This window comes from Stomoxys calcitrans, chromosome 5 (assembly GCF_963082655.1).
Source record: "Stomoxys calcitrans chromosome 5, idStoCalc2.1, whole genome shotgun sequence".
NCBI lineage: Eukaryota > Metazoa > Arthropoda > Insecta > Diptera > Muscidae > Stomoxys > Stomoxys calcitrans.
In genome coordinates this window covers 21,563,294-21,682,113 of record NC_081556.1, presented here as the reverse complement: position 1 = coordinate 21,682,113, position 118,820 = coordinate 21,563,294, and the positions used below count along the sequence as shown (strand labels likewise).

Below are 118,820 nucleotides of genomic sequence, written 5' to 3'. Positions count from 1 at the left end.
TATTTTTAGCATTAAATATCTGGCAACATTTGCCAGGCCTTTAGCCATGTGTATATATATGTCATATATACACATGGCATATCAGATTTGGATATAGCTGCCATATAAACTGATATCCCCATTTTACTTCTTGAGCCCCTGGAAGCAGCAGTTTTTGTCCGATTTGGCTGAAAATGGACGTGTAGTGATCTGTTATGACTTCTAACAGCTGTGCCAAGTACAGTCCAAATCGGTCTATAGCCTGATATAGCTGCCATATAAACCGATTTCCCGATTTGACTTCTTAAGTCCTTACCAGCAGCAATTTTTGTCCGATTTGGCTGAAATTTAGCGTGTATGTAGTATTCTGTTATGACTTCTAACAGCTGTGCCAAGTACGGTCAAAATCGGTCTATAACCTGATATAGCTCCCATATCAACCGATCTCTTGATTTGACTTCTTGAGCGCTTATACGCCGCAATTTTTGTTCGACTTGGCTAAAATTTTGCTGGCAGTGTTCTGTTATCATTTCCAACAGCTGTGCAAATACGGTCCAAATCGGTCTTTAACCTGATATAGCTTCCATATAAACCGATCCCTTGATTTTTTTGCCCTTATACGCCGCAATTTTTTTCGATTTGGCTAAAATTTTGCTTGTAGTATTCTGTTATAAATTTCAACACCTGTGCCAAATACGGTCCAATTCGGTCTATAACCTGATATGGCTTCCATATAAAGCTATGTCCCGATTTGACATCTTTAGCCCCTGGAAGCCGCAATATTCGTACGATTTAGTTAAAATTTTGCACATAGTGTTCTGTAATGACTTCCCATAACTATGCCAAAAAATCATAAAATTATGCCCTTCAACTAAATTTAATTTGTCTGTTTTGCGCTTTCTTTTTTTGGTCTTAAAATCTTATTGAGAGTGCATGGCAGTATATTGTCCGGCTTTAGACCATTGTTTAATGCTTTCTATTCCGAGAATAGTATAGCAAAAACCATTTAAAAGTTAGCAAAGAGCGTGTTGTTGCTAGAATCATTTGATTGGTTTCCTGTATCGTGATTTCATTTTCGACCAACAAAAATCATCAGCAGGAGATGTCAAATGGATCATGGTGCTTTACAAACATTCCAACTAGACTAAGTTGTAAAGCACACATCTGAATTTGAACAGGACTCTTTAAGTCGACTTGTTTCATAAAGAGCCCTGTTCAAATTCAGATGTGTGCTTTACAATATACTCTAGTTGGAATGTTTGTGAAGCACCATGATCTATTTGACAACTCCTGCTGATGATTTTTCTTGATCGAAAATGAAATTGCGATACAGGAAACCAATCAAATGCTTCTAGCAACAACACATTATTTGCTAACTTTTAAATGGTTTTTGCTATAGTATTCTTGGAATGGAAAGCATTAAACAAGGGTCTAAAGCCGGACAATATCCTGCAATGGAATCTCAATAAATTTATTTTGTATAACATATTACCAGAATCTATGGTGGTGGGTTCCCAAGATTCGGCCCGGTCGAAGTTAGCACGCTTTTACTTGTTTACAACTAAAAATATATGTGCATAGTATGCACTCCATACAAAGGGACCGATAAGATTGTTTTTTTCTAGGGGCCAAGCAGGGTTAAAAGGTCTCCCACGAGTTCAAGTTGTAGATGGGCACAATTGCTTTTGCAACATTTCGGAAAATTGTCTGTTTAAGCTTTAAAATATAAAGACCTGCCTAGGGCGCCCTGGTAGCGGAGTTGGTAGCGTGCTTGGATTACCAGTGCAGGGGTCGTGGGTTCGATTCCCGCCAGAAGCCTTGGTCTGTCGCTACTGTGCTATCACAATGGTCTTAAAATTGTCTAAGTGAGTCTGTAAAGGACTGCCACTCTTACTTAACCTAACCTAACTTCATGCCTTAAATCACTTAATACTCTCTACAAACGAAAGGAAATAATTACTCATAATATTTGTTTCCTAATTAACGCATTCTAATAACGTTATATAAATATGTTAATTAAAGGTGTATCATAACATTTTTTGTAATAAACAAATTTTTTTTTTAATAATAAAACATTTTGTTATTGTATAAAATTAATATAACATAATATCACATTACAAAATTGTATACAAAAAGTCATGTGTTAATTATTTTTTTCAAAAAATAAGAAACGTGGTGAATACTTGTTTTTCTTTATTGTGGATGTTATCTTTGTTTATAACAATTTGGGATACACATTATTTCAGCTAAACTACTAACTACAGTTATAAACACATATGTAAAACATGTAAATATTTATATAAGTTTCATTTGTTTCCATATATAATTTAATTATTTTGTGATCATTTGGCATCAGTTTCATTAGTTTCCTCCATGTTGCACAGGTGTCTTTCAGGTTTTGTTATTATTTTTTTTTTTAATTAAAATTTATTTTTGTTTTTCAACTGTTAAAGTGATAATCAAGTTGGATTATAAATTTAACAGTTTGATTATTTTTGTTTTAGTTTTTAAAACATTGTTATTTTCATTTTCATTAAATATCTATATGAGCGTCATCTTTTTTTCAATATTTTTATTTATTTGAATTTAAAATTATCGTTTTGTTTTTTTCTTTCTTTGTGATATTATAAGGTACTTTTGATTTTTCTCCTTTTTTATACTTTTTATACTATTGTAATTTTTTGGGTGTTCTATAAAATTTAAAATTATATTTTATAACTAAACACAATATGAGCAATTTTTAGAAATAGCTCACTTTGTTTTTAGTTTTCTAATACTGTTATGCATAGTTTACATTTATAATATTTCAATGATCTCATATCATTTATAGGATACTTGTACCACGCATACAATTAAAATTATTCTTGATTTTCTAAACTCAAGGAAATTAATTACTGGCCTATAAATTGCTAGCTAAAACCATTGGCCTAAGTAGCCGCTTGGGATGAGGACTTATATATGTATTACACAAACCAGAACATTTACAATTAACAGCAGAATTGAGGAAAAGATTTATAGATTTTGGAGATTAAAATTATATTCAAGTGATTTATTAAAAAAAGAACAACAAAAAGCATACTAAGTTCGGCTCCACCATGGATTCTGCTAAAAATTCATACAAAACTAAATTTAGTTGAACGGCATAGTTTTATTCTACACACCAAACTTCAGTCAAAACAGCAAAATTAAAGCTTTTAGGAGCCGAACAAGTAAAAAGGCGTTAAATTCAGTCGGGCCGAACTTTGGATACCCACCACCTTTCGTCATAATGCGTTAAAAAATGCATAATTTATGCCCCCATAATAGCTTTATCGAAATATGGTCCGATTTGGACAAGTCATTGTTAAATTTTTTGGAACCAAATTTAGGTCTTTTTGGTAGCCTTATCCAAATATAGACCGATCTGAGTGTCGGAAAGCCTAACATAAGTCAGTGTGTCAAATTTCAGCGCAATCGGATTATAAATGTGCCTTTTATGGGGCAAAGACTTTGAATCGAGAGATCGGATTATATGGCAGCTATATAAAAATCAGAACCGATCTAGGCCAAATTGAAGTGGGTCGACAAAGAGCCTAACTCAACTCACTGCCCCAAATGCAAATATATCCAAATCTAGAGCTATCTAAGCCATATTGCAGGAACATGTCGAGGGGCCAAACACAACTCACTGTCCCAGATTTCGGCGACATCGGATAATAAATGCTCCTTTTATGGGCCCAAAACTTTAAATCTAGAGATCGGTCTATATGACAGCTATAAATCTGGACCGATCTGGGCCAAATTGAAGAAGGTTGTCGACTGGTCGTACACAATTCATTGTCCCAAATTTCAGCAAAATCAGATAAAAAATGTGACTTTTGTGGTCCTAAGACCCTAAATCGACGGATCGGTCTATATGGCAGCTATATCCAAATCTGGACCGATCTGGGCCAACTTGAAGAAGGACGTCGAATGGCCTAACGGAACTCACTGTCCCAAATTTTGGCAAAATCGGATAATAAATGCTCCTTTTATGGCCCCAAAACCTTAAATCGAGAGATCGGTCTATATGGTCTATAAATCTGAACCGATTTGAGCCAAATTGAAGAAAGATGTCGAAGGGCCTAACTCAACTCACTGTCACAAATTTCAGCGCAATCGGATTATAAATGTGCCTTTTATGGGCCTAAGACCCTAAATCGGCGGATCGGTCTATATGGGGGTATATCAAGATGTAGTCCGATATAGCCCATCTTCGAACTTAACCTGCTTATGGACAAAAAAAAAGGATCTGTGCAAAGTTTCAGCTCAATATCTCTTTTTTTTAAGACTGTAGCGAGAATTTAACAGACAGACGGATGGACATGGCTAGATCGTCTTAGATTTTTACGCTGATCAAGAATATATATACTTTATAGGGTCGGAAATGGATATTTCGATGTGTTGCAAACGGAATGACAAAATGAATATACCCCCATCCTTCGGTGGTATAACAGAGATAATCGAAAGACTGGTTCATATGGGAGCTATATCAGGTTATAGAACGATTTGGACCGTACTTGACACAGTAGTTAGTAGTCATAACAGAGCACTATGGGCAAAATTTAAGCCAAATCGGACAAAAATTATGGCTTCCAGGGGCTCAAAAAGTCAAATCGGTAGATCAGTTTATATGAGAGCCATATCATATATATATATATATTTGGACCTTGCTTGATACAGTTGTTAGAAGTCATAAGAGAACATTATGAACAAATGAGAACAAATTTCAGCCAAATCGAATGAAAATTGTGACTTCCAGGGGCTCAAGAAGTCACATCAGGAGATCGGTTTATATGGGAGCTATAATAGGTTATAAACCAATTTGGACCGTACTTGGCACAGTTCTTAGTAGTCATAACAGGGGGCCTGCAGGGGCTCAAGAAGTCAAATCGGGAGATAGGTTTAAATGGGAGCTATATCCAAATCTAAACCGATATGGCCTATTTGCAATCCCCAACGACCTACATCAATATTCAGTATCTGTGCAAAATTTCAAGCGGGTAGCTTTAGACGTTCGACCGCTATCTTGGTTTCGACAGACAGACGGACATGGCTAGATCGAATCAAAATGTCGAGAGGATCCAGAATATATATATGCTTAATGGGATCGCAGATCTTTATTTCGAGGTGTTTATAAGCGGAATGACTAGATTAGTATACCCCCATCCTATGGTGGTGGGTATAAAAATAATTTGATGTTTAAATATTTGTCTGACCCTTAAAAATTAACTTCAATTTAAAATTGTGTTAAAATTTTTATACTTTTTTTTATTATTTGTATGAAAAAAAACAAATATATTTCTATAGAAGAAATAGATTTGTATTATTTATCCAACTACCATTCATCGAGCCGCATATTGTCATGCTCGGTACTTATCTTTTAGATAGCCTTAAGAGAGGGGCGTCCCCAAAATATTTCACCTAAAATTTATTTATCAGTTTGGAATTATTTGAAAGTTCAAAACAAAATGACGCTGAAATCGTCAGACACATATCAAAGATAAATTACTGTTTTACACTGAAAAAAATGTTGTCGTAACTTTAATGATTCGAGCCAAAGATTCCATACTTATTTTAAAGATGATCAATTGAAAATTTATAACTTGCTTGCCCACGGCACCAAAATAGCTTCGTAATTTCAAATTTAGAGAGCGGCCATCTGTGGTCAAAGCTTTCCATGTCATCACTTGAAATGGGAAATTACTTTGGGTGCCAGAACATTGACACTTAACAGCAGATCTGAGGAGAAAAATTTTATAGATTTTAGACATTAAAATTGTATTCAAGTGGTTGATTTAGAGAAAAATTTTGCAATTTTCAATATTTGTTTGACCCTTTTTCACACTCATTACGTGATTTCACTAGAAAAACTTCAAAAATGTATTTCAATTTAAAATTATGCAGAAAATGTAAAATTTTTTATTATTTGTATGAAAAAAAAAAAACAATTTATACTTCTTCAAACTACCATTCATCAAGCCTCATATTGTCATGCTCGGCACTTATCTTATAGATAGAGAGGGGCATTCCCCAAATATTTCGCCTGAAATTTATTTATCAGTCTGGAATTAATCAATCACTATAAGGTTTAAAACAGAATGCAGCGGACATGACCTATGCCAAAGATAAGGCGTTTTTGAGAATTACTGTTATACACTGAAAAAAATGTTGTCCCAACTTTAATGATTCGAGCCAAAGATTCCATACTTAATTTATAAATTATCTTCATAAAAATGACCAATTTAGAATTTATGTCAAAACCAGTCATTTGATTATTTGTTTTCGAGAGAGAATTTTTTACGAAAAGTGTAAAGCAAAAAACAAGTGAAATTATAAAATTATACATATTTTAACATTAAAGAACCTTAGGTGTGATAAAAAGGTTATGATAGAAATATGGGACCAAAAAAAAAAAATGTCTATATCAATTTACGGCAATAACATGGCAGCCAATTTACGGATATTTGTCTTAAGTGTACTGCAGCAAATTTGGACACAAATTAAAGCGTCCAGAAGCTTCAAAAGTAAAAATTGTTCATTTGTGCCTCGAGGTGTTGTTGTGGTAGCCACATACCATTGGTTATTTAAAGGCGCCAATAACTCGCCTTCTCATATCGAGTATCATTGGCAGTAATAATGCCGGTACCCTCCGGCTTCTCAATGAGACTCTTTACTCGACACCGCTGATTGTCCGCGACTCCACTATCCGTAACCTGTGGATGCGCCCGATAGCTTGAAGCTAGGCTAGATGAACACTACACAGTTCAAAGTTTCAGCCTGTGTGGTGCTTTTAGTTAGCCCGTGCCGGGGTGCATCGAGGAAGTTGATGAATGTTGGGCTCACCCGCCAAACCCTTATGTATAATTCCACTTGTTTTTTTGAACACATCACAATTTTTTCTGTCAATAATGTTTTGAACTTGTGTATGTGATTGAAATAGAGAAAATAACAACATAGTTGCACAATCGTACATACAAATTGGTAGAAGATTAGGAGAAATCGAAAAAACATCCCTATGGCAATCCCAAAATCGTAAGCATGTGAAAATGAAAACATTGACTTGCGTATGTGAACGGGAAAAAATTAATTCTACATACACAAATCGAAAAAGATTCGATTTCGAGCGATTGTTGTTTGTTCATCCACAAACAGGCCAACTTTTTTTCAGTGTAGGAATGGTAACCGTTTTTTTTATTAAGTACCCCAGTGTTTTTGTGATTATACTGAGCACAAAAAATGCTAAAAACTCAAAACTCAAATTTTCTAAAAAGTTTGTTTCTAATTTCATTCCCTGTGGCGTTCTGAGTTTAGGGTCGCCTTACAGAGGTTGAAACTCGAAGAGTTGAGTGTGTTGCAGCAATTTTGTCTATAGCGGGTTTTTCGAAATTTTCAATGGGCTTCACCCTTTACACAAAAAATGCTAGAAAATCAAAACTCTATTTTCCTGAAAAGTTTGTTTCTAATTTCATTCCCTGTGGCATTCTGAATTTAGAGATGTTTTACGGAGGCCGAAACTCGAAGATTTCAGTGAGTTGCAGCAATTTTGTCTCTAGTGGGTTTTTCGAAATTTTCAATGGGCCCTTTACACAAAAAATGCAATCAGAACTGTAATTTCCTGAAAAGTTTGTGTCTAATTTTATTCCCAGTGGCATTCTGATTTGAGGGATGCCTTACAATGGTCGAAGCTCGGAGATTTGAGTGAGCTACAACAATTTTGTCTCTAGCGGGTTTTTCGAAATTTTCAATGGGCTTTACCCTTTACACAAAAAATGCAAGAAAATCAGAACTGTAATTTCCTGAAAAGTTTGTTTCTAATTTCATTACCAGTGGCATTCTGAATTAAGGGATGCCTTAAAGAGGTTGAATCTCGCAGATTTGAGTGAGTCATAGCAATTTTGTCTCTAGCGGGTTTTTCGAAATTTTCAATGGACTATGCCCTTTACACAAAAAATGCTAGAAAATCAAAACTCTATTTTCCTCAAAAGTTTGTTTCTAATTTCATTGCCTGTGGCATTCTGAATTTAGAGATGTTTTACGGAGGCCGAAACTCGAAGATTTCAGTGAGTTGCAGCAATTTTGTCTCTAGTGGGTTTTTCGAAATTTTCAATGACCTTTACACAAAATATGCTAGAAAATCAGAACTGTAATTTCCTGAAAAGTTTGTGTCTTATTTCATTCGCTGTGGCATTCTGAATTTAGGAATACCTTACAGATGTCGAAACTCGAAGATTTGAAAGAATTACAACAATTTCGTCTCTAGCGGCGTTTTCGAAATTTTCAATAGGCTATGACCTTTACACAAAAATGCTAAAAAATCAAAACTCCAATTCTGAATTGATGGATGCCTTAATGTATCGCAACATTTTAATACATATACAGGAGTAAGACATGGTTGTTTGCAATCGCCATTGCTGTTCGCGCTGTATTTAAATGATAAAGATCACTGGTTGGAAGGAGGGTTAGTGGTAGACGAATTAAATATTCGGGTACTACTTTACGCTTATGACAGCGTCATACTTGCTGATGATATTAAAGTATTTCAAAGAATGATATCGAATTTGGAAGACTATTGTAGTAGATGGAATATGCAAAAAATACAAGATAATGGTGTTACGGATTGGGCGAAGATTATCGTCAATTGATAGATGGAAATACCTCAATGAAGAAATTGAAGTGGTGAATCCTGGCGAGACCATCAGAAAAAATTTTCAGCTGTAGTTTTCCTCTCCTAATGCTGGCAACATTTGTGAGGTACTATGTCATTTAAAACTACTCCCCAAAGAGGTTTCGCAGTGCGGAACGCCGTTCGGACTTGGCTATAAAAAGGAGGCCCCTTATCATTGATGCAATTTATTACATGCTTACACGGGATATTTTCCGATCTTTAGCCATTTGCTTGCAACTAGGGCATGTATTTCGTTGAATTCGAGCCTTCTCTTGCCGTTGAAGTTTTTTTTTGGACCACCACCATGGCGTTCGGCAACGTTACCGGTATCCTTATATCAATTTATGATGGGATACACAAACATTTTGTTCACTTTGAAGTGCGTGAGTTCGCCAACAACAGCCGGTTCATTTTTCCAGCCAAATATGAGGCAATTGCACTATTATAACTTTCTTTTTAAATAAAATCAGAAGCAAATGCTTTTCGTGGCTTATAAACAATACAATGAGCTGTCAAGAAAACAAATAAATAGCATGTAGCTATCAAGGCGTATTAAATAAGGTGGCCGCATCAGCACAGCTGATGTAACTTGAGATGTCAATAAACGAAAAAGATAAGGAGCCAACATGCATGCCCATAAAGTATATATATCCTTGATCATCATGTCATTTTAAATCGATCTAGTCATGTCCTTCTGTCTGTCCGTCCGCGCCCGTCTGTCCGTCCGCCGTTCGTCTGTCCGTCCGTCCGTCTGTCTGTCGAAAGCACGCTAACTTTCGAAGGAGTAAAGCTAGTCGCTTGAAATTTTGCACGAATACTTCTTATTAGTGTAGGTCGGTTGGGATTGTAAATGGGCCATATCGTTCCATGTTTTGATATAGCTGCCCTATAAACCGATCTTGAGCCTTGACTTCTAGAGTCACTAGAGGGCGCAATTCTTATCCAATTTGGCTGAAATTTAGCATGAGGTGTTTTGTTACGATTTCCAACAACGGTGTGAAGTGTGGTTCAAATTGGTCCATAACCTGATATAGCTGTCATATAAACCGATCTGGGGTCCTGACTTATTCAACCACTACAGGACGCAATTCTTATTCGATTTGGCTGAAATTTGGCATGAGGTGTTTTGTTATGACTTCCAACAAGTTAAGTATGGTTCAAATCGGTTCATAACCTGATATAGCGCCATATAAACCGATCTTGAATTCTTGTGGCACTAGAGAGCTCAATTCTTATCTGATTTGGCTAAAATTTTGCAAGTGGTATTTGTTGTGACTTCCAACAACTGTGCCAAAGATGGTTTTAATTGGTCCATAACCTGATATAGCTGTCATATAAGCCGATTTGGGTTCCTGACTTCTTGAACATCTGGAGGTCGCAATTATTATCCGATTTGGCTGAAATTTTGTGCAACGATTTCTTTCATGAACTTCAATATACGTGTCAATTATGGTCTAAATCGGTCTATAGCCTGATACAGCTCCCATATAAACCGATCTCCCTATTTTACTTCTTGAGCCTCTTAAGGGCGTAATTTTTATTCGAATTGACTGAAATTTTACAAAACAACTTCTAGTATGGTCTCCAACATCCAATTCAATTATAGTCCGAATCGGAAGATAAGTTGATATTATAGCTTCAATATTATAGCATTTCTTTTCATTTATCAAATGTTTGCCTAAAAAGAGATACCGGGAAAAGAACTCGACAAATACGATCCATGGTGGAGGGTAAATAAGATGCGGCCCAACCGAACTTAGCACCCTTTTACTTGTTAATACTTTGAAATGTTAGTTGAATAATAAAGTAAAAATATCCATGTTAATATTTTTGTACTTAGTTGTTAATAATGTTCTCCAAAACCTACACAATGTTAGCTCTGGTAAACTTTCAAATTTTGGAAGCTCTCAGTGTTGAAAATATTTACAAGTAAACATTATGGAGCTTTACAAATGTTTTTTTTTTTTTTTAGTATTTGTTAGCAATAATTTTTTTTTTGTTCATTTAAAATAGTTGTTATTCAAAAAGAATTTTCTAAAATCTGGTAAAATATCTGTTATAAATTCTACAATAAAGTTATCCAAAATATTCATTTAAAAACTCATTATAAAATTTGATCCTAAGAATTAGGCATATAATCCTAAGAATTCCATATATATTTTTCACTAAAGTTTTCATATGACATGTAAGTGTCATGCCTCGTATCAATTTACACTGATATCCAATACATATAGATTTGACTATATGTAGTGGATATCAGTGTAGGTGCTGGTATAACTCGATTTAAAAAATTTAAACAATTTTTTTTGCCGTAAATGTGTGAGACTTTTTAAAATATGTTCTTATAATTATGTTTACTTGCGTTAAATAAATTTTTTTCACTTTTAAAATCATACGAAATAAGCATAAATTTGCAATTCCCTTATTTTTTTCTTTAGATTAAATACTTTTGTTTGGAAGAGCTTAGATATACATTTAAGAAGTTTTCAAACAATGCTTCGCATTATTATAAGACCGACCTATTCAATCGTTTTCAAAGTAGATCTCAAAAAATCGTCAGTAAAAATATGGAGAGAATGATTACAATTCGTATGGTGGGATATTTAAGAAATCTCGAGAGAAATAAAACGAAACCATTACCGTATGTTCTCGTTCGGGTTAAGCTTATTAATCGATTTTTTTTTGCAAGGAAAAGGAAAGGAAACGGAAAGCCAGATACCACACACCTCGCGATTGGCTTGATATTGATATGTAGTACCTACGGGGTGTGACCCAGAAAATATAACTAACCTTTAAAGTCAATAAAAAAACAAGTAAAATCGTGCTAAGTTCGGCCGGGCCGAGTCTTATACACCCTCCACTTTGGATCACATTTGTCAAGTTCTTTTCCCGGCATCTCTTTGTAGGCAAAAAAGGATAAAAGAAAAGATTTGCTCTGCTATTATAGCGATATCAAGATATGGTCCGATTAGGACCACAATTAATTTATATATTGGAGATCTGTGTAAAATTTCAGTCAATTCGAATAAGAATTCCGCCCTTTGGGGGCTCAAGAAGTATCGGTTTTTATGGGAGCTGTATGAGGCTATAGACCGTTAAACACGTATGTTGATGGTCATGAGAGGATATGTCGTACAAAATTTTAGACAAATCGGATAATAATTGCGATCTTTAGAGGCTCAAGAAGTTAAGATTTAAGATCGGTTTATGTGGCAGCTATATCAGGTTATGGACCGATTTGAACCATATTCGGCACAGTTGTTGGAAATCATGACAAAACATGCCATGAAAAATTTCAGCCAAATCGGATAAGAATTGCGCGCCTTAGTGGCTCAAGAAGTTAAGATTTAAGATCGGTTTATGTGGCAGCTATATCAGGTTATGGACCGAATTGAACCATACTAAGCGCAGTTGTTAGAAGCCATAACAAAACACTTCATGCTAAATTTAAACCAAATCGGATAAGAAATGCGTTCTTTAGTGGCTCAAGAAATCAAGATCCAAGATCAGTTTATATGATAGCTATATCAAAACATGGGCTAATATGCCCCTTTTACAATCCCAACCGACCTACACTAATAAGAAGTATTTGTACAAAATTTCAAGCGGCTAGCTTTACTCCTTCGAAAGTTAGAGTGCTTTCCACAGAGATGGGGCTGGTTCCCAGACACTTGGCACCAGAATTCCATACCGGATCCGTGCTATACTTTCAAATATTCTTCTTTTGAGCCCAATATTTGCTAAGATTGATAAATATGCCCTGCTTGTGAGGTGTTTTGGGAGTGGAACGGCCAGCTAGACACTTGATCCTGAAAGTAGATATCACTTTTGTGCTATATTTTCAAATATCTTTCATTTGAGTCTCATATTGTTGCATGATCTGTATGCCTGCTTTTAGGGGGTTTTTGGAGAATGACGTCTCCCAGATAATTAGACACAAAATGTTAATATCATATTCGTATTTTACTCACCAATGAATTTCACTCTACTCCCAAATGTCATTCATTTGATTTCGATCTTGTCCCGATTGGCCAACTTCTATTTTTGGGTGTTGTTTTTGGGGTAAGGGGAAGGGTTCAACCCCTTTCAGATATCAAAAAATTATATAATCTCTTACTCTTTCCAGATCAACCTAAATCTGTGAAAATTCAAGAAAATTGGTTTAGCCGTTTTTATACCCTCCACCATAGGATGGGGGTATACTAATTTCATCATTCGGTTTGTAACACCTCGAAATATGCGTCTGATCTCTTACTCCTTCCAGATCAACCTACACAATCTGTGAAAATTCAAGAAAATTGGTTTAGCCATTTTTATACCCTCCACCATAGGATGGGGGTGTACTAATTTTATCATTCGGTTTGTAACACCTCGAAATATGCGTCTGAGACCCCAAAAAGTATATATATTCTTGATCGTCATGTTATTTTAAGTCGATCTAGCCATGTCCGTCTGTCTGTCGAAAGCACGGTAACTTTCGAAGGAGTAAAGCTAGCCGTTTGAAATTTTGCACAAATACTTCTCATTAGTGTAGGGCGGTAGGTCGGGGATTGTAAATGGGCCATATCGGCCTATGTTTTGACATAGCTGCCATATAAACCGATCTTGATATTGACTTCTTGAACCACTAGAGGGCGCAATTCTTATCCGATTTGGCTGAACCGGTCTATAACCTGATATAGCTGTCATATAAACTGATATATGGTCTTGACTTCTTGAGCTACTATAGGGCCCAATTCTTATCCGATTTGGCTTTGCACGACGTTTTTGGTTATGACTTTCTACTGGGGTCTTGATTTCTTGAGCCTCTAGAGGGAGCCTTTAGAGGGCGCAATTTCTATCCGATTTGGCTGAAATTATGCATGACATGTTTTGTTATTACTTCCAACAACTGTATTAAATATGGTTCAAATCGGTCCATAACTTGATATAGCTAACATATAAACCGATCTGGGATCTTGAGTTTTGCATGGCGTGTTTTTTATGACTTCGAACATAACGATATGACTTCGAACATAACGATAAGACTTCGAACATAACGATATCAACTGTGATTATGGTTGATATCGGTTCATAACCCGATATAGCCGATTTTGCTGAAATTTTGCATGAAGTGTTTTGCTATGACTTTCAATAACTGTGCTAAGTATGGCGGTACATAACCTGATATAGCTACCATATATACCGATCTGGGATATTGACTTCTTGAGCCTCTAGTGGGCGCAATTCTCGTCTTCCAATAACTGTGCTAAGTATGTCGCAAATCGGTACATAACCTGATATAGCTATCATATATACCGATCTGGAATATTGACTTCTAGAGCCTCTAGAGGGCGCAATTCTCATCCGATTTGGCAATAGCTTGATACAGCTCCCGTATAAACCGATCTCCCGATTTTGCTTATTGAGCCCCTACAAGGCGCAATTATTATCCGAATGAACTGAAATATCACACAATGACTTCTATAATGTTCAGCATTCATTTATTGCCCGAATCGGACTATAACTAGATATAGCTCCAATAGCATAACTGTTCATATTCAATATTCTTTGTTTGCCTAAAAAGAGATAGCGCGCATAGAACTCGATAAATGCGATCCATGGTGGAGGGTATATAAGATTCGGCCCGGCCGAACTTAGCACGAGTTTAACTTGTTTAGTCTATACTGAACAAACAAATTTTCAAACCCGCTCCCAAATCCCTTTTATTCAAATCTCACATTGGACTTTATGTTCGTTTGGGGTTCTTTTGGGTGCAGGGCGGCTCCCAAGACACTTGGATCCAAAATTCTTTTGGCGTTCTCTTCTCCAATATCTGTCCCCATTCAATAGTGATGGGTACAACAGATATTAACGAAATATTTAAAAAAAGAAATCCCTTTGAAAGCTATAAGGCTTTCGCTGAGAATGTTAGGTGCGATAAACAGAAGACATGCAATGCAATGCACGGCTTTCGTTACATTCTCTTTCTATGAATAGTGTTGAACGCTGCATTCATAGGCAATGAAATGGATTCATATGCAATGAAAATGGCATTCAAACCGTTCCCTGGTGGTTATAGAATTGTGAGCGGCGAACAGTCACCTATGCCGGCTCCCATCAGTTATGAAAATTTCTCTTTTTCTGATTTATAGCTTTATTCTCTGGACACTAACAGATACATCCTACACTTACTCTATCAAATATAAGAGCTACCTAACTCTATTTCTTTTATGTATTGTGGTCCGAAATGTGTCTCTGAAGGAACAGAACTCTCGCAAGCCTAAGCAGGGCCGGGGGCTAGAAGGAAGCCACTTCTCAAAGGGACAGATCCATGAGGAGGGTCGTTACATGTTTCAGCAGTGTGTGGTACATTGAGGCGGCAGCGCTGCCAATGAAGAACTTTACAGGGTCAATCCAGTACATACAACCGGCTGCCATGACATTGAGATCCCTTTGAACTATTGTATGCCTTCTTTGAGAATTTATCAGCTCAGCCCAGTAATATTTCCCCAGCTCGTGGTGTAACTCCATTGAAGTATTCTTTCGCAATGGAGACATTTTTAAAAAAATTATGAAAAAATGACAACCTTTTCACCCATCAACTGAAGTGTCTGACAACTACATGATGGAAAGTTAAGATAGGTCGATTTCTTTAAATGTATATCCGATCTCATAAAAAAAATTTAGTAAGTGTACTGATTTACTCAAATTGCTGATTTTATGACGTTTTCCTGTATGTGTGATAGCTGTGCGTGAATAACTACAAATATAACGACTAAAACTACTTTGTGGCTTTCGCCGATGTAGTTGAAGCTGTCGTCGTTGAACTTGTAGCTGTAGCTTTTGTTGTAGTCGAAGCTTTCGTGCTACTACTTGTTGCCGACTGCTGAGGTGTTGTTGCTGCAGATGGTAAGGACCCAGATGAGGTTACTGCTTTTGTGGTTGCTGTGCATGCAGGTGTTGTAACAGTTTTGCCACTTGCTGGGGAGGTTGTGGCATTTGCATTTGTAGTTTTTGTTAACGTCGTCGAAAATGTCGTAGGTTTTTGTATGGTAGTTGTAGCGATGGGCTTATCATTGGCCGTCACAACCGATGTCTTGGCAATTTTTGTGGGGGCAGGTTTAACGCTTGCGGCTGTTGCGGCAAAGGTGTTGGTCACTGTGGCAGCAATGGTGGATTGAGCTAATGTAGCTTTTGCAGAAGTTTGTGGTAAGCATGTTGTTGCCGTAACTGCAGTTTTAGTTACAATTGAAGCGTTGGTAGCCAACGGTGTTGCAGTTGATGTTCTGGTGGTACTTTGCTGTGTTGTCATCGTTTGTGGCTTAGCAGCTGTGGCCGTAGAGATTGCTTTGCTGTTCGAAGTCGTTAAAGTTGTCTGAGCCATAGAAGTAGTTGTAGGTGTAGAAGATTTTGTTGCAGCACTGGTAGTTGATATTTTCAACGACTGACCTGATGTGATAGATGACTTAGATGCCGCTGCAGTTAAAGTTAAAGATGCAGATGTAGCTGTGCTAATAGAACTCACAGTAGATGTTTGCGGACCTTGTAAAGATGGCACTGCAGCAGTTCTCTTAGATGTTGCAACAGTTGATGGCGGTGTTGTTGTAGTTATTGAAACAGTTGCTGGCTTAGTTGTCACTGTTGCTGATTGCGAAGTAGTTCTTGCTGTTGTTTCTTTTGAAGACTGTGCTAATGTTGTCGCTGTGACTGTAGTTGTAGGCGTCTTAGTTGTGGTTGCGACAGTAGTCAATGCGCCCTTTAACGACTGCCCTGATGTAGTCGTGGATTTAGATGTAGTTAATTGAGGAGTGGTTGTTACTGAACCTGAAGTCCCAACAATTGATTGCGAAGTTTTTGAAGCTACGCCAGTGGAGGATGGCAGTACTGAACCGATAGTTGACTTAGATGCCATTGCAGTTGTCGGAGTAGTCGTTTTAATTTGACCCAATGTTGGGACTACGGAAGTAACGATTTTCGTTGAAGTTGCCGCTATTGTTGATGGTGCTCCAGAAATTGAGGTCTTCGTAGAAGACGGTGTTACGGTTTTTGATGATATTGCACTAGAACTTGATACAGAAGGTAAAGTAAATGAACTACTTGAGTCTACCAAAGTAGTAGGCCTAACAATTGTTGATGCAGATGATAATTGAGCTTCGGCTATTGATGTGGTGGTGGGTAAATTTATAGTTGTGGCTAAACCTTTGTTAGCAGCAGTTGTGGCAATTGTACTTGCTATCGGCACAGACGACATTTTGCTTATTGGCGCCATGTTTGAAGCACTTATTGGTTGTTGATTATTGTTGTTGTTGTTACTCACCGCTGCTACACCACTTGTTGCAGTGGAGCTGGTGGTAGTTTTAATGGCAGCATTTTTGTGGGTTTGATCACTCGATTTTGTGACTACAGTTGAGCCAGTTGTCAGCGTCTGCAGCGATGGTTTCATTATGCAATTCGCAACTGATGTTTGTTTTGTAGTCGTTGTAAGGCTTAGTTCGGCCGTTGATACCACTTGTGTTTGGATTTTATTTCCTCCCCCAGGTTCTGTTTTCACTATGGTGGCTTTGGTTATAGCAGGCGCCGTTGTCAGTGGTTTGCCCATTGCCAGGGATGCTGTTGCTGACTCGGTTATTGGCCTTGTGGCCGCTGAAGTCACCGGAGGTCCCGTTGACTTAACGGCTGTGACGTATGTGGTGGACGGCAAAACCCCACCATTGATAGCATTTGTAGTAATTGTCGAATTGCCCGCGTTTGAGGCTTTCGTGTTAACTATGTCGGTTATTGTGGGCTTGGCAGTTGTTGTGGCAAACGAGGTCAGGGCCCTAAGCTCTCGGCCACTTTCTGCCGTACCGGCTATCACCAATTTTGTTGCACTTGTCGTTGTTGGTATCAGAATTTTCGATTGTGTTGTTATTGATGTGGCCGCAGTGGTAGGCAACACTATAGTGGCAGTTATTTTGGTTACTTTATCGTTAATGGATTCAGTGGCTAAGGGTGTTGTCTTCTCATTAAGAAAGGATACCACACTATCGTTGGCCCTTAGCTCACCTTGTATAAGAGGTTGTTTGCTGGGACTTATTTCGGGCGGTGGTTTGCCAGCATCTAACAGTTTACTAGAACTAGACTTTAATATACTAGGCCCGGGCTGACATGTGGTGGAGGTTGCGGTCTTGATGGCCACCATAGGCGTTGTATCAGGTTTCTGGAATTCAACAGGAAACAATTTAAAAACTCGCAACTATTTCTAAACTCAATATACTTACATTTCCTCTTAGGGGTTTTGTTTCATTTTTACCATTTATATTGGAAGTTGCTGTGGCCATGGTTCTAGCAGTGGCATCAGTACTTTGTTTTGAAGCAAATGTTGATGTGGATGCCATAACTCGCTCTCAGAGTTGCATCGCATCTTTTTGACTACAAACAGCACTGTTGCCACCATCACCATCACCACCATGACCATGATTGTTGCCGGTACCAAAAGTGGTGCCATTATCTTCGAATGGTAGAGCCTCGCCTAAACCGCCTTCCATTAGACTGGCAGTATTTTCATTTTGATAACGATCGGGATACAGGCAGGGTCTTCCCGCAGGGCCCCACTCTTCTGTGGGCTTCAGCAAGAATACAATTCGATCTTTGATACCCAAGTGTTCAGGACCATCACAGATTTGTTTAATTGCCACCAGTATGACAACCGTTATAGGAATGAGACCAATAACCCAGCCAACTACTTCGGCCCATAGGGGATATATATATTCACCAAATTTAAGGGGTTCATGTGTAACCCAATTGAAGATTAAAATGAACTGGAAAAAAGCATACAAAAATTAAATGCCCCAATCCAAGTATCAAACTATGATATAAATACTGGGATTACAGTATAATTTTGAAACCTCAAAGAAATATTCAGCATAATAATAAAAAGCCATAATCGAATTTTCGCTCAAAAATAATTAAATCCAAGGACCCTATGATCAAATGTTTTGTCTGGGCGTAGTAGATAAGTAGGTTACGAACGAAGAGGACTAATTTTCGGACCATAGATACATCATCTTCGATCTGATGTTGTTTGCGGGCAATGATCCAACATACAGGAACCCTAGGAAAACCAACAGCTTCGGACCATAAGCACCTCGCTTTCTGATAGAAAAGAGCTTGAATTGGCAGCGAATCTGCTAACAGGTACCATGTTGAGTAGTTATGAGGAGAACTGTCCTCTGATATATCCGGATAAGAAATCGCAACCTGTTTGGTGGAAAGCGAACTTAAGGAGACTTAGGCAGACAACGAGGAGGCTCTATATTAGGGTTAACAAAACCAAGTTGCGTGAGGACTGTGACCTGTACAGGGAGTCCTAAAAAAAGTAAAAGAGCGAGCAAGAGCGAAATCGTCAAAGAGGGTCTCATGGCTTTGTTTTTGCGATTCGATAGAGGGAGTGAATGAGTCCTCCAGGTTCCGCGGTTTGCTCTCCAGGGATTCGAAAAATCTTCGAAGCATTCTAAGAGATGACGGAATATGGCTCTGAGACGCTGCTACGCACTTCCTTGGGTGCTCGGATATAGCTGTGGGTCGTTTAACCCGGATGGTATAGATGTCCCTCTAACACAACATAGTGCCAAGTCACTGTTCGTGTTTGAGGACATTATAATGGAGGAGATGATAGTCTGGGCGGCGAATTCTTTTGAACGCTACAAGTCAATGGGATGGGGCACTGCCTGCTATGGTGCAAACAGCAGGACCGATTGTCATATGACTCCTTGAGATGATTTTTATGACAGGGATGACGAAATATGGCTCTGAGACGCTGCTACGCACTTCCCTGGGTGCTCGGATGTGGCCGGTGGGTCATTTAACCCGGATGCAATAGATGTCCCTCTAACACAACATAGTGCCAAGTCACTGTTCGTGCTTGAGGACATGATAAGGGAGGAGATGATAGTTTAGGCGGTGAATTCTTTTGAACGCTACAAGTCAATGTGATGGGGCACTGCCTACTATGCTGCAAAGAGCAGGATCGATTGGCATATGACACCTTGAGATGCTTTTTAGGAGCTTCGTTTTGCTGTGCTGTGTACCGACTGGGTGACGTCGGTACACAGACTGAGTTACGGAAGGTTAGGATGGTGTTATGCCGAAAGCGGAAAACCGAGTCATTATTTACCCAAGGATTACAGGCCAATAAGCCTCTCATTCTTTATGTTAAATACTTTGGAGACATTGACATATGTATTAGGGACCATCTCGACCCTTCACTCTTTAGCAGGCGTACTCTAAGGGACGTGTGGATGATAGTGCCCTTCATGATGTGGTGAGCTACATAGAGCGAAATTTGGTTGTGGGCGTCTTCACTCTGGCGGCCTTTTTGGCCTTCTTGGCTTTTAATAACGTGAAGATGGATTTTATACATGGCGTTCTCGTGGATATGAGGCTCCCCCTTTGTGGTGAATTGGGTAGATACGATGTTAAAAGTACAGATTGTCAAAGCATCACTCACATAGGGCTCGATTGTGGAAGGAAGATTGTGACCAAATCAACTCCGCAAGGAGAGGTTTTATCTCCTCTCTTGTAGCTTTTGTTGATCAATGGGTTTCTGCAATCTTTCGAGAGGAAGTGAGTGACGGCGTCATCATGATGGTTAGCCGTTTCCTCTCTTCTTTTACAGACCTCGTTCAGGGAGCTTTGAGGAAGCTATTTGGATGAGTGAGGGCCATCGAGGTTTGCATAAATCCCAGAAAGGCTGAACGGTTCTTTTTCACCAGGACGAGGAAGCTGGGTATTTGTAAGGGGCCTGCCCTGGAAGGGATGGGGCTACCGCTCTCTTTGGAGGCCAAGTACTTGGGCGTGATTCTTGACCAGAAACTAAGTTGGACAAGAAACGTTGGAGAAAGCATCAAGAGAGACTGGATACATTCTACTCCTGTCGCAACTCGTTAGGAAAGAGTTCGAGACTAAAGCCGGGACGGTCCATGGATGTTTACGACAGTTGTTTGCCCAATTCTAATCTATGGTTGTCTGGTTTGGCACAAAGCTCTGTATAGTTGAATCCTTGGAAGGATGATCGGGAAGGTGCAGGGTAACGCGGCAGTGCTAATCTCTTGGGCAAGGGGAAGTGCCCGAGAGAGGTGCTGAATACCATTCTTGATCTTATACCTTTGCACATTATATGTTGGGTGTGTGGCAACAAAGATCGCCATCAGACTGAAGAAGTCAGGTACATGCCACTCCTCTGACTCATGCCATTGCCGCATGGTGCCATGCTATATACGGCGCAATTGATTATATTTTAGGGGAGTCTTTTTTGTTGATGGCCTGCAAGTCAGTTTCCCGAAAGGAAATACCTGGTTTGGGGGCACTCCCGCCCTTCCCGGGACCTTTGTATACAAGCACGGATCTAAATTGGATAGGAGTACTGGCGTCTTCATTGAATTCCTTGGAATCACGGATTCTTATAGACTTCTGGATGGATGCAGCGTCTTTTAGGCGGAGGTCTACGCGATCCTGAAGGCACAAAGCACTTGAGTCGATGTTGCTGCGGTCAGGCGGCGCTGAAGGCTCTGGCGACGGGCCGCCTAAGGTCGAAACTGGTTAGAAGATGCAAAGAGCTTCAGGGAGCTTTGAGGAAGCTATTTGGATGAGTGAGGGCCATCGAGGTTTGCATAAATCCCAGAAAGGCTGAACGGTTCTTTTTCACCAGGACGAGGAAGCTGGGTATTTGTAAGGGGCCTGTCCTGGAAGGGATGGGGCTACCGCTCTCTTTGGAGGCCAAGTACTTGGGCGTGATTCTTGACCAGAAACTAAGTTGGACAAGAAACGTTGGAGAAAGCATCAAGAGAGACTGGATACATTCTACTCCTGTCGCAACTCGTTAGGAAAGAGTTCGAGACTAAAGCCGGGACGGTCCATGGATGTTTACGACAGTTGTTTGCCCAATTCTAATCTATGGTTGTCTGGTTTGGCACAAAGCTCTGTATAGTTGAATCCTTGGAAGGATGATCGGGAAGGTGCAGGGTAACGCGGCAGTGCTAATCTCTTGGGCAAGGGGAAGTGCCCGAGAGAGGTGCTGAATACCATTCTTGATCTTATACCTTTGCACATTATATGTTGGGTGTGTGGCAACAAAGATCGCCATCAGACTGAAGAAGTCAGGTACATGCCACTCCTCTGACTCATGCCATTGCCGCATGGTGCCATGCTATATACGGCGCAATTGATTATATTTTAGGGGAGTCTTTTTTGTTGATGGCCTGCAAGTCAGTTTCCCGAAAGGAAATACCTGGTTTGGGGGCACTCCCGCCCTTCCCGGGACCTTTGTATACAAGCACGGATCTAAATTGGATAGGAGTACTGGCGTCTTCATTGAATTCCTTGGAATCACGGATTCTTATAGACTTCTGGATGGATGCAGCGTCTTTTAGGCGGAGGTCTACGCGATCCTGAAGGCACAAAGCACTTGAGTCGATGTTGCTGCGGTCAGGCGGCGCTGAAGGCTCTGGCGACGGGCCGCCTAAGGTCGAAACTGGTTAGAAGATGCAAAGAGCTTTTTCGAACCATGGAAAGGCCATCATGCTTTGCTGGGTCCCAGGCCATCAAGGTGTGACAGGCAACGAAGCGGGCAGGCCTGTAGGTTATAGGGTGTTAAAGCAAGATAAATCGAACAGGTAAGTGCACAAGAATTGCGCAACAACAACAAACCAAGTCCACTATCTGTCAAAGTCAGTGTTCCCGCAATTTTTCAATATGTGTGTGTTATGATTCTCAGCTATAATGCACACTCACACACAACTGAATATAATGAAAACTCGTTGACAGATAGTGCACTTCGCGAGAAAAAATTGTACTCAGCTGTTTGCTGTATGCTACCTCTTCGTTATATCATTTGTCAAAGGCCCTGAGGCCGAGTATTTCGTGCAAAAGGACGTCGTTTATTCCGGGCTGAGAAAGCATGACTTAGGACTGCTAATAGAAGTCCTGACTGTTCATTGCAACGTCAGCTCTTTCGTTATCGGGCTGGGTGCAGGGAGAGCCAGACTTCTGCAGAATGTGCGACGACGAGGAGGAGTTGGATACGGTCAAGCACTTATTGTGTTACTGCCCAGCAATTACGAGGAGAAGACACAGGATAATGGGTGAACACCTCTTTCCGAGCCTGCATTCCCACAGGCTCTTAGACCTCTTGTAGTTCTTGAGTTCTATAGAGGCCTGACTTGGCTGACTGGATCATATTCTCGTGAGTATGAACCAAAATAATGCGTTTAATTTGTGTTGCGTTAGTCGCGTGCGCTTCAACCTAACCTACGGACGAACTTGGTTGTTAAAACCCTGAAGCGATTACGATTTAGAACCGATTTTTAGAATTCTAAGGAACTTGGCCCAGCAAGTTTCTTAGAATTAGTCGTAGATTTTAATTTTGGTAAAATCTTGGTGCCAATTTTTACTTGCACATGCCAATCTGTTATGACTTCCAACAACTGTACCAAGTACGGTCCAAATCGATCTATAACCTGATATTGCTGCCATATAAACCGTTCTCCCGATTTGACATCTTTAGCCCTTACACGCCACAATTTTTGTTCGATTTGGCTGCAATTTGGCGTCTAGTGACTTCCAACAACTGTGCCAAGTACGGCCCAAATCGGTCTTTAACCAGATATAGCTGCCATATAAATCGATCTCCCGATTTGACATCCTTAGCCCCTGGAAGCCGCAATTTTTGTCCGATTGAGCTAAAATTTTGCACATTGTGTTCTGTTATGACTTACAACAACTGTGCTTAACCTGGTGCAGCTCCCATAGTTATTCTTGCTGGTTGGATAGAAGTTTGGTATGAGCAATTTCGTTTCGGTCCGGTTGCCGTGGGAACGTGATAGCCATTGGCTATTTAAAGGCGCCAATACCTCGCCTTGTCATATCCAGCATTATAGGCACTCAGTATTTAAGCATGAGCCGGTACCGCCCGGCTGCTCACTGAGACTCTCTACTCGATGCCGCTGATTGTCCGCGACTGCAGTGACAGTTACCCCATATGAAACATTTCACTATCCGCAACCTGTGGACGAGTCCGGTAGCTCCCAGCTTACCTTCTCGTGATAACGATGACACCACACAAATCGGAGTTAAAAGTTACAGCCCTTGTGGTGTTTCTTGTCATCCCCTGCCGGGCTCGTTGATTTGTCATAGTTAGTTTCGATAGGCCCCCTAACATCCGTGCCGAGTATAGTCCAGATCGGAACATATTAGGATATAGTCATATAGGCATACATATAAAGCTGTGTATGGACCGTTTCCCCGAATATTCCACACGAAAATTAAATTTTTCCAATCCCAAACTACGAAATTTAACTTTTTTGTTTTAATATACTTGAACTTACCAATAATGCTGCCGGCGTCACAAATCGCCACATACCAGACCAAAAACAATTCCAGAATTTAGAGCGTTGTCCAATCATTCCCTGAATATCATTCAAGAAATTCTGCGAGCCATATACCCATGTAATGAGAATACACTCTGAGATGGCAATCAATAAAACTGACCAGTTGGCGGCATATGTATCCATTAATTGTAGCCAATACATGCCACTCTGAAATATAGAGAAACGAAACAATTCATAAAAATAATTTTTGGAACTTCTTTGGTTGCTTAAACTTACATTTGTTGTAAAACCTAAACCGCCAATATAACCAAATATGGCCACAAAAAGCACAACCCATGTTTTATATTGTCGTGAATTTGGAAATTTGTCCAAAATGGCAGTAGTAACGGTTTCCATAAGGGCAAACTGAAAATGCAAAAATTATGAACATTCAACAAGTAAAAGCGTGCTAAGTTCGGCCGGGCCGAATCTTATATACCCTTCACCGTAGATCGAATTTGTCGAGTTCTTTTCCCGATATCCCTTTTTAGCAAACAAAGGATAAAAGAAAAGAGTTGCCATAATATTGGAGCTTTATCAATACCGTCATGCGAAATTTCATTCAAATCGGATGAGAATTGCGCCTTCTAATGGCTCAAGAAGTCAAGATTAAAGATCGGTTTATATGCCAGCCATCGGTTTCAGCCAAATCGGATAATTATTGTGCCCTCTAGTGGCTCAAGAAGTCAAGACCCCTGATAGGTTTATATGACAACTGTATCAGGTTATGGACCGATTGCAACCATACTCAACACAGTTGTTCCAAGTCATAATAAAACTTCTCATGCAAAATTTCAGTTAAATCGGATAAGAATTGTGCCCTCTAGTGGCTCAAGAAGACCAGATCCCAGATCGATTTTTATGATAGCTATATCAAAACATGGACCGATATAGCCCATTTACAATCCCAACCGACCTACACTAATAAGAAGAATTTGTGCAAAATTTCAAGCGGCTAGCTTTACTTCTTCGAAAGTTAGTGTGCTTTCGACAGACAGACGGACGGAGCATTCCACTATCCGCAACCTGTGGACGCGTCCGGTTGCTCCCAGCTAACGTTCTCGTGATAATTATGACACCACACAGATCGGACAACGTTCCAGATGTCCCCTCTATACTCACAGCTCATAATTCGTATGGGTGGACCCCCCTTTAGAGTTCAGTGCATGTTCAATAACCCGATCGTTTACCAAATGCCTCACCTGGAACCGACAATCTGGTGGATGCAGATGCACTGCCAATATCGATGACTGCCTAAGTCATCTCATCTCTGTTGTGCTTCCTTGCCACTACGGCGTAAGAGAACAGTTTCTTAACATTCTCAGCGACCATCTTCCCCTTCCGTGATGGTTGTGGCATCCTGTGTGGAAGTCGCAGTCCTCCATGAAGACTCAGGGGCCATGCGGGCTTCCTTTGTCCCTGTTCCGACTTTGTCTACCTCCGCAGGACACTGTCTGGGGTCTCCATTGAGGGATGGCTGGCTTGATCTTTCCAGAGTACTTGAAAGCGGGGAGCTCTTTTTCTTCTTCAGCATTTTATCAGAGTCATGCTCTTCGGGAGATCTGATTCTCTTTCAAGCTTCTGTAGTAGTGCCTGGAAAGCGGGGAGCTCTTTTTTTCTTCAGCATTTTAGCAGTGTTATGCTCTTCGGGAGATCTGATTCTAGCTTCCGTAGAAGTGCCTGGAATATCAGTTCTATCCCTTCCAGCATCCCGCACTCTTGCCCAATTGCGCTGCCGGTAGATACTTCTCTGTCTCCTTCGTCGTGCCCCGGATCGCTTTCTCGATCTGCTTGTGAGCTTAGCATAGCCATCGCTCACTTCTGCCGTCATCCCGCTGCCCTCATCTCTCGATTCGGCTGCGATGAATATTTCATTGACACTGTCGCTGTCTAAATCTGAGTCGGAAACACCACCTTTACTTAAAGGCTGGGGACGAATTGTGCATCCCTCTGGTTTATCCGTCTCTTCCTCATTAATTAGCCTGATGATTAGTTGTGCAGGAGGCCACCGTAGCGCAGAGGTTAGCATGTCCGCCTATGACGCTGAACGCCTGGGTTCGAATCCTGGCGAGACCATCAGAAAAATTTTTCAGAGGTGGCTTTCGCCTCCTAATGCTGGCAACATTTGTGAGGTACTATGCCATGTAAATCTTCTCTCCAATGAGGTGTAGCATTGCGGCACGTTGTTCGGACTCGGCTATAAAAAGGAGGCCCTTTATCATTGAGCTTAAACTTGAATCGGACTGTACTCACTGATAGGTGAGATGTTTACCCCTGTTCCTTAGTGGAAAGTTCATGGGCAAAATTTGCAATTTGCATTACAGGTGCCAAGACACCCACACCTATAGGAAGGGGAGGACAATATGTCACGGTCTGATGCCACCACCGCAGTTGTTGGGTCTTTGTAGTCCATTTCTAGCCTACTTCAGTCCATTTCTAGCCTATTCCGATAAACGGATATTTATGCTGTGCCAAGTAATTTACTAATTTTAATATTTTCTAGTTCGATTTTAAAAATCACCTTCGTACCAAGAGTGACCTTTACGCAAAATTTCAAGTTTGTATTTTGAGCCGATTCTTCTGGTCGAATATCAGTGAGTAACACTACTTTTTTGTATGTAAAGATGAACTTTATTACTTACCTGCGAGTCCAAGCCCAATGTTAGGAGCATTACAAAAAATAGCACCGCCCATACCGGGGAGACGGGCAAACGGGTAACAACCTCTGGATATACAACAAAGGCCAGACCTGGACCCTCATTCATGACACCTTGCACTTCCATATTAAGTTCGTGGGCTAAAAAGCCAATGATGGAGAATATAACCATGCCAGCAAAAAAAGAGGTGGCTATATTACTGATGGCCACAATAAGTGAATCCCTGACGAATATTACCAGAATGTTAAAAAACAACTATGCTAAGAATAACCGAATGCTTGTTATGACTTACTTGTAACAATCATTGGAAAATTTATTATAAGAAGAAAGAGTAATTAAGCCACCCCAAGCAGGACTTAAGGCAAAGAAAATTTGTACTGCAGCATCACCCCAAACCTGCCAAAAGAAAGTCAAGTTTCATAAACTACAGTTTTGGTATACATTATGGAAGCTCATACCTTTGGATCGGTTAATTTACTGAAGTTGGGTGTTATATAATACCAAATACCTTCGGCAGCTCCAGGCAAAGTTACTCCTCTGAAAAATAATATCACCAAGACCACATAGGGGAAGAGGGCGGTAAAATATACCACCTTACCGGAAGATTGCACACCCTTGCACAGGCACAAAAACACTATAGCCCAGGCACAAAATAAACAGGCTGCCAAGGATAATTTCACCGTACCAAGTTCCTCAATACCCGACGACAGACCCAAGACATAGTTGCTGCATTTGAAAAAAATTACCCTAGGATTACTACAAAACCAACTTCCATTTTTCCCAATACTCACTCAAAATATTCCGCTGCAGGTGTTTTCTTAAAGAGGCGAGCCAATTCTGATATATTGTGCTCCTCGGCATACGAGGCATTGTAGCAATTCCTTAGATAGAAAGTCCCATTAATGGCACTACATTCGTCAGCCTCCTCGTAGGAATAGCAATCTACAAAAAGAAAAGTTACAAAAAATAAAATTTTATTTGGATATCTTAAAAAAAGGCGTTTTTTTTTTTGCCACAAGATTGGTCTGTTGCTGTGTTTGATATTTTGTACCGCCCTATGCCTGCACGCTCACCAGCTTATGGCTTGCTTTTGGGCAAAGTTTACAATCCCAATGTAATTTGGAGAAAATTGTATTTTAATATTCAGAGGCTACATATTTTATGCACCATCAAGGATAATGTGAAATGGAATTTTCTCAAGTCTTCAAGGAGGACACTTATTACTTTTTCATTACAAAATCAACTGTGGCTAAAGAAATATTTCAACTTTGTAAGGAGTTTTGTTGAATTTCCAGCATAGCTCTTTACGGGGAACGAATAAAGCAGGGTGGAATAAACGGTTATAGACTATGTAGGGGTATTCTGTATGATACATTGATTTGTCAAACTACTGAACCTAATTGTTAGAAAGCATGGGTATTGCTGAGGCGAGGGTACGATCTGACCTCGCATCTCCCGTAAAAGGAAGGAAGAACTGATTGCTTTCAGCAAGATTTTACCGAGCAATATGTGATAGACCCTAGGCATTCCGCCTAAGGATTACGGCAGACTCTGCCTTGTTCATGATACAATAAGGCAAGCCGATGCACCATTTTATGGGAGCTATATTTAAATATGAACCGATTTTGACCACATTGGTAAGAACTGTCTGCGCAAAATTGCAAATGGATAGCATTGTACAAAGCCTGTCCGATCGAATGAATGTACACTGTATCTATGGGCCTGCAGGCAAGGTTATTAATATTCACACACAGGTATTGGATTCCTATGTGGCGTTCTACTGAAGTCTATTTATCTATTATCTAGAGACTCAACTTCCTTCTTACTCAACACCTTCTTTTACAGACCATAACTGGCCAAAGAGTGAACTCGCCTTGATAGTGGGCTACCCATTTAAACCGACTTAACTTTCTTACAAATAATCTGATTTCTATACCCTACACCACTACTGTGGTACCGAGTTGCTGTTGTTGTGTTCCATCTTTCGTCTGCTTGATTGTGTTGAGTGTCAAGACCCAGGAACTCTGCGACTAAGAAGGGGTGCGTTCTCAGGGATCTGGGTCTGAGCCGAGTGGGTCTGGCTGGGCAGTTAAACAGGTGGCGTGTATCATGAGGTACATCTTGCACGTCGGCATCAATCCTTGTTCTGTAGGAGTTGAGCCGGCAGCATCTGCCGGAACGTAATTGAGCTAGAACTACTCTCGTTTGCCGGGGGAGGTTAATTTCTTCAGGTGCAATGGGAGGCGGTCGTTCTCCAAGGACTACATTAACCCGGTAGCTATTTACCACATCTGCTAACGTGCCTGCTTGAGGAGGCCACCGTAGCTCAGAGTTTAGCATGTCCGCCTATAACGCTGAACGACTGGATTCGAATCCTGGCGAGATCATCAGAAAAAATTTTCAGTGGTGGTTTTCCCCACCTAATGCTGGCAACATTTGTTAGGTGCCATGCCATGTAAAACTTCTCTCCAAAGAGGTATCACACTGCGGTACGCCGTTCGGACTCGGCTGTGAGCTTAACTTGAATCGGACTGCACTCATTGATATGTGAGAAGTTTCCCCTGTTTTGCTACCTTGTCTGCATGAATGTTGTCTAGACCTGTTTGCCGATTGATCTAGAGGTTCTCTCTTGTAGCGTTGAACCTCACGCTCTAGATCATGTAGATTTACCTTAAGGCTTCTGGACGGTGGATATCTATCCACAAGATGATGATTTGGATGGTTTCTGCGATAACAGCCCAAAAGGTATTGCTTAGACAGCATGTAGTTATGTCTTCGCACTGGTAGGATCTTTGTCTCCTGATGGAGGTGGTCCACGCGAGAACTAAGGAGACAGCCCATCGCAGTTCGGAAGGGGGCATTCTGACAGATTTGAATATTTTTCCACTGCGTGTCATAAAGCTGAAGAGACCACACTGGCGCTGCATGATTTCACACAGAGCGGCCAATTGCTTTGTACGTGGCAACAAGGTTTCTTCGTTTAAGTGGTGCCGCCAAGTGACTTGAGCGGCCAAGGCGGTTTCTTTGTCTGCACCCCAAGTGCTGCCGGCAAGTGACTTGAGGACCTTGTTTCTACTTTAGACTTTACCGCAAATTGCTGTGGCATGTGGAATGAATGTGTAAGAGCTGTGAAATGTGACGCCAAGTATTTTGGGACACTTGATGGTCGGAATCATTTCTCCATCGACCATCACAGTCAGGTCGGTATTTAACTCACGCGTATTTGTAGTGAAAAATGTGGCTGAAGATTAGGTGGCAGATATCCTTAGATTTCTTGCAGCGAAATATGAGGCAAGTTCATTGAGGTAGACGTTCAACCTATTGCCGATGTCAACAATGGGTGGGGGTTCTGATGCCATGATCGTTCGCATATGATACGATCTCTATCGAGGTTAAACAGTGCCGGAGTTATCACCCCGCCTTGGAGAACTCCCTGTTTCACTTTACGGTGCTTTGACTTCTTATCCCTAAATTCCACAAATGACTGGTGACCACACAGCCAGTGTTTCAGGCCTGGCTAGAGGGATATGATCTCTATGCCGAGTGGAGGGGGTGGAATGGAGGATAGGTAGAGATTAAACAGTGCCGTAGATATAACCCCGCCTTGGGGAACTTTTAGTTTCACTCTACGGCGATTCGACTTCTTATCCCTAAATTCCACAAATGACTGGTGACCACACAGCCAGCGTTTCAGGCCTGGCCCGAGGGATGTGTTGGCGATGTCCTCAAATAGTTTCGCATGGGTGTTGAATGCCTTCGATAGGTCAGTGCCACGTGGGCAAATGTGTGCGTTGATGGCATGCAAAGCAATTGTTGTGTTATGCAGTCTTCGAAATCCATGTTGATGCTCGGCGAATGGAAATTCTCCTACGAAGTGGTACAGGGTATTATACTTAGTGAATTTGTTTGTGACACCCAGAAGGGGTGATAAATATACCAATCGATGCAGAATCATTTTTTGATTCGATTAAGCTATGTCCGTCCGTCTGTCTGTCTGTCTGTCCATGTTAATTTGTGTACCAAGTACAGGTCGCAATTTTTGTCCGATCGTCTTCAAATTTGGTACGGGCATCTATTTGGCCAGGTTCAGATTTGGATATAGCTCTCATATATACTCGTATATGTCCGTTCGATTTTGAGTACACAACCTGAGACATTTGTTGGTAGAAACAGCAAAAACTTTTTGCAATCTCTAAAACAAAGGTGCACTAGACGTTGGCAGAATGTGAACGGCTGTGGATAGTTTCGAAACAAAAACTGTTGTTGATTTATCAACATTTGTAGTTGATCTGATAGTATTTGTGTGTTGATTCACTTTTATGAACCAATGGCGTCAAAGACGTGTTTTCTTACTGATCTCATTAGGGTGATTGGAAAATTTAAAAAACATATTTAATTTTATTAAAACGATGGTGAATTTTTGATTTTTTTTTATGAAATTAGCATAGAATTTTCATTTTCATTATAAATTTCGCCCAATGCCAATATCCAACCCCATTATATCTTTAATATCGATTATAATGAAGTTTTAATTGCAGTTTGTAACCAAATCGTTTGCAGCTCCTTTGGGCTACATCATCAACCCAATCATTTGGCTTGTTATCGATTTCTCCCTTTTTCCCAGTGCCATCCTCAGATTATATAAGGGATTGAATTTGAATTTGAAATACGCATACACACATATACTTACACGTGCCAAGCAACTGTTCCAATTAATTGAATCTTTAAGAAGGAAATATAAACTTTAAGATTGAAAAAAGGATGCGTGGAAAACAAAGGCCACCCCAGGGCCATTAGGCAAAGGTTTAATGAGGAATTGAAAAGTGGCGACCTGCTCTTACTAATTCCCTAACAATGTCAGTTAAAAGAGATGATGTGATGCTTGTAGTATCCGAACAGAGCAACGCTTTTAGTATAACCATAATGATATATTAAATTTCCTTAGGATGCTAATCAACGTCAACATCAACATCATCACCATTGTCATTATCATAAATACTTTGATTGAGGACTTGGGTTATCCAGACGAAAAAGGCTTGAGTGAGCAGCCACTCGTCGAACATGATGGGATAAAAGAAAATCTTCTAAAATATCTCAAAATTATTCACATTGTCTTCGAAAGGCATTTGGGGAGCAATTAATGACACAGTAGAGACTAAGATGGTTGATTTATCGTTATACTTAATCAAAATCCTTTCAACGGCCGACAACACTATTTGGTTTGTGCAGAGATAGAAGTATGATGCTTTTTAGGGAAACCTTACACAAGAACAAGTAAATATGACTAAATTTTTTTCACATGAAAACACAAAAGCCATGGAAACAGATAAACCATAGTGGCCATAGCTAAATACATGGGAAAAATAAGGAATTTGGGTGTGCATGTGTGTCGTAACTATCAAGGGGTTTTAGTTTTGTTTTCACCCGAATACAAATTATGAAACTAAATACTGAAAAACAAACAAGAATTGATATTCTGGACAAAATCTATTAAAAACTTCATCAAAGTTTCATTAGCAAGAAATGATAACCAATTTTTAAAATATACTGAACAATTTGTCCAAACTTAATTTGATACATTTTTATGGAAAATGCAGCAAAATTTTGCGTTAGGTTAGGTTTGAGTGGCAGTCTGCCATCAGACTCATTTAGACGTTTTCGTCCATTGTGATACCACAGGAACATAAGAAGGAAGATGTCTTCTAGTTCCTAGCGTTGAACCATCCAGATCGCTTTAAAAAGCCCAATAACTTGCGAATGTTCACATCCGCTGAATCAGACAGGTTTTCAAAGAAATGAGAACCTAAAGTGGAACTCCTTCTAACTGCTAGTACGGAACACATACACAGAAGGTGTTCTATAGTCTCTTCTTCTTCGATGTCCTCACAGCTTCTGCAAAAGTCGTTGCTGGCGCCTTTCAGTCTGTCATGACAGGTCACTGTCCGATTAGACAGTGACCTGTCATGACGGACACAATGATTGAGACGTCAGATCTAGAAAATGTCAGCAAAGCAGTAGATCTCTTCAAGTCTAGATTAGGTCGCATAGTTTTGGAATGCTCTTTGTGAGCATCTATAATTCGTTGTCCTTCGGGCCTGGTCCTGAAAACTTAGCTTGCATGTCGCTAGAGGCATACCCACAGGGTAGTTCCTAGTCTCGCAAGCTCATCCGCTTTACAATTCCCTGGGATATCTATGTGGCCCGGCACCTAGAACAAGTGAATTTTTAACTGTTCAGCTATCTGGTTGAGAGATCTGCGACAGTCGAGGGCGGTTTCTACATTCTCCAGGGATTTAATGGCTGTCTGAGAAGATATTTGTGCCAATCGTCGTAATGACATTATATCTTAGCCAATCCACCACTTCCTTAATTGCAAGGACCTCTGCTTGATACACACTATAGTAGTCGGGTAACCTCTTCGATATGACCAGTTCTAGATCTTTAGAGTACACCCCAAAGCCCACCTGGTCGTTTAATTTGGAACCATCCGTATAGAAGTCTATGTAACTTCTGTTACCAGGGATATCGTAGTTCCAATCGGTTCTATCAGGAATAGTGGTACAGTAATTTTTATTAAAAATCGGCTCAGGTAGGTTGTAATCCACACTGCCTGAAACTTTGGATATTGTATCAAGGATAACACAGTAGCCGCCACTTGACCAACGAGAAAGCTCCCTTAAACTTACGGCAGTGGTCGCTGCAATTTGGGTAGCCACAATTTCCAGAGGCATAAGCTTTAAATTCAGCTTTAGCTTTAAATTCAGTTCATCAGATGGTGTCGTCCTCAGTGCGGCTGTGATGCACAAACAAGCCATCCTTTAGATCCGGTTAACTATTGAGCAGTAGGTGGACTTGTAAAGAAAGTTTTGAGTTACTTAGAAGAATCATTTAAAATCTAACTTTTATAAAAAGTTCAACAAACAATTCTGTTTCAAGTTTTTAGCCTCCCAGCGGCGGAAAGAGGAATGCCTGCAAAGAAGTCTGGAGGCATTCCAAAGACATACGCGCTCGCTTTCAAATTTCACTTCTTCTGTTAGCACTTTTATAAGCCATGTTGAAAGAGTGCGTAAATAAAGCCTTCTAAAATACCGTTTTTTACCATTTTTCCTTATTAGTGCTACCTTTTGCCGCCAGTAGGGTTTTTTTACATTAAGTTATGGTCCGATTCGGACCATAATTGAATTGAATGTTGGAGACCAGTAGAAGTCATTGTGTAAAATTTCAGCCAAATCAAATAAGAATTGCGCCTTTAAGGGTCTCAAGAAGTACGTGGGATGCAATCTGCCAACTGACAGCTCTATCGTAAAGCTTGACATTTTTGAGGTAATACATTGATAATACATTTTGACATACGAGCGCTATTTGTGTTGTTTACAGCAAAAGATTCATCTCTCCCAAAAAATGGAATTAAATCGTGAACATTTTCGTGCGATTATTTTCAACGTCGATTAACTCAGAAACAGTGCATCGATGAACTTAATTAAATTTTTGGCGATGAAGCTCCAAAATCAGTAGTTTTTCCAAAAACCATTGATGCTGTGGGCCAACTGATATTGCAAGAACGTTATATGACCTTTCGTGAGATTGAGACAATCTTAGTGGGACCAGCATACATTCAATATTGCAATATTGAACATTTGACCGTCAAAAAAAATTGTTCGCGTTGGATCCCACTCAATTTGTCAATCGCTAAAAAAAAGGCTCGTGTCGATTTGTCGAAAGAAATGCGGTGCTTCGAAACACGTCTATAAGATCGTGACAGCTGATGAATCGTGGATTTATGCGTATGAGCCTGAAAGTAAACAGCAGTCAACTGTATGGGTGTTTAAAGATGAGCCAAATTCAACAAAAGTTGTTAGCGCACGAAGCACTTCTAAGCAAATGATCGCCTGTTTTTCGGAAAACTGGACATTTCGCAATCGTACCATTAGAACAAAGTAGAAACACGTCATGCCAAATTTCACAAAAATCGGATAGGAGTTGCGCCCTGTAGAAGCTCAAGAAGACAAGACCCCAGATCGGTTTATATGACAGCTTTATCAGGTTATAGATCGATTTCAACCATACTTAGCATAGTTGTTGGAAATCAAAACAAAACACCTCATGCAAAATTTCGGTCAAATCGGATAGGAATTGCGCTTTCTAGTGGCTCAAGAAGTCAATATTCAAGATCGGTTTATATGGCAGCTATATCAGGTTCTTGATCGTTTTGGACCGTACATGGCACAGTTGTTTAAAGTCATACCAAAACACCTCGTGCAAAATTTCAACCATATGGGAGGAAAATTGAGGCTTCCAGGGGCTCAAGAAGTTAAATCGGGAGATCGGTTTATATGGAAGCTATATCAGTTTCTTGACCGATTTGGGCCGTACTTAGCAGTTGTTGGAAGGCATAACAGAACACTACGTGCAAAATTTCAGCCAAATCGGATAAGAATTGCGCCCCTTAGTGGCTCAAGACATCAAGATCCAAGATCGGTTTATATGGCAGCTATATTAAAATATGGACCGATATGGTCCATTTACAATCTCAACTGACCTACACTAATAAGAAGTATTAGCACCAAATTCAAACGGCTAGCTTTACTCCTTTGAAAGTTTGCGTTCTTTCGACAGACAGACGGACGGACATGGCTAGATCGACTTAAAATGTCATGACGATCTTAGACAAATATTTAGAGGAGTTGCAAACAGAATGACGAAATTAGTATACCCCCATCCTATGATAGAGGGTACAACAATTGTATATTTTTAGAACAAACAGCATCGTCTTTTGCTTCCGTCGACAGTCATTATATTTTGCCTTATCTTGGAAATTAGTTATGAGTATACTCTTACTCTGTGTTTGGGTTATACTCACACCCAATATATTCATGCCTAGAGTATGGAACCCATAAAAAGAGCATTTTCAATCGATTTCGATGAAATGTGGAACAGTTGAATTTCGTCCAGATCGGACCATATTTGGATATAGCTGTCACATAGACCGATCTCCCGATATAGAGCACATAAACGAAGCATTTTTCATCCGATTTCGATGAAATTTAAAACTGTGAGTTTTAATAGACCACTACACCTTTTTGTTGAATGTGGTCCAGATCGGACCATATTTGGATATAGCTGTTAAATACGCTCATAGAAAAAAGTTTGCTGAAAATATCAAACACTGTCTGCTGAATGAGCTGCTATTGTAGCAGTAGTTCTGCTATTACAGCAGTAGTACTGCAATCTTAGAGTAGCAGGCTTACTGCTGAAATGTCTGTTGTTTGCTGAAAATTACTGCTGTTTAATTATGAAGGGGATGTTAGAAAAAAAATAGAACACATATGTAAATATATGTCTCAGTGGATGTTTATAATCACGACTGGATGCATACTTTCCATAAAATTTTTTCTTTAAATTTAGATACAAAAGGAGGCCATGCCAGTCATGCACACATTAGTAGAGCAATAACAAAAATCGCCATATTTCGAAATGTATACCAATGGATGGATCAGGTAGCTTCTCTACAGTAATATTCTACAAATTAAAATCATTTCTTCCAACAAAATTTTTAAAAAAATTCTAAAAAATGCCTTAAGTAATCAAAACAATTAACAAGCAACCATAAAAAGTAAAATACAAATTTTTTCAGCAGACTTGTGTACTCAAAACAGTAGATTTTCGTAGTTGAAATAGCAGTAAGAAATGTTTGCTGAAACAACAGCAATGTCTTCTTTCCCATTTTCAGCAGACAAAAACTGTTGTGTTAGCAAATATTTTTGCTGTTATGAATAACAAATTTGGTTGAGTGTACACCGACCTCCCGATATAGAGTATTGAGCCCATAAACGAAGCATTTTTCATTCGATTTCGATGAAATTTGAAACAGTGAGTTTTGGTAGACCTCTACAACTTTTGGAATTTTTTTCCGATTTGACTGAAAATTTGTATGTAGTGTTTTGTTACGACTTCCAACCACTTTGCCAAATACGGTCCAATCGTTTAATAAACTGATATAGCCGCCATATAAACCGATCTCCCAAAGGTTTTTCAGCAGACTTGTGTGCTCAAAACAGTAGATTTTCGTAGTTGAAATAGCAGTAAGAAAGGTTTGCTGAAACAACAACAATGTCTGCTTTCCCATTTTCACCAGACAAAAACTATTGTGTTAGCAAATATTTTTGCTGTTATGAATAACAAATTTGGTTGAATGTAGACCGACCTCCCTATATAGAGTATTGAGCCCATAAACGGATCATTTTTCATCCGATTTCGATGAAATTTGAAACAGTGAGTTTTTCTACAACTTTTGTTAAATTTTTTCCGATTTGACTGAAAATTTGCATGTAGTGTTCTATTACGACTTCCAACAACTTTGCCTAGTACGGTTTAAATAAGCATATAAACCGAGTTCCCGATTTGATTTCTTAAGGCATGTCAGTTCGCAATTTTTGTCCCCTTTGGCTAACTGTGCCAAGTACGGTCCGAATCGGTCTATAAACTCATATAGCTCCCATATAAACCGATATCCTGGTTGAACTTCTTGAACTCTCGATCATCCTTTTTCGGATCCTAGAAGCTTTAATTTTTGCTGGTTTGACAGAAGTATGGTATGGAGAATAAAAATATGCCCTACAACTAAATTTAGTTTGTATAAATTTTTAGCAGAATCCATGGTGGAGGGTTCCCAAGATTCGACCCGTCCAAACTTAGCACTTTTTTCTTTTACTCAGATGGATTTACACTCTATAAACTTGGACTGCACATCAAATCAGTGTTAAGTTATAAATTTTTAGCAGAATCCATGGTGGAGGGTTCCCAAGATTCGACCCGTCCAAACTTAGCACGTTTTTCTTTTACTCAGATGGATTTACACTCTATAAACTTGGACTGCACATCAAATCCGAAACGATGATCTGTTTTTTATACCCTCCACCATAGGATGGGGGCTATACTTATGTCGTCATCCTGTTTGTAACTATTCGAAATATTCGTCTGAGACCCCATAAAGTATATATATTCTTTATCGTCGCGGCATTTTATGTCAATCTAGCCATGTCCGTCCGTCCGTCTGTCTGTCGAAAGCACGCTAACTTCCGAAGGAGTAAAGCTAGCCGCTTGAAATTTTGCATAAATACTTCTTATTAGTGTAGGTCGGTTGGAATTATAAATGGGCCATATCGGTACATGTTTTGATATAGCTGCCATATACACCGATCTTGGGTCTTGACCTCTTGAGCCTCTAGAGAGCGCAATTCTTATCCGATTGGAATGAAATTTTGCATGAGATGTTTTGTTATGATATCCAACAACTGCCAAGTATGGTTCAAATCGGTCCATAACCGGATATAGCTGGCATATAAACCGATTTTGGGTCCTGACTTCTTGAGCCTCTATAGGACGCAATTCTTATCCGATTTTAATGAAATTTTGCACGAAGTATTTTGTAATGATATCCAACAACTAAGTATGGTTCAAATCGGTTCATAACCTGATATAGCTGTCATATAAACAGATCTGGGGATTTGACTTCTTGAGCTTCTAGCGGGCGCAATTCCTATCCGATTTGGCTGAAATTTTGCATGACATATTTTATTCTTACTTTCAACAACTGTGTCGAATAAGGTCCAAATCGGTTCATAACCTGATATAGCTGTCATATAAACCGATCTTGGGTCTTGATTTCTTAAGCCTCTAGAGTGCGCAATTCTTATCCGATTGGAATGAACTTTTGTACGACGGATCCTCTCATGACCATCAACATACGTGCTTGTTACCATCAACATACGTGCTTATATAATCGATCTCTCTATTTTACTTCTTGAGCCCCCAAAGGGCGCAATTCTTATTCGAATTGGCTGACATTTTACACAGGTCTCCAACGTATAATTTAGTTGTGGTCCAAACCGGATCATATCTTTATATCGCACTAATAGCAGAGCAAATCTTTTCTTATATCCTTTTTTGCCTAAGAAGAGATGCCGGGAAAAGAACTCGACAAATGCGATCCATGGTGGAGGGTATATAAGATTCGCCCAAGGCCGAACTTAGCACGCTTTTACTTGTTCTTTTTTTTTTAATTTCTCACACTGCCAGGTAGTTGATTTTTCTTATTTTTCAAGAAAAATTTCTTAATGTGCAAGAAAAAATCCAACTAATTTAGTTATATAACGTGAAAAAAAAAACAATTTCTTTCTCCCACACTTCGCAATAAAAGCAATTTCGTAAATTCGCCTCTAATCCCTTGATTTAACGCAACTTTTACTATCAGAAATCATTCAATTTCATATCCTTTGACTTCCTGGGTATAGGTCATGTAAAATCTTCCCAACACATATATACACATCTACACGAATACATGTCAGCACAACTTCGATGATAGTAAAGCACTTCCATGCTGTGTGGCCTAAGTTAAGTAAATCCTTTAGTAAAACAGTTCAATCGTCAGTCCTTGAAGCTTAGTCCTAACCTTACTTACCCCTTAACATCTCATTTCTCATGAGCTCCTATAAATTGTAAGAAAATACCCAGTCAACCAAAAAAACAGAAAAATTTGAAGAGAAAAATGAACAGCCACAGCAATGAAAAGCACGGGCAGATTGAAATAATAATGACTGAAAGGGTTAAAGACAAAAACAATAAGCTATAAATGAGCTGAAAAACATAATACAAGTCAAGAAGAAGAAAAATCCTTCTTCCCACCAGCAGAGGCAGCAGCAACAACAACAAATGCTAAATTAATGTCCAAAAGGATAAACAGACACACAAAAGCACTTTGGCCAGAGTTTGAAAGGCGGCAACGTTAAGGAGGACTGTCTTGAAGTCGATTAAGTTGCCTGTGAAGAAGTTGCCCCAATAATGGGCGGCTTTTATTTGCTAGCAGAGGCGTCTTTGGCCTTGTCACAAAGACAAGTAATGATGACGGGCGTAGATATATCAACTGATGCTACATTTCATATTTCAGCCTTCACTTTTTTCCCACATAGACTACTTTAGCTCGCATATCCTTTCCTGCTTATGAATTTGTCTTTTCCATTGGATAAATAAAATGTCTCATTAAAGCTTCGTCAAAAAAATCTTGCCTGTTTTCTTTTGCCTTTGAAATGCCCATACTCTTAGGAACTTGACGAGCCGACGAAGTGCCTGTAGTGTCTATGGTGTAAGGATGATGTGCAATGGAAACCAGAAAATGGTATTACTTTCATTTAATTTTTTAATAATCTCTTGAGAGGCTTTAATTTTAGTGCCATTGCTAATGAAACTCACTCACATTTATCAACATTTACACAAAGTTTATGGCAGTGAAAAAATTTCCCAGTCGAAGCTAAAAAAACCCTACAACAGTTTGTTGATGAACCAACAATTACATAATGCAACAGCCGTTTTTGGCACAATAATGTGAAGAAAAAGGAACCGAGACAAGGAGAAGTCTCTTTATCAGTGTTAAGCTATCTGTATTCAATGTGCTAGTTCGTATTGAAGGGAAAAGTCAATGGCTTCCAAATTCATTTTGGCAAATTCGAAAATTTGTGTGTACGAGAAGAAGAAGTATGACACATAGATATCACTTAAAGTTAAGGTCAAGGGGAGCCAACTATATAATACCCTACACCGAGTCTACCTATTACATTTAATAAATAGAACCCATGTCTAAATCTTGTCAGACTTAAATTTTCTACACTTACTGAAGTACAAATAGAACATCGACATGTTTTTAGAATAGGACCCAAATTCTTGCTACAGCAGTTTTAAAGGCGAATATCGGCTAAAAAAAATATGGGGCTATAAATAAATCTGGACCGATTTTGAAGTCCAAACCTCATGTCAAGATTGGACTAAAATGCAGGGTTCTACAGGCCATATCGGATGAAAGATATATATGGGAGCTATATTAAATTCTGATCTGATTTTCATTAAATTTGGAAAAGGTATTAGGGCGATGTGTTAAGATATTTCGAATAAAGCTATTGGTCTGAAATTTGCATAAAAGGCTTCTAGTGGGTAAAAAACACCATTACAAAAAAGTCATAACCATTGGCCAATGTTTAGGTATAGTCTTCATATAGCGGTACCGCACAAGATTACCAATTTTGAAGGGTTTGATGGTATTTTTCAACAAATGTTGCTGTAATTTGGCCATATTTAGATCGGATGTCGGGAGTCTTAAAATACATCATTGTAATATATAAAGATTATATATGGGCTTCAGTAAAGGTTCTGGTCGGCAGATCGGTCTATATGGCAGCAATCTTTTATATAACAAGTAAAAGGGTGCTAAGTTCGGCCTTGCCGAATCTTATATACCCTCCACCATGGATCGCATTTTTCTTTCCTTCCCCGGTATCTCTAGATAGTCCAACAATCTACAGCTATACAATCTGAGCTATGTCAGGTTATGGTCCGGTTTGGACCATAATCGAATTGAATGTTAAAGATCATAGTAGAAGTCATAGTGTAAAATTTCAGCCAATTCGAATAAGAATTGCTTCCTTAAGGGGCTCAAGGAGTAAAATAGGGAGATCGGTCTATATAGACGGGATTCAGACCATATCTGACACGTATACTGCAGGTTATGGGAAAAGTCGTTGTACAAAATTTCAGCCAAATCGGGAAATAATTGCACCCTCTAATAGCTCAAAAACTGAAGATCTCAGATAGTTTTATATGTCAGCTATATCGGGTTATGAACCGATATCAACTATAATCACAGTTGATATCGTTATGTTCGAAGTCATAACAAAACACGCCATGCAAAATTTCAGCCAAATCGGGCCCACCAGACGCTCAAGAACTCAAGATCCCAGATCGGTTTATATGTTAGCTATATCAGGTTATGGACCGATTTGAACCATATTTAGTACAGTTGTTGGAAGTCATCACAAAACACGTCATGCAAAATTTCATCCAAATCGGATAGAAATTGCGCCCTCCAGAGGCTCAAGAAATCAAGACCCCCGTTGAAAGTCATAACCAAAAGCGTCGGGCAAAGCCAAATCGGATAAGAATTGGGCCCTTTAGTAGCTCAAGAAGTCAAGATCATATATCAGGTTATAGACCGATTTCAACCATACTCAGCACAGTTGGAGGAAATCGTAAAAAAACACTTCTAAAAAAATTTCAGCCAAATCGGATAAGAATTGCGCCCTCTAGTGGTTCAAGAAGTCAAGATCGGTTTATATGCCAGCTATGTCAAAACATAGGCCGATATGGCCCATTTACAATCCCCGACCTACACTAATAAGAAGTATTTGTGCAAAATTTCAAACTAGCTTTACTCCTTCGAAAGTTACGGTGCTTTCGACAGACAGACGGACGGACATGGCTAGATCGACTTAAAATGTCATGACGATCGAGAATATATATTATACTCTATGGGGTCTTAGACGCATATTTCGAGGTGTTGCAAACAGAATGACGAAATTAGTATACCCCCATCCTAAGGTGGAGGATATAAAAATTTACTATATACCCCATTGGCTTTTATGTGAAAAATCAGAAATATAGCTTAGCGCCATAGCCTTTCACAATACATAGTTACAAACACACACCCCTCTCCCCCTCCCCTCACCACACATTGGGAGGAAATTCTACTCATGAATAATTCGAATTCAATTAATTAAGAAAAATGTAAGATTTCATATTTATACAGCATAAAACCTCTACAAATCCCATATGGAAATCAAACTGAATTAAACACATTTGTTTGTCTACAACTGGTGGTTCCATTTAACTTTGAAGTCTTGTCAATATTAACATAATTATATAATATTAGAATAAATACAATACTCAGATAAGCATTAGGGTGGAACTGCAGGTAAAAATATAGGACATGTTGAATTTCTATGGCATAATTATGAAAATGCCAAAAATTATTGCAAATTTGTCTATGAACATTACATTAAGAAACAGGGGCAAACTTCTTACATAACAATGAGTGCTGTCCGTTTCAAGTTTAAGCTGAATGATAAGGGGCCTCCTGTTGATAGCCGAGCCCGAACGGCGTGCCGCAGTGCGACACCTATTTAGGGAAGAAGTTTCTACAGGGGATAACCCACGTTGAATATTTTTTCTGATGTTCTCGCCAGGATTCCAATCCAGGCGATCAGTGTCATAGGCGGACATGCTAACCTTTGCGATACGGTGGCTTCCTTAAATTATAGTTAGCCAAATAAAATTGTGCCAATTTTTGAAAACCAAATAAAATTGTCCAAGTCGAATCTTGGGAACACACCACCATGAATTCCATTTTACACAAATTAATTGGATTGGAAAATTGTTTTAATATACCCAGCACCATAGGATGGGGTTATAATAGTCTAGTCATTCAGTTGGTAACATCTTGAAATATTAATCTAGGACCCCCTAAAGTATATAAATCCTTGATCGTCTCGACATCCTGAGTTGATTTAGCCAGGTCCGTCCGTCTAAATCACGAAGCGGTCCAAATTTCAAGCTGGCCGCTTGAAATTTTGGACGTATACTTTATATGGATGTAGGTCGTTGGTGATTTAAAATGGGTCACATCGATTCAGATTTGGATATAGCTCTCCATATAAACCGATCTCCCCATTTGAATACTTGTGCCTCTGCATGCCTTTTGCATGCAGTGATCTGTTATGACTTCCGACAACTATGCTAAGTAACCGTCCAAATCGGTCAAGAACCTGATATAGCTACCACATAAACCGATCTTCCGATTTAGCTACTTGAGCCCCTGGAAGCCTCAATGTTCATCCGATTTGACTGAAATTGTGCACAGAGTGTTCTGTTATGGCTTCCAACATCTATGCTAAGTAACCGTTCAAATCGGTCAAGAACCTGATATAGCTACCATATAAACCGATCTTCCGATTTGACTACTTGAGCCCCTGGAAGCCTCAATGTTCATCCGATTTGACTGAAATTGTGCACAGAGTGTTCTGTTATGTCTTCCAACAACTGTGCCAAGTACGATCTAAGTCGCTATATAACCTGATGGGTCACATCGATTCAGATTTGGATATAGCTCCCACACAAACCAATCTCCAGATTTGACTTTTTGAACCCCTGGAATCCGCAATTTTTTGTCCGATTTGGCTCACGTGTGGCTTTCGTGTGCTTGAGCCACGATTTCCACGAAGGAAATCTGGTAACTGACACAGCTAACATGCTGAGAATATGGAAAGAACATTTTACCCAACTGCTAGTGTCCGACATTGGCGGCGAAGAGGATACCGCAGAACTAATCAATGGTGATGGTATAGAATGTTTACCTGCTAGTCAGAATGAAGAATAACAACAAGGCAGCAGGAGCCGACGGGTTACGCGCTGAACTATTGGCGACACGCTGAAAAGGCTTATGCATCAGCTTATCTTCGCAATATGGATAGAAGAATGGATACCCGATGATTGGAACATCAGCATACTATGTCCCGTAAACAAGAAATAAGTCTCCTCCCCATCGTATACAAGATACTCCCGAGTGTAATCGGCCCCTATCTATGCGGCTTTAGACATGGTAAATCCACCCTGGACCAGATATTCACACTGCGCCACATCCTGGAAAAGACCCGAGAATCAACACCTATCATCTCTTTGTTGACTACAAAGCCGCCTTCGATACTGCGTTCAAAGGTATTTCAAGCCATGTCTGAGTTTGGTATCCATGCAAAATTAATATGACTCTGCAGGATGACACTTGCTGATACGCATTCATCAGAAAGATTAGGAAAGAATCTCTCGGAACCATTTAATACCAAACGAGGTCTCAGACAAGGAGACAGTCTATCGTGTGATCTCTTTCATATACTGCTGGAGAAGATTATGCGAGATGCAGATGTGAATAGATATGGCACACTAATCACAACAGAACACATGCTACTCGCCTATGCCGACGACATCGACATCATAGGTCGGTCACCGGAAGTAGTATTTGAGCAAAAGCAGGAATATTTGAGAAGAAGTGTTTAAAATTTCTGTTATATCTTCATCAGCTTCTTAGAGAAAAATACTATGAAATTTCAAAATTTTATTGAAAATTTTTCTCAAAGATTAAATTTTTTAAACTTATTTCAAAAGCAAATTTTTCATTTTTCCCAACAAAAAATTATAACAAAATATTTTCAAAATAGAGTTCAATTAAAATATTTGCCTTCAGAGCCAACAAATTGGCTTTCTAAAACCGATTTAGTGAACACATGTTAAGTCTTCTAAAAATATGTCCACAACCAAGTATTGTTTAGCAAGAAGAAGTTGGTAAATAGTACTGGAATCTGTTGAATTCAATTTATTTCATAATAACCTTTAGAAGTCTGATAAGCCAGGATAATAACATCCAATTTACTGTTCGAACATCCAACCCAATACACTTGTCCTTATGTACAATGCGGCGATATGTGAAAATGTCTGCTTTTATTTGTGTTTGTGTTGGTAATACCATGTATGTATGGGTGTAAGTGTCTAATTGGGATTTGCCAGCAAATGAAAGGGAAGATAGAATGAAATTGTTTTTGATTAACATCTGTTTGTTTGTATTTTCAGAAAGATGATAACCCAAATAAACTTAAATACCTCCTTCCTAGCGTACGGCAATAACAAAAACAAGCATAGAAAACAAAATAAAAAGAAAAACACCATGGAAAGATGAAAGCAAGCAAACATAGCCTCAGACAATAAGACATACCAAAGGTCCCGACATGAAGGAGGATGTGTATTCCATTCTTACTAACCCATACACGTATTTCTCACTCCTAGAAATAAACATTTGCACATAAGGACAAGGAAGACAACCCAACAAACATGCCGCCACAACGATAACAACAGCAAGGAACTTAACATAAGCAAGAATGTGGCTGTCAGGAGAATGGTGTGTAAAAGGGGGAGCAGCCTCGTGACAGCGACTGTGACAGTGACAGTCTTTAACCCATGGACAAATATGAAAAGATGAGAATACATAAAGTGAAAAGGTTTAAATAGCACGGCCAAAATTCCTTTTGCTATCCTTTTTTGTTCCTACACATCTAGGATGTTGCGTACACTTGTCCTTAACATAATCAAAGGAACATTGTACGAATGACAACACAAACAGCTATAACAGAAAGATGCAGCATCGACAAAATCTCACAGTTTCTGGGAAAAAAATTACGCTTAAGGGTTGCCATTTGCTGGCTAGAATGAAGGTAGCTGCCAACAGGGATGATGTGTTCCTCGTGGTGGGTAGTCGATTTTCTTGTACCATTGAGAACCTCCCGATTCGTAAAAAATTCAAAAAATCCAGAATAAAATTAGTTTGGACCATAGTTACATGCATTATATTTTTGTAAAATTGACAGATAACATGATATATAACAAGTAAAAGCCTAAAAAGTACGGCCGGGCCGAGTTTTATATACCCTCCACCATGGATCGCATTTGTCAAGTTCTTTGAATGACTTTTTTCAAATAGAAAAACCCAACCTCCAAAATTTCAATCAAATCGAGTAATAATTGCGCCCTCCAGAGGCTCAAAATTCAAACTGGGAAATCGGTTTATATGGCAACTATATCAGATTATATACCGATTTAGACCATACTTGACACAGTTGTTGGAAGTCATACCAAAACGATGTATGGAAAATTTCAACCACATTGGGTAAGAATTGCACCCTCTAGAAGCCTAAGAAGTATAATCGAGAGATCGGTTTATATGGGGGCTATATTGGGATATGGACTCTGATTTAGAACATACATGAAACAGTTGTTGAAAATCAAAATAAAACACTTCATGCAAAATTTCGGCCATATCGGATAAGAATTGCGCCCTCTAAAAGCTCAAGAAGTCAAGATCCCAAGATCGGTTTATATGACAGCTACATCAGGTTATCAACCGATTTCAACAATACTTGGCACAGTTGGAAGTCATAACAAAACACGTCATGCAAAATTTCAGCCAAATCCGATGCGAATTACGCCCTCTGGAGGCTCATGAAGTCTAATCGGCAGACGGTTTATATGAACTTGTTGTTTGGTTCTAACGTTGCACTTTTTCTCCATAGCAGATCTCAGAACTACTGAGACGTAAGTAAGTATTGGTTTAATTACGCTTCTGTAGAGCCAGTAGACTATCCTCGGATTCAGGCCCCATTTCGTTTGCAACACCTCGATATATTGATCTAAGACCCTATGAAGTACATATATTCTTGATCGTCTTGATATTCTGAATTCATCTAGCCATGTCTGTCCGTCGGTCTGTTGAAATCACGATAGCGTTCGAACGATAGAAGACATCCGCTTAAAATTTGTTGTATCTTACTGTTGTTGTTGTATTTGTGTGTTGCGTTTGTCTGCCTGGTTCTAGTGAGTATCCAGATCCAGGAAATCTGCAACTTTTGTGGAGAGCGTCCAGAGCGATCGGGTTATGAGTCGAGTGGGTCTGGCTGAGCAGTTAAACAGGTGATGTATGTCAATTTCTTCAGGTGCAATGGGAGGTGATCGTTCTCCTAGGATCACATTCACCCGGTAGCTATTCGCCGCATCTGCTATCGTGCCTGCATGAATGTTGTCTAGATCCGCTTGATATGCCCCTTGATTTAGAGGTTCTCTCTAACAGCGCTGGACCTCTCGCTCTAAATCATGTAGAACTACCTTAAGGCTTCTGGGCGGTGGATACCTATCCACAAGGTCATGCTTTGGATTGTCCCTGGGATAATAACACAGAAGGTATTGCGTAGACAGCATGTAGTTATGTTTTTCCACGGGTAGGATCTTTGTCTCCTCACTGAGGTGAGAACTGGAGAGACAACCCTTCGCTGTTCGAAGAGCAGCATTCCGACAGATCTCAATATTATTCCACCACAGATCGACCAATTGCTTTGTACGTGGTCTAGAAGGTTTCTTTGTCAGCACCCCAAGTGCTACCGGCAAGTGACTTGAGGACCTTGTTTCTATTTCTGACCTTAATTCAAATTGGAGTGCCATGTGAGAAGAATGTGTAAAAGCTGCCAAATGTGACACCAAGTATTTTGGGACACTTGATGGTCGGAATAGTTACTCCGTCAACTATAACATTCAGCTCCTTTACTACTTGATGCGTGTATGTCGTGTCTCTTCCAGTGAGATCAGCGGCAAGTTCGTTGAGGTAACCTTTTACAGATTTCAACAATGGGTGGGAGGCCTGATGCGATGATCGTACAATCGTATCGCATATGATACGATCTCTATGCCCGCCAGGTGAAGATGAAATGAAGGATTGGTAGAGAATAAACAGTGCCAGAGATATCACCTCGCCATTGGGAACTCCCTGTTTCACTTAACGGTGTTTCGACTTCAAATATGCAAATTTGCCTCTCGAACATTCCATTAAAGAAAAGGGGCAAGCTTCTCACATAGTAATGAGTGCCGTCCGATTCAAGTTAAAGCTCAATTATAGGGGGCCTCCTTTTCATAACGTGACAGAACGGCGTGCCGCTGTGCAACACCTCTATAGGGAGAAGTTTTACATGGTATGGTACCTCACAATTGTCACTATCATCAGGAGGGGATAACCACCTCTGACATTTTTTTTCTGTGTTCTCGTCATATGGGGACATGTTAATGTCTTCATTACGGTGACCTGAATGTTTTCTACTTTTTATCCCTAAATTTTACAAATAACTGGCGACCACAGATAATTCGCGACCCATCGTTTCAGGTGTGGCTGGAAGGCCATAGAAACCGATCTCCTGATAAGATTTCTTGAGCTTCTGGAGGCCGCAATTCTTTTGAACATTTGGTTGAAAATCTATACATCGTTTTGGAATGACTTGCAAATTAGACCATACATCACTTCTGTGATTGTCTGATTAAATAATTATCATCAGAATAACTTCTTTTGGCAATACTGGTACGCACTCACTCTGTTAAAACTACAGTCTAAACCCACACCTACGCTTGCACAAAGAACATCAAAGCCATAACATAATTAAGCATTAGAGAAGAGTACAGAGTATAGCAAAAAAAGTGGTACGTAAGTACGAGCATTTCCTTCCTTAGAACAAAATAGCGAAAGTGGCACCTATTGCAATACTCAAACCAACTTTCTCACACAAACCATCCAAAAGATACGTCGTAAACGCCCATACGCTAGCCTCCTACACAATAAAGCTGTTTATGCTGATGATGACAACAAGGATGATGAGGGGAAGTGAAACACATAAAAGAGAAGGAAGTCAATGACAACATAGACAGGAACAACTGTAGGCGAATTTAAAGAGCAAAAAAATCAATTTTCATGAAGCATAGGGAAACAGTGGGTTTATTGGTGCTCTAAATGCTTTCATTTGAGCCTTATGTTGCTATGATCGGTAAATATGCCCGGTATAGGACATATTCGTATTTTCGTTATTGGTCTATATTTCGTATTCTAAATAAGGATACCAAAATTCTGTTTTCGATTTTTTATAAACAAACTAAATTTCGCTTAAATCGCCCAACCCATCACCGAGATCTGGCTTTTTTGAAAATAAGGTAAGTGGAGGGTCCACCCATTAGAGTTTGGATGTTAGATCTACTTCTTGGTTTTGATGGTGGATTGGAGTTGCCAAACTCTTTGCCCCGAAATCGGATATTAGATTCATACTCTACTACGCAAAAACCACATTTGAGCTACATATTGCTATAGACGGTATATATGTATGGTTTAGGGGGAGTTTATGAGGTGAGGCGCCTCTGAAACACTTGACCATAAAACAGATATCAGATTTGAGCCCCTTTTTGCCATAATCCACAAATATGTCCAATTTGAGGGGTGTTTAGGGTGGGCGGCTACTCATGCACTTAGCCCTGAAAAAATATCAGCATCGTGCTCTACTCGTATTTGAGCCACAATTGCCACAATTTGGGCCCCAATTGCTATTTAGGAGGTAAGATAACCCCTAAACACTTGGCCTCAAAATTGGATATCAAATACCTATTATTTATTGCCATAGTAGGCAAACCTGGACAGTTTGAAGGGAGTTTAGGGGACGGATCCTGAAATTATATCAGCATCGTGCTAAAGCACGATCTTGTTTCAGTCCCATAATGTCAAGCATTTTGATGGTGGCCATCAAGATATTCAGGGTTACGGGTCTCGTATAGATCCACACTAATTAATTTTTTTTTGTATTGGTCATTTACATTCAAAATCATATATCAAAGCTCCTCCTGCTGGGAGGAGAGGATCGGTCCTCCCGACGCAAAGACCCAAAAGACAATTTATATGAGTCCTTTATTGTCGCGAGTTGCATATCCTGCTGAAAGGCTAGACGTGACCCAGATACTTAAGTCCTTATATTAACATTAGATTCGAACTCTACGGAAATAGAATGTGCTTTTAATTCACATATTATCCCGATCGAACTACAAGTCCTATTGAAGGATATTTATTGGGTGGACCGTTCTCAGACTCTATCTCAAATATGTATACCAGATTCGTAGTCAACTCCCAAAGACCTTTTATATGATACCCATTTTGTGACGGTGGACTTTCATGCTTGTTTTTGGGGTTTCTGGGGAAGGGGAGGCCCCATAGACAACTTGGACAACATTGATACCCATTTTGTCCCAATCGGTATATATGTCCTGTTGAGAGGTTTTGGGGGATGGGGAGTGCTTCAGACAAAAAGGAATTAACTTTTAAATAAGCTTTTTACTTTAATATTAAATACCTATCATTTCGTATCCATATTGTTCCAATCGGTAAATATGTCCTGCTGGGAGGGTGGGGAGGCCCCCCAGACACCGAGTAATAAATTTGTAAGTCAGATTTGTAATCTACTTCAAATACTTTTCATTTGATACCCAGATTACCCCAAGCGCTAAGTGTTCTGTTGGGTGGTGTTTTTGAGGGTGGCGGACCCGGGACACTTAGTGTGACATTTTTAGCCAAGTTCGTATTATACTCTTAAATACCTTTCATTTGGTACCCATATTGTCCCAATCGGTAAACATGTCCGCTCGGGTGGGTTTTGGGATGGGGCTTCCCCCCATATTATTTAACTCTCAAACTTTATACCAATTTCGTGCTTTTGGGATGCCGTAAAGTAGCATACAAAATTTCGCTTGCACCCATCGAAATCTGCCGTTTTTGAAAATGGTGGCAAGGGGAGTGTCCGCCTCCTTCGGATATCAAAAAATTCATTACCCTATTTTCACCGGGTGCTCAAAATTTCATGAAAATCTTTTCATCCGTTTTTGTGTCTATACGGAACAGACAAACAAATTAACAAAAAAACAAGTTATAGTCCGATTAGGACCATAAACGAATTAAATGCTGAACATTGTAAAAGTCATTGTGTAATATTTCAGTCCATTCGTATAAGAATTGCGCCTTGTAGGGGCTCAAGAAGCATAATCGGGGGATCGGTTTATATGAGAGCTGTATCAAGCTATAGATCGATTCAGCCCGTATTGGACACGTATGTTGAAGGTCATGGGAGAAACCGTTGTACAAAAATTTCTGCCAGATCGGATAATAATTGCGTCCTCTAAAGGCTCAAGAAGTCAAGATTCCAGATCGTACCGATTTGCGCCATACTTAGCACATTTGTTGGAAGACATAACAAAACGCCTCATGCAAAATTTCAGCTTAATAGGATGGGAATTGCGCCCTCCAGCGGCTCAAGAAGTCAAGGCCCAGATCGGTTTATATGGCAGCTATACCAGGTTTTGAACCGATTTGAATCATACTAAGCACAGTTGTTGCAAGTGATACCAAAACACCTCGTGCAAAATTATAATTAGAAGAATTGCGCCCTCTAAAAGCTGAAGAAGTCAATACCCCAGATCGGTTTATGTGACAGCTATATCAGGTTAAGAACCGATTAGAACTATACTTAGAGCAGTTGTTGGAGGTGATACCAAAGCACCACGTGCAGTCAAATCGGACAAGAATTGCGACCTCTAGAGGCTCAAGAAGTCAAGACCCAAGATCGGTTTATATGGCAGCTATATCAAAACATGGACCGATTTGGGCCATTTGCAATCCCAACCGATCCACACTAATAAAAAGTATTTGTGCAAAACTTCAAGCGCCTAGCTTTACTCCTTCAAAAGTTAGCTTTCTTTTGACATACAGACAGACGGACGGACGGACAGAGGGACGGACATGGCTAAATCGACTTAAAATGACACGACGATCAAGAATACATATACTTTATGGGGTCTCAGACGCATATTTCGAGGTGATACAAGCAGAATGACGAAATTATTGGTTGCCCAAAAAGTAATTGCGGATTTTTTAAAAGAAAGTAAATGCATTTTTAATAAAGCTTAGAATGACCTTTAATCAAATATACTTTTTTTACACTTTTTTTTCTAAAGCAAGCTAAAAGTAACAGCTGATAACTGACAGAAGAAAGAATGCAATTACAGAGTCACAAGCTGTGAAAAAATTTGTCAACGCCGACTTTATGAAAAATCCGCAATTACTTTTTGGGCAACCCAATAGTATACCCTCATCCTATGGTGGAGGGTATAACAAATAAACAAACAAATAAAGCCCCACAATTTAATTTTTATACGCAACACCACTACTGTTGTACAGGGTATTATAACTTAGTGCATTTGTTTGTAACACCCAAAAGGAAGAGAGATAGTGCCATTGATTAGTATACCAATCGACTCAGAATCACTTTCTGATTCGGAGATATGGCCGTCTGTTTTTCCATGTTAGTTTGTGTAAAAACTTCAGGTCGCAATTTTCATCCGATTGTCTTCAAATTTGGTACGGGCACGTTTTACGCCCTAGAGACGAAACCTATTGAAATTGGAAAAAATCGGTTAAGATTTGGATATAGCTCCTTCTCTCGAAATTTGGCAGGAAGGATTTCCTTATGACTCTCGACATTACTGGTGAATTTCATAGCAATCGGTACTGATTTGGATATAGCTCCCATATATATGTTCGTCCGATTTGCAGTAATAATGCAATAAAATGGTCATCTGTTGATCGATGCTCTTGAAATTTAGTAGGAAGGATTTTCTCTTGACTCTCGACGTTACTGGTGAATTTCATAGAAATTGGTCCAGATTAGATTTAGATCTCATACATATATATCGCCCAATTTTCACTCCTAGAGCCACTGCAAGCGTATTTATTGACCAATCTTCCCTAAATTTTGTACAACGATTTCCTCCATAAAGTTTGGTCGAAATCGGTTCAGATTTAAATATAGCTCCCATGTATATGTTCGTCCGGTTTTGAGAAATATTGAAATAAAGTGCTCATTTGTTAACCGATTCTTTCGAAATTTGGCAGAAAGAATTTTCTTCAGAATCCTAATATGACTGGTGAATTTCATAGAAATCGGTTCAGATTTAGATATAGCCGCCATATATGTATATCGCCCGATTTTCTTTCCTAGAACCACTGCAAGCGCATTTATTGACCAATCTTAGCTAAATTTAACACAACAATTTCCTCGACGATTTCCACAATATCTAAGAAGTTTGATCGAAATCGGTTCAGATTTTGATAAAGATCCCATACATATGTTCGTCAAATATTGGGTAATTTGCAATAATATTGGCATTTGTGAACCGTAGTTATTACAGTTTGAACATGCAAATGCAAATTTTGCCCATGAACATTCCAGTCAGGAACAGGAGCAAACTTCTCACATATCAATGAGTGCAGTCCGATTCAAGTTTAAGCTCAATTATAAAGGGCCTCCTTTTTATAGCCGAGTCCGAACGGCGAGCCACAGAGCGACACCTCTTTGGAGAGAAGTTCTACATGGCATAGTACCTCACAAATGTTGCCAGCATTGGGAGGGGAAAACCACCGCTGAAAATTTTTCCTGATGGTCTTGCCAGGAATCGAACCCAGGCGTTCAGCGTCATAGGCGGACATGGTAACCTCTGCGCTACGGTGAACATATTTTCTCGAAATTTGATACGGATTGAAAACCATCTGAAAACATTAGTCGAGGTTTATCAAAATTGATCCCGAATTAGGTATAGCTCCCACTTTGTACTTATAGAGTAGGTTAATGCAATTAAACAGTCGGCATCGCCAGACTTTTGGCTTTCCTTATTGGTTTTCTATAAAATCCACTGTACGATTTGTGTGTCCCCATAAAAATAAGTGCTCTGTATTAAAGTCAACATCAGCATTTCCCTCTTATTTCCCACTCTCAGCGATGATGTGGTTGCATGTGTTTACTTTGAAGCATACTTTGTTTTAGTTTAGTGAAAGTTTTATCGATTTTGTTGTTGTTCTCTTTTTTATGTTGTTGCTGTTGTACAATGTCAAATGATTAGACATTTCAATGGCATTCTCATGTAGCCATTATTCTAATACACGCACGACTAAAAACAAGTTCAAACCCATAGAGTTACAGATATTGTGTAATGTGTCTGAGTGAATGTTACACATCCTTGCAACCAGAACACTTGATACCTTCTCTCTCCTTAAAAAAAAAGACATACAAAAGAGATTTGCACAAGGGACACAAACCAAACAAGATAGGTATGATCCATTTCAAAAAATATGACACAAAAATCATTTTTTTGAAGAATTATCATCAAAGTAGTTTTTTTTGATAGGCCTTTCTTATAAACATCTCATTAAAGAATTAAGAGGATACTGCTGTGCTCTTGCCGCTTCTGGCATTAGATTTGGAGTTTTAAACAAAAATAAAGAAAGAGTAAGAAACCCTAGGGAGACCAACTAGGTCAGTAGGCATATGCAAAATCTGAGATGCCCTGGGGCACCTATGTCATGTTACTTATGCTGACAACATTTGAGAGTGATAAAGCTATGAAAAACTTCTCAACGAGGTGTCGACCTGCGCCACGCTCTTCAGACTTGGCTTTAAATATAAGGGTCCGTTATCATTGAACTTAAACTTGGAACGAATAGAACTCATTGATATGTGTGACGTTTGCCTAAATGACTGGGTCAATGGGTTACAACTCCTATGACTCAAGGGTAGGTTGTTGGAGACGACCCTCATCGAAATGACACAAGAACTCAAGATATCTCTTGAACTGAAGTACACTATGGCAGGCTTCGAGGTATATACGAGATATACGACTTTAGTCGTAGCCGTGGACCGCTCAAGAGTCAACCTGAAACTCTTTCGGTGGACGAATCGAATTAGGATCAAGAAATATTTTGTTGTCACTTAGCCCCATTCAAGGCGTCCGGGTAGTCGAGTTGGTGGCATGCTCGGATTGCCGGGAGTCGTGGGTTCGATTTCCACAATAGGCCTTGGTCTGTCGCTACTGTGGTATCACAATAGACTTATAATTCTCTAAGTGAGTTTGTAAAGGACTGCCACTCTTACCTAACCTAGCCCCATGCGACAATATCGACGAATTTGGCACAAGACTCCTCATAGAGGATGAAATTAGAGGCGCTGGCAGATAACTTAAACTTACCAGCTATAGAATAGGGATTAAAAACGACCAAAACAAGAGTCAGAAGTATTGTAAATGGTGATTTTTAAGAGCTCAAGGAAAGTTTTTCAAAAAAAAAAAAAAAAAACACATAAAATTCAGAAATATACATAACATCTTTATTTGAATCGATAGTACGGTTTATATAATTAATTGTTTGAAGATAATTTCATGCAAATGATGACCGTGACAGCGCCTTAAATGGTCCATCCAAATTGCAAATTTATTAAGAAAGGAACAGGGGCAAACTTCTCACATATCAATAAGTGCTGTCCGATTTAAATTTTAGCTCAATGATAAGGGGCCTGCTTTTTATAGCCGAGTCAGAACGACGTGCCGCAGTGCGACACCTTTTTTTGGAGAAGTTGCCTGCCATACTAAATGGTACAGTACATCCCAAATATCGCCAACCACCGCTGAAAATTGTCATGATGTTCTCGCCAGGATTCGAACCCAGGCGTTCTAGGCAAAATCTAGGCAGATAGCCTCCATGTCAGGCACAGAGCATAATAGCTGATTATAGTTCAGCGAACCGCTGCCCTAAGAATGGCATCGGTATATCGGACCATTTCGGCTGCTGCAGTGCAGATAATAGTCGGAATGGTACCACTAGGCCTGCAAGCTAAGGAGCGCTTTGCACTTTTCAAGACGAGAGTGAACAACAGTGAACCTACCCGAGAGTACAGAAATGAATAAGAGATGAATAACAGAAGAAATATACGGTTGGAAATTGAAACACACGAGAGACGGACTGCGAAACTAATCCAAGATATGAGTAACTTTGTATATAGAAGACTATTACATGACGCAATATTTTAGGAAATATTTGCACAAAATGGGGAAATGCAGCACTCCTTTTAGCATCCACGAAAATGAAGAAAAGCTGGATGACGCTGAACACAATTTCTTCCAATGCACGCGATGAGAGGTACCACGAGCATTTCTTGAAGAGCTGACAGGGTCACTTGCTACAGAAAATGTTGCAGACAATATGATAGGAAGTATTGACTACAGTAGCATGATACTGCGAAGACGTCCTGAGACGAAAGAAAACTGATATCGACGAGGCATAAGTGATCTCAAAGATGGGAGCTTTGACGCAAGCGATGGAATGGACGAAGGTGTAGGGACCGATTTGAAAGCGATGCCGCGGTGGAATTGACTCTCAGCGGTGATAAAGTGCATGCAGTAATGCATTTACCCATCTTTACCCAAAACCAAACAGAAATATCAACGGCGTTTGGGAAGATAGTGTGCTAGAAGGGGGCATTCTCACCGATTCTTTGGAACATCGCGACACACAAAGTCTTATTGGATTTCAAGAGGAATGGTTGGAGAACAGGGAAGCAATGCTGAGTATGCAGCCTATTAGGATCTATTGTCAGAATTGTACCGCCAAAGTTGCGCTCACGATGAGTTAGATAGGTAGGCTGAAGGAAAATGGGTACGGTCATAGTTGTATTCTGGGTATTAAGGATGCGGAGGGTAGATGGTGGACGATCTCAGGCTATCATGCATTGAAAATGATGCTTTTTCATAAGAGAGGCTTGTATTTGAAAAAGATAAGATCTCTGTTTTGACCAAAGGCTCCTAAAAGAAGTCGGAGAAGACTGCTAGACACTCTCGCCGAGACTGTCAGACAAGTGCTGGTATATCGCCGAAACTGTCAGACAAGTGCCGGATATTACGATAGTAAGCCGGGTAAGAGATTTGCCGCCATCGGAGCTTAATATTCATGTGGAATGTGTGGTCGATTTGCGTGATGGAATGTTTAGAATTCTAGAATGAGCTCACGTCTTGGGTTCCCGTACACGATGGTATTACAGGAAATAAAATGGCAGACGAATATATTCAGAAAGCATTGTCCACGGTCTGGTCTGGCGTATGTTAGATTTGTCTAAATACTGATCATAGTAGAAAGAATCGCCTATGCAAATTCGGCGCAATATATAGATACCAGACTGCCAAGACACTCTGCACTAAAATAAACCGAAGGAGGACGAAAAACCTGCTGGATTTTGATAAGAGGTCAGCGAGTGATATTATAGTGATTATAGCCAGGATGTTCTGCTGGACAGGAAATTGAACTTAAAATCCAACATTTTGGAAAGGGCAAGCAAGGCAACTCCAGCCCTATACGCCTGCAGGGGAGCTATTGCTAAAAGTTGGGGATTTAAACCGCTTGTCAAACACTGGGTATAAACTGCAGTTGTTAGAGCCATAATGCTATATGGTGTTGTGGTCTGGTGGACAGCGTTTCAAAAGTCCATATACTGTTCAATACTCAGCCGGATCCAAAGGATGGTTTGTTTGTGTATCACAGCCGCACTGAGGACAACACCATCTGAGGCACTGTATTCAATGCTACAATTGATGCCACCTAATGCCGACCACTGCAGTGTGTATCAAACGGATATCCTAGCAATTAAAGAAGTGGTGGAATGAATGGCTAAGATTTTATGGCATAACGACGACTGGCATAAATATCTTCTTCAAACAGCCAGGCTGACATTTAATGCCTGGAGAACGTATTTCTGAATTGAAATACCGCCCCCAACTGTAGCAGATCTCTCAACGAGATGGCTGAATAGTTGAGACTGAAGACTAAACTTTGCCAGTAACGACGTTTGCCGAAGCTGTGGGAACGTCGAAGAGGAAGAGACTATAGAACATCTGCTGTGTGTGTGTCCCGCACTGGCAGTCAGTAGGAGTTCCATTTTAGGTTCTCATTTCTATGAGAACTTGTCTGATGAGCGAATGTGAACATTCGCAATTTTTTGTTGAATGATTCAACGGTAGGAGCAAAAACGAATCTGTATTCTCATGTTCCTGTGATATCACAATGAACCTAACCTCACCTGGAAATGTGCAATTGGTTATATGGCGGCGCAAATGGGAATTCCGCATAATTATTTTTGCAGAAGCTGCCTTGAGTAGGATGAAAAGGAGACTATAGCACTTCTTAGTGTATGTTCGTGTCAATAGGGATTTTTATCTTCTCAATAGGGATTTTCATCCAGATCGGAAACTGGGTGAACTTGCAAACTTTTAAATAGATGCCCCCTGAGATACGTGAAACCATACGCGATGGTTCGATAGGGAATGCATTGAATAGCCGCTTGATCCCTATAGTCGACAGCAAGCGAATATCGGTTTATGTGGAAGCTATACCATGTTGTGAAACGATTTAGAGCGTATTTGTTAAAATTTTCAGTAATCGTAAAAGAACTCAAAATGCAAAGTTTAACCAACCCATATAAAATTGCGCCTTTTCAGGTGTTCAAGAAATCGAATAGGAAAATAGGTCTTTAATAGAAGTCGCTTCACAAGATTTTCAACAAAATTCAAAAAACCAAATAGTGGATGATCAGTTTGCATGGGGGTTTCATCTTATTGGGATCTATCTTGGGGTTAGATATTGGAATTCACTCGGGTGTTAAACTGACGTATTTGCCCACATTTAAATCTTTCTTTACATCTTTTAGATACCAGTGCCATTATGTGCTTTTTATCATCTCTGTCATGGTAAAACACATAAAAAGCTTACACACATGTACAAGTATTGTTAGTTTATATGCTGCCCCAATCATATCAATCACTATCATTATAGTCAAGTCTTTGTTCTTTGTAACTTTCCGGTTTTCCAGTTAAGTAGATTTTCATTCACTTTCGTATTAAACTTTCGATAATGAAGTTGTGCTTTGTCTATACATATATCCCAAAAGAACACAAAAGGCCCTTTTTGTTGACTCTCAACTATGTAGATATGCGCACATACACTCACAGCATCCGCTTGAAATGTATGCATAAAATTTCATTTATCCCCAATACAGGGTAGACAAGAGGATAAGAACTTGATGTGTTATAACAATTTTCTTGTCATGAATTTACAATAAAGACAATTCTTTTAAGACTCCATATAGGCTATATTGTGTATCTCTTGTAACTGCTTGATTAGATATTTGTGTGTTTTTTTTTTTTTTTTTTTTTTGATTTGATGAGGTGCGTATGTGGGGAGACTCAATATGGGTGAAATGTGTGTATTAGGGTGTCACTTTAATCACAACTAGTCGTAAGACTAATAAATGAGAAAGAGACGGATAAACCAGAGGGATGCACAGTTCGTCCCCAGCCTTTAAGTAAAGGTCGCAGCCGAAGGAGATAGAGGAATATGTACCGGCAGCGCAATCGGGCCAATGTGCAGGATGCTGGAAGGGATAGAACTGACATTCCAAGCAACTGCACGGAAGCTGGAAACAAAATCAGATCTCCCGAAGAGCATAACACTGCTAAAATGCTGAAGAAGAAAAAGAGCTCCCCGCTTTCAAGTACTCTGGGAAAACCAAGCCAGTCTTCCGCAACGCATACTCCAGACAGTGTCCTGCGGAGGGAGACAAAGTCGGAACATGAACGAAGGTAGCGCGCACGGCCCCTGAGCATTCATGGAGGACTGTGACTTCCGAAAGGAGCCCACAGCTATTACGGAAGGGGAGGATGGTCGCTGAGAATGGTAAGGAGACACCATCTTACGCCAGAGTGTCAAGGAAGCACAACAGAAATGAGCTGACTTACGTAGTCATCAATATCGGTCGGTGCATCCGGTAGGGTTCCACCAGATCATCGGTCCCAAGTGGAGAATCTGGTAAACGAGCGGATTTTCGAACATGTTTGAACTCTGTAGAGGGTCCACACATACAAATGTTGAGCTGCGAGTATAAAGGGGACATCTTTGCGCTACGTTTTGAATCGGTGGATTGTATTGATACCGTCAAACAGCTCGTCGGATGTATCCACGCTCCCTGGGAGAGCGCAAAGCACGACCCTGTGAGAAACATAGACATCCCCAAGCTCACAAAGGCGATGGTCTTCATCAAGGGATGGGCAGTAAATTTGCGACAGAACGCATGTTGAGATTTCTTGGCGATCAAAAACTAGGTTTGGTTGCAGAGAAGTGGGATGTCTACCACAGGAAGTAGATGGATGAAGGAACTCTCCTTGTGGTTGCAAGTTTGGCTAAAACTAAAGGCATGGCGCACTACGGGAGCAAGGCTGTTTTTTTTTTTAAATTGGGAAGTCTAGGATAAGCAAAAATCCCCATATTGCGACATCGGGCCGTGCAGTGGGCCGTACTTTGCAAGACTAAGGTAGGCAAAGGTCCTAGTATTGAAACATAAGGCGGTACAGGAACGGGAAACTTAATACAGCCTAACGAACAGGGACCCGACGATTACTGACTTTATAAAGATTCGGAAGACTAGGATAGACAAAGAACCTAATAAGAAAACATCAGGTAGTGCAGTGACAGGAATGTTAATGCAGCCTAAGGAGAAGGGAGAGGGCGATGAGATCATCATCCATTCCAAAGAAGCCCATTTACTGATGGACCAATGATTGAGGTTAGCCTGATAAACCTCCACCGGAACGAGACAGCTACACACGCTCTGACGGAGAAAATCAGATTCAAGCTAGATTCATATTGCCTTGATTCACGAGCCGTGGACGACCCGGAACATAGTTTGTGAACCGAATCATATCACCTACCAGTAGATTTTCCGGTGAAAAATGCATACCTTTTGCCCCATAGAAGTTATATCGAAATATGTTCCGAATTGGACGAAATACTAATAAGTACAAGTCATAATTCAATTGTGTATAACAAAATATTGATCTTTTTAGTAGCTGTATCTAAAAACAAACCGATTTGAATCATAAACGACACGGATGTCGAAAAGCCTAACATAAGTCACAGTGTCAAATTTCAGCGAAATCGGATTATAAATGCGCTTTTTATGGGGTCAAGACTTTAAATTGAGATATCGGTCTATATAGCAGCTATATCCAAATCTGGACCGATTTGGGCCAAGTTGCTGAAAAATGTCGAAGAGTCTAACACAACTCAATGTCCCAAATTTCGGCGACATCGGAACATAAATGCGCCGTTTATGGGCCCAAAGCCTTAAATCGAGAGATCGGTCTATATAGCAGCTATATCCAAGTCTGGACCGATGTGTGCCATATTGCAGAGGTATGTCGAGGGACTTAACTTAACTCACCGTCCCAAATTTCGGCGACATCGGACAATAAGTGCGCCTTTTATGGGCCCAAAGCCTTAAATCGAAAGATCGGTCAGACAGCTAAACGCAAATCTTGATCGATCTAGACCAAATTCCAGAAATTTGTCGAGGGGCTTAACTTATTTTACTGTCCCAAATTTCGGCGACACCGGAAAGTAAATGCGCCGTTTTATGGGCCCAAAACTTTAAATCAAGAGATCGGTCTATATGACAGCTTTATTCAAATCTGAACCGATCTGGGCCAAATTGAAAAAGGATGTCGAAGGTCCTAACACAATTCACTGTCCCAAATTTCGGCGACATCGGACAATAAATGCGATTTTTTGGGCCCAAAGCCTTAAATCGAGAAATTGGTCTATATGACAGCTATATTCAAATCTAGGCCGATCTGTGCCATATTGCAGAGCTATGTCGAGGGGCTTAACTTAACTCACTATTCCAAATTTCGGCGACATCGGACAATAAATGCGCCTTTTATGGGCCCAAAGCCTTAAATCGAGAGATCGGTCTATATGGCAGCTATATCTAAATCTGGACCGATATGTGTCATATTGCAGAGGTATATCAAGGGACTTGACTTATCTCACTGTCTCAAATTTCGGCGAAATCGGACAATAAATGCGCCTTTTATGGGCCCAAAGCCTTAAATCGAGAGATCGGTCTATATGGCAGCTATATCCAACTCTGAACCGATCTGGGCCAAATTGAAGAAAGATGACGAAGGGCCTAGCACAACTCACTGTCCCAAATTTCAGCATAATCGGATAATAAATGTGGCTTTTATGGGCCTAAGACCCTAAGTCGGCGGATCGGTCTATATGGGGGCTTCAAACTTAACCTGCTTATGAACAAAAAAAGTTAAATACCTTTATTTTGAAAAGACTGTAGCGTGATTTCAACAGACAGACGGACGGACATGGCTAGATGGCCTTAGATATTTACGCTGAATACTTTATAGGGTCGGAAATGGATAATTCGATGTGTTGCAAACGGAATGAAAAATGACTATACTCCAGTCCTTCGGTGGTGGGTATTAAAACGAATTTTTCAATAACTTATAATTGAACAGTCCACTATGAACTAAAATAAAAATTAATCAGCCATCAAAATTTGAAACGGATGGTCATGTACGGATGTATGGTTTTCATTGCTAAAATCCTACGAATAAGGAAAAATCTTAAATTGTGGGCCAACTTTGTACTCTTACCCCCACAGTGCAACAACTGAAATGATTGACACTCTAATATTTCCATCTGTACATCAAATGCCATTCTATAACATATCTCATCTGACATAAATGATATTCATTAAATTTATTTCATAAAAACACATCTTGGTGTCTGTGTATACACACGCATGTAAAGACTGTATGAGACAGTGAAAGATTCCTTTCGATTGGTATAACATTCAGACCTTTTGATACTTTAGTGATTTGGGATGTTATGTTTACAAATCCTTGGAGTTCAGCGAATGCTAAGCTAAATTCAAATGTGGGACCCACCAAAATTCATACTAAATGTGAAGGTGTCATTTCGGATAGCGTTCACACATAAAGGCGAAGAATACCCATGCATACATAGACGACATGAACCACAAGGGAAATGGTTTCTGAGCAGAAGTCGAAAAAGAAATTGCCAAGCAAAGGGCGGTTATGAAGCTACATAGAGTCTTGTGATAGAACTTTTGTAAATGTTCAAATTTGCCAAACAATTTGTTAAATGGATTAATTACGAATTTTCAATTAGGAGGCTATAATGGTTGAATGTTTCAAATAGAATAAGATTGTCAGTAAACGTTGTGTTAATTTGATGTGGAAAATTTGAGTATTTTGTTAACAGATTGTACATGTTGTGTGCAAAATAAGGAATTTTTCAGAAGTAGTCATAAAAAGACAAGATGCTCATTCTATGGAAAACATAATTCTAGTTAAGGCCGCTTTTCCCAAACGATATTGTTTTGAAATCTACTTGAACAATATCAACATCTGATAATAACCAACTTTGGAAATATGCTTTGACAAAAAATCTGTTCGAGATGCTCAAGGAGCTCATTTCTGATTAATTATCTAAGCCACTCATAAAACCGTTAAGGAATTACTATGCTATAAATGTGATTCTCGGAATGCTTATTAAAGTAATACGTTTACTAGAGACTAGATATGACAAATTCCAGGTTTAATCAGATTTTTTAAAATTTTATTTTTATACCCACCACCATAAAAGTGGGTATACAATGTCATTTGTAAAAAATTTCAAATTTGCCTATGGAAATTCCACAACGAAATATCGTGAATACTTCTCTCATATCAATACATGCCACTTTGAACAAAATTTTTAATTCGGCAGAAAATCTCACTTATATCGTCAGTATTGCAAATGAAACTTTGACCATGAACAGTGGCAACCTTCTCACATATCAATGAGTCCTGTCCAATTTTAAGTTTGAGCTCAAAGATAAGGGGCCTTCTTTTTACAGCCGAGTCCGAACGGCGTACCGCATTGCCGAAAATGGAATTTTTGATGTGTTGCAAACAGAATGACAAAATGAATATACCCCAGTCCTTCGTTCGGTGGTGGGCATTTCCCTTGAGAAAGGGTATTCCCTTGGAAAAGGGATACCCATTCTCAAGGGTAATAAAACTACCCTTTCCCTTAGGAAAGGGTATTACAAGTACCCTTACCCTTGGGAAAGGGTATTTAATCCACTCTTTCTCCTGGGAAATGGTATTAAAATTACCCTTCTTCTTGGGAAAGGGTATTTTAACTAACATTTTCCTGGAGTAAGGGTACTTGAGAAAGTGTATTAAAATTACTTCTTCCCTTGGAAAAGGGAATGGGTAGTTTAGTTATAAGTCGGGAAAGGGAAGTTCCCTTGTGAAAGGGTATTAAAACTAACCTTTCCCTTGGGAAAGGGTATTAAAACTACTCTTTCCATTCCCATTTCACTGGGAAAGTGTAACAACTCAACCCTTTTCCTTGGGAAAGGTTATTAAAACAAATCTTTCCCTTGGGAAAGGGTATTTAAACTACCCTTTGCCTTGGGGAAGAGTATTAAAACTACCCTTTCTCTTGGGAAATGGTATTAAAACTACCCTTGTCTTTGGAAAAGTGTATTAAAACTGCCCTTTCCCTTGGGAAAGGGTATTAAAACTACCCTTTGCCTTGGAAAAGAGTATTAAAACTACCCTTTCTCTTGGAAAAGTGTATTAAAACTGACCTTTCCCTTGGAAAAGTGTATTAAAACTGCCCTTTCCATTGCGAAGGGTACTAAAACTACCGTTTTCCTTGGGAAAGGGTACTAAGACTACCTATTTCCGTGGGAAGAGTACTTAAGCTAACCTCCTTTTATTGAAAAGGGTACTAAAACTACTCTTTCTAATGGAAAAGGTGCCAAAACTACATTTTCTCTTGGAAAAGGGTACTAAATCTACCCTTACCCATGGTACAGGGTACTAAAACTACCCTTTCCCTGGAGAAAGGTTATTAAAACTACCCTTTCCCTTGGGAAAGGGTACTAAAACCACCCATTTCTTTGGCAAAGGGTACTAAAACTACCCTTCCCTTTGGAAAGGGTACAAAAACTTCCCTATCCCTTGGAAAAGGGCGCTAAAACTACTCTTTTCAATGGTAAAGGGTACCAATCTTAACTTTTTCCTTGACGAAGAGTAATAAAACCACCATTTCTATGGGAAATTTTGTTATAATTTAATTTCTACGGGTAATTTTGTTCAAATTTGTATTTATAAAGATAATTTTGGAAAAGTTTAGTATATAAAGAAATGTTGTGTCAAAATTTCATTTCCATAGAAATTTTTTAAGAATTTGACTTATAAAGAAAATTTAGCCAACATTTCATTTCTAAGACGAAATTTGTCAGAATTCCATTTCATAGGGGAATTTTTGTCTTAGTTTTATTTTTTTGCCTAGGTTAGATTAGATAAGGATTAAGTGACAGTCTGTCGTCAGACTCACTTAGACGTTTTCGTCCATTGCGATACCACAGGAACAGAAGAAGGAAGATATCTTCTAGTTGTTACCGTTGAACCATCCAGATCGCTTTAAAAAGCCCAGTAACATGCGAATGTTCATATCCGCTAAATCAGACAGGTTCTCAAAGAAGTGGAACTCCTTCTAACTGCTAGTGCGGGACGCACACACAAAAGGTGTTCTATAGTCTCTACTTCCTCGATGTCCCTATAGCTTCTGCAAAAGTCGATACTGGCAACCTTCAGTCTGTCAGCATGTTTTCCGATTAGACAGTGACCTGTCATGACGAACACAATGATTGAGACGTCTAGGCAATGACAGCAAAGCAGTGGAGTCTAGATGAGGCCACATAGTTTTGGAATATTCACAGACCCCTCTTTGTGACCATCTATCATTCGTTGCCCTTCAGGCCTGGTCCTGAAAACGTAGCTTACATGCCGCTAGAGGCATACCCACAGATTCCAGTGTCCCTGGAGTATGTAAGGTAGTTCCTAGTCTCGCAAGTTCGTCTGCTTTAGAATTCCCTGAGATATATCTGTGGCCCGGCATCCAGAACAGGTGAATTTTGAACTGTTCAGCCATCTCGTTGAGAGATCTGCGACAGTCGAGGGCGCGTTTTGTGTATAGAAATACGTTCTCCAAGCATTGAATGCCTGCCTGGCTGTCTGAAAAGATATTTATGCCAATCGTCCTTATGACATTATATCGTAGCCATACCACCACTTCCTTAATTGCAAGGATCTCTGCTTGATACACACTGCGGTTATCGGGTAACCTCTTCGAAATGACCAGTTCTAGATCTTTAGAGTACACCCCAAAGCCCACCTCTGGTCGTTTAGTTTGGAACCATCCGTATAGAAGTCTATATAACTTCTGTTACCAGGGATATCGTTCTTCCAACCGGTTCTATCAGGAATAGTGGTACAGTATTTTTTTTTATCAAAAAGCGGCTCAGGTAGGGAGTAATTCACACTGCCTGGAACATCGGATATTGTATCAAGTATAACACAGCGTCCGTGGCCGCCACATGACCAATGAGAAAGCTTCCTTAACCTCATGGGTCGCTGCAATTTATATAGCCACAATGTCCCGAGGCATAAGATGTAGCATTAAATTCAGTGCATCAGATGGTGTCGTCTTCAGTGCGACTGTGATGAACAAACAAACCATCCTTTGGATCCGGTTTAGTATTGAGCAGTAGGTGGATTTTTGAAGCGCCGTCCACCAGACCACATCACCATATAGTTTTATAGATCTGACAACTGCAGTCTAAATCCCAACCTTTCGCCAATGGCTCTCTTGCAGGTGTATAGGGCAAGAGTGGCATTTCTTACCAAAATGTGTGTGATTTGAAGTTTAATTTCCTGTCCAGCAAAACACCCAGGTATTTTGCGCTTTCTGTAAATGGAACATTCTCTTCACCCAAGGAGACAGATTCCACTGTAGGCCACTTGTATATCCTGCTGAAAAGAACTACTTCTGTCTTGCACAGATTTATACCCAGACCACTTTCGGAAGCCCACTTTGCTGTTGTACGTAGAGCTTCCTGAAGTATATCTCTTAGAGTGCTGGGAAACTTTCCCCTTACCGCAATTGCCACGTCATCAGCATACGCGACCACTTTTACACCTTTTTCTTCCAGAGACAATGATATATTCATATTCCTACTACTATATTCCAAAGTAGAGGAGACAGTACACCTTCTTAAGGTGTTCCTCTGCTGATCTATCTTTTTAGATCCACAGATCCCAAGCCTGCCGTAATGCATCTTTTAGTAAGTAAGTTATTAATAAAGTTTCTTATGGTAGAGTTGATGCCTAGGAACTATTTCATGATTGACGTCAGTTTTACATTATTGAAAGCACGTTCAATGTCAAGAAAGGCTACCATTGGATAGTCCTTGACAGCGGGAGAACCCTCTATGTAGCCGGATAGGTTGTGAAAGGCTGTTTCAGTGGATTTCCCTTTACTATCTGCATGCTGCCGCGACAGGCGATCTCCAGGGATCTTTTCCCTAAGATATGTTTCTATCAACCTCTAAAGAGTTTTAAGCATAAAAGATGACAGACTAATAGGACAAAAACCTTTTGCCTTCGTGTGGTAGGGTTTTCCTGCTTTCGGAATGAAAATAACCTTCCCTCCATCCCACAGGTATATATGACATTCTGATACAAGCAGAGTATATCTCCCTTAGCCAGGGAACCAGTCTATCAGACACAGCTTGTACTTCAACCGGTCTTATCGGCAAAAGGATTTTCGACTAGACACAATTTCCCTAATGGCCTCCGACGTATGCATATCAGTGACAACCTCTTCTGGCGCCACGTTGTCCGTTGGAGAATTTCCCGGGAAATGTGTATCAACGAGTAGTTCTAGTGTTTCCTCACTAGACATTGCCCATACATTCTCTGACTTCTGGATATACCCCATTGTAATAGGTCTCGGGGGACAGAATCTTCCTTAGCCTAGAGGCCTTAGATGTATCCTCCACAGAGCTGCAGAATTCTATCCAGGATTTGTTCTGAGCCTTTCTAAGCTCGCTTATATTTTCTTACCTCAGCCTTATAAAGGGTGATTTTTTTGAGGTTAGGATTTTCATGCATTAGTATTTGACAGATCACGTGGGATTTCAGACATGGTGTCAAAGAGAAAAATGCTCAGTATGCTTTGACATTTCATCATGAATAGACTTACTAACGCGCAACGCTTGCAAATCATTGAATTTTATTACCAAAATCAGTGTTCGGTTCGAAATGTGTTCATTCACCGTAACGTTGCGTCCAACAGCATCTTTGAAAAAATACGGTCCAATGATTCCACCAGCGTACAAACCACACCAAACAGTGCATTTTTCGGGATGCATGGGCAGTTCTTGAACGGCTTCTGGTTGCTCTTCACTCCAAATGCGGCAATTTTGCTTATTTACGTAGCCATTCAACCAGAAATGAGCCTCATCGCTGAACGGTGAATGAACACATTTCGAACCGAACACTGATTTTGGTAATAAAATTCAATGATTTGCAAGCGTTGCTCGTTAGTAAGTCTATTCATGATGAAATGTCAAAGCATACTGAGCATCTTTCTCTTTGACACCATGTCTGAAATCCCACGTGATCTGTCAAATACTCATGCATGAAAATCCTAACCTCAAAAAAATCACCCTTTAGTTTTTTGCCTGGTTTTCTAAATATTTCATTTCCAAGGAAAAATTTCATTTCTATTGGAAATTTTTGTACGAACTTGTAGGGGAAATTTTGTCAAAATGTAATTTCTAAAGGAAATTTTCGTAGGGAAGTTCATTTCAAAGATAATTTTTTTAAAAATTCTATTTCTTGAGGAACCTACACACATAAGCGACATTCCATCAGATGAATTTCTAAACAGATATAGAAAGTTTCGAGATATTAACCTTGAAATCAGACTTAAACTTCCTAAAGTGTATGTGTTTGCGTTGTTTTTTTTTGAAAATAAGTCTTCTTTGAACAGTAATAGCTGCCAAACATAAAATCTGACATTTCCATGGGCAAACTTTTTGAAATGCTCGGAAAGTTTTATATAAAAAAAAAATTTCGTACGCGCACATGAAAATTTCGATTTTTGCCACTTGGTTCCTCTGTCCGCGCAATAGTGCAACGTTGGCATAGTCAAACGTAACAAAATACAGCGACAACGTTGGCTAGGTCATGTCATGAAAAAAGTCGTGTTGTTCAACGCTGAAGGTGAAGTTAAAAGCACCGATGTAGAGGGTGAGGGGAGAAAGACGAACCACCCATTTTTCTTTTAAGTTCCTAGAGGGATACATCTTTGCTCCATTTGGCATACAACTGACCTACACCAAATACTATACAGATAGGTCCATAGATAGATATATAGATAAATATAGCGCATTCTCCAGATTGAAAATATTGAGATAGAAAAATCGTTTTCGCCAAAATACGGTTCTCCCGCTTTCACTGCTATAACTCATACGCAACATATTTTGGTTGAATTTTTTTATATTCAACATTCGTAAACTTCTTAAATGCACCCACTTGATATATAGTAACAGGCAATGCCCTCATAAATAATACTTAAAGAGCTTCCGTTTTAAAGTCAAATAACAATAAATTTCTCTCGCTCATTTTGTTTTTTCTTACCAAATAATATATATATTAAAATATTAAAAAAACGAAAAAAAAAACTAGATGATAAATCACTGCTGGTGGTTATACGAGTATGGTTGTAACGACTGCTTTGGCCAGTGCTTCACTCAGTGTTGCTTCCATTTCAGAAACATAATTTAATATAAATTGTTACACATTAATTCAACGGAAAATGCGCCTTATGGCCTCTCTTTTGTATTGTACTTTACATGGAGGAACAATTAAGAGCTGTATGACCCAATTTAATCATATGTTAAAGCCACTTAAAAAATAATTGCTGTGGCAAATGTGGTAAAAGCCGATGATAGATAGCAAATGTCAGCTAAGAGTAAAAAAGGAGCGGATGGTAGCTAGACTTTATAAGCGGAGTAAGCATATGACGGATATGGAAGCGGAGTAAGATGTGATGAATGCAAATATTAAAGAACATATTCGGGAGAACTTGGAGAATATTTAGATAAAGTAGAATTGTTTTTGATAAAATTGTTCCGCCACATACATTTGAGAATCTATTATTGTTTGAAGAACCTTTTGCAATTGTTTAGCACTCTTTTTAAAAATCAGTCACTGAAACTATCCTGATTTTAATATTAAACTTAAGAAGACCAGGCACTTTAAGTAGAACTGTTGCTCCTCAGACAAAACGATCTCAATATTTAAAAAAATTCAATATCTGGCAGTGATCCTGGAAGTACCACATTAGGGAGCGTTTGGAGTGCTCTCATAGATGCATCAATATGGACAAGAGCCATAAACTCGACATGGATACCGATTTGGCATACCACTTCAAACGTCAGTCTCATAGGCATATAGATAAAGTAAGAGGCAGATGACGTGTCTACGAGACTTATAACCATGGGGAAATATATTGAAGTGTGATTTTATATGGGGACTATATCTATGTGTAGGGATTGTTTTCGTGTTGGTAGCCACAAACGTACTGCACATAGCAAATTTCAGTTCAATCAAGGCTCAATACCGATTTTTGAGATAGCTTTGTAAGCGAGAAAACAAATATTTTGTTTGTGGGTATTGAAAAATATAAACTAACTTCACAACTAAAGATTTAACAGAATCGGACAAAGAAGTTGGCTTCTCAGAGTTTTGAAGTGAAAGATGCAAACTTACACACATACCAAATTTTAAACAAGTCAAACCAAACAAAGACTTAAGTTCATCAGTACACTCTTGTTGTGACAATCCACGCCGAACGTTATAAAAAATTGTCTCACGAAAATGTTCGAGAGTTAGGTTAGGTTAGGTTTAAGTGGTAGTCTGCCATCAGACTCACTTAGATGTTTTCGCCCATTGTGATACCACCGGAACAGAAGAAGGAAAATGCCTTCTAGTTGTTACCGTTGAACCATCCAGATCGCTTTAAAAAGCCCAATAACTTGCGTATGTTCACTTCCGCCAAATCAGACAGGTTCTCAAAGAAATGAGAACCAAACGAGAACTCATTCTAATTACTAGTGCGGGACACACACACAGAAGGTGTTCTACAGTCTCTTCTTCCTCGATATCCTCACAGCTTCTCCAAAAGTCGTTGCTGGCAACCTTCAGTCTGGCAGAATGTTTTCTGATTTCATCTTCAAGTTTAAATTAGGACACATAGTTTTAATATGCTCACGGCCACCTCTTTGTGACCATCTATCATTCGTTGTCCTTCGAGCCTGGTCCTAAAAACTAAACTTACATGTCGCTAGAGGCATACCCACAGATTCCAGTTTCCCTGGATTAGCTTTGCAAATCCCTAGAATATATCCGTGGCCCGGCACCAGAACAGGTGAATTTTGAACTATTCAGCCATCTCGTTGAGAGATCTGCGATAGTCGAGGGCGGTTTTTGTGCTCAGAAATACGTTCTCCAGGGATTAAACGGTTGCCTGGCTGTCTGAGAAGATATTGATGGCAATTATCGTAATGACATTATATCTTAGCCATTCCATCAATTCCTATTTGCAAGGATCTCTGCTTGATACACAATGCAGTGGTCGAGTAACTTTTCGATATGACCAGTTCTAGATCTTTAGAGTACACTCCAAAGACCACCTGTCGAGAGGCATAAGATGTAGCATTAAATTCAGTGCACAAGATGGTGTCGTACTCAGTGCGGCTGTGATGCTGTGATGGATCCGGTTAACTATTGAACAGTAAGGAGGACTTTTAAAACGCCTTCCACCAGACCACAACACCATATAGCATTATAGTTCTGACAACTGCAGTATATACCCAATGCATAACAGGCGGTCTAAACCACCAATTTTTGCCAATGGCTCTCTTGCAGGTGCATAGGGTACGAGTTGCCTTTCCAAAATGTTGGATTTGAAGTTCAATTTTCTGTCCAACAAAACACCCAGATATTTTGCGCTTTCTGTAAATGGAACATTCTCTCCACCCAAGGAGACAGGTTCCACTGTAGGCATCTCCTTGTATCTCCTTCTGAAAAGAACTACTTCTGTCTTGCATGGATTTATACCTAGGCCACTTTCTCATAGAGTGCTGGGAAACTTTTCCCTAACTTGCAATTGATGACTTGCATCAGCATACGCGACCACTTTTCCTTCCAGAGACAAAAATATATTTTTAATGGCTATTTTCCAAAGTAAAGGAGTACACCTCCTCGAGGAGTTCCTCTGCTGACCCATCTTTTTTGATCCACAGATCACAAGACTGCCGTAAGTTATTAATAAACTTTCTTATGGTAGAGTTGGTGCCTAGAAACTCCATCTCCTTCATGATTGACGTCGGTTTTACATTATTGCAAGCACCTTCAATGTCAAAAAATGATACCATTGTACATTCCTTGGCAGCAAGAGAACCCTCTATGTAGCCGGAAAGGTTGTGAAGGGCTGTTTTAGTGGATTTGCCTTTACTATATGCATACTGTTGCCGCGACAGGCGATCTCCAGGGATCTTTGCCCTAAGATATGTGTTGTATTTGTATTTATTCTAGGTTGACAAACTACAATAATAGGAGGAAAATCTTTCGCCTTATTTTTTCACGTCACAATTGATGATCGTACGTCAAAATGTTCTGAGTACGATTATGGTAGATTGCACTTGGTAACACTTGGTGTTCACTAAGCTTGAAATTTATATAGGATCCCTTGTATGAGCTTAAGCTTAATGATAAGTTACCTCCTTTTTAATGCCGAGTCCGAACGGCCTGCCGCTGTGCCACACCCCTTTGGGAAGAAGTTTTTACATAGCTTCTACGCATGGCATAGTACCTCACAAATGTCGCCATTATTAGGAGGGGATAACCACCGCTAAACATTTTTTCTGATGTTGTCGACAGGATTTGGACCCCGAGCAGCCAGCGTTGTAGACGGACAAGCTTCCCTCTGCACAATGGCCTCCGTGTTCCGCATATGAAGTCAGAAAATTGACAGAGTACAGATTTCCTGACATAAATTGTTCTGAAAATTTTTGGAAATTAAATTTCGGAAAACCTTGAATCGCACCCACCTAACGATATACACGATTTTCTTTATATTTTACTAAACAAGGAAATGATTTTTTTTTTTTGTTCGCTGCCAAAAACGGGGAATAACATCATCTACAATGAATCGTTACCCATATGACATAGTCAAAGGACTACTAAGATGGTGATGCCAAGATAACATTTAACCGAGTGGAAATAAACTGATTGTCGCCCCTTCCCAAAACATCCCCACCAAAACACCATTTTAAGGAATACGAATATTAATATTATGGAACGAGAACTATCTCATGGTACAAGGAATGCCATAAATCTTCTATGAAAATAATGCCATACTTGCTGTCTTTCTCACTTTAGTTACGACATACATTTTCTTAAACTTGTCCCGCTGCCATCTGCTAGTGAAAGTTCGTAGTGTAAGTGCTTAGTAGTTAAGTTTCTCAGTTTTTTTTCTCTTTTTTTATGTCTAAAGGCCTTTTCAACACAGCTATTCGCTTTTAGCACCATACACCCCCGCAGCCGTGTGCCCACTGGAATAAGTACAAAAGTATGTTTTTTTTTGAAGATTTCAAACTTAATGTATGTATGCCTGGTAGGAAGAGGAAGTTAGATATTAACATAGCTGCAGCGATGAATAGGTGTCTGCATATGCTAAATGTTGGCTTGGTTGGTTGATTTAAAATGTGGCTTAATCCAAATTCAAACTCATGCAATAAAAAATGGCGAGTTGTTAATGCTACCTCATAAGGCCCCCTATGGAGACCTTTAATGCGATATCTTCTAACTTAACCTGCCTATGGCCAAAAGATTCAGCTCAATATCTTCATTTTTAAAAACTGCAGCGTAGCAGTAGACGGAAGGGCGGACATGGCTAGATCAACTTATTGGGTTGCCCAAAAAGTAATTGCGGATTTTTCATATAGTCGGCGTTGACAAATTTTTTCACAGCTTGTGACTCTGTAATTGCATTCTTTCTTCTGTCAGTTATCAGCTGTAACTTTTAGCTTGCTTTAGAAAAAAAGTGTAAATAAAGTATATTTGATTAAAGTTCATTCTAAGTTTTACTAAAAATGCATTTACTTTCTTTTAAAAAATCCGCTATTACTTTTTGGGCAACCATAGTATGTTGCAAAGATCGAGATTATATAGCAAAAATGCAAAATTTGCCCATGAACATTCCATTAAGGAACAGGGACAAACTTCACATACATCAATGAGTGCAGCCCGATTCAAGTATAAGCTCAATGATAAGGGGCCTCCTTTGTATAGCTAAGTCCGAACGGTGTGCCGCAGTGTGACACCTCTTTGGAGAGTTGTCAGCATTAGGAGGGGAAAACCACCGCTGAAAATTTTTTATGATGGTCTCGCCAAGATTCGAACCCAGGCGTTCAGCGTCAGAGGCGGAAATGGTAAACTCTGCGCTACGTTGGCCACCTTATATAGCCGCAAAAAAATAAATATTCTATGTATTCACCCATATCCAGACTTTTATGAACCTTTTGTCATCTTGTGGATACAAATATTTTCCCCTCCTCGTGGACAGACACATACACGTGCGCGTGGTGAGAGTGTCATCTTAATAGTAAAACGCTTCAAAGAAATTTTCGCGATGTTTGGCTATCTTGTGCTATGGTCTGTGTACATAAAAGTTAACCTACCGGATATGTTTATGATTTAAAACAACATTTTTATTTTTTGTGTCAACGTTGGCAAGCCACCAGGAATCTCGAAAGGAAACAACATGACTTAAATAATATTTACCAGAAAATATTTTTCATTCACACTAAAACAGAATGCGCGTAGGCCCCAGAGTCCTTTATCAAGGGTGTCTATGATGAATCATTGATTTGTAACAACAGAGGAGAATTTATTATACAGGCCAAGATAAGGATGGGGCTCATAACGCCTCCACCTGCAATTAGGGTGGCACAATAAAAACGAACAAAGGACAATTAATTAATAACAGAATACCGACTGGCGTCAAATTACTAAGTGAGGGCTATTGTTAAGACTAAACCACAGTATGATACCTGTTATTTGTTATTATTTTCATAACGTGCCACCTTCATTCCCCATATAGAGCCTACCATTCGCATACCAAGCGAAAAAAAACTCTGTTATTTATTTTTAATCATAAATTCTATGACTTGACACGGGGAATTCAATTTGATGTCTGTGCTGGCATCAAAGTAACACTGGCAGTGGGCGTTTATATATTAAAGCCAATATGTCATTTCCCTTTTATTTCACATTTATTCTTGGTCACATTAAATTAGAATTATGAATCAAAATCAGAACCGTGATTTATCTTAGGTATAATACTAAAGACTGAAGTATTCGTTTACCATGAAAGCAATAAGAAATGGACATTCTGACAATCCTTCATCATCTATGATGGTTGGCCCATTTGGCGGTTGTTTTTTAAGCTTCTATTCGGCAGAAGATGGATGGCGTCTTACAAATGTAGAACAAAACAGAATTGATATTTTTGAAATGTATTCAGGTTTTTTTTAGAACTAAAGATATTTGAGGGTATAGAGTAAATCTGAAATCCCCACTTGCAGTCAAATATCTTGGGGAACTCCTCACCTGCAAAAACCCCGGTTGCTAAACTCTGAGCTACGGTCGCCCCAACATAGTACTTACCCGACTGAAAAACAGTAAGGCAACAGGAGCTGATGGGTTGCCAGCAATTTCACTTACGCTAACGTACGAAAAAATTAAGACCGGAGGCGAAACCCTAAATTCAAATTGCAAATTTTGCCCATGAACATTCCACTAAGGAACAAGAGCAAACTTTTCACACATCAATGAGTGAAGTCCGGTTCAAGTTTAAGCTCAATGATAAGGGGCCTCATTTTTATAGCCGATTTCGAACGGCGTGCCGCAGTGCGACACTTCTTTGGAGAGAAGTTTTACATGGCATAGCACCTCACAAATGTTGCCAGCATTAGGAGGGGAAAACCTGAAAACCACCGCTGAAAAATTTTTTTGATGGTTTCGGCAGTATTCGAACTCAGGCGTTCAGCGTCATAGGCGGACATGCTAACCTCTGCGCTACGGTGGACACCCTAAATTGGCTTATGCATCAACTCGTCAGCGCAATCTGGCAAGAAAAATTGAAATACAAATTTGCCCACAATCATTCCACTAAGGAACAGGGGCAAACTTCTCACATATCAATGGGTGATGTCCGATTAAAGTTTATGCTCAATGATAAGGGACCTCCTTTTTACCGACGTGCCTGAAAGGCGTGCTGCTGTGTGACACATTTATGGGAAGAAGTTCTGTATGGCATAGTACCTTACAAATGACGCCAGAATAAGGAGGGGATAATCACCGCCGAAAATTTTTTTTAGATGATTCAAACCCAGAGAATACATTCCCTTTATATGGAACCTTAGCATAACATGGCCTGACCGTAAGAAAGGAAACAAGAGAGTAAGTGCTAACAAGTAAAAGCGTGAAAAGTTCGGCCGGACCGAATCTTATATATCGTCCACCATGGATCGCATTTGTCAAGTTCTTTTCCCGGTATCTCTTGTTAGGATAAAAAAGGATCCAAGAAAATAATTGCTATGCTTTTGGAGCTATATCAAGTTATGGCCCAATTCGGAACATAATTAAATTGAAGGTTGGTGACCATAGTACAGTAGATTACATTGCGTAAAATTTCATCCAATTCGAATCAGAATTGCGAGCTTTAGGGCCTCAATAAGTAAAATGGGGAGATGGCGGTTAATATGGGAACCAGGGACGTAGCCAGAATTTTATTTTTGGGGGGCCCAACCCACGTTATTTTTTTCAAAATCGAAAATTGCCTACATTCTTCTGTTACTGTGAAATTGGTAAAGATACCTCAATTTTTTTTTTAATTGTGGCCGCTATTGGTTGCGTGAACTAATCCATCGGCGCTAACATTTGGTCATAAAGTCAGAGCAGAATTTTATAATGATTGTCAACACTCTATTTATAGGCCGATCCTAATCTTTCAAAGCCTTCAAAGTGTGGTTGTCTTAGGGAATATTTTAGTTCTGTAGTGAAGTTTCAGTATTTTGATGAAATTTTCTTTTTTTGCAAAATTTCATTGAAATTTCGGCTTTAAAAAATAATCTCCAGGATAGGTTGTCTTTAGAGAGTTTTCGGCCAAAATTTTTTCCTTAAAAAAATTCACTTAAATTTAGACTTTAAAAAAATTATTATTATGTTATAAAGTCTGCGGACCAGCTTTCCAATGTTGCGAATCTCCCCGGTTATTCAGGGTTTTTCTTGGGCTGATTTTCTTTAGCGAAGGGGAAAGACCCCACCAGTGCAGTCAATGTCTTCTATGCTTGGCCAATCTAAATTATCTTGCCCAAGTCTTCTTCTGAGTAGTCTTCAGAATTTTATCCAGTTGGTTTTCAACTTATCCCGGAAGCTTATCGTATTCGGCGCTGGCCATGCTATTCTAAACAAAATGTAGCGATGGTCAGAGAAAGACTGTTCCATGGAGACCCTCCAATCCTGAACCTCATCGATTAGATTTTCCGAACATATCGTCACATCGAATACATCCTCCCTAATCCTATTAACCAAATTCACAAAGGTAGCGGTGTTACCGATATTAAGTGTTATTAGCTCATTAGTATTCAAGAACTCTGCCAGGGCTTGGCCCCGCTTATTGGTGTTGGTACTACCCCACGAATGGTGGTGAAAGTTCGCATCGCACCTTATTAGAACCTCGTTTCCTGCCTGGTTTGCTTTCCTCACCAGCCGTTGCAGCTCCGACATAGGTGGTGGTGTCGGAGAGTCCAACGGCAGATAAAGTGATGCAGGGTATGCTCCACCATCTCCCTGCCTCACCACTGTTGCATGCGACGTTCGCAACTCTGGGGAAAATATATAATTAAAATTTTTATGACAAATAACGCAGGTCCTCGGCCGAGTACCAGGGTTAGGCATACAATAATTGGTAGTTGATATGGTTCAGTCCAGAAACTTTGTTCCGAGTTGTCCATGGGTCCTGAATTAAGGCAATATGAATCTAGTCTTTGCTGATTTTCTCTATCAGTGTAGCATTCTCGCTCCGGTGGAGGTTTATCTGGATTACCTCAATCATTGGTCCTCCAGTATATTGGCATCGTGGGAGTAGGTGATGATCTCATCGTCTGCTCCCTGTTTTTATACTCACCACCGAGTGATGGGGGGGTGATGGATTGATGGCAAAATCCGCATCATTTGGGTACCGGGCCATAACGGAATAAGGGGGAATGAAAGGGCAGACGATTTGGTGGTGAAGGCCAGAGGTCTGCCGTCAATAAACTTGGTTAACCCGAAGCCTTTCGGGTCGATGCAGTCCGAGTTAAGGGAGTGGAACAGCGAAACGGTCGGTAGGACAGCGAAAATCCTATGGGTGGGATTCAGATCATGAGAAGACGAGGCTATTACTGAAATGAAGTAAGAAGGAGGTCAGTATAGCTATTGGTATCATAACGGAACACATAGGACTACGAGCTCACTTATGTGAGTATGCGGCGAAGATGATGAGACGTTGGAGTATTTCATTGTCATTGCCCGGCTTTCGCGTCTTACAGATACCGGCACTTAGGTGGAGACGCAATGCCAGACTTGAACCAACTTAAGGCAGTGGTATTGAATACAATTAAGGATTTTGTAAGTAGCACGGAATTACTAACTTAAAATTTTCTCCTAAGAGGTTACTTTATAGTTTTTAGAGCGCACAACAAGCCGATTACTGGCTTAGGTGTATGTTTCTAGTGGCATGGGCCGGATTAATATCTGCACCCTCTTTTGAACCTAACCTATTAGTATTGAACATATTTCGATATAGCTGCTATGGGGCATAAGGTACGCATTTTTCACCGAATTTTGACGAAAGGTGGTTGACGTATATACCCGAGGTAGTGGGTATCCAAGTAAAAAGTTTAACAACTTTCCTGTCACTGCACTGCCTGACGTCATCGTATTAGTTTCTTTGCCTATCCTAGTCTTCCGAATCTTTATAAAGTCGATAATGGTTCCATCGTCGGGTTTCTGTTCGTTAGGCTGTATTGAGTTTTCATTCCCAGTACTGCCTGATCCAAATCATAAGTAAATGGACTTCTTTGGAGTAGGTGATGGTACCATCAACGGCTCCCTGTTCGGTAGGCTGCATTGAGATTCTTGTTTCAATATTAGGAGCTTTACCTATCCCAGTATTTCGAAACTAGAAGTCGGTGATGGGTCCGCCGACGGGTCTCTGCATATTAGTTGTAACACAAAATAATACATTGCATAGTGAAAACTTGTTTCCTGTTTAAGCTTATTGTCTCAATTTGTATCCCAATTATTTCGATTTGACTTATTGAATTTCCAGTATATATCCCACTTAAATCGCTCTCCACGTTCATTTCAATTTAACAACATTGAGATATAGGCGAAAATTTACCAAATTGTTTATGGGATAGCCCAAATATTTTAAGTATTTTTTGTATATTTCTTAAAAACCTATAAACTTTAAAATCCTTGTAATTATATCACCGCCATTCCCCAACTGGAGTGGCTAATAAACATCCCTTAATTACTTTCGAAAAACCAGCCCATAAAAATTATGAAAATCTTGACGACAAAAAATAAACAAAACGATGACAAAGTTAGATCCATTACCTTACACACGTGGGTAGTCTCAATTCAAATCCCATTATAAAAAAACTCTCCTCTCACAAGCTTATACCTCAAAATTTATTGGGATATAAATCATGATGCTCTTTACTTTACCAATATATCAATATTTACAAAAAAAAATTGGAAAGCTAGCAAAACATTTCATTTCCTTTATTTTCAATAACAATAAAAGCCGTAAATTGTTTTTTATTCTTACCTAGAATGTTCCCCAACCCTCCACCTACACTCTTGTCCTTAAAAACAATGGCTCCTACAAAGTAAGAAACCCAAATGGATTTTCCTGTGGTGACGAAAAAAAACGTTAAAAATTAAATTTTCTTCAAATGACCAAGAGGGCGAAGGAGACTAAAACCAGCGCCTGATACCTCTGCTAACTCGCCCCCAGACAGAACTTAGGCCTTGAGTACGTACCACCAGGGCCCAGCTAATGCTAAGTATTTTACTTTCTTTCGGTTTCAGTTTCCGTTTCCAACCACGAAACGTGATTAAATATTGAAAACAAAACCATTAAAAATTGCTTTCATTTTCCAATTTTTTTTATCCTGCTTTTTAGTGTCCTACATCCTGAAAGGTTGGTTTTTTGTTTGTGGTTTTGGTGTGGTCTAAACCAACGAAACAAACAAACAAACAATATAATTTTTCATGACAGGCAGCTTAAAAAACACCTACAAAAAAACGTTTTCTTTTTATGGCATTTGTTGTACTTACGTTCAGTGCTCCACTCGGGCTCGCAAGCCTCCCAAGGCAGCTTGGTGCGAAACGAGGCAAACATGTAGAATATAGTCCATGCAATAATTAGGTTATAGTACAGCATAACTATGGCCGATACGATGATCATGCCCGTACCCAAGCCAGAAAGCAAGGGACAAAATCGTTGATAGATGGCCACTGGTCCCAGGGCGGCGTATTGGCCAAATGATAATTCCATAAACATGAGCGGAAGGCCAGCGATAATTAACATAATGGTGAAGGGTATCAGGAAGGCTCCTATAAACAAAAAAAATCAAACAAATGATGGATGTATTTTCAATGAATGTCAATGAATCAATATATTCAATTAAAATTTTGTATAAATTATTCATTTAAAACTTAAGGACTACTGTTGTGGCGACACTTCATCATCATTTATTAATGGTAAATTTTAATTAAAGTCAGGTATTAACAAGTCTTTAGCCAAAATATTATCAAAAGAGAAATTGAAAAACAAGTAAAAAGGAGTTAAGTTTGGCCGGGCCGATCTTTGGATACCCAGAACCTCGGGTATATATGTAAACCAACTTTCGTCATAATCCGGTGAAAAATGCATAATTTATGCCCCCATAGCAGTTTTATCGAGATATAATCCGGTTTGCACCAAATTCGACAGGGATATTGAGAGGTCTAATAAGTACAAGTCATTGTTCAATTTTTTAGAACAAAATATTGTTTTTTTTTGGAAGCTATATCCTAATATAAGCCGATCTGAACCATATACGACACGGATGTCGTAAAGCCTAACATAAGTCACTGTCCCAAATTTCAGCGAAATGGGACAATAAATGCGTGTTTTATGGGTCCAAAACCTTAAATCGACAGATGGGTCTATATGGCAGCTATATCCAAGTCTGGACCGATCTGGGCCAAATTGCAGAAAGTTGTTGAAGAGCCTAATGAAACTCATTGTCCCAAATATCAGCGAAATCGGACAATAAATGCGCCTTTTATGGGCCCAAGACCTTAAATCGAGAGATCGGTCTATATGGCAGCTATATCCAAATCTGGACCGATCTGGGTCAAACTAAAGAAGGATGTCTACTAGCGTAACACAACTCACTGTCCCAAATTTCGGCAAAATCGGACAATAAATGCGCCTTTTATGGGCCCAAGACCTTAAATCGAGAGATCGGTCTATACGGCAGCTATATCTAAATCTGGACCGATCTGGGCCAAATTAAAGAATGATGTCGAAGGCCCTAACACAGCTCACTGTCCCAAATTGCTGCAAAATCGGATAATAAATGTGGCTGATCCTAAGACCCTTAATCGGCGGATCGGTCTATATGGAGGCTATATCAAGATATAGTCCGATTTAGCCCATCTTCGAACTAATCCTGCTTATGGACAAAAAAAGAACCAGTGCAAAGTTTTAGCTCAATATCTCTATTTTTAAAGACCGTAGCGTGATTTCAACAGACAGACGGTCAGACGGGCGGATTTCTACTCTGATCAAGAATATATATACTTTATAGGGTCGGAAAAGGATATTTCGATATGTTGCAAACGGAATGACAAAAATGAATATAACCCCATACTTCGGTGGTGGGTTTAAAAATTCATTGAAATTTTATGCTAAGAGAAAAATTCATTGAAGTTTTGTGTTTAGAGAATATTTTATTAAAATCGTTCTTATGAGAAAATTTCATTGAATTTTTCGACTTTATACAATCGGATATTGTCCGGCTGCAGACCATAGGGTAATTTGTTTCTATTATAAATAGAACACAAAAAATCCGTTTTTTAAAGTTAGGCAGAAAATATGTGTTTTGCTTTGTGATAGCACTTGACCGGTTTCCTTGATCGCGATTTCGTTTGGAACCACCCAAACTCGTCGGTAGGATTTGTCAAAAAGGTATGTCTTCTAGGTTAAAACTATGGTCTTCATAGTATTTCCATCTGTAGCGCAGCAAGAAAGAAAATTATTCCACTTCATATGTTTCTACCAAATGAAGACATCCCACTATCACAAAGAAACACACTTGCCCAATTGCTACTCCAAGTAATCGTTGATTACCATAAGAGTAAGTTTTCAATGTAAGCATATTTGTAGCCTACACTGTTTTCGGCGTGCCTCTTTGTCTTTAGAGAAAATTTCATTGAAACTTTGTCTTAAAAAAAAATTTCATTGAAACTTTGCTTTTAGAGAAAATTTCTTTAAATTTTCTGTCATTAAAATTTTGGCTTACAGAAAATTTCTTTGAAATTTTGTCTTTATCTAAAGACAAGGTTAGGTTAGGTTTAAGTGGCAGTCTGCCACCAGACTCACTTCGTCCATTGTGATATCACAGGAACAGAAGAAGGAAGATGCCTTCTAGTTCCTACCGCTGAATTATCCAGAGTGCGAATGTTCACATCCGCTAAATCAGACAGGTTCTCAAAGAAATGAGAACCTAATGTGGAACTCCTTCTGACTGCTAATGCGGGACACACATACAGAAGGTGTTCTACAATATCTTCTTTTTCAATATCCTCACAGCTAGTGCAAAAGTCGTTGCTGGCAACCTTCAGTCTGTCAGCAAGTTTTCCTAGTAGACAGTGAACTGTCATGACGGACACAAGGACAGAAGTCTGTTCTATCCAATGACAGCAAAGCAGTAGACCTCTTAAAGTCTAGATTAGCCCACATAGTTTCGAAATGCTTACAGCCCCCTCTTTGTGACCATCTATCATTCGTTGTCCTTCGGGCCTGGTCCTCAAAACATAGCTTACATGTCGAAAGAGAGAGGCATTCCCACAGAATTCAGTATTCCTGGAATGTGAAGGGTATTTGCTAATCTCGCAAGCTCAACCGCTTTACAATTTCCTGGTATATCTCTGTGGCCCGGCACCCAGAACACGTGAATTTTGAACTGTTCACCCATCTCGTTGAAAGATCTGCGACAGTCGAGGGCGGTTTTGTATTCAGAAATACGTTCTCTAGGGATTTAATGGCTGCCTGACTATCTGAAAAGATATTTATGCCAATCGTCGTAATGACATTATATCTTAGCCATTCCACCACTTCTTTAATTGCAAGGATCTCTGCTTGATATACACTACAGAGCTCGGGTAACCAGTTCTAGATCTTTAGAGTACACCCAAAGCGTACCTGATCGTCTAGTTTGGAACCATCCGTATAGAAGTCTATGTAACTTCTGTTACCAGGGATATCGTAGTTCCAATCGGTTCTATCAGGAATAGTGGTACAGTATTTTTTATCAAAAAGCGGCTCAGGTAGGGTGTAATTCATTCAGATCGGTTTATATGTGAGCTAAAGCAGTTTATGAACTGATTCAGATCATATATGTCACGTATATTAGTGCAAAATTTCAACAAAATCGGGTAAGAACTATGCATGCATGTTAGTGTTCATAAAAAAAGTTAATGTGCAAAATTTCAGCTAATTCAGATGAGAACTGCGCCCTCTATAGGCTCAAGAAGTATTGTCGGGAGATCGGTTTATATGAAAGCTATCTCAGATGTTGCACCGATTCGGACCATACTTGAAGCATCTGTAAAATGTCATAGAACACGACATGGTACAAAATTTCAGCCAAATCGGATAATTATTGCGGCTTCTAGAGGCCAAAGAAGTCACATCGAAATATTCGTTTATATGGGAGCTATACCAAAACATGGTTTGATATGGCCCATTTATAATCATAACCGACCTACACTAGTAGGGAGTATTTGTACAAAACTTCAAGCACCTAGCTTTACTGCTTCGAAAGTAAGCTTGTTTCCACAGACAGACGAACTGACAGACATGTCCATGTCTAGATCGACCTAAAATGTCATGATGATCAAGAATATATATACTTTATGGGTTCTTGCGCGAATATTTCGAGGAAATACAAACTGAATGACGAAATTAGTATACCCCCATCCTATGGTGGAGGGTATAATAAAATAAATGTGTATGGTGGTGGTATCCAAAGCTCGAACTTAATGGGTTTTTACTTATTTTCTTTTTATACCCACCACCATAGGAAGGGGGTATACTAATCTAGTCATTCCGTTTGTAACACCTCTAAATATTCGTCTAAGACCCCATTAAGTATATATATTCTTGATCGTCTCGACGTTCTGAGTCGATCTAGCCATGCCCGTTCATCCGTCCGACCGTCCGTCCGTCTGTCGCCTAAAGCTAGCCGCTTGAAATTTTGCACTGATACTTAAAATTGAAGTAGGTCGTTGGGGAATGCAAATTAATCATATCGGTTCAGATTTAGATATAGCTCCCATATAAACCCATCTCCCGATTGGACTTCTTGAGCCCCTGGAAGCCGCAATTTTTACCCGATAAAATTTTGCATGTGTCGTGCTGTTATGATTTCTCACAACAGTGCCAAGTACGGTCCAAAGCGGTATATAAACTGATGAAGCTCCCATATAAACCGATCTCCCGATTTGACTTCCTGAGCCCCTAATGCCGCAATTTCGTGCCCGATTTGGCTGAAATTTTGCACGTGGTGTTCCGTAATGACTTGCAACAACTGTGGCAAGTACGGTCCTAATCGGTCTTCTACCTGATATAGCTCCCATATAAACCGATCTCTCGATTTGACTTCTTGAGTCCTTATAAGCCCTAATTTTTGTCCAAATTGGCTGCCATTGTGCATGAGGTGCTCTGTTACGAATACAAACAACTGTGCCAAATATGGTCCAAATGAGTCTATTACTTGATATAGCTCTCATATAAACCGGTCTCTCGATCATCCTTATTAGGTTCTCAGTGATTTTTGCTGGTTTGACAGACATACCAAAGTATGTAGAATAAAATTATGCTCTTCAACTAAATTAGGTTAGGTTACCACGCTTTTACTCGTTGTATTTTTTTTTCTCTTTTCTTTTTTAATTTAAATTTAATTAAAACTATAGACAAATTAACGAATTTAACTTACCTCCTCCATTGTTATAACACAAATATGGAAAACGCCAAACATTTCCTAGGCCCACTGAATAACCCAACAGGGAGAGCAAGAAATCGAAACGTCCCGTCCAATTGCCTCTTTCTGGTTCATTCGCTTCACTTGGAGCTGTGACGTCCAGAGTCAATAGAGCGGCATGTGAGTCCACATCGCGTAATGTAGCAACTGTGGGTACTGAAGTCATGGTTGCAGCAGCTTTACCCGTTGCTTGTTTATCCACTTTGGCAGGTTTGGGTGTAGGTGGTGCTGGTGCACTATTATAGGGCATTTTTTGACCCGCAGGCAATTCAATGGAAGTGAAACGGTCTTCATTATCCTAAAGAAGAGAGAATAAAATAAAAAAATAATGTTACATTTTACACACATTTACGTCTATAGTCAGTGAAACATTTTAAATGAAATTTTCCAATTACAAAAATATCCGCTTTGTAAAAAAAAAATATTCTCTGAAAATTAAAAATAGCTTCCCTAACGAAAGCGATGACATTTCTGGTGGATTTTTGTGAAAATTATAATAAAATTCATTAGAAATCATCCGGTTATTCTACATTGACAGAAAAGCCCCGTGTAAATATGGCAGAGGGTGTATTAGACTCTGATTCAAATTTTAAGCACTGAATGGGGCCTTCCAAATTTTAAATCTGTTTAAAGTAGTGCACATACGATGTGGTAGCAAGTAATTTTAAGTGGCCGTTTAAGATGGCTTTTGCAGATCATAGATCTACGACTCAATGAAATGGTTCTGATGACCGGAAATACATAGAAATGAAATAAAATGGATAAAGCTTAAGTTGGGTTATAGTACACTCAAAGAAATTTTATAGAACAAGTAAGAGCGGCCGGGCCGAATCTTATATACCCTCCACCATGGATCGCATTTGTCGAGTTCTTCGCTCGGTATCTCTTTTTAGGCAAACATAGAATAATGAATAAGAACTCGGACCATAATGAATTGAATGCTGAACATTGCAGAAGCCATTGTGTAATGTTTCAGTTCATTGTAGAGGCTACAGCAAAATCGGGAGATCGGTTTATACGGGAGCTGTATTAAGCTACAGATCGATTCAGACCATCTAGGACACGTATGTTGAAAGTCATGGAAGAAGCCGTTGTACAAAATTTTTGCTAAATCAGATGAGAATTGCGCCCTTTAGAGGCTCAAGAAGTCAAGATCCCAGATAGGTTTATACGGCAGCTATATCAGGTTATGTACCGATTTACGCCATACTTAGCTTAGTTATCGGAAGTCATAACAATACGATTATGCAAAATGTCAACCAAATCTGATAAGAATTGCGCCCTCCAGCGGCTCAAGGATCGGTTTATATGGGGGCTTTAACAGTTTATACACCGATTCGGATCATACTTCGCATGGATATTAGAAGTCATAACTCAAGTCTTTGATCCAAATTTCAGCCAAATTGGGTGAAAATTGAGGCTTTTAGGGGCTCAAGAAGTTAAATCCGAGGATCGGTTTATATGGAGGCTATATATGTTAATAGACCGATTCGTATCATACTTGGCATGGATATGGGAAGTCATAACTCAAGTCTTTCCTACAAATTTCCGCCAAATCGGATGAAAATTGACGCTACTAAGGACTGAAGAAGTCATATCCGGGGATAAGTTTATATGGGGGCTATATCTGTTTATAGATCGATTCGTATCATACTTCGCATGGATGTTAAAAGTCATAACATAAATCTATGTTTCAAATTTCAGCCCAATCGGATTATAAATAAGGCTTCTAAGGGCTCAAGAAGTCAAATCCAGCGATCGGTTTATATAGGAGCTATATATAATTATAGACCGATTCGAATCATACTGGGTACAAATTGAATGAAAATTAAGGCTTCTAAGGGCTCAAGAAGTCAAATCCAAGGATCGCTTTATATAGGGGCTATATCTGTTTATAGACCGATTCGGATCATACTTAGCATGGATGTTAAAAGTCATAACACAAGTCTGCGTTTTAAATATCAGCCCAACCGGACTAAAATTAAGGCTTCTAAGGGCTCATGAAGTCAAATTCAGCGATCGGTTTATATAGGGGCTATATTTGATTATAGACCGATTCGAATCATACTTGGCAGGAATGATGAAAGTCATAACATAAGTCTTTGTTCCAAATTTGAGGGAAATCGGATGAAAATTGAAGCTTCTTGTGGCTCAAGAAGGATCGGTTTATATGGGGGCTATATCCAAATCTGAACCGATATGGGCCATTTGCAATCCCCAATCTGTGCAAAATTTCAAGCGGCTAGCTTTACGCGTTCGACTGCTATCGTGATTTCGACAGACGGACGGACATGGCTAGTTAGACTCAGAATGTCGAGACGATCCAGAACATATATACTTAATGGGGTCGAAGATCAATTTTCGAGGTGTTACAAACGGAATAACTAGGTAAGTATACCCCCATCCTATGGTGGTGGGTATAAAAATGTATATTACACCTTATCTTTAAATAGCAGTCCTCTAGAAAGGCCTGTATGATATCACAGTAGCAACAGGTCAAAGCCTTTGGTAGGAATCGAATCTATGACCCTTGTACTGATAATCCAAACTCATTACCAACTCAGCTAACGGGGCGCTCTTATTTAGACATAACTTTCTATAGAATGAGATTTTTCATATAAATATTTGAAATAATTACAAAATAAAATCAGAAAAAGCCCATCTTTTGATACCCAGTCGTCGGGCAGACAGGTATGGCTTAATCGAATTAGGAAATGGTTCTGTTTGTTTACCATACACTTTCCCACATTACATTTGTCCCCATCACTTGAGAAAATGAAATTATTAATGACTTTTATACACACACCCTAATATTTATTTGTACTTCTTTCACAAATATTATCCTACGGCCAGATGTCGCAAATCTGTCATGGAACTTGAGTAACCTTGTATGAGGAAAATTTATTTGGAAATTGCCAACAATTGACGTTGACACTTTTCGTTTTGTTTGTGTGTTTGCCGATGATGCCCCAACTCAGTCTGGCTTGGTGCTGGATGCTGTGTTATGGATGTGACAAGACCTGCCAGTGGACTTATTCCTGTACTGTATCTTGCCCTACCCCTCGCCAGCAGCGCAATAAAAAAAAACATAATATTCTCATGACCACAGCAAGTTGCGGGGTGAAGTCATCGTGTTGATGCTCTTTGCATTACTCCGCTTTCTCTTTCGTACTTATTTGCCAAATGAATTGGTCTTTTTTGCTTCCCTGAAATGAAGGTGGTTGAGCAAATGGCAAATAGTTTCACAGGAGGTAAAATAGGGAGGCCGGCCTTCTTATACACAACGTATTGTTGTTTTTATTTGTATGCTAAGTTTGCCGAAATGAAATATCAAGCACGTCAACAACAATTTGGCTAAGAGCCAATTTAAACAACATTTCCTAGCTGGAATCTATGGCTGCTGGACTTTTTCCATGCTCAAAAGATAGTTTGCACTGTTGCACAACATAAATGGGGCCACATCTTTAGGTGCCTTCTGTATGTTGCCAGATTTCTTAATAAATTCAATATGAGATAGAAAAATAATAATAAATTTGGCAAATAAATGGGATAACAAGGTTTGTAGCCGTAAATTTTGTCTTTTCTTCCCTTTCTGAATGAAATTGCAATATATATAGGCTGAAAATGGTAATTTTAAGATGAAATATTGGATTTTTTGGTCATTAAATTAAAATGAAGTGCACACATGTTTGTAAAATGATTTGTAGAAAATATATTCTATTTTTGGACTTTTAAGGATGATAGTTAAATTGGGGGGTGGCTACCCAGTGAACCAAATTTCGGATGTCAGACATTTCTGTATAAATTCTAAACTTTTCCGACAAGATATTACCGAAATCTTTCCGAGTTTTGTTTTTTTTCCCGACAGTTCCGAAAGAACTTCGTTTTCTGGTCTAGAAGAGATAGACGTGCAGAATTTGTGCCGAAATTTATCCCAATCCACCTTTATTCTGTTTAGCCAAGGGACTTCTTGTGCAGTATTTTCTCCAAGGCTGAAACTAACATTACCATGACTAAAGAAGCTGTGGTCACCCAACACTTTCCAGTCACATATCATTGCGCTTATATCTTCCGATACAAAGGTAATATCTAGTACCTCCTGTCTGCTCCTGGTTATAAAGGTCGGTTCACCCGCTTTATTAGAAATCTCCAGATTGCAACCTATAATATTTTCGATAAGTAACTCACCCCTTTCGTTGACATCCTAACTTCCCCATATCTGGTGATGTACATTAGCATCACTTCCTACAATGAGGCTCTTCTTCCCTGCAGAAGTGGCTTCAACTAGCTACTTAAGGCTGCATCATAGAATCGTGTGGCATATATAGGCACAGGCATGTGCCATATATAGACTCAGGCCAGCCAGTACTGAGACTTATTTATTTCAAGGTTGACTACTACTGAATCTCTAGTGCTTAGCGACGGAAGAAGAAAAACATTTAGACTACTCTTTGCAAGAATACAGGCTCTGTGCCTCACATTCCCCGTACCCTGGAGTAGTTTAAATCTCGAAATTCTTAGTCCACGAACCATCCCTCTACATACCCATGTTTCCTGAAACCACGTCAAACCCCCCTGCCATCAGACTGGCCTTTAGTGCCGCCGAAGTGGCCTTACAATGTTCGAGATTTATCTGGAGTAACCGAACCATAGTCAGGATTCAGAACATTACCAATGTTGGGTTAGCCTCGTCTTCTGATTTCGTCAGGAGTTCATCCTCACAAGATTCGTTAGATATTGTCATGGCGAGCTTTCGTACGCATCCAGGGGCAGTTGAAAACCCTGAACACTCTTCCTCAGGACACTGGGTACTTGCGGTTTGGATTCTTAGATTCTTCACTAACTGCTGCTGTCGAAGTACTTTCTGAGTTCCGTGCTTCCCCGCTGGCGCGCACTTTGAGCCCAGTCCAACTTTGTGACCCACACACACAGGGCTTGTCGGGTCCCGTTTCGATGCCATCCCCTCCTGTCTCAATTGTGGCAGGGGGATTTTCAGTCTCCTGCAATCCCCCCGAACTTTAGTGATTTGCTCGATAGTTCCTCAGGCAAGTGTTCGGCAACAACTGCCGAGTCGTCTCCCGATTCCCCAACCCCACCGCTTCTATAGACCTTCAGTTTCAACTTATTGAATCCGTAGGATACAACCCCTTCAGACTTGTTGAGGTCTGCGAGGCAGCCGGAGTTTAGTACGAATACTGTATGTCTCCGGTCACCATCAACCTCATCCAATGCGCCATTCCTCAAGAAGGAATATCTTCCTTCTTGACATAATCTAGTGCTGCACCTAGCCAGATCTCACCAATTTTTTTTAGCGCACAACGTCACATTTCAATTGAGCGTCGATCGTTGACGGCAATTAGTCTGTATCGGCCTTGATACCAGCCTGCATCGTCACAAACTGGAGGAAACCCAGAAAATTCCACAAGGACATCGGAGTATACTGATGGCAGTCCACTCCAATTATTCCTAGGTATGCAGCCCTGTTCTTCTCCCTTGTCGACAGCTGTCATCACCAAACTGTCCTTAGCGACATTAGCAAAGGTTCTTGGACCCATCTTACTGTTGATCACCCTAGTTCTTTGGGCAGTTTCCGAATCTAGACGTGTAGTCTTTAGGGTTGCCTGTGCGGCGAATTCCCGAGCCCAATTTAGGGAATTTCTTTCCCTATCAGTGAGTATCTTAGGATCATTCGCACCAAGCCTCTCAATAAACCTGAGAGCGATGCGTCTTTATTATTTCAACCTCTTGAAGAGCGTGTTGGTTTGCCGGGGAATGCCGATGGTATAAGCAAATTATAGGCATGTGAAGAAGGAATAGGTTCAGCCTTGTCCTTTAAACTCGAAGTGGAGTCTAAAGGACAAGTGGAGCCTGGAGTAGCCGCTCCACCAGAGGTTTTAGTAGCTGGTAGACAACGTGCTACGGCCTGATACCACCACCGCAGCTGCTGGGTGTTTGGAGTCCATTCCAAACATACTCCCGGGCTCTAGATCTGCCGCTCCACTGAAAGCAGACGCACATCATCAGCCGCCTAATGGATACCAGCTATCCTTGAGTGACTTAAATTTTTCTTCCAAAAATAATGACCTATTACGAGTTACAGGAAAATTCTTGCGGAGTGAAATAACAATACGTCCTCTCCACTCAACGGTTCAAACAAGCTAAACACATAACTAACTTTACAGCAAAAATAATATGTATGACGTCTGTGAATCAAATTTAATCGAAATTAATAAGATGACGCCTATTAAGTGCAATTTGATCGAAAATTTTGCGCAGGTTTTCACCCTTTACTTTTTTTTATGTATTATGGGTAGAAGATTGAACATTACGAATTTTTGAGTAGAATCAAATTGAGTAGCAGTTGTACAACTTGTTTTCATACCGAAACCAAATCCCCGAGGCCAAGTAAGCGCAAGTGAACCACATCCAATTTTTTAGATCTTCTATTAAATAAATTTGTAATTGAGCTCTACTTACCTCCCATAGATCGACATCCAAATGCGTGCTTGACTCCTTATTGGGTTTCAATTTCTTTTGCTTTGATTTAGATTTTGACGACCCAGAAGATCCCTTTCGGTCCATTTTGAGAACTTTTTTTTAACGAATTAGTTGATATGAAATTAGAGGGTTAACCAAAGAAGTTGAAGTCTGGGAAATATCCCAAGTTTCTCCAAATATTGAAGTAGTTATGACGTACTAAGCCTTACAATCAAATTCCTCCTTACTTGGCAATAAATTCCTTAAACTTTTTCAATATTTGCATTGGTGGTGCTTGTGGCCAATTGTTGTTCTTTAAATTTTTTCGTGTTTTTGTGATACTTGAACTCAAATCTTCACACAGCACAATAATTGTCTTTTGTTTCATCGAAATTGTTAATATTTACTCAACCATGTCGATTGACACTGAACATTGAAATCGAAATCAACACCGACATCATCATCAGCACCATCATCATTATCCTCAGCTACATTGTTGTCAAAATCATTGACAGCTTTGTCATCAATGTTCACTTTTGTTTGATCATTGACATTCAGGTATTGAAGGTTTCGAACATGAATATATGAGCGAATGTGCATTTGCTTAAAATGTTAATGAAATGCTCCGTATGAAATAAGGAACTCTTTCAGTATCACACTCAGTTTTGTCAGTATTCAATCTGAAAAGAAAAAAAAATGATAGTTTTTAAATACATATGGAAAAACGATATAAAAAGAGAAAGATGTTATTGTTCTTATGTAAGATTGTTTTTTTGTTGTTTGCAACGTTTTTGTTGTGATTTTTTTCTTATTTAAGTGAAATAATAATAAACATATGGTAGTCATTATAACTCATCATATTTTATCATGCCAGACATTGATGTTAACCATAAAGCAAAGTTGCTGGAAAATCTGAACCCGGACAATGGTAAGGCAGGGGAAGCAAATGTTGTCTTATCTAAAGCCTACTACTATGATCGACTATTACTCGAACAAATATCAGGACAAATAAGTAGTCAAAAGAGGTTCGAAGTACTCTGATTATACCGAATTGCCCTGGTATGGCCATATGGCAACACAAACATCTGTATGAGTTTTACAGTATTTTAACTATAAAATTGAAACGGTTTGACATTATGACGTACTTCTGCACATTTTTGGCATATAAGAAGTGGGTCTATCAATATTATTCCTTTTGTTTTGAAGGATGGATGTTGTTTAAGTTCTGGTGCCACATAGTACCTCGAATTTTGAACTCAAATAGATCTCGGACATAGGTTTGCCGAATAAAGCTAAATTTTGTTTACACACCTATAGCTACCTGGTATGGCCATATGGCAACACAAACATCTGTATGAGTTTTACAGTATTTTAACTATAAAATTGAAACGGTTTGACATTATGACGTACTTCTGCACATTTTTGGCATATAAGAAGTGGGTCTATCAATATTATTCCTTTTGTTTTGAAGGATGGATGTTGTTTAAGTTCTGGTGCCACATAGTACCTCGAATTTTGAACTCAAATAGATCTCGGACATAGGTTTGCCGAATAAAGCTAAATTTTGTTTACACACCTATAGCTACCTAAGAAAAAAATTTTTATTACTACTCCAAAAAACTTTTAACTAAAATATATTCCGGTCAGCATAATATGAGACTAAACTGAAAGGTATTTGGGAGTATAATTTGAAATCCTCTTTTCGGGCCAAATGTCTGGTGGGCCGCCCCAGACCAAAAATACCCCCAAATATGTTTGCATACAATAGTGGGGTTAATTTGAATGGTTTTTGAGAGAGGAGCAGAAATTTGTTATGTAGTTTTAGGGCAATGCGTTGATGCTAGTGTCGATGCTTAAGCAAAATATCCGCTAGAAGGCATATTTAACAACCATGGAAATATGAGGCTCCAATTTATGTGTAGAATTTAAATCTGACACTCATTTTTGTGGCAAAATGTTTGGGATAACCCCAGCAAAATTTCAAATCAAAGATATTTGGGAATTGAATATGACAACATCATTGGTAGAACGGTAATTACAATTTCGAAATCAAATGAAAGGTATTTGGGAGAAGAGTCCCAAAATGTTTTTTCTTTTGATGTTTATTTATTTCAAATACCTTAATGCTATTTATACTACAATAAACAACAGTTTGAATAAATTTTATTATACAATGACCCCCAAGAGGTGTTCTCTGGTATATTTTATATTATTATAAAACTATTACTAATATAATAAGCTAGTATTGTTGTACACTTATGAATTATTTGAACAATATGTTGATAATGAAAAATTTTAAAAAAAATTACATGGACTATTTCTATAAAAAGGGTAGTCCCAATATGGTATTCTAAAAGGTTTTCCAATAGGGACTTGCTTACTTTGAATTTTAGTTGTGAACGCACTCTTACACTAATCAACGAAGTGTCACTGTCAATTTATTCAGCAAAATCAACGTTTTTATCATGGTAAAATACTCGAACGAACAACGTTTGCAAATCATAAAAATTGACTACCGAAACTCGAAGTCGGTGAACACTACTTTAAAAGTGTTAACTCTAATGTTGACGAAGCTCATGTTTGGCTTAATGGGTTCGTCAATAAGCAATATATGCATTATTGGTAAGGTGAAATTCCATATGTGCTTCACGAATCAACACTTCAACCATACAAAAAAAAAACACTGTTTGGTGCAGTTCGAATGCGGGCGGCGTCATTGGGCATACTTCTTTGACGACGATGCCAATCGTCACGTTACCTTGAATGTACAACACTACCGCACCATGCTCACTGATACTATTTTTGTCCTGAATTGGAAGATATGGGCCTGGACGATAGGACGGTGCCACAAGACACACGATACAATCGATTTATGGAAGAGTAAGTTTGATGAGTGTGTTATCTCAAAAACTGGTCCAGTCGATTGGCCGCCTCGTTCGTGCGATTTGTTGCCTACAGACTATTTTTCTTTTTTTTTGGGTTACTTCAAGTCGTTGGTCTACGTCAACGTTGGAAGAGCTCAGAACCAACATTGAATGGGAAATAAAGGGTGATTTTTTTGAGGTTAGGATTTTCATGCATTATTATTTGACAGATCACGTGGGATTTCAGACATGGTGTCAAAGAGAAAGATGCTCAGTATGCTTTGACATTTCATCATGAATAGACTTACTAACGAGCAACGCTTGCAAATCATTGAATTTTATTACCAAAATCAGTGTTCGGTTCGAAATGTGTTCATTCACCGTAACGTTGCGTCCAACAGCATCTTTGAAAAAATACGGTCCAATGATTCCACCAGCGTACAAACCACACCAAACAGTGCATTTTTCAGGATGCATGGGCAGTTCTTGAACGGCTTCTGGTTGCTCTTCACTCCAAATGCGGCAATTTTGCTTATTTACGTAGCCATTCAACCAGAAATGAGCCTCATCGCTGAACAAAATTTGTCAAAATTTGAACACATTTCGAACCGAACACTGATTTTGGTAATAAAATTCAATGATTTGCAAGCGTTGCTCGTTAGTAAGTCTATTCATGATGAAATGTCAAAGCATACTGAGCATCTTTCTCTTTGACACCATGTCTGAAATCCCACGTGATCTGTCAAATACTAATGCATGAAAATCCTAACCTCAAAAAAATCACCCTTTAGCAATCGTTTCGGCTGAAACGTGTGGCCGAATCATCGAAAATCAGGCCCAACATATTGACAGATGCAAACAAGTTTCATTTATAAATGGTTTTGATTGTACTTCAAGCCGATAATAAAATTTTTAAAAATCTCCAATTGTTTGCGTTTTATTTAAAAAAGGTGGCAAGTCCTTATTAGAAATCGGATATTTGTGAGTCAGTGTCTGAGGCGAAGTCCCTGCATCAACCTGTGTGAATATAACATCTAAATTGAATTCAATATTTGGCGATTCGTTTTACCTCTCAAGTGTATAATGTGGGACTTAATGAAAAGATTTAAGGCATAGAGTCCTTCAAATAGTAAAATGAAAGAACCGCAATTTAGAATTCGAAATAATTCGGATTCCCTGATACTCCAGATCGGACCATATTTATATACAGCTGACTCATGAACAAATCTACGGATTGCGAGGAAGTTTTAAATGTTGGTAACTTTTGATCATTGATATTCCTGCTGAATATGTTATAGATCGGGCCATATTCGGATATAGCTGCCATATAGACGCAATTAAAGGCCACGAACCCACAATATACATATCTAGTAACTAATCAAGATAGCATTTTTAACATTGAGTTACATAAGGCTTATCGACACCCATACCGAATATATCCCAGACCGGACAATGTTAGGACTAAACACCCGAATTACAAGTTGGGCTCATAGAAGATGTATATTTACTGGATTTTGGCGACAATTGGAACAGGAAGTTTCATAAATACACCAACAACCTAGGATTAGGCCTTAGTTGGATAAAGCGATAATATAGACAGATCTCCCGCTGCAATATCTTGGACCTACATTTATCCCATTGCTACGAAATTTCAAACAGTGTGTTAGTTGGACCCTTTGACATCTCTGCCCAATATGATCTTAATCTGATCATATTGGTATATAGCTATCATATAGAACAGGTGGAGATAATAAAGGACATGAGTGCATTTCATATACCAAAGTTCAATCAAAACCAAACAAAGTTTGTTGCTTTCAACTAAAAATCTCTTTTCTTGTCAAAACTGAACAAAGAATGAAATATCAAACATTTTTTCCGCCGTTGCTGTCTAAAATGTAAGGAAAATTGATAATTTTCTTTGTTTTCATTATCTGACAAAGAAAAGGAAAAACCCACAACAAAATTATCAATGCATACATTCATGAACATACTAGACACATTCGTATATACCTGAATATGCCGATATCAATAGTTGAAGTTGAATGCATGAGTGTACATCGTACATATTGTATTCGCTTTTGTCTTCTACATCCTTCGGAAGAAACTAAACAGCAACTTACTCAGGAAGGAAATGTTTCTTGTTCTGCTTCTATGTTGCATTCCTAAATCAATATACACATTAAAGCTGCCATTTGCAGTCACATATGCAACCAAGCATTGGAAATATGTTGCATTGACAAAAAAAAAACATTATTGAAAGTTGTGACTAAGTTTTCTTCTTAACAAAAAGCCTTACATTGAAAAAGACAAAGATTTAAAAAGAATGACAGGCGAAATTATATTATTTAACATAAATATACCAAATATTTGGCCAGCATTTCAAATTTTCTTTCAAATTAGGAAATTGCAAATCTTGCCCATGAACATTCCACTAAGGAACAGGGGCAAATTATGATACCCAATAGTAGTGGTAAAGGGTATAAAAATGATTACATTACAACAAACAATGTCATAAACGCAGAACATTTAAATTTCATGGCCAACCTCAGCAGAGTAATTTAACCAACAAAAGGCGAATATTTTCACTAAAATACCTGATTCTAAATCGGAATAGTTTCATTTGATTTGCGAGAAATGCCAGTTTTTAGGAATTCACATCACATTTCAAATAAATCCGCAAACGCATTTTCAAGGCCACTAAATGTTTCACTAACAATTCCCCTTTTTGCATATGAAATAATAATCCTGTGTGCCCTTTGAACAAAAGGGCATTCTTGTTTACTTATTTTTATTTAAAGCATCACCCCAGCTTTTCGCATTTGTTTAACCTGCAAATATTTTAAACTTTTTCATGGCGTCAAAAGAAAGAGCATAGCATTTGCTCTGTTATACTGCTGAGGGGTTGAATAGAAATAGTTGTTGTATAGGTCTTGAGCTGGGGTAAGAACAAAAGTGATAAGGCCTCTAAGTTATAGGAAATATTTTTTTTCTGCAACTATTACCTTCAGGAACAGAGAAAAAGCTTTTAAGACCAGGGTGCAGCGAAGACTAGTGAAAGTCTTTACTTTACTTTATTTGACTATGATAGAACATTTTTGCAATTAGCTGAACTTAGAACGGCGCCCCACGCGCCTCTATCTTCTGCGCTACTTCTAAAATTTCTCACACCAAATTTCGAGATGATCTTGATCTTTCCATGGGGCTTGTGGTCCCATGTGTTTTGTTTCACTGTCAAACATCTTCAGATTGGTCTATAATTTAACCATAAATCGATGAACAACCCTTGCAAATCATTGAATTTTATTATCAAAATGCGTGCTGTGTTAAGAAAGTTCATCGCGCGCTACTTTCATTGAGCGACGAAGCTCATTTTTGGCTCAAAGAGTACGTAAATAAGCAGAATTGCTTATTGAGGTTTGGTGAGGTTTATGGGCTGGTGGCATCATTGGACCGTACTTCTTCAAAGATGATGGGAATCGTATCGTAACTGTGAATGGTGAGATGATATTTAACTTTTTTTGCCCAAAATGAAAGAGCTTAATTAGCATGACATGTGGTGCCACAAGCCACACAGCATGCGTAACAATTCACTTATTGAGAGGCAAGTTCGGTGAACATTTTATTGCACGTTCGGGACCGGTCAGTTGGCCGCCTTGAACGTGCAATTTAGCGCTTTTAGACTATTTTCGCAAGTCTATATTAAAGCTCATGTCTATACAGATAACCCCGCTTCAATTGACGCATTGGAAGACAACATTGAAGCATTTATTCCTGAGATACCGGCCAAAATGTTGGAAAGAGTATGACTAAATTGGACTATGCGAATGGACCATTCGAGGCACAGTCACTGCCAATATTTGCATGAAATAATCCTCAAACATAATATTATATGGACCGTACTTCAGATTCAAATAAGGATTTCATGTATTTTTCTGAATTTCATGTGTTTTTTTTTTTTTTTGAAAAACTTTGCTATAGCTCTTAAAAATCACTCTTTACTTATCCAATACATCCGCCTATGCTCTATATAGAGTTCGGGCATTCCAGGTGCAGATCAGCAAATCATGATCCTTTTCACGTTGGCGTGGGCCTTCAATGTTAGGGGAGGCCGCTTTTATACCCACCACCATAGGATGAGGGTATACTAATCTAGTCATTCTGTTTGTAACACCTCGAAATATTTATCTAAGACCCCATAAATTATATATATTCTTCATCGTCTCGACGTTCTGAGTCGATCTAGCTATAAATGTCCGTCCGTCCGTCTGTGGAAATTGCGATAGAGGTCCAACGCGTACAGCTAGCCGCATGAAATTTTGCACAGATACTTAAAATTATGTAGGTCGTTGGGGATTGCAAATGGGCCAAAACGGTTCAGATTTACATATAGTTCCCATATAAACAGATCTCTCGATTTGACTTCTTGAGCCCATGGAAGCCGCAATTTCTGTTCGATTTGGCTGAAATTTTGCATGTAAAATTCCGTTGCGACTCCGATCAGCTGTGTCAAATACGGTCCAAATCGGTCAATAACCTGATATAGCTCCCATATAAATCGATCTCCCAATTTGACTTCTTGAGCCCCTGGAAGCCCCAATTTTTGTCCCATTTGGCTGAAATTTTGCATGTAGTGTTATGACTTCCAACAACTGTGCCATGTACGACACAAATCGGTTTATAACTTGATGTAGCTCCCATATAAACCGATCGCCCGATTTGATTTTTTGAGCCCCTGGAAGCCGCAATTTTTGTCCGATTTGGCTGAAATTTTGCATATAAAGTTCCGTTATGACTTCCAATAACTGTGACAAATCGGTATATAACCTGATATAGCTCCCATATAAACCAATCTCCCCATTTGACTTCTTGGACCTCTAGAAGCCGCAATTTTTTTGTTCGATTTGGCTGAAATTTTGCAGGTAGTGTTGTGTTATAACTTCCAACAACTGTGTCAAGTATAGTCCAAATCAGTCTATAACCTGATATAGCTCCTATATGAACTCATCTCCCGATTTGACTTCTTGAACCCTTGGGAGTCGCAATTTTTGCCCGATTTAGCTGTTTTGTTATGACTTCCAACAACTGTGCCAAGTACGGTCTGAATCGGTCTATAAGCTGATATAGCTCCCATATGAACCGATATCCCGATTTAAATTCTTGGGCGCTTGGAAGCCGCAATTTTTGTCCGATTTGGCTAACATTTTGCACGTGGTATTCTTATATGACTTTCAGCAACTGTGCCAATTACGGTCCAAATCGGTCTATAACCTGATATAGCTCCCATATAAACCGATCTCCCAATTTGACTTCTTGAGCCTCTGGTAGCCGCAATTTTTGTCCGATTAGGCCGAAATTTTTATTGCGATGTTTTGTTACGACTTCCAACAACTGTGTCTAATACGGCCAAAATCAGTCTATAACCTGATATAGCTCCCATGTAAACCGATTTCTCGTTCATCCTCGTTCGGTTCCTAGATTATGGGAGATCGCATATGTATTCCTCGACGTCGTGAACCGATTGCTTCTAGATCCGACGCTCGCTTCCAGCCACGCCTATCTAGGGAACAGGCGCTGATGTTGACTATGGGTTATTTGAGGGGGCTAATACCTCACCTTGTCATTTCGTGTATCATTGGCACTCAGTATTTAAGTAAGAATCAGTGACACCTGACCCCTCACTGAGACTTACCTCTCGAATTCGCTGAGTGCCCATATCTTCCAATTCAAGCAAAAAAGTTTTAGTAAGCATGGTGCGATCAAGTTGTCCATTCACGATAACGTGACGATTGGCATCGTTGACGAAGAAGTATGGCCCAATGACGCCACTGGCATGCAAACCGCACCAAATAGTTATTTTTTTATGAATTGATAATTCGAGGAGCACATGTGGATTTTTACCTGAACAATGACGCATATCTTGCTTATTGACGAAGCCATTTACCCAAATATGAGCTTCGTCGCTGAAGATGATTTTGCTGTTAAAGGAGCGGTCGCCAACTCCGAATTTTGAAGACGTTGTTCGTTCAAGTACCTGACCATAATGAAAATATTGACTACACTGAATAAATTGACAGTGACAGTTCGATGACTAATTTGGCAAGTCCCTATTAGAAAACCCTTAATGTTAAGCAGAATCCGTAGGGGTGGTTACCTATGATTTTGCATGTTTTTGATCTTTAAAATCTTTTTCCTATTTAAAAAGGCCCCAAACAAAATCATTTAATTATTTTTATGCAGCCTTGCATTTAAACAATGTGCAATTTTATCTCTCTGTCTATAGTCTCACATAGCCAACCCTTGTAAATTTTTACAGGATTTCAAAGGTCAAAGGTAAAGGTGAAATAGAGGAATTTCATCTAAAAGTTTTGCATATAGTTTATCAAATACCTCTCCTATTATCAATTGCTAAAATTTCATGTAACCCAATCAAAAGATATATACAAACACTCATTTCAATAATGCAACCACAAATTGGAAATGAAAGGAATTCATATACGTAGATTGCTATAATACGCCTTACACAGTTCATGGAAATCTGATTTCCATATAAAATTTTATCTACTTTGATTCATGAATATAAATATGTTGTTGCAATCTGATTTTTAAAAAAATATTTACTTAACATATGGCCTTTCGCCCAAATCTAATTTTTTTCAACAAAAACTTACTGAAAATAAATTATATATAAAGATATTGTGACAGTCGTCAAGGAAAGCGTTGTGCAAAACTTTGGCAAGATTGGTCAATAAATGCGTTTGCTGTGACTCTAGAAGTTAAAATCGGTTGATATATATGCATGAGAGCTATATCTTAATCTGAACCGATTTGGAGCAAACTTCGCAGATATTGTGATAGTTGTTGAGGAAAGCGTTGTGCAAAAGTTTAGCAAGATTGGTTAATAAAAGCGTTTGCTGTGACTCTAGAAGTTAAAATCGGGCGATATATATGCATGAGAGCTATGTCAAAATCTGACCCGATTTTTATGAATTTCTTTAGTAATGTCGGGAGTCAAGAGAAAATCCTTCCTGCCAAATTTCGAGAGAATCAGTTAACAAATGAGCACTTTATTGCAATATTTCTTAAAATCGGACGAACATATATATGGGAGCTATATCTAAATCGGAACCGATTTGGAGCAAACTTCTTAGATATTGTGGTAGGCGTCAAGGAAAGCGTTATACAAAGTTTTGTCAAGATTGTTCACCAAATGTGTTTTTTTCACTCTAAAAGCTAAAATCGGGCGATATATATACATGAGATCTATATCTAAATCTGTACCGATTTCTATGCAATTCACCAGTAATATCGGGAATCAAGAGAAAATCCTTTCTGCCAAATTTCGAGAGAATCGGTTAGCAAATGACCAATTAATTGCATTATTATTGCAAATCGGACGAACATATATATGGGAGCTATATCTTAATCTGAACCGATTTGGAGCAAACTTCCTAGATATTGTGACAGTTGTCGAGGAAAGCGTTGTACAAAGTTTTGGCAAGATTGATTAATAAATGTGCTTGCAGTGGCTCTAGAAGTCAAAATCGGGTGATATACATGTATGACAGCTATATCTAAATCTGACCCGATTATTATGAAATTCACCAGTAATGTCGAGAGTCAAGAAAAAATCCCTCCTGCCAAATTTCGACATTGCATTATTATTGCAAATCGGACGAACATATATATGGGAGCTATATCAAAATCTGAACCGATTTTTTCCAATTTCAATAAGCTTTGTATCTAGGCCAAAAAACGAGCCTACACCAGATTTTAAGACGATCGGATGAAAACGGCGACCTATAGTTTGTACACAAATTAACATGGACAGACAGGCGGACAAAGCTAAATCGAAGCAGAAAGTGATTCCGATCTGGACCATTTTTAATTCCGATAAAAATCACTAAGTCAAATTTCAGTAAAATCGGTTTATAAATGCGCCTGTTATAGGCTTAACATTAACCAAGGCTTAACATTAACCTAGGCTTAACATTAACCAAGGCTTAACACTAACCGAAATCGCCAGATCGGTCTATATGGTAGTTTTATTCAAATGCAGTCCGATGTGGCCCATCCAAGAGCTTAGGTTAGGTTAGGTTGACAAGAGGGTGCAGATATTAATCCGCCCATTGCCACTATGGACATACACCTAAGCCAGTAATCGGCTTGTGGTGCGCTCTATAAACTATAAAGTAACCTCTAAAAAGAAAAAAGTTAGGTATTCCGTGCTGTTTACAAAATCCTTAATTGTTTTCAATACCACTCCCCTAAGTTGGTTCATGTTTGGCATTGTGTCTCCACCTAAGTGCCGGTATCTGTTAGAAGCGAAAGCCGGGCAACGACAAAGGAAGTGCTCCAACGTCTCATCATCTTCCCTGCATACCCTACACATGCTATCACTTGCTGCAACGATTTTACATAAGTGAGCTCGTAGTCCTATATGTCCCGTTATGATACCAATAGCTTTACTGACCTCCTTCTTGCTTCCTTTCAGTAATAGCCTCGTCTTCTCACGATCTGAATCCCCCCATAGGATTTTCGCCGTCCTATTGACCGATTCGCTGTTTCACAGGGTTGCATGCGCATTCGTCGCCCACTCCCTTAACTCGGACTGCGTCGACCCGAAAGGCTTCGGGTTAACAAAGTTTATTGATGGCAGTCCTCTGGCCTTCACCGCCAAATCGTCTGCCCTTTCATTTCCCCTTACTCCGTTTTGGCCCGGCACTTAAACGATGCGGATTTTGCTATCCTCAGAGAAGGCGTTAATCTCCTTTTTACACTGCAAGACTGTTCGTGACCTTTACTTTGTTTTACTGTTGGTAAATATGTTCACACTCTACGTCCTCGCTTTAGCACCACACCACTTCACGCATTCCGTGATAGCCCGGATCTCCTCCTGCAGGACCGTATTATGGTCAGGCAGTCTAAAACAGATCTCATTCCCTGGGTTCTCAATGTGAACCCCCAGGCCCACTCTGTCCTCTAGCTTTGATCCATCCGTGTAAAATGATCTTCCAGATGGCAATACTAGGGTTCCGTCAATCCATGACTGTTCCGATGGCAGCAGTGCCTCGCACTCAACTTGAAGGTTCATCTCAGGCTATCCGATCGGAAACCTCTTCCCTTTCTAGCAGGTTTCTTATCGTCGCCTCGCGATGGTATGAGTTGCTATCACTCTCAATCCATTCTCCCACCGCCTTAAGCCTCATAGCCGCAGTGGCTGCCTCACACTTAATCCGTATGTCAATGGGTTGGATATCTAGAATAGTCTCCAGTCCCCTAGTGGGCGTGGTCCTCATCACTCCGCCTATACCAAGACAACATGTTCTCTGAACCTTATGATGCACTTTTTAGTAGTCCACACAAACTATTGAGGCGTAAGTAAGTATTGGTCTAATCACGCTCCTGTAGATTCGGTGGACTATTCTCGGATCCAGGCCCCATTTCGAGCCAACGGCCCGTCTACATAGTGCCCAACATCTGTGTGCCTTCGCAGTAAGCTCCTGAATGTGACACTTCCAATTCAGTTTCCTGTCCAAGATCACACCTAAGTATTTGACCTTGTCAGATATGGAAATCGTCTTATTGAGGAAACGTGGTGCGTTAAATTGGCCCACCTTCGTCTTCCTCGTGAACAGGCATATTTCAGTCTTCACTGGGTTAACATTGAGACCTATGGGTTTAACCTGCGCATAGAAGAAATACGAATCTGTGCAAAATTTCATACTCTATATCTCAATTTTTCAAGACTGTAGCATGATTATAAACGACGGACACACAGTTGGAGAGACGAACAAATACACGGTCATCGTTAAATCGTCTTAGAATTGTACAACGATCCGAAATATATATACTTTGTAGGGTGGGAAATGGATATTTCGATGTGTTACAAATGGAATGACTAAATGCATACTCCCCCTTTCCTAGGATGGTGGGTATAAAAACACTAACTGTTCACAACTACAACTCTTACTTTCTTACCCCTAAACTTTCCAAACTATTAATAATTTAGTAAAAACCCTGAATTATTTTGCTTCAATCAAAAAAGACTATCGCCTTTTTTTCTGGACAAATATCCAAAGTCCAGCATCAACTTAGAGCCGAAAACTTACTCACAAAGAACTTGAATCACAATAAAGACTTTCTATGAATATTTAATCATATGAATATGGATGGCAAGCTTTTTGTGCGAAGGGCTTCGAGTCCACTCGAAGTGGGTGGTTTGTTGTGTTTTGTGTTCATATTTTCAACGACTAGTATCCATCCATCTAATCTTATGTAATCTGTTTTGCAAACACATGATGTTGATGGCGAGCAAAAAAAAAATATGGAACGGTGATGATGATTTGGAGTATGAAGACCCAACATCTCGCCAATGTCAGTGGCAAGATGGAAGGGATGTGTGTGTTGAATGTTGTTTTGGAACAGATGCATCCTAGCATGCATGCATGTATCCTTCTATTCCCAACGAGGAATGAAAATTCGATAATCGATTAATGGAAGCTGAATACAACGAGCGACGACACAACGGGTGTTTGTTTTAAGTGTGACGGAGTTAAGCACAAGGGAAGAAAGTGATGGAGCCGATTAATCAGACTTCTTTTGCTACAGGCAATTTTGTCAAAATTTTCTATAAAAATAAATTTTTGAAAAAAATTCCTGTAAAATTAAATTATGTGAAAATTTCCTTTAAAAATTAAATTTTGACAAAATTTTCTTTAAAACTTTAATTTTGACGAAATTGCCCATGAAAATAAAATTATGACAAAATTGTCTTTAAGAAGAAATTGTAACAAAATTTCCTATAAAAATAAAATTTTAACAAAATTTCTTATAAAAATAAAATTTTGACAAAATTTCCTATAAAAATAAAATTTTGACAAAATTTCCTATAAAAAAAAAGTTTTGACAAAATTTCCTATAAAAATAAAATTTTGACAAAATTTCCTATAAAAATAAAATTTTGACAAAATTTCCTGTAAAAATAAAGTTTTGACAAAATTTCCTATAAAAACAAATTTTGACAAAATTTCCTATAAAAAAACAAATTTTGACGAAAATTCTTATAAAAATATAATTTTGACAAAATTTCCTATTAAATACAATTTTGACTAAATTTCCTATATAGATGACATTTTGACAACATTTCCTGTATAAATGAAATTTTGACATTTCCTGTATAAATGAAATTTTGACAAAATTTCCTATAAAAAACAAGTTTTGACAAAATTTCCTTTAAATAATAAAATTTTGACAAAAACTTCCTAAAATAGGAAATTTTGTCAAAATTTGTTTTTTATAGGAAATTTTGTCAAAATTTCCTATTTTAGGAAAAAACAAATTTTGACAAAATTTCCTTAAAAAATGAAATTTTGACAAAAATTTCCTATAAAAAGGAAATTTTGACGAAAATTCATTTAAAAATTTAGTTTTGACAAAATTTCCACAGGGTACTAAATATTTTAATATCCGTAGGGGGAGCGGACCCTCCCCCTTAACCTAATTTTCAAAAACGCCAGATCTCGGAGATGCGTGCACGATTAAAGCGAAATTTTGTATGCCATCTTATGGTACCCCAAAAACACGAAATTGTTATAAAAATTTTGGGGCTAGAAAACCTGGGGGACGCCCCATCCCAAAACCCACTCGGACGGACATGTTTACCGATTGGGACAATATGGGTATCAAATGAAAGGTATTTAAGAGTAGAGTACGAACTTGGTATAAAAATTTCGCCCAAAGTATTCAGGGTGGTCCCCCAACACCAAAAACACCCCCACCCGAATTCTTTCTACCGCTTTGGGTAATATGGGTATCAAATGACATATTTGTGGATTATGGCAAAAATGGGCTCAAATCTGTTTTATGGCCAAGTGTTTCAGGGACGGCTCATCTCATAAATTCCTCCTGAACCTCTCATATATAACGACTATAGCAACATGTAGCACAAATGTGGTTTTTGGGAGTAGAGTATGAATCTGATATCCAGGGTTTGGCTACTCCACTCCATGACCAAAATCAAAAGAATAAAGTAGATCTAACATCCAAACTATAATGGGCGGACCCTTGCCCTATTTTCAAAAATCCCAGATCTCGGAAATGGGTGCGGCGATTTACGCAAAATTTAGTTTGTATATAATAACTCAAAAACAGAAATTTGGTATACTTAATTAAGGAGAGATGTCTAGGGCGGTCGCCCCACCTCCAAAGCCTGCCAAATGGAAATTTTAACCAATAATAATAATATAGCACGAATCTGATATATGGGGGTCCACCTCACCCCCAAAAGCACCCCCATATGGAAAATATTTACCGACCATAGCAATATAAGGCTCAAGTGAAAGCAATTTGGGAGTAGAGCACCAATATGATATCCACATTGGGGGGAAAATATCTGAAAAGCCGTACCAGCACCCCCATAGATAAAATAAGAGAGTGAAAGAAGGCGCAGCCGAGCGGGCCCTATTCAGTTGGTTTTCTATAAAAATGAAATTTTTACAAAAATTCTTGTTAAAAATTATATCTTTTAATTTTTTTTGTTTTGTTTTTTGCATTGAAAATAATTTCTTAAATAAGAAATTTTCACAAAATTTCCTATAAATCACCTTTGGTTTTAAATTCCATTCTTCTAAAAATAACACCCGTTATGTATTACAGCATGCCCTTTTAGTTTTTAATGAATGTTCAAACGCAGCAACATGTCCCATGGACAATAACAACGATGGTGGTGCAGATCCACTGCCACTATGACGAGAATAAGGACGAGCTCTACTACAAGTTGGCTATGTATGAATGCATCATTAATTTGCCACATGGATGGTTTTTTTGAGAACTGTCTATATTTTTTGTTTTCATAGCTCTTCAATGGCAACGTAAGGTCATATTGCCTTCAATAAATGAACTTGAATAGTTAGTTTGGTGTGACAACAATCATAATGTCGAGTGTGCATGACAGCCGAAATATTATAATTCACAATCGATTTGCATGTGCTCCAAAACAATCCACTTAGGAGAACATATTGAATAGGGTTGCAACACAGCAAGGCTTTTCGAAGTGTCTGAGTCATCTTAGAAATACAAATTGCAAGAAAACTAGAGGACATTTTTGCTATATGCTCGCATTAAAGTTTTTCTTAGTTTTGGTAAAATTTTGAAGATTAAAACATAAGATGCATATTGGGAGAAAAAAAAATAAGATTTTATTCAAAACAAGACGAACCGGGCCAGCTCGGTTCGGCGGGCCCGGTTCGGCTGCGCCTTCTTTAACTCTCTAATAACTTTTTAGGGTGGGGACACCCTAAGCTGCCATTGTAGCCTATGACGCTGAACGCGTTCAAATCCTGGCAAGAACATCGAACAAAGCGGTGTTTATCCCCTCTTAATGTTGGCGACATTTGCGAGGTACAATGCCATGCACGGTCCTTTAAAAGGTTCGTTATCATTGAGTTTAAACTAGAATCGGAAAGCACTCACTAATGTGTGAGAATTTTATGCCATATTTGCAATCTACTGCCTCATACTTTTCATTTGAGTCCCATATTGACATGAACTTCGAATATATCTGTTTAGAGGAGTTTTGGGGTTGGGGCCGATGGGTACTTGAACCCACATTTTAATACCATATTCGTTTTCTGGTCTCCAATATCTTTCATTTGATACCCTTATTGTGCCCATCGGACCACTTTCGGATATAGGTGGCGTTTTCGGGATAAGGGGGATGGTTCGCCTCCACCCGATAGCCTATGTTTCCTTCCTACCAACAAACGTACACAATTTATGAATCTACTTGGTTCAGCCAAGTATCATATAGTCATAATGGGTCTAATGGCGTTTTTGAGGGTGGCGCGATCCCCTATATTTCGATCTGATTTTGTATGCCAGATTCGAAGTCTACTCCCGAATACCTTTCATTTGAGCCCTATATTGAAATGAACGTCCAATATGTCTGTTTGGGGGAGTTTTGGGGTTGGGGCGGCCCGATGGGTACCAAGGCTCAAATTTTAATGGCCATATTCGTATTCTACTCTCCAATACCTTTCATTTGATACCCATATTGTTCCGATCGGTCCACTTTTGATTTTGGGTTGTGTTTTTGGCATAAGGGGGGTCCCCCTTCCGATACCGAAAAATTATATAGCCTATGTTTCCTTCCAGACCAACCTACACAATATGCGAAAATTTCGAGAAAATCGTTTCTGCCGTTTTTCAGTCTAACGGAACAAACAAATCGAGTCCCATATATCCGTGATTGCCTAATGTGCTCATTTTTGCCGTTTTTGTGGGGGTGGGGTGACCCCCTATACTTCGAGATGAATTCGCATGCCAGTTTAGTTATCTACTTCAGCATACTTTTCATTTGATACCCATATTGTCCTTATCGGCCCACTTTTGATTTTGGTTGGTGTTTTTGGCGTAACGGTGGAGGGTCCGCCCCCTTCTGTTATCAATAAATTATAAAGCCTATTCGTACTTCCTGACCATATTCGTAATCTATTTTCGAATACCTTTCATTTGACCATACCATATTGTCATGATCTTCAAATAAACCTATTTTAAGGGGTTTTGGGGCTGGGGCGGCCCCATATGTATTTGGACCCAACTTTTATTATGAAATTCGTACTCTATTATTGAACACCTTTCATTTGAATCTTAATTGTCCCGATCGATCCACTTTTATTTTTGGATAGTACTTTTGGGTGTAAGGGGAAGGGTCCGCCCCCCTCTCGATATCAAAAAATTATGTAGCCTATGTTTCTTTCCAGACCAACCTACACAATCCGTAAAAATTTCAAGGTAATCGGTTGAGAAGAATTTCTTCCATTTGACTCCATGATAAGTTAGAAAACCCAGTTCACAAGCTGTCTTTTGATTTTGGTAATGCACTATGCATTTTCGATGCTAATGTTTCATCTGTTGACGCCGTTTTTTTAATCTGTTGGCGTCATTCTTTTAAAGCCCTTTTGCGGCATACTAAACCCGCTATATACTTCACAAATATCATAGTTGAACTATTAATATGATGATATACATATATATATTGTAGTGTTCTGTTAAATATTATCAATTATCCTGAATTTTTGCAACATCAATTATGTGTGGCATATTAAAAATATGAATTTCAATATTTTGTTTTTTATTAGCACATTAATGCCAATGTAACGTGTCGTACATTGGCTTAACTAATTGACTTTACTTGTTTCCCTTAAATGCAGTAATGGAAAAATTATTAAAAAACAATAACCTGACACTCATTTAAGCTCTAGGCTATATATATATATATGTACGCATCCTCTATATACATGCATTGAATGTACTGTGTATTAAATGTCCTTCAGTTTCTTTTAGGGAAATGTATATGAACACGCACACACACCCGCACTTACGCACACCCATACACACTTGTGTTTTATAAGGGCAAAATACCCTTGTGATTTATTTATGTACTTGAAATTAAAAATTCATTTAGATACAACTAAACACGGGTACTCATGTACTCAATACGAGTGCTCAAGTAATCATAAGGCAAATGAAAACTGTCTTTTAACATTTCAACATGCCGTATATTATATATCCCATACCACTAATTGAAATCCTCAGGTCCCCTATGGGGTGATGTATACTGAAAAAGTAGGAATAAGAGGTTCTGATCCTCTGGATCATATTTGTAATAGGTATCAACTTATTTATGTACACCTTAAAGATGTCAAGTTTTCCAACTTTTTAAGTAAACTTTTACTTTGGTAAATGAAATTTTGCTTGATATTGAAGAAATGCAGTCCTTAATAGAAGTTTGTAAGATCCTTTACTTTGCGTCGTATTTTCAAAGATAAAAATCTTGAAACGAAGGTCAAAAAAGACAGAATATAAGTAAGACAGAAGTAGTTCTTTACATCAGGAGATACAAGTTACCTACAGTTCTATATACTGAAAGCGCAAAATATTTTGCTGGACAGGAAATTGAACTGTAAATTTTGGAATGGGTAAGAAAGGCAACTATTGCCATATACGCCTGCAAGAAAGCCATTGGCAAAAGTTGGGGGTTTACATCGCGTGTAATGCAAAATTGTAAATTTTGCCCATGAACATTCCATTAAGGAACAGGGGGAAACTTCTCACATATTAATGAATGCAGTCGAATTCAAGTTTAAGCTCAATGATAAGGTACCTTCTTTTTATAGCCGAGTTCGAACGGCGTGCCGCAGTGCGACACCTCTTTGGAGAGAAGTTTTACATGGCATAGTACCTCAAAAATGTTGCCAGCATTAGGAGGGGAAAACCACCGCTGAAAATTTTTTCTGATGGTCTCGCCAGGATTCGAACCCAAGCGTTCAGCGTCATAGGCGGACATGCTAACCTCTGCGCTACGGTGGCCTTCACGCGTGTTATGCACTGGGTATATACTGCAGTTGTCAGACCTATAATGCTATATGGTGTTGCGGTCTTGTGGACGGCGCTTCAAAAGTCCACCTACTGTTCAATACTCAGCCGGATTCAAAGGATGTCTTGTTTGTGCATCACAGCCGCATTGAGGACTGCACCATCTGATGCACTGAATTTAATGCTACACCTAATACCTCTGGACATTGTGGCTAAACGAATTTTGTCTTTAAAAATCGGAAGCTCAATTTTGATTTTGGACTCACGGCAAAACTTCTTAGAAGTTGTCGTAGATTAGGATTTTGACAACAGCTAGTAGTGTGTTTTTTAGCACTTACAAATTTGTTCACCCTAATATGCACCACGCTCACCTGTTGAGTGTTAGCTCGGTGAGTGCAAACCAGTGCTCCGGCTTGAACAAAGAAACATAACCGCATTTGTGGGATTTCATCGTGTCTCCCATCGAAACTATACCATTCTCAAAACTGAGGAGACTCTACAGAAAAAACATTTAAAAGATCGCTTAGATCGAAGAAAAACCAACTTTCTAAATGTGCAGAGCAAGTGCTGAAACGTTTTTTCCTCCTCCTCCTTCTCATCAATATAGTTTATTATGCGGTATTCCCATTTGTGCGACCCGTAAATTTACTCAGTGATCTCTTATCTTGTCTTCGTCCTCCTTTAGTAGATTGTAGAGCGTCCTAGCAGTTTGCCATCCATATACATTCTCATCACGCAACGCATCCGCAATGCCCATTTCCTCTGTTATGTTCGAAAGGATTTCATTGGCGTCTATATTACTTGCCCTGGCTTCTGAGAGAGAGTGACACGTTTCCAGCAATCTTACCGACATACCGATGTCGATATCTCGGTATAGACCCCAATCCCGTCCCGCAGATTATCTTAGAGACATATGTATGTAAGGGCCGAGATCTGATAATCTTCAAACACAGTATTCGCCTCCCACTACTTTCTTTCGAATTAGCGAATCGCACAGATCTTATACCGAATACGTCTCTGTGCTAGGTAGTCTAAGACCCTATTCAGTCTATCCATCGAAACCATAGTATGCAGAATGAAACTCTCAGCGTAAGCGCAACTTTGGCGTCGTAGCTCCGAATATAAATCGCAATAGGTTTCATAACAAGCATCGCTTCCAAACATACCTGCGGTGTTAACTTGCCTCAAGTCAAGACCGCGTAGAGAATGCAGCATACAATGTCCCCGTTCAGTCCCGTGTCCCAGTCCCAGTCCCAAGTCCAAGACCAAGTCCCAGTCCCAGTCCCAATCCTTGTCCCAGTCCCAGTCCTTGGCCTTGTCCCAGTCCCCTGTCTTAAGCTTACTTAAGGCGTCTCGTATCTACCTTCATTAAGTGAACTTGGTGAATTTTCAACAGCTTTGTAAGAGAAACTCCATCCACTTAGCGCTTACTAGGGCGCTGAATTCGATGCTGAAATGATAGGGTGATTTGATCATTCGGCGACTGCGGACACTGCGTTATCTACGATGCAATGCCAGTTAATCCACGCGGTGTGGACTACACATTGCCTGAAACGCTTTTAAATACAAGGCACTGTAGCATTATTCCTGGTAAAACCGATTGAAACTACGATATTCTTGTTGATAGAAGTTACATAGACTTCTATACGAATGGTTTCAAACTAGATGACCAGGTGGTCTTTGGGTGTAATCTGAAGAACTAGGACTGGTCGTATTGAGAAGGTTATCCGACTACTGCAGTGTGTATCAAGCGGAGATTCTTGCAATTAAAGAAGTGATGGAATGGTTAAAATATCATGTCATAATCACCATTGGCACAAATATCTTCTCAGACAGCCCGTAAGCTAACAAATAACTGAAGAACGAATTTCTGAATTCAAAAACCGCCCTCGCCTGTCGCAGATCTCAAAACGAGATGGCTGAACAATTCAAAATTCACCTGTTCTGGGTGCCGGCTCACAGAGATATTCCAGGGAATTGTAAAGCGGACGAGCTTGCGAGACTAGGAATTGTGGGGGGGCTGAGAGCATTCCAAAACTATGTGGCCTCATCTAGATTTGAAGAGGTCTACTGCGTTGCTGTCATTGACTAGAACAGACGTCTCATACATTGAGTCCTTCATGACAGGTCACTGTCTAATCGGAAAACTTGCTGAGAGACTGAAAGTTGCCAGCAACGACTATTGCAGCAGCTGTGGGGATATCGCAGAAGAGACTATAAAACACCTTCTGTGTGTGTGTCCCGCACAAGCAGTAAGGAAGAGTTCCACTTTAGGTTCTCATTTTTTTGAGAACCTGTCTGATTTAGCGGATGTGAACATTCACAAGTTATTGGGCTCTTTAGAGCGATCTGGATATTTTTACGGTAGGAACTAGAAGGCATCCTCCTTCTTCTGTTCCTGTGGTATCATAATGGACGAAAACGTCTAAGTGTGACAGATGGTAGACTGCCACTTAAAAAAGTGGTGTGGCAGCCATGTAAAAACTTCTCCCCCAAAAGGTTTCGCACTGCGGCACGCCGTTCGGACTTGACTATGAAAAGGAGGCCCCTTATCATTGAGTTTAAGCTTGAATCGGACAGCACTCATTGATATGTGAGAAGTTTCTCCCTGTTCCTTAACGGAATGTTCATGGGAAAATTTGCATTTGCAGCCAAAATTTTGGTCGGTTGTATACAAAAGTTTGGACAAGGCGTTCTATTCGATGTAGCATCACGTGGGCAAAATTTCATCAAAATCGTTTCAGAATTAGATATATCTCTCATATACGAGGGTTGCCTTTTATATTTCGGAATCGAACAATCCTTGTATTGCAATCTGCCAACTGACAGCTCTGTCCCTTGAGGTAGCTTGAGATTATTGAGGTAATACGTACTCAGAACGTTTTGACATACGAGCGCTATTTGTGCAGTAACTGTATTGTTTGCAGTAACTTTTCGTGCGATTATTTTTTACAACTTTCGACGTGGATTCACTCAACAACAGTGCATCGATGAACTTAATTCAATTTTTGGGGATGAATCTCCATCAAGGACTAGTGTTTATCGATGTTATGGTGAATTCAACCCAGGTCTTAGGTGGAATTTCGTGAAGGTCGTCCAACAGCAGTTGTTGTTCCAAAAAAAATTGATGCTGTGCGCCAACTGATATTGCAAAATCGTAATGTGACATATTGTGAGACTAAGATAACCTTAGGCATTAGTGGGACCAACATACATTCAGTATTGCATGAACATTTGACTGTCAAAAAAATTTGTTCGCGTTGGATCCCACATAATTTGTCAGCCGCTCTTAAAAAGGCTAGTGTCGATTGGTAGAAATGCTGGAAAAAAGCGATTGCGGTGCCCCGAAACACGTCTAAAACCTTGTGACAGCTGATGAATCGTGGATTTACGCGTATGAGACCGAAAGTAAAAAGCAGTTGACTCAATGGGTGTTTTAACATCAGCCAAATCCAGCAAAAGTTGTTCGTGCACGAAGCACTTCCAAGCAAATGATCCCATGTTTTTCGGAAAAACTGGACTTGTCGCAATCGTGCCACTAGAATAACGCGGAATAGTCAATTCTGAGTGGTACACAACCATTGGTTTGCCAGTTGTCTTCCAATAAATCAGGAAAACCAACAGCCGAAGACGGGTCAGTCTTCATCACGACAATGCGAACTCTCACACATTGGCTCAAACCACTGCATTTTAAGCACTTAAAACATCGATTTGATGTGTCATCTGCCGTATAAACCTGACTGGGCACCGAATGACTTCTTTTTATTCGCGTACGTAAGAAACAAAATGAGAGGTCAACGTTTTTCGACACCTGAAGAAGCGGTTGATGCATTCAGAATGCATGTACCTCAATCAGAGTGGCAAAAGAGCTTCGACAATTGGTTCAAACGCATGCAAACTGTATAGATCTTAATGGGGAATATTTTAAAAAACAATAAAGCGATTTTCGATGATTAATATTTGTTTTTGTGTTCTCTAATCCCGAAATATGAAAGGCAACCCGTATATCTCCCTTCACCGATCTTTACAAAATGTTGCATGAGGTGTTTTATTTGACTTCCCAATACGTGTGCAAAATTTCATCTAAATCGTCCAGATGCATATAGCTTCCATTTAAGCCGCTACACGCATTTAAGACTGTAGTGGCCACAATTAAGATCCGATCGAAAGAAAGCTCGATATTTCAATAGATGTACAGAATTAAAGTATGAACAGATTGAGACATAGGTTCCATGTATTAAAAGTAGTATGTTGAAGACGGTTTCGTCCGACTTTAGCCTTTCGTGATTGGTTCCTATATATTTTAATTTTCTACAAAAGTTGAATCCATATTCTATTGGTTGCCCAAAAAGTAATTGCGGATTTTTCATATAGTCGGCGTTGACAAATTTTTTCACATATTGTGACTCTGTAATTGCATTCTTTCTTCTGTCAGTTATCAGCTGTTACTTTTAGCTTGCTTTAAAAAAAAACTGTAAAAAAAGTATATTTGATTAAAGTTCATTCTAAGCTTTATTAAAAATGCATTTACTTTCTTTTAAAAAATCCGCAATTACTTTTTGGGAAACCCAATACATATAAGGCCCAACAATTTTTCTGAGGTAATTTTAAGGTCTCCCTTTAGCTGCAATACAAATGGAATGACGAATTTAGTATGACCACCAACCTAATGGGAACAACACTCAGTTCCTTTAGAATGAAACTAGATGAATGAACTTGAGTGAGGGCGGGTGAGAGAATAAAGGAGATGGTGAGTAATAATCATGATTTGTTTACCTCCAGTCAAAATGTGAAATTATTCCGCATCACTCTTGCGACGTACGTTCATACATATGTATGTCATGGGGAATGGTGATGAAGATGAAGGTGAATAGAGCTGATGTAGAAAATTTGAAAATTCAATTTTTTCCATGCATACCTAGCAAACCCATAATCAAGCAGACGGACATACGATAGACCGAGTGGCAGGAACTCAATTTTCACATGACTATGCGAGCGCGAGCGGTCGGGAGATATTTGCCTTGCGTAAATGTGTCTGGGTGTAGGTTTGTCCTCGATGGTTATTGCGTTACGTGGATATTACGTATTCCATTTAGACGGAATATTTAATGGTTATGACATGTTTATTTCATGGTGGTTGCTGTCGCTGCTGCCATTGCTGCCACTATTTCCTCTTGCGTTTTGTTTTGACTTTTTTTCTTGTCATAGATTTTTCGCTCAGGTTTATTAAGTACCGAAATTTAACACGGAAATGCTTTTTTCGCAATATTCTAATAAATACTAATAAATAATCAAGATTTTGTTGTTGTTGTCGAAAAGTCTGTTTCCTTATTCACAATTGGCCAACGTTTAACATGTAGTTGTGAAGAGGTAATTTGTTGGTGTTATTCTTCAATATGTAAAATAGCATCCATCAAAATAAGCTGATTTTCAAGCACCCTCAATTTAGGGTCGAGAGATGTTTGCTTTTGCAAAAGGTGCGTTGTTGTTGGTTTCTTCACAAGGGGAGCAGGGTTTTTCTTTTTTGACATACGTGTTACTTTTGACGAGGAACCCAATTTTGGCAACATCTTATAAAAATTGACATTTAAATACGATCTTTTTTCATAGGCAATAAAGCAATTTGCAAAATGTTGTGAATGAAACACCTTTTTGTATCCCTTAGATACATGAATTCTACAAATAATTGCTTTAGTGTTGAAAGATTTGAGTGAGTTTAATAGACTTTTTGTTAACATTGATTGGTAGGTAGTAAATTCCAATAAAAGGGGATAGTTTAAAGGAAATACTCTGACTAGGACATTTGATTGTTGAAGTCTCTTTGACAAACAGTTACCTTAAGCTAAACATCTTCAATAATACTGGCAAAACTATTTGTACTTGTAATTTTTAAGTTCGAAAAGGGGCGGTTAGAGAACTAATTGCCGCCGGGAGGAATTGTTTATATCCCCTTCATAGTGGATTCGATATAAAAAGTTTTTGCCCAAAGTACAAACTTAAATCTTAAATCACAGCGGATTGGTATAGGATCCTTCAGATAAAACATAATGTGTTAGAACGATTTGGCCATGTTCTGCATAGATTTTGGAAGTCGTTAAATAACTCATCATGCACAAAGCTAGCCAAATGGTGAGCTTTATCAACCTCTTGACCAATATTGTCGAAGTCATGGTGAAAAAACTTGGGTCTTGGAAAAAGAAGTGCGTTATTTAGGAGTTCAATAAATCAAATTGGAAGATTGGTTAATACCAAGCGACCTACATCCGAAAGCAGGAAAAACCTACCACATGAAGGCTAAACATTTTCGTCCTATTAGTCTGCCATCCTTTATGTTGAAGACTTTTGAGAGGTTGATAGAAATATATCTTAGGGCAAAGATCCCTGGAGATCGTCTGTCGCAGAAGCAGCATGCATATAGAAAAGGCAAATCCACTGAAACAGCCCTTCACGACCTAGTCGGCTACATAGAGGGTTTTCGCTCTGTCAAGGAATATACAATGGCAGCATTTGTTGACAATGAAAGTGCTTTCAATAATGTAAAACCAACGTCAATCATGAAAGAGTTGGAGTTTCTAGGCATCAACTTGTACTGCAATTGTCAGACCTCGGAAATGGTCCTGCAAACTTAGCTTACATGTCGTAAGGGCATACCCACAGATTCCAGTATTCCTGGAATGTGTAGGGTAATTCCTAGTCTCGCAAGCTCATCCACTTTACAATTCCATGGGATGGCCCTTCACTCAGAACAGATGAATTTTGAACTATTCAGTCATCTCATGGAGAGATCTGCGACAGTCGAGGGCGGTTTTTGTGTTCAGAAATACGTTCTCCAAGGATTTAATGGCTGCCTGGATGCCTGAGAAGATATTAATGCCAATCGTCGTAATGACATTATATCTTAGCCATTCCACCACCGCTTAATTGCAAGGAACTCTGCTTGGTGCACACTGCAATGGTCCGGTTAGCTTTTCAGTATGAGTAGAGCACACTCCAAAGCCCACCTCGTCGTTTAGTTTGGAACCATTCGTATAGAATTCTTTGTTACTCCTGTTATCAGGGACATCGTAGTTCCAATCGGTTCTATCAATTTTTATCAAAAAGCAGCTCAAGTAGGGTGTAATCCACACTGCCTGGAACATCGGATATTGTATCAAGGATAACACACTGTGCGTAGGTGCCACATGACCAATGAGAAAGCTCCCATAACCTAACGGCAGTGGTCGCTGCAATTTGTCTAACCACAATGTCCAGAGGCATTAGATGTAGCATTGAATTCAGTGCATCAGATGTTGTCGTCCTCAGTGCGGATGTGAATCACAAACAAGCCATCCTTTGGATCCGCTTAAGTATTGAGCAATAGGTGGACTTTTGAAGCGCCATCCAACAGACCACAACACCATATAGCATCGAATGATAGGTGGTCACAACGAGGGTGGTGTGAGCATTCCAAAACTATGTGGGCTAATCTAGACTTGAAGAGGTCTACCGCTTTGCTGTCATTCGCTAGAACAGACATCTCAGTCATTGTGTCCGTCATGACAGATCACTGTCTAATCGGAAACATTCTGACAGACTGAAGGTTGCCAGCAACGACTTTTGCAGAAGGAAATGCGAGGACATCGAAGAGGAAGAGACTATAGAACACCTTGTGTGTGTGTGTCCCGCATTAGCAGTCAGAAGGAGTTCCACTTTAGGCTCTCATTTCTTTGAGAATCTGTCTGATTTAGCGGATGTGAACATTCGCAAGTCATTGGGCTTTTCAAAGCGATCTGGATGGTTCAACGATAAGAACTAGAAGCCATATTCCTTTTTTTCTTCCTGTGGTGTGGATGCAAAACGTCTAAGTGAGTCTGATGGCAGACTGCCACTTAAACCTAACCTAACATAACCTAAATCTTGAAGAAGTATTTGTGCATAATTTTGAGTGCATAGATTTACTTGTTCGAAAATTTGAGTACATTGGACAGACTTTTTCTATCTGTCCTTGTTTATTTGTAATCTAAATACAGATCGCAAACCAAACCAACCTGTCATATTTTTTTATC

At 39.2% G+C, this 118,820-nt stretch overlaps 1 protein-coding gene across 1 annotated transcript; it reads right to left on the bottom strand.

Annotated features, from left to right (window-relative positions):
* Nucleotides 1-14,637: 14,637 nt before the first annotated feature.
* Nucleotides 14,638-91,714, bottom strand: LOC106088162 (mucin-5AC). The gene is given in 12 exon segments (XM_059370179.1): nucleotides 14,638-15,187; nucleotides 15,235-17,846; nucleotides 17,908-18,447; nucleotides 24,010-24,219; nucleotides 24,289-24,417; nucleotides 26,694-26,931; nucleotides 27,001-27,104; nucleotides 27,167-27,434; nucleotides 27,500-27,650; nucleotides 80,085-80,363; nucleotides 85,016-85,358; nucleotides 91,538-91,714. Coding segments are annotated over 11 exon segments (4,785 nt in total). The 5' UTR covers nucleotides 91,643-91,714; the 3' UTR covers nucleotides 14,638-15,187; nucleotides 15,235-15,428.
* Between the last annotated feature and the right edge of the window lie 27,106 nt (nucleotides 91,715-118,820).